Source organism: Gavia stellata, chromosome 2 (genome assembly GCF_030936135.1).
Source record: "Gavia stellata isolate bGavSte3 chromosome 2, bGavSte3.hap2, whole genome shotgun sequence".
Taxonomy (NCBI): Eukaryota; Metazoa; Chordata; class Aves; order Gaviiformes; family Gaviidae; genus Gavia; species Gavia stellata.
Genome location: NC_082595.1, coordinates 96861105 through 97005283, shown reverse-complemented (window position 1 = coordinate 97005283; position 144179 = coordinate 96861105). Strand labels below are relative to the sequence as shown.

At 41.5% G+C, this 144179-nt stretch overlaps 3 protein-coding genes across 6 annotated transcripts; 2 read left to right on the top strand and 1 right to left on the bottom strand.

Annotated features, from left to right (window-relative positions):
- Positions 1-29133: 29133 nt before the first annotated feature.
- PDIA6 (protein disulfide isomerase family A member 6) lies at positions 29134-44243 on the top strand. Its single transcript, XM_059829323.1, has 13 exons — positions 29134-29167; positions 32132-32273; positions 33558-33615; positions 34374-34500; positions 35001-35107; positions 36574-36707; positions 37119-37233; positions 38148-38288; positions 39481-39565; positions 39658-39730; positions 40801-40959; positions 42934-43030; positions 43775-44243. Exons 1-13 carry the CDS (start codon positions 29134-29136, stop codon positions 43841-43843), a joined length of 1341 nt encoding a protein of 446 aa, XP_059685306.1. The 3' UTR covers positions 43844-44243.
- Positions 44244-45488: 1245 nt separating this feature from the next.
- On the bottom strand, positions 45489-65700 carry ATP6V1C2 (ATPase H+ transporting V1 subunit C2). Of its 2 annotated transcripts, XM_059835555.1 has the most exons (13): positions 65572-65700; positions 63942-64009; positions 58679-58764; positions 57498-57527; positions 53849-53943; positions 53081-53172; positions 50673-50771; positions 49509-49577; positions 48489-48581; positions 47969-48062; positions 46975-47072; positions 46436-46565; positions 45489-45652 (listed from the first exon to the last, which is right to left on the bottom strand). In XM_059835555.1, the coding sequence occupies exons 1-13, from the start codon at positions 65698-65700 to the stop codon at positions 45557-45559; spliced, it is 1179 nt and encodes a 392-aa protein (XP_059691538.1). In that variant the 3' UTR covers positions 45489-45556. The 2 variants fall into 2 exon arrangements, with proteins under 2 accessions (XP_059691538.1, XP_059691537.1); XM_059835554.1 differs by lacking the exon at positions 57498-57527.
- A 7452-nt stretch (positions 65701-73152) lies between these two features.
- Positions 73153-126493, top strand: NOL10 (nucleolar protein 10). Of its 3 annotated transcripts, XM_059829389.1 has the most exons (21): positions 73153-73218; positions 73895-73940; positions 74734-74832; positions 75612-75689; positions 77572-77609; positions 81458-81594; positions 82348-82413; positions 83862-83922; positions 84444-84529; positions 84885-84963; positions 86142-86291; positions 88600-88666; positions 94054-94106; positions 111295-111421; positions 113060-113139; positions 113297-113395; positions 114047-114136; positions 115918-116091; positions 116498-116745; positions 121867-121969; positions 125244-126493. In XM_059829389.1, the coding sequence occupies exons 1-21, from the start codon at positions 73153-73155 to the stop codon at positions 125361-125363; spliced, it is 2067 nt and encodes a 688-aa protein (XP_059685372.1). In that variant the 3' UTR covers positions 125364-126493. The 3 variants fall into 3 exon arrangements, with proteins under 3 accessions (XP_059685372.1, XP_059685379.1, XP_059685388.1); XM_059829396.1 differs by lacking the exon at positions 75612-75689; XM_059829405.1 differs by lacking the exon at positions 86142-86291.
- The last annotated feature ends 17686 nt before the right edge of the window (positions 126494-144179 follow it).

The window sequence follows — 144179 nt, the reverse complement described above, 5'->3', positions numbered from 1 at the left end:
TTTACCAAGGATGGTTTTGGGGTTTTTTCCACTGCGCAGGAGTTTTGCCCCAGTGAGAGCACTGACAGCTCTCTCAGCAGTAAGGCGTGAGCAAAGCATGAGGCTCTGACTCATATTTGCAGGTGGATTTAGCCAGGAGGGCTGAAAGAGTCGTTGCAGTCATTGCCCTGCTGCTCCCGAGGGGCTGCTGCCCACAGAGCCAGAGCAGTGCGATGGCACGTTTGTCCCTCCTCGTGCAGCACAGCGTGTCACCCCGTGTATCGGCACGACATGGAAGTGGAGGCAGTTTGCACCAGTACACCAGGCTGGGAATCGTGGCCTTTGGAGGTGGGTACGCATCCTGTTCGGCTTTTCCTCCTCTGGGGATACCAACCTCTGCAAGCGGAGTGCTGCGAACAGGGGGAACTGCTGCAGTCACCCCTGTAGCTCTGCCTGTGAACACAGGCAGTAAATGCAGCTGGAGTGTAGGCAGGCAGGGACGCAATGGCTACCAGCCTTCAGAGATATGGCTAAGAGGAGGTTTTTAAAAGCAGAATTCCTCAGAACAAGCAAAAAGTCCAGAATGAGAATGAATTTTGGAAGTCGCATGGACCAGTTCCCTCTCCTGTTGCCCAGATCCTGTGATGAAAAGCTGGTGAGAAATAGCTGCCATCTGCAACGCTGAGTGGAGGATGAGGGACTTTGTGGCTGTGGCTTCCAAAAATTTCTTAATTTAATAAATTAATTAATGCCGGAGACCAGTCTCTGGCCCCACAGCCAGCTGGAACAGCCTTGTAATGTTCCCAGTGTTAAACTGGGTCAGGACACATGCTAGCACTTTAAATGCATAGATGACTGTGTTGCAGTGCTTGCATCTGTACCATAGCATTTTTTGATTTACTAGGAGGAACGTGGTCTGTACATAATCCTACACTGATACTCCTCAACGGGCACTGGTTCATGGGACATTTGCAGCTCCAATACCCATTTTCCTCTTAATTTGGGAACTGTCTCTGGTGTTTGCTATAGCCATACCTTCCTGCATTTCCAAGAATGTCTGCATAAATTCAAACTCTAGGTGCTGGCACCCTGTTGCTTGGCCTCTGGAAAAAAAAAATAACAGACCTCAACCCCCTCCACACAGCAGGGCCTGTCATTATCTTGCTAATCAAAGGAGGCACTGTCAAAGGACCTGCTGAAAGGAAACTTAGGTATATACGTCAAGCTTGCACCAATTAAAAAATTGCTCATTGCCTAATTCATTAAACAGTAGGAAGTAGAAATGAAGCTTTAAATTTAGCAGGGATGCTACTGCTAATTATTAACCACAGTCTCTCATTAAGCAGTTGTCTGTCATTCTAATGAACAATATGAACAAAAGTGGATAAAATATAACCTACTAATCAAATTGTAATCTAATGATATCCAATCGAACAAGTATGTGGTCATCTTCTCAAAAGATAACCGGTGGCTTTATCTTACTATTGCTAATTAACTGGGGCTTCACTGCTCAAAAATAACGTGGATTACTTCCATATCACATTCCTTACTGTCACAAATAAGGACAGAAGAGTACTCAGCACTTGAACAAGAAGCACTGCCACGGGATGTAACTCTGTTTGCTCTCTTTGTACTCCTTTACATGATAAAGGACAATTATCTTCACAGAACAAAATCTCCCCACGACTCAGGTTTGACTCTTCTCATAGCCGAAGGAGTCCCTTTGTGCAGATGTTACATGATTTACCGCTCTATGTGCTGGGTTCAAAAGCAAATTTGAGCAACTCTTATCTGCCATACTCATCAAATACAAAAGGCAGATCAATATCCCATTGCTCTGTCTAGGTAAGGAGCTAGTCGTTTCAAAATCACCTATGACGGTTGTGTTGAGGCCAGCGGTTTCTCCCTGTGAATGATGAAATTGTTAAGGTAAATGCTGCCTTTGTGAACCTCAAGATAATAGCTGAAGGCAATGTTTGCGGTTGTCACCCTTCCCAAGAAAATGTAGATTATAATCACACTTCTTTTTCTGTAAGACTTGAATCAAGATGGATCCAATGGATCAGGTATTTTCTGTGGCTTTTTCAGTTTTTCTACCTAGCTTTGCAAATCTGAAGTGGGTACTGGGGAAAAGTTACGCTTTGTGATCTCTGTGAAATCCTGCCATTGCCTCGGCTTAACTCAAAGGATTCCTAGGAAAGGATATTCAAATTTGAGCTTACATCTAAAAATACACTAATGACAAGTGTCTTCCTCTCAAATCCATTCCCCTGTCTCCTACTGTTAAGGAAATCAATTACAGAGGATCCCAGTGTGACAAACCATGCAAGAGTAAAAATGGTAGGATTTAACTGATGTAATTGTAGATGTTGGAAAGTTAGTTGCCTATGTGTCAACTGCTCAGCCATGGTCACTTCACAGTCAAGATGCAATTGCAGAGGGCAATTCATTTGACCCACGGATGCAGATATCTTAGCCTGAGAGAACCTGCCTCCTGAAAAAGCCTGGTTGCATCCACCGACTACAAAGAGCGTCTCAGTTAGTTAGCTTTGACTCAGCCACCTTTTACACAGATAGTTAAGCCGAGATGAATGCCACCTTATATCTATCATTCATGACGAAGATAATATTATGTATTGACATTGTTTGCAATATGTAAGAAATCACAGGTCTGGGTTTCAAGTCTGCACAATTATTTTCTAGGCTCCCTCTTTGATCAGGACCTCAGCACGTGACAGGAATGAACTACACTTGATTCTCCTTTACTTTTCAGCACCACTGGGTTTCACAATATTTGGGGTTTTTGACAGGTAGCTTTAAAAACCCTATCCTGCACCGCTTTGTTTTGCAGTTCTGAGCACACCACAATTCGACACTTCCTGGAGTTAATTAAGGGTTATCATTTTTCTTTGCTCCAGAGGTTCATTTTAAGACACAACCTAAAATGTCTAAAAGAGCACTTGAAGATGCTCTTTTCCAAAACAGATTGTTAATTAACCTTCCCCTTTTCTGTGCTTGCTAAAACCTGCATTGCTTTTTTTGCTAATTCCTCATCTCTTAACCTGTCATTTAAGTCTGTGTCCTTGGCCTTCAGATGCAAACTTTCATCTTTCTTTGGCTTGCAGATGGGTCAAAGGGCTGGTCCTTTAGTCCTTTATATCCCCCTCCCAGACTTGGCTACAAGGAAGATTTTGAAAGCTTCTGTAAACTGACAGCATTTTCCCTTGTTACTGCTCCTCTCCTTTATTATCAGTGAACTTTGAAGGTTTATTATTAGTGCAACATCTTAATTTGTATTAGATTTTGTGACTGTCTAATTAGCATTAGCAATTTAGTACAAAGCTATCCAAAAGGTAACGTTCATCTTGCCAGGACAGTTAAAGGACTAAAAATGAAAAAATTTGTCTTCAATTACCTATTACAAAAACATCAGCTGCGGAGGCTGCATTCCCAAATTAAGATATTCCTACTCCTTTCCTTTAAGCAGTTAGCAGTACAAAAGGCTGTCCTAGTCTTCCCAGTCTGTTTTAATGATGTTTTAATGTTTTCCTGAAACACACTGCAAACAACACAACCCAGCGCCCACCAGAACCTTCCCTGCAGCTTTCACCCTCCGTGTCCCTCTGCCGAGCACTGATCTTTGCTCCCCTTGCTGCCTGCTGTCTTCACCTCACACACTTTAAGCCACAACCAGTCTCGTCACTGCTGACCTCGTCACAGCCTGGTATTGTTAGTTTGTGATTGACTTTACCATGCTGCCCACAGCCTTTGGAAGTAGCTTATTGTCTCCAAAGTCCAATACATAACAGGATATTTGATTGTGTTTTCCACTGAGCCTGAAAAGGCTACCACAGTTTTTCAGCTCTAATAACTTTGGAATAACACCCTATTTGGTTCTAATCTGACCACATTTGCGAATAGCAGCGCTCATGTATTAGGTCTGGAAAAAACCTTAATAAAAGATGTCAATGGTGAGAAGACTGGACAGCTGGATTATAGAAACAAATCTAGGTATTAAAAAGTAGGACCTTTACACCTTTTGAAGTGAGCAGGAGTGTCTTCATGGCTGCCAGTGCCTCTCTGCAGTAGGGACAAGATTCCAGCTCCACTTACACTCACACCGTGGTCCTGTCTTTCTCCTTGGCCTCGGTGGCCCTACTTACAGTTTAACACTACAGCCACTGGGTCTCTGCTCATCGAGGGAGGAATTTGTCTGGACCAATGCACGTGGCCCTCCATCTGAATCAGTCGCCTGTGCTGCCGTCATCAATGGAGAGGCATGTAGAAGTTTTAGGCTGTGATTCATCTGATTTATTTTAGATGTCTACATTAAGATGACATGAATCACAACTTAAAACTGCCTGTTTCTCTGAGAGCTGGGAGTGACAGTGATTTAAATGTATATTGTAGGCATCTACACTTGATCAAACAAAACCCCTGCAGAGGCAACACCTATACTAATGCTGTAAGCAGTATCGGGGCCCCTTTTCTGGGCCTGAAGCCAGCTGGCAGGAGCAGGCCAGATAAATGCTCTCTCAGCCTCCAAGAAAGGGTGGCGATGTGTCACCTGCCCGCTGGAAAAAGTCCCTAGCCTGGGATTGCTCCTCAGTTCTTCTCACGAGCAGTTTGAGGGAGTGCTAGTTGAATGAGACCAAAACCATGCCAAGGACTTTTCTAGCAAGTTAACCGTGTGGACAATCAAGTTCCCAGTCCTTGGTCAACGTCCTGGCACTCTTTACTTAATGTATGTACCCAGAGTGTCATAGCTACACTTTAACAGAATCCTGACATTGTGTTTCCGCTCAGCTTTAAGTGCTAAAATAGACTTATGATCAGGACATTTTGGTAAATGTATTATTTCTCTCTTTTCTCAGGACATCTAGGAATTTCCAAAATCAACACCTTCTCACAGACTGTATTGCTTTGTTGAACTGCTCTACTGTTAAACAAATCACAGTTTAGCATCATATGCCATTACCCGGTAACTTAAAGGACTGCACACATCTCTCTCCATCTGTTATTAAATGTTTATTTATGCCTGGAGGGAATGAGGTGCACACACACACACACATAGGCAAAAGGCATTATTCTGTGATGCCCTTTCCATGCAAGACCAAATCATTTACAGAGCTCCCATCCACAGCGGATACTAATAGGACTGAAACCAGAGCTTCCCTGCCTGCACTAACCTGCTGCCTGCTTACCCTGCCTGCTTACTAATGAATCCTTCCAGCCTATTGTACAAGGAGGAACAGCTTTGACAGAAGGGATTCAACACCCTCTCTTTTTCATCCAAAAACACATAGCTCAATGCTTAGTTTCCCTACATGAGATGTAGGTTTGAAGCTCTTCAGGCAAAGAAGATATCAGAATAAATCAGCTCCCCATATCCTGTTTTATTGCAGTTTCGTTTGACTGGGCTCTGTAGGGCACCTGTCAAATCTGCAGAATTACTGAGTCTTAGCAGGCCACAGGTATGAGATAAACAACTCTGCACAGTCCTGTAAAAATCAAGGTTATTCTGGCATGCACAGAAGGAGAAGTCGAAGCACTTGCTTTTACTACCATGGAGAACTGAGCTGCCTGTGAAGCTCAAGCATTTCTGGTAGCAACCACATGGGAATAAACTATATTCCCAAGATATAGTTTAAGCTGTTTTTATGCTCAAGGGTCTAAGTCATTTGCCCAACACAGAAAGTGTCATTTCCCTCTGCTTATGGTGGTGTGCAAGGCCCAGAGGGACACACTGAACCTTAAAGATATATTCGTAACTGTGGGGTCTCTGCCTGCCAGCAAGTTGCTTGTCTATGCCTTAAAAGTGGAGGTGATCTTGGGCCACTGGTTAGAAAGCCCCACACTAGAATAGTCTTTACACCGATTTTTCAATTTGTACAGTTTGATGTTTGCAAGCAAGCTAATTTGAACATACCAGATATCCTGGTGCAAAAAAATATTTAAGGCTGAAAAAGAAATCAATTCTCTTAATGCAAAGCCATTCAATGAAATTTTTTTCCTTTTTGTGTATGCCTCTCAATTTACTCATTGGTTAGAACAAGTAGCATGCTCTATGCTTATTGGCTAGACAAAGAGGCTTACCTATTTTCCTTTAAGCAAAGAAATTGCTATTTATGACATATGCTTACCATGTGCAAACTTACCTTCCCCTCAAATGACGCTAAATCCTGAGTTCAGAGATGGTCAGTAAAGTTCATTCACTGCTGTAGGTCCTGGGCTCCAGGGGCTCAAGGAAAAGTCACTGTTGTATATGTGTGCTAGAGCAACACTGATGCAGCCAAAATATTCATTAAAACCAGTCATATAACCATGTACCACAATCTGGGTTGGAAAAATATAAGACATATCTCCCATGCTTTCAAAAAATTCATAGACTCTTTCGACATGAATCCAGATGCATTCTTCTTTTAATGGGGATGTTCAGTCAGTGCAATGAAATAGAGGAATGGTGCCAGAGACAGGACTCTACATCTAGTTCACTGCTGTCTTTACACACAGTTTCTGCAGCTTCACTGTGCGTTTAAGAACAGAACCAACTGACCTGAAAGACATATCCTCCAGATCACAGTCAGGGTGTGAAGCAGGGCTGGAAAAAGCCGTATTTCTGTTTGGTTTGACCACCTTGCTTTGTCTGGAAATGATGAACTTGTATTAAATACTTTAAAAGATGTTCCGTTCATACCCGGAGTGGGTAAATCCTACCTGTATTCAAATGCAGAGTTACTCAACTTTTACTCTGGTACGGTTGGGACTATATTGTAGCTATGTCACCTTCCAGATAACACAGTAAATGTGTTACGAAGCAGTGGACAGCTGCCAAAGTCATCAGGTCTGGAACAAGCATTGACACAGAGATACCAGGATGCTCATCCGTCTATCCAGGTGCTTGCTTGCTGCCCAGGAGAGTATCCCTCCTCCCTCCCATCTCGGTTCCCCTGATCATAGAGGCAGGACAGGCTGGAGTGACGTGGTCAAAGCAACACACCTGGTTTATTGCCCTGCTCCAGCTGTGGTGACGACACATAGGGGTGCCCATCGGGCACTCCCACACAGCTCCGCTCACAAGATTTGTGTACCCTGTTATTCCTTTCCCCACTTCTTGACACTCCTTTTCATCGTCCTTGTACCTCACTTTCTCCACCTCAGTCATCCCTATGTGCATTCTTCTCATTGTTCCCAGTTTGCTGCATCTGCACCCAAATTTGGTATTTTGATACTCTTGCTTAGGTCACCTTGGATTTAGACAGTGTTGTTGACATGCTTCTCTAGGCACTGTTGGACTTGAAAGATTCTGCTCCCCAAGAGGTCCCAAATACTCCCTAAAACATCCCTCCAATAACCTGTGAAGCTCAGGCATTTCTCACATAGCTCCCCTGTAACTACCTGTGAAATCCAGCTGTCCCTCACACTATCTTTAACTTTTGGCAGTCTCACACATTGCCAACTGCCACATACAGCAATTTCTTATGTCACGTCCCATAGTTTTCCATATCCCGCTCAGGCAGCCTCACCTCAAGCCAGCGTCCAGTTGGTGACCTGCAGTCCTAATGAAGTACATTACTCATAGAAAGGTAAGCTCATCTTGGGTCAGGAGCAGCTGATAATTATTTACTGCATTATTTGGTGTTTATTGCTGTTACTATGAAAGTCTAAAGCTATCTCTTCTAGGAAATAGTAAAATTCCTCTTCAAATTATGTGAAGTCCGTTGTTAAATTAATAGATGTGCTTTGGCCCTGGAAGAATGAACGGTGTCATGGCTGAGGATGAAGGAGCTGGTAACAATGTCATAGCAGATGTTTCACTGAAATTTGTAATTAAAGCAGAGCTAAAATCCCTTTAGTTCATATTTTTATGATTAGATTTTGTCTCCATAATTCCTGCGGTAACTCTTCAGGGGACTATTAAATTGTCTGTATCATATTTTTAGAAAAATATTCCCCCAATTATTGCTAGGGAACAATTTAAATTTCTCCATCCTGGATTTTAGTCTCAGCTTAAAGGATTTCTTCTCATCATCCTCAGCCCAGCCTACACGTATTTTTAGACCACTTCTTCAAATAGAGATCAGCTTAAAACTCACCCACAATAATGTGACCTCTGTATGTTTACCTGATATGAATCCTAGACAAATTTTTCTCTGCGGGTAAAAGCTCAGATTAGGGAATCATTCCCTTTCTGACAGAGCAGAGCAGCAAGTTCATAGCCTTTGTTATTTTGAGACCTCTCTATCCACAAGAAGTTCTCCTGTGCTGCCCTCCTGCTTGGCCTCAGAGGATTTAGGAAGGAAGAGTCAGGATTTATCCTCTGCCTCACTAGAAACAACTCATCCTCCCACTTGTGTGGTTTATTCCAGATGCAGCCTCAGCCTGTACCAGCATACAAGACTTGCACTGACCTGTCTTAGGAGGTATGAAGAAGGAATGGAAAATAAGACTAGGGCAGGGGGATGGAGACAGCGGTTGCAGCCAAGCCACCATGCTGACTCCCATGCCCATCTCCCTTTGCCCACCTGTCCCGGCTGGAGAGCTCTCTTCCCCAGCTCCTCACAGCATGAACAGGATGAAGTGGTTTTGAATGACAGCTCTTTATTTCCTTCTCTTTAGAGTCTGCATTAATGAGATATGCAGATTAGCAAACTAAAGTTAATTATTTTTTGACAAAAACTAGAGGAGATGAATCACTGATGATTAAAGCAAGTTTAAGGACTCTCTTTGCACGCCTTATGTAACACAAAGGGGAAAGCAGCAGTCTCACACAGCTCTGGTGGTACCTGTAACACCCCTGAGGAAGCAGGGGTAGATGTTTCCATGAGCACATCTCACAGCCACCAAAGTCATCTGAGGTCTCTGCAACACAACGGTTCTAAACGAGCCACAAACACGCCAACGGTCAGTCGCTGCGGAGACCAGCTCCAGTGCAGGTAAGTCCGCACTGGGGAAGGGAATCGAGTTGAAAAAGGCTGACAAGGGGCTCTTTTTGGGGCTTTTTGAAGCCAGGAAAAGCAGCTAGCCTGCGCCAGAACGGGCAGCCGGTGGGAGGGCTGCTGACATGGCGTGGATGGAGCCAGCACCACCAGCGACAGAGCTAAATGAGCCCTTCGGGAACAAGCAAGCAGTGAGTGGGTGTCACCCAGGACGTCACGGTCACCTGGGAGCGGCATGACAAGGGTGGGCTCCCTGGGCGGGCGAACAGACCGGGCAAACAGGGCACGGCACAGCAGCCAGCGCGCGGCAGTTCACACGGGAGGGCGCTGAAAGTCTACCAGCTCGGCCAGGAAGCCATGGTATCCACTTGGCAGAAGACCATGGCATCCCTAAGCTCTGCATGCACCAGCTCTGATGCAGCTTCCTCGATGGAGCTCTCGTGGGAGCACGCTGCCTCCCAGGTGTCGAGCTGCAGGGTGTGCCCTGCACTTAGGCTGCTGTTGGATGGCAGTGGTGAGCACGCCGGTGGGAGGTGTGCTCAGGAAGAGGAGCTCCTCTGCTTAGTGATGGAGCTCAGGGAGGAGGTAAGCAGGTTGAGGGCCATCAGGGAATGAGAGAGGGAGATAGACGCTTGGAGTCGCACCCTGCCTCCCGTGGTAGAAACCCAGCAGGCAGACAGAGCCCGTGCTACAGAGAACTCCCTGTCCTCTCTCCGCCCGTTGAATGTGGTGACTTGGAGGAAAGTGGGCAATGGCAAGATGTTCCCACCCAATGCAACAGGCACCCAGCGACCACCTCACCTTCCCAGGTGCTGTTGCAAAACAGGTACAGTGCTCTGCAAGGGGAATTGGACAACGGTGAGGATGATAGTTCTCTCAGCTTGGAGGTGTTGTCAAGGTCTAGTTGGACCACCACCCCAATCAAAACCACCTCAGTAAAAAATAAAAGCTGGGTCGTTGTCATAGGTGACTCACTTCTGATGGGAGCGGAAGGCCCGATATGCAGACCGGACCCGCTACATAGGGAAGTCTACTTGGAAGTCCCTGGGGCCCAGGTTAACGATGTAAAGAAGCAGCTTCCTTCCCTAGTACGGCTCTCAGATTATTATCCCCTTTTGATCTTTCCGGTAGGCAGTGATGAAGTAGTGAGAAGAAGTCCAAGGGCAATGAAGACAGATTTCAGGGCCTTGGCAGGACTGGTCAAGGGGTCGGGAGCACAAGTCGTGTTCTCCTCTATCCCTCCAGCTGCAGGGAATGATGAGGGGGTAAACAGGAAGAGCCAGCAGATCAATGCCTGGTTCTGAGCCTGGTGCTACCGGCAGGACTTTGGGTTCTTTGACCATGGCTTGATTTACCAGACACCGGGCCGGCTGGTAACAGACGGGAAAAGCCTGTCTCACAGGGGGAAGAGGGTTCTAGGACAAGAGTTAGCAGGGCTCACTGAGAGAGCTTTAAACTAGATTCGAAGGGGGATGGGGAGGTAACAGGGCTTGCTAGAGAGGCGCCTGGGTGCAGTAGCTCAGCACTTGTGGGGCAGCGTGCTGGTGTTTTTGAGAACCAGAAGGCCTACCACCCCTCAAGGGCAAAAATTACACACACAACTCCCTCCCTGAAATGCTTATACACCAATGCACACAGCATGGAGAATAAACAGGAAGAATTAGGGATCTGTGTGCGGTCACAGGGCCATGATCTCCTTGCAATTACTGAGACACGGTGGGATAGTTCACATGACTGGAACACTGTCATGGATGGCTGTGTTCTTTTTAGGAAAGACAGGCCAGCAAGGTGAGGTGGTGGAGTTGCTCTTTATGTGAGAGAGCAACTGGAATGTGTCGAGCTCTCCCTGGGTGCAGATGAAGAGCAAGTTGAGAGCTTGTGGGCAAGGACTAAGGGGCAGGCTAATATGGGAGACACTGTTGTGGGTGTTTATTACAGGCCACCTGATGAGGATGGGGAAGCTGATGAGGCCTTCTACAGACAGCTGAGAGTCGCCTCACAATCACAGGCCTTGGTTCTCATGGGGGACTTCAGTCACCCTGATATCTGCTGGGAAGGCTACACAGCGAGGCATGTACAGTCCAGGAGGTTCCGCCAGTGCATTGACGATAACATTTTGACTCAGGTGGTGGAGGAGCCAACAAGGAGAGGTGTACTACTGGACCTAGTACTGACAAACAGTACTGGGGTCAGTACTGGGTCCAGTCCTGTTCAATATATTCATCAATGACCTGGATGAAGGGATAGAGTGTGCCCTCAGCAAGTTTGCTGATGACACAAAACTGGAAGGAGTGGCGGACACACTGGAAGGCTGTGCTGCCATTCAGTGTGACCTGGGCAGGCTGCAGAGTTGGGCAGGGAGGAATCTGATGAAATTCAACAAAGGCAAGTGTAGGGTACTGCACCTGGGGAGGACTAACCCCATGCATCAGTACAGGTTAGGGGCTGACCTGCTGGAGAGCAGCTCTGTGGAAAGGGACCTGGGAGTCCTGGGGGACAACAGGATGACCATGAGCCAGCCATGTGCCCTGGTAGCCAAGAAGGCCAATGGCATCCTGGGGTGCATCAAGAAGCGTGTGGCAAGCAGGTCGAGGCAGGTTATCCTCCCCCTCTGCTCTGCCCTGCTGAGGCCTCATCTGGAGTACTGTGTCCAGTTCTGGGCTCCCCGGTTCAAGAAGGACAGGGAACTGCTGGAGAGGGTACAGCAAAGGGCTACAAAGATGATTAGGGGACTGGAACATCTTTCTTATGAGGAAAGGCTGAGGGACTTGGGTCTTTTTAGTCTGGAGAAGAGAAGACTGAGGGGGGATCTTATCAATGCTTATAAATACTTAAGGAGTGGGTGCCAGGAGGATGGGGCCAGTCTTTTTTCAGTGGTGCCCAGTGACAGGACAAGAGATAACGGGCACAAACTTGGTCATAGGAAGTTCCACCTAAACATGAAGAGGAACTTCTTTCCTTTGAGGGCGGCAGAGCCCTGGAACAAGCTGCCCAGAGAGGTTGTGGAGTCTCCTTCTCTGGAGATATTCAAAACTCACCTGGACACATTCCTGTGCAATCTGCTGTAGGTGAACCTGCTCTGGCAGGGGGGTTGGACTAGATGATCTCCAGAGGTCCCTTCCAACCCCTATCACTCTATGATTCTCTGATTCTGTGAGAAGGTTTCCAGAACAACTGAGGAGTTTGCCATATGTGGGCAAGGTATCTGGAGGAGCTTATATTAGCCGGGATGGCCAGGAATCTACTTGCTCAGGCTTCACCTACCTGAAGATTAGATACTGCATTCACACAAAGGTTCTTGGTATAGTCCCTGCATAGAAATATGCACCTCACCTGACCTGTCTAGATACCTGTGTTGTTATGAAATTAGTAGTTATCTCTTTCTTAACTACAAAGACAGACCAAGATCCTTTCATCATCTATGTAACTCTCAGACATGGAAGTTAGGCAGATGACTCCCATGCTGGATGCTTATTTTTCTGTGTTTGTCCTCTGGGCTTTTCTAATCAGAAAGAAACTCGCTTAAACAAATGGCTTAAAAAAATGGATTAAGTGTTTTTAGTAAAAAAGTTATTGGCTTTTGTGGAAGGAAAAGACTCACATGTAAATCTTACTTTGCATCTTGTCTCCTGGCTCTAGAAGTCATGTAGGAACTGAGCCTACCATGAAAAAACAAACTATGCTGAAACCTATAAGACTATATTTGTACTAATAAGCTAAGCTAGAGGCATGGGACACTTGATTTTCTGGAGTGGCTACAATATTAGAATAATCCACATTAGAGTTTTGTCCCAGGCCAACTAGCACTTTCCTACAAAATCCTTCGTTACAGCTTTGGATTTAATGCAAGCCAGGGATCAATCCAGACAGAGAAAACATTTTCCAGAACCTAAAGAGCTCCATAGCGTGGTAATGGCCAGACCAGGCCAATTGGCCTCAAGGCCAAAAAGGGATCCAGGTTTTGTTTAGCTTACCAGTAGTGGTATAAATGCAGTTTATCAACAACCCAAAGCAATGAAGCCAAGAGAGTCATATTCTCCTCTTAGCAGTTCTGCTGTAAGTACCTTGAACTTCATCAATTTGGCAGTAAAAAGAGAAAAATTTGCCTTATATGTTTAAGGCTAAAAATATAACATAAAACTAACCATAAATTACTCCCCTTTGTGAAATCTAGATTCTGTATTTTGCATTCACTGCTGGTGTTACTGTTTTCATACAGAGCAGTGTAAGGAAAGCAACTGGTTTTTTTGAGGGGTGTAACAGAAATATCTGGAGCAGATTACTGTGAGAGCAAAGAGCCAGAGTGCAACACCAGCGCTGCACAGGCTCAGAATTCAAACAAACACAGGTTCTAACAATAGTGATACTTGCCCAAATTATACCTTGCCTCCTAATAACGCATACTTGTATATTGACCTTTCCCTAAGCACACTGCCATGTGTGGCCAGCTGGTATGATCGTATTGCTTATTTCTTACAAAGCACCTCCAGAGGCTAAGGAGATAAATTTGAAACTTAGATGATAAAAGGCAGACATTTAAATCTATCATCTGGCTCCTCTATTGCTGCCCTGTCAGTGAGATTTCAGAAGAAGCTTTAGCTATGCAAAACCAGGCCTCTCCTTTATATACTGAAGCTTTGGCACCTGAGCCACCCCGACCTGAGCACAGTAGGTCTGGTGAATCACCTAAAATCAGTCAGCCTTTTCTCCTCTGCCCTGTTGAAGGGCAGCATATTGGTGGCTGCTCACCTGAGAGCCCAACGTAGTAGCTGCAAAACTCTGTGAAGCCCAAAGGTGAATACATACCAATAAACACAAAATCAGCATTTTGTGAACAACTGTGGCACCCAGGTCTCAAGTAGTGAAACGTCCTGCAAATTTCCTTCAAGACTGTGCTTCAATCAGTATTGGGAAAAATCAGCTAAGTACAGAACTGTTGTCTTTACATCTCACCCAAGTAACTCATATAAGCAATGAAGAATGCTGTGTTCCTAAAACTTCACATTTCACAATGGGAATACAGATCAGTTTTGGTAATTACATGTACATGAACTTTCCTAAATGGGTAGCATTCCCTTTGAATAAAGCAAAGATATTCTGAAGCAGTCACTGACAAATACACTCCTCAGTTTCATGAGTCCTCCTTTTGAATCTCTTAGCGTCCATACAGGACCCTGCTCGTTAAACAAATGTCCTTCAACATTCAAGAAACCACTTGTTCCAACTTTAAGCAATGTTGCAAGGACATGTTCTTGCATTCCCTTTCATTACCACATTGTCAGCCTCCTAAATTAACATTCAAGATTTTATTTCCCTGTCATGGACTGAGGTGATGGCAGAACTCATGTTTTTTAATTTGAAACATTGCCCTGTTCTCTGCAATTAAGTTTATTTCTAAGTTGGGTGAGAAGGAAAATGTCTTACTCTGCTATGTCCGTTTCCCTTATACCTGGTGACTCTGCACTAACATCTGCCTGATTTAAATGGAGTGTCCCTATATGGCACTGGTGATGTTAAGATTTGTAACAGAAACTTTAGGATGGGTCCCAGTGGAGAAAGAAGGGAAATGTCCAGATGTGGATGCACCAGAATGCATGGAAGAAATGCAGGTGTAAGAATGGCATGTGTTGATGGCACCTAGATTAGCACGTCATCAAGATCATAGCATATCTACTAACTGCTTCTGCATGCTTCACACCCAAGCTGGGGAAAAAAAGAAGAGCCTAAAACAAAGGACAGCCTACATCAAAACTAAAACAAAGACTCAAGACATTACAAGATGATGGTCAGAAGATGAGGATAGGAAATTCCATTTAAACATAAGAAAACAATTTTTAACTGAAGGGGTGGTTAAAAATTGTAGTTCTGGAGTCTCCACTCTTGGAAATATTCAAAACCTAGCTTGACAAGGTCTTAAGCAACCTGCTTTGGTTAACCCTGCTTTGAGCAGGGGTACTGGACTAGACAATCTTCAGAGGTCTCTTCCAACCTTAACCATTCTGTGATTCTAACAGGGCTGGATCCTTAAAATCCCCTCATAAGGAGACAAAGGACCATGAGTAAATTCTAATCGTAGAAAGATCATAGGAAGTTCCATCTAAACATGAGGAGGAACTTCTTTACTTTGAGGGTGGCAGAGCCCTGGAACAGGCTGCCCAGAGAGGTTGTGGAGTCTCCTTCTCTGGAGATACTCAAAACTCGCCTGGACGCATTCCTGTGCAACCTGCTCTAGGTGAACCTGCTTTGGCAGGGGGGTTGGGCTAGATGATCTCCAGAGGTCCCTTCCAACCCCTATCATTCTGTGATTCTCTGATTCTGTAATGAGTTGCAATGGGATGGTGAGGCAAAAGATCAAAATCACCATCAGCTTCTATGGGTGCAAAAAAGCTTATCCAAAACTATCAAATGGTCATCAACCTAAGGAGAACCCAGGAGACATGATGCATACTCAGTAATCAGAGTCCTTTGTATATTTTTTCACCACAAGGAATCTGGACCAGACCACCTTGTCCACCTGATCCACCAGATCACCCCCTAGATGCCTGAATGCTGGGCAGGCTACTTGGACACACGTGTCTTGGTGCTTGAGATCATGCAGGTATGAGGATGGGAGAAACTGACTTTTTTATAAATAAAGTAACATTTCTCTACACATAACATCTGGCTTTGAGCTTTATAATATTGTTTGTACAACAGTGCAGCATTATTTCCTACAAGGATGTGATGCAATATGAGGCAATGTGAGCTTTTTCTTCTACAGAAGCACTGTAAATTCCAGTGCACAAAATGTAATGTGCCATTTACTCAGCTCGGATAAATTAATACTGATCTGACTCTTGACCTTTCTTCATTTTTAAACTGTAGTTGTCTGTTTGTCTAAAAGACATGACTAGTTCAGACAGGAATAAATCTGGGGAAGCCCGAGGACCTTTGTTTTGACCCAGATCAGCCTAGCCTAGCAGAATGAACCCTTCTTGCTCTAAAGTTGATGGCTACATCAACTTATGAGTACTCAGTTGAAAAATATGACTCAATATGTCTAATTTTGCACATACGAGTTTCAATTTTAAAGTTAGTAAACAATGCAACTCGTCATGTTAATGCAGTAGCTCCAACTAATCTTACTCACATTATCTTCGATTGAAATCTTAAGAACTGTAAGACTCACCCCGGTTCACCCCTTTTTACTCTTCTCCTCCCTTGATCTCCATTCTCCAGCATACAGCACCTGTATGAACAACTCTGTTTTGACAGTACCAACAGTACAATAAAATATGCTGTATATGAAAGGTAAGCAGCACCATCTGCAGCTGTTTCAGAGCACTGCAAGGAGCAGCAGGCTCAGACTGAACTTGGGCAATCCTGCAGTAGCAGTGAGTGAGAAAAGGAAAGATCATATTCCCCACACACTCCCCACTTCCCTACAATGTCCTATAGTAAAGATATCTGTTCATGTGCCATCGATTCAGTTCATGACGCAAACTAATCAAGAATTTTTGAAATGCACCAAACTACAACATATTTTTCAGAACATTTTGATTTGTTGCAATAAAAAAGTATTCAAAGTAATATGTTAGTTTAATTTAAAGGCTTTTGGGGAAAAGTTTTCTAAGGTCCAAGATGGGTATCTGGTAAGAGAGGCCCTGCCTCCACCTGACCACAGGCATTCATAGATAATCAACATTCTCTTGTCCCAAATGATCCTCTAATTTCTCTCCCAGAGAATCTCTAAAATAGAACATGGGGGGTCTCTACTCCATCCATTCCTATTCCTTCCCTCCCTCCATTTGCCCAGACACATCCCCTTCCAGATGTGTGAGCATCTAAATGAGCATGCCCCCCTGCACAGGCACAGCTGGCTAGAGACTTTCCAAATATTCTTTTTTTTAAACTTTTTAGAAGCAATGCATTTCTTACTAGTACACAAGCAGGTTAGTTAGGAAAACAGCCCCCAGGACTCCTCTGAGGACTTGATCCAATTCATCCTCCCTGATAAAAAAAAAGAAAAATAAAAAAGGTAAAAATTATATAGTCCTCTAGACCTCTAGCTTCCAAAGAATAAACATGTCACAGCTCTGAACTGCCAGCAATACCCTTTCGTCAGCCTGCCCCTCTGTACAGTAGTGATAATTAGCTTACCCATGGATGACATGTTTTAATTAGTAGCAATGGCAGACTGAGTGAGAGGAAAAGAAGATAAGTTAGTCTGCAGACTTGTAAATTCTGACATAGAAAACATGTGGCACAGCAATAACTAGAATCCAGCAGGATCCAAACATTAACATGAGGAAAACACATGCCTTTTCAGATGCTTAATACAGATTTCACATACTTCTATATGCCATCAGTTGAGTCCAGACAGAGTACCAGCTGGTGTCTGGAGATAAGGTGCTTTGATTTCTTGCTTGTCACTCATTTGTCACTCAAATGAAAAACTGCAGAACTCACAAGACAACTGAACCAATATTTGAAAAATAAAGGGCATCACTCCAGGGAAAGCCTGGATTCCACCTGTTAAACCAACAAGTGTAGGCAGAGGAGCAGCACTGAGTTAGGACCCTGGCTGGTTCTAGTCATACAGCATACATCAAGTTATTGGAATACTAAATAAAACAGAGTAGCAAAAAATACACATGTGCATCTGGGATGACCAGCTTCTGGCTCATCACACGACTGGCCTGGCCAGGCTGGCCAGCTGTAAGACAAAAGGGATCCCTGTAGCTTTCATGGTGGTTCTGCGTTCTGTTGCCACCTTGCTCATGCTCAGTCTCTTTCCATGGGTCTTCTGCAAATTGCAATGTTATTAACACCCAATTGATTATATTTAAATGTTTTTGTACTGGAAGGACTCAAGTGAAACTGGCTGCTGTTTCATTTTAGCATCTTTCCTAAGAAATTTGGTATCTGTCACATCTTGTCTTTCTCACAGTATCAAACACACATGGAGCTGCCATACAGACACGTGCCTGCACTGTAGCCTTCACTATCCATACGCTCACAAAGATGTGTATGTGGCAAACAAGGCTAAGAGCAAAATGGAATGCATAGGAGAAAGTTACAAGACCCTTTACAAGATAAAAGCCATTTTTTTCTGTTTTCCAATGTATAACATTTACATGTTGTCATCCTCTTAGTATTAGCTCGATAATGAGTAACCCATACTGTTCAGTTTTCAGGGGGTTTTTTGCAAGTTTGCTAAGTTTTGCGAATTCTCTGGAACTCAACAAATGTGCACACCCACAAAAGTCTACTACAAAGTTTTCTTGTCAGAGATCCACCAACTAAAGTGAATTAGAGGTGCTGATTTCATCCCCATATCTAAGTGGTCTTTGGCCAGTGACTCAGCCTAGTGTTGGGTGCTGAGAGACAGAGACAGCCCAGAGCTGCAGCTGGGGTGGAGCTGGAAAGGGGCTGCCAAAGAAAGCTTGGGGCTGGAGAAAGATCTCTCCCACAGGGACTGTTTAGCTGGAGGAAAGGCTTTGGTACCTTGCCTAAGGTCCAGCAAGGATTACAGTTCAGTTCAGAGCCAAGAGATAAACTCAAAGCTACAACTGTTAGGGACTGGAAAGTGTCTTCCCAAGCAAACTAAGAGCTGATGCCAGAAGTCACTTTGGAAGAGTTTATAGTTAGCTCTGCTCCTGCAGCCCTGGGCTTTCTCTTTCTCTCAACCCAACAATGAAATAAAGCATTGAAATAAAGAGCTCTTATCTGAGGAATAATTAGTCCCTGGATTGAGCAGGGCCTCTGGTCTATGGCTTAGCTTATTGCTAGGGTCAGGATATGGTCTGAGAGCAAGACCACAGTTGGAGCAGGGCTGGAAGAAGACAGAGAGGGCTGCAAAAAGTATCTTCCCTTGGACATGGCGTAACTGGCAGAAGGTTTGGGGTGCCCTGTCTAGGATTAGGCTTAGGGTCAGGTTGAGAGAAAAAGTCAGCACAAAACTACAGCTGAAATGGGACAGGAAAGTGTATTCCAAGGCAAACGAAGGGCTAATGCCCTAAATCTTCTCTAAGGGATATTTAGCCCAGGGCAAGCTCTTAGCTTGGGGATAGTGCACAGAAGAAAGTGCCATCTATATTTTTTTCTACTAATGCTTAGGTGCATTACAGAGCTCTTGTGTAATTGTAGCCCTACTCAGTAGCCCTGAGTGAGGATTTCACTGGCTGCCCCCAAGCTCAAAGACATGGGCATGTGGCAACAGGCTGAGCACAAAGAAGAGCTTGCGGAGAAATGTTACAAACTTCTTATAAAGAAATGGCCACTGCTATTTTATATTTTATAACAACTAATCTCTTTAGCATTACCTCACTAATGAATAACCTACCCTGGTGTTTTCTATGACAGTGTTGTCATTAGTCTCTGTTGGGTTATATGCACACAAAACCACTCACACACATCTTCAAATGTTCAGCCAAGATCCCCGACAGCATCAGAGCTGCCACTGAAAGGAACATATTCTGCTCTGATCTGCAAAGGGTGCGTAGTCTTACACAGACTGAGAAATGGCACAGTGGCATCTAGTGGGTATTAGTTGCATTAGCTGACAACCAGCAATAATTCTTGATTCCTTAGGGCCATACCCTGCAGCAGTGCCGAGAGAAAGGAGTATAAAAGGGGTGGCAGGGAAAGGGAAATGCAGAGGTCTGCCCTTCTGCTCCCTCTCCAATGCAGAGAAAACCCCTGGCATCAGGGGCCACCCCCTGGGCTCTGCTGTTCTCAGCAGCTCTTCCAACAAACAGTTTAAATGAACTTGTCCTTAATTTCTTCCCACCTCTCCTTCTGCTTGCACATACTCTAGTAAAAAAATTCCTTTATCACCTGGGTATTTGTACTATACAGGTATTTGTCATCTTTTTTCATCTACCTACTCAGCATTTACTCATTACTTAGGAAATAGGTCATTCCAGTTCATCCTTCTAAACCTCCATCACCTTGATGCCCTTCTCTAAACCAATTTCAATTTATTGGGTTTTTTTTTAGCAAAGCAGTTTCAAGGTTTTTGTCATGGTACAAATAAATGCAGGCTTATTTATTGTTCAGCTAATGAGAGAATTTCTGTTGCCCATTAGCACCTCAGGCTAAGAAATTACAGAGAAGCAAACAAGCTGGGTGGTAACTGCCCTGCACAAGCTTTTTCCACCCCCAGCCCCAAAATAATTAACTTGTTAATGAAAGATAGATAAGCATTTGACATCATAAAACAGCAATATGAAAGCAGGCCAACGAGCCATCCACCTCTGTACCTTGGAAGAAGCTAGTAAGAACACAAAATAAATACATTTTCTCAGCACAGTCTCAGCCCCCATCATCTTGTGGTTAAGCAACTTCCCAAGACAGGGTTCATGGTGAACCAGCCATAAGTGGCTTTTCTTTCCATGACTTTGTCCAGTCACTTTTTTAATCCATTTAAACTTTTACCATTCAAAATACCCTGCAGCAAGGAGTTCAATAATTTAACTACCCGTAGGAAAAAGTATCTGCATCTTTGGTTTTGAACCAAACACCTATCATTTTCATTTGTTGTTTCTTAATGACTAACTCTAGTTCTTGTATTACACAATAAGGAGCTGTTCCCTATCTGCTCTCTCCATGCCACGTACAAATTAACTCCTTCACTTTTACTGTAAGTTAAAATAAAACTTCACAAGGTTACACAGAACAGCTTCTTACCACCATGTTAATCTATAATGTATCGATGTGTTGCTAGTGAGGCAGTAAATTACAATTTTTAATCACTTATTCTTCATCTGAGTAATGTCTCCTCCTGGAGTCATGTGGGAGCAGCAACTAGCTCAGCTTTTCCACTCCATACAGTGCCTTCACCTTTGCTTTGTGTTTGCTGCTCACCAGAACTAACTGAGCAAAAATCCTTCCTCTATTGAAGCCAGGGGAAACTTGTCATGGTTTGTAGTGGGGTCAGGATTATACCTCCAGGTTTTTCGAGGTTTTGACGGCTCAGAGTGCCAGAGGTTTGAGCCAGTCTCCCAGGCAGATTGGCCTGCAGTTCCCCAGACCCAATCTCACTGATCTCGCTGATGGTTCTCTTTGATTACTTCTTTATATTTAGCAACTTCCAGAACAACCCTGCCTGTGGATCTCATTAATGCACTTTTTCCCTTGAGTTCCTGATCCTGGTCCTAACCAGGTATGTTTCTATCTTATTGCGATCTTGCCTGGACTGTCTACAGCCTGATGGCCAGTATTTAGGCTATGCTTTCAAAGCAATGACTCGCACAGTTCAGTCCTGATACCATTTTTTTGAGTCTGACTTGCCCTTCACTGTCTTTTAGCATTTTTTATAGTGTGTGTTCCTGCCAGTGCAGTAGATGAGCCATGTGGAAAAGCCTGTGCCTTCAGGACAAGATAAGACCGAGCAGTTAATCACAGTAAACACGCAGTCTGCTGGCCAGTCAAAAATACAGCCTGCCATTGCGCAGAAATACTCTGGTGGAGTGTGCTGCCAGACCAAGGTGAAAGGAGAGGAGCAGGACAGGGCTGCAGCACCCTGCCCCATCAGCGAGCACCCCCAGGGTCGCAGGTACTGCTGGAGCTGGCTGGGTGTGCAGGCTCCCCCTTCAAGCCAGACTGGGCTTCCACCTGCCCGACACAAGCAACCTAGTAGAGATCTACATCTATAAAACCTCTGAAATGCTCCGCTTCACTGCAACATTTGGTATTTTTCCCTTCTTTTTACAATACCCCTTGGTGTACATACACCGCTGTATTTTTCAACTCCCTCAATATCTGCTTTCTCTTAGTCTTGTTCCACCCAATTGTTTACTCTTCTCAATTAACCTTTAAAATCAACACTTCCAAAGCCAGGCTGGCCTTATGAGACATGTTTATCAGGGTTTAAGGCGAACTCTCCTGTTCAGGGGTAGAAGAGAACCAGTACAGCCCAGAAGAGCTAAAGGAACAGGGTTTCTATATTCAATGACTTATTAAGCAAGACACCAAGAGGGGGAGCTGAGGCAGACTCGTGCATGAGATGTCCGAGAATGCAGATTTCTGCAGAAATATATTTTTGTAACAAGATTTATGTAGCTTCATCCCATCAGGGACAACTAGAAATCACTTGATTTTTTTTAACTTACTTACATTCCCTTTAATACAATCTGACAGGAATTTTAATTTGGGTCTGTGGTGCTTGCTCTTAGCTTTGCAATGGGCTGATGCTTTGACTTTATTGAGTGGAGATGTTAAGTAGCCATAGAGATGCTGTGCATACACATGCAGTGCTTGTCTAGCAGAGTTACAGTGATTAGATGTGTAAAACTACACACAGCTACTAAGCAAAAGCCCTTGCGTGGTAAAAGCTTACCTCATCAGAAAGCCTTGCACAGAAATACAGTTTGCCATGCAAAAAAAAAAACTTAACAACACTAGTAATGCTGTGTTCACTGCATAGGGCAGACGGCAGGGATGAGCGTTCTGAGAGTTAGGGCCACTGGAGGTGATCTTCAGAGCCAAAGTTAGGTCTGGTTGCTCAGGGTCATATTCACCTGAGTTTTGAACGCCTCTAGGGATGGAGGTTCCAAAATCTCCATGCTCCAGTGCTCAGTCACTTTCAAAGTGAAAAATGTTTTTCTGACATCTAACCGGAATTTCCCTTGTTGCAATTTTTCTTGGTTGCAACATTTCCCCTGGTTCTTCCTCAGGATAGGTACAGTGGGAATTCAAGCTGCAGGACTGAGGTTCTCCTCACCAAAGAGAACAAGCTGTGCTCACGGGAATTCACAGCGAGCTCCAAGGTCTTTCTGTACAGCAGGTCAACCTATATGTGATACATCATTCAAATCAAACCTGTTTTTCTTAACGAAAGACAGCTATGCTTACTTTATTACAACAGATTTTTCTCCTTGCCACAACGGTCAAATAAAACAAGCCAGCCATTAAACTGAAAAATGACAAGAAGCTTACTGGGCTTCCGTAACATTAGGTATCTATTATACTTGTCTTTTCTTGACAATCCCAAGGTGACTTGCAAAGCAACAGACAGTCTGGCCTTCTGTACAATGATATACAATTTAGTCAGCCCTGAGATTCGTGAAGAGACTGAACTTCCATGTTTAGCACAGAAGTGAGGCCCAACTGCAGTAATGTTAATCACCTGGACGTACTCCTAAAGGATCCTGTGGTCTGGGGTATGGTCTCCTCCCCAGCAAGCATCATGTTACCTCCTGAAAAACTTACTGGTTTAGTTGAAATGGTTTCATGTATTTTTTTTTAATCCAGAATGTTCTGGCGTATCTGTTAGGAAGCTGTTAAATATTTTACTGTACCTGCTGAAAATGCTGTTTCTGTGCTGCCAAGCCCTGTTAGATACTTGAAGCCAGAAGGTTTGAGACTTGCTGTGTTTGCAAGTAGCTTGGTCAAGCTGAAGAAAACAGAGAAGAAGTGGACCCAGAAGCACCTCCAATTTTTTTCTGCAAAACAAGAATTCATTTTTTTCCATTCCGTTCCTACTCCCTGTTTGGAACTGTGGGCACAGGAAGCATTGTCATCATGCACTCTTCTGGACAAATTTTGGAAACTCTCTCTCTTATGTATTAACTTAACTGAATTTGAAAAGTGTTCATGCCTCTGATATTCCAAACTGGATGCTCATCTTATATAATCCTCTTCCTCCCATAAGGAGTTTGCAATAGAGGAGCGTTGCACTCTCTCTGATCTCCTGGTATCTGGTCTGAGAGATCTCCTCCTGCATCATCGTCTCCCTTGCTGCTCACAAGTTTCCAATGAGCACAGAGGCATCCTCAAGAATCTAGATCCTTATTACTAGTTTTCTTTTTGCTGCTGAAATCTGAGGCTTCAGTCTATGGCATCTTAAGCTACTAAAAGTCAGGACTGTTGGGATCCTGCCAGATTCTTTGCCTCTGAACTTGCACCTTCCCTTGTGCAGCTGGCTCAGGGAATTCAGACAGATGAAAATGAACACTACCAGAAATAAAGTCATCAGCTTTCAGCTGGGTGTCCCCACATTCCTGCTGTCACTGCTTCCAGAGGCAGCAGAATAAATGGGACCAGACCAGTAACTCTGCTTCCACCAGCACTGGCCACTCCTCCCAAACTTCTTCATGGGCAATAGTAACACTGGTCTAGCATCTATTAAGGCCATAAGTACTAAGAAAATAGAACCTCCTAAACCAGCAAGTTTTCTTGTTGTTTTTAAGGGGTGGGTGTGCCCTCAGACATCTGGCTTCACAGCTCAAGGGAAGGACCTCTAACACTGCAGCAAACAAGAATGGGGAGAAAGCCACTGGAAATTCTTCTGAAGTGTGTTGCAATCACACTGCCTCTCACGTGGCCCAGTTGAATGGCAAGTGGCTTTCTATGGCACTGTGTGTCATTTGCTATCCAGCTCATTTCTCATCAGGATATAACCTAAGAAAGGAAACATCTGGCACTGGACAATATGATCCCTTCTGCTGTTACACATAAAGAATAAACCTTGTATTGGTGCACCACGTGATGTGGTGACAGGAAGCTACATGATCGGGACAGACTAAGTACATCTAAAACTACTGGTTTTTCAGTGCCATTTTGAGAGTTCAGAAGTGATTATAAAATGGCTGCGTAACAGGCTAATCCCAAATAAGCTATGATACAGAAAAGGGGAATGACAGGTCCTGTTGGGGACCTGAATGACCATGACAGTAAAGACTTGGAAGAGAAAGGCCTGGATCTGAATAGGTGAATGCTCCATTTAAATAAAGATAAGAGGAAAGGTGGCTGATTCCAGCTGTGGTGGGGATAAGGCTAAAACAATCATATCTGTATTAGGATAACCTTGAAGGCTGGTAACTGAGTTCCTGTGAAAAAGGTGAGGTGCATACTGAAGAGGTTACTCCTCCTTGTGATGGCCTCACCTTCATCAAGGTAAATGGGCTCCAAACCTGATGATGTCAATGGAAAGGCTCCTGCGTCACATCTACACCTCTCTGCTGGGTAGCCTCCAGCAGCCACCCCACAGACAGCACTGGTACTCTGTGCCAGCTGCTGGCACATCCCTGCTGCTGGCACATCCCTGCTGCAGGCTCTCAGCATGACACAGGGAACGTGGCCTGGAAGCACACTCTGAGGAGATGCTCTGCAAGGGACCCTGAGCCTACAAGACCTGGCTGAAGCCCTGGCAAGGCCTTTGTAGGACTTGACCCATGTCTTGTTCATTAAACCCAGAAAAGCAACCACGACATGCTGGCCCAATCCATACTGCTCACAACTGTGTTTTTGATGTGAACTCAGGTGAGGCCAGCCAGAGTCTGAGCTAGGACCAAAACCTCTGTGTGGGTTGTGTGGCGTCACTGCCATCTGCAGGCATCACAGCTCAAAAGGACAGCCAGGCAGGAGAGCTGGGCGCAGCAGGCTCTTGGAAGGATGTTTGTATTAGGCTTTTATGGGGTTTTGTGCAGGGTTTAGTGCTTGTTCAAAAATCTGACAGATGACTGGACTCAAGTGGTTATATTGGCTTCATCTTGCTCCTCAGAGAGGAGAGTGGACATGTCCTATAAAACAGACGTGCGTGGTACTTGTTAGGTGTATGTCTCATGCAATGCAGCCTGCCAGGCATGCTGTAACCAATCAGCATTACTGGCTGCTAAACTAGTTTGCAGGTGACTGAAGTCCCTCACCTCAACTCTCAGTCTGTAAAAGTGCATCTTAAGTCGTTTCTGGAGCTGTTGCGGTGGTGTATCCAGGCAGGTCTTCCCAAGTCACTGTGGGAGGTTCTAGTGCTCATGACCCCTTCCCAAATAAGTCTCTGATGGGATTCCCTTCTGGCACAGGGCAGGTTTGTAAGAGCTAGGCAGACTGGCCGTGCCATCCCTCAATTTGTAAGTGACAAAGTGAGCTCATGTCCTGAGTACTTAATCCTGGGAACGGAGAAAAAGTACTGGGGATGAACCTCCTGTATAGTATCCCTCATAACATGATAGGAGGGTTAGGGTGACTAGAGAAACATGCTGTCATGTTTATTATGGTCATTGACAATAATGTCAGTTAGTAAAAAGCATCGAATTTGCCAGTGCTCATCTTTGTCCTATTACATTTCTGAACAGCACATGCTGGAGCCTGGAGTATTTATAGGGCTACACCTGCCAGTTAGTGAAGGCCTCTCAAAATTTTTGCTGCCTCCATCTTCCTCCTCCTTCTTCATAATTAGTTTTAGTCATGTGTATCAAATTAGACAGCAAAAGGCTTTCTTACCGCTTCCAAACCTTCACCCCAGCCTCATCTTAAACAGGTAATAAGCCTCATTAAGCAGAGAATAGCTTGTCTTAAGCTCCATCCATCCATCCATGCTTCTGAGGTTGCACAGCAGCTGGCTCCCCTCTGCTGGAAACAAAGCCACTTGTTCCAGGGAGCAATCCTTATCCCCATCTCTTTTTGCTAGCTCTGACTTTCCCTGTTTTTTCCCTCCCCAAGCTTCTGTCCGCTGCCTTCTGGTAATTACAGGCCATTAAGATTAAATGCACGTTAATAGCACAAATGAGCAATGCTCCTTCAGGTAAAGTTTGCTTTACTGTGAACTGCATTCCAGGAACACTCAAGCATGTCTCAGTTTTGGAGTTAGGAAGTACCCAGAACTTGCAAAGCCAGAATCCCTGTGCGTTATACTCCTCCTACTCATCTGCCAGGGCAGGAACCAGGCAAGATCCCTGGAATACAAGAATATTCCTCACATTTGTAACATTAATCTTCCTAGCACTTGTTCTGTACAAGTGTTCTTCAAACACTGTATTTCCTTTCTCTGGTAACTGATTTCAGGTTTTGTACCAGCCAGCTCCCCTGCACGCATCCATGAGGTCTCACAGACTCATATACGGAATGACGTCTGCTATATCCGTGTGCTGACCTTGGAAATCTGCCAAGTCCCTTCTAAACCTGTCCCTGCAAGTACCTATACATTTTAACATATAGGCTCAATAACTTGTCTCATGAACCTCTGCAAACAAAGTATCTTTCCATTATTCCCCTTTTTATGCAGCCATCAGTCACATGAGGTTTTTTGCCTGTAATATCACAGAAGTTCATGCTGTAATGGAGAAACAGGATCTAAATCTCTTTCAGACTCCATTCAAGTACTGTCTTCAACGAGACAGTAAAGCCTCATGCGAACTCATTAAAACCTTTAGTGCATTTTGTCTGAATGCAGCTCATTTATCAAATACCCTGTATCATTGCCCTGATTTCATCGTTATTTATCACTCTACTAATATTTGTGTTGGTGCATGTTTTATCAGCACTATCTTATGTGTATTTCCAGAACACACATAAAAATGTTGGAATGCTCCTGGTGTGGAATTGTTTCCTGTAGAAACTCACTAGGAATTTACGGAGTCAGTAAAGATCTGTGTTAAAAGCTTCTTATTTGGGAAAAGCTTCTTATTTGGCAATAAGTACTTTAACACATGCTTCTTGGTGCTATAGAAATGTTAAACACAGCCATTCAATTTACTATTGCATGACACTGATGAAAAATAAAATACACTACTCCTATGCAGTTCCTTCTATTTCCTTCCACCCCCCCAAAAATTATCGATTTTCTCTGCCGATTTATATGCCACAAAACTATCCTTAAATTATTTCTGGTTTTGAGAATTTTACCTGGAGCTAATGTCATGCTAACTGCTCAATAGTGTCCCAAGATGTCATGTTTACTTTCTTCATCATACTGGTGGAGCACAGGAGAAACTTCAAGAGAAATACTCATTCCCTGGGGAAGGATGGTCTGCAAAGCAGCTCCTGTTTGCTTTAGGAGTCACTAAAATAAAAGGTGAGGTATGTTTTATCTTAAGAACTAGGAATCACCACAAACTTGAACCTGCCTGCTCAGCAGGCTGCCCTTTTACAGATGGAAATGCCAAGATGTCTGTATTTTGTAGCCGTTCTGATTAAAACTTTTATTTCATGCATCCCTTTTCCTCCATTTCTGAAACAACTTGAGTGTGAAAATGGCTGCGGTGCTAACTACTGTGCTAACAAGTTTATACTCTTAAAAGCAGGACTTAATAGTACTGAAAAGTGCTACTTGGGAGCATGAAGCAATGGGTGTGTGGATGGGGGTAAAATTTAGACCACTTCAGATCCAGCTGCTGAAAATGTCTATTTCAATGCTAAATTAAGTCCAGCTACTACTAGTACACTAAAAATTCACAGCTCACTTAATTGTTGAATCCTAGCTCTGCAAAAGCCTTTGTCTGGATCTATGCCCACCAACAACATAGCCCCCAAGCTCTAGTACCCTCCTGCAATGTGCAATCGTTGTGGGGGTGGGGAACAATCAGCTTGATTCAGTTGTTTCCAGAGCTTTTGAAGTGGGATGCTGATTTTTCGTACAAAATAACCATATACATATTGTGCTGCTGGACCCAAACTTCCCAAGCCTCTCTTGGATGCAAGCAGCCTATCCAGATTTTAACAGCACTTGTATGAGCATGCACCAGCCCTTCCCTCCCTCTACTTTTATTTCCTTGGCCTACAGCAGATGCAGCTAGGCTAATTTCTACTTTTACATGCAAGCTTGTGGCTTGCAAATGGAATTTTTTCAAATCTAGATGCCGGTCCCGCTTTTCACAGTGACACCGTTTAGACTGCCAAGTCCCCGAGACTTAGCTTGCCCTTAGAAGCAGTACAAAAGAAGCTCGGGCACCAAACAGGACAAAACACTGGCCTGCCTTCCTTCTCCTTGAAAGCCTGCGCGGGTTTCAGCCCAGGCCTTCGCAGCCCCCAGCGCTGTGAGGCGGGGAGTGGCTGAGGGCACCCTGGCTTCCCTGGAGGCTGCTAGAAGCAGGCTGAGAGCGTGTTTTCCAGGGGGCAACCTGCTGACAACGCTCACCAGGCATACCTCCGCCACCCTCCTGCCCTCAGCAGCTCCCGACCCACCCCGGGACCCCTCTCGGGATCGGGATCGGGATCGGGACCGGGACCGGGACCGGGACCGGGACAGGGACCGCGAGCGCGACTGGCCCGCCAGGCCAGGCCCGGCCAGGCCCCACCGCCCCCCTCCTCCTCCGCCCCTCAGAGACTCCTCCAGCCACCCGCGTCCCGCAGCGACTGACATGGCCGCTCCCCATTGGCTATGCCAGTGCGCGAGCGCCGGCGCCGCCAATGGGCGACGGCCACGGCGGGGAACGCGCGGCGCGTGGGCGAGGGGGCGGGGCGGGGCGGGGCGGGCAGGCTCTAGTAGCGGCGGCCGAGGGAGCGGGGGGCAGCCATGGGGGCGCGTGCTGCGGGCCGTCTCTGGTGGGGTAGGAGCCGCGGGCGGCGGGGCGGCTGCTGAGGGAGCGAATGGTGCGGGGGCTGCCCGGGCGACCCGAGTGGGCGGCGGTGGTGGCGGGTCGTGGCCTCCCCATTCCCGGGCGCTGCTGGGGCTGTGGGCCCGTCGTGGCGGGAGGGGGCTGGGCGCCGGGCTGAGCGGACGGCTGCCGGGGACGCGCTCGGAGCTGCCGTGCGCCCGTCGGGCAGGGGCGAGGGCTCTGGGCCGTGCGGGCTGCGCTCCGGCGTGGCCGGTGGCGGGGCGGGTCACTCGCGGAGGGGGGGGCAGCGCCCGCCGTCGCTTTTTGGGCACTGCCCGTCCGAGCTGCTGTGCCGCCGGCGGGGGGGGGGGGGGGGGGCGGAGCGGGGATGACGCGTCCCGCGCCGCCCCTGACTGCTCGGTGGGTTACCGGAGCGCAGGTGGAGGGCCTGAAGATCCCAGCAACAGAAGAGTTAAAGAAAATGGTGCTTGTCTCTCACCCTCATAAAAAAACCCGCTTTGGTTTCCAGTCAGCGGTGATGCTTTACTTGCCTGGCTGCCCTGACCTGGGATCTAGTGCTGTAAGGGCAGTAAGAAAGTAATGACTGAAGACAAAAGGAGGAGTCCGTGGGGAATTGTACTTCCTCTTCCCCTCCCCCTGCCGCTGGGTCTTCTATGCTGAATAAATCGGTAAACCTGTTAAGTAGTGCCACTCGGACCCCTTTATAGAAATACCGAAGGTGCAGATAAAACTGCACAGGGCCGAAAGGGGAAGGCTCTCTCTCACCGAGTGCACGTGTGCAGGGCTGTGTGATGTTCAGCACACCGAGCTCTGCTGCAGAAGGTGCGGGTATTTTAAGGAGGAAGTTCACAGAATCATTATCCTGTAGCAAAAGCTTTTCTTCACAGCTCTTCAGAGTTACAACTTGTTTTTCTGATGAGGACTAGTAATACCAGCATGAAGCTGCCCTAGTTTGTTTAGCAGCACTCCTGTCTATGTAATTCACTTAATCTGATTTCAAAAGTTGTTTTCTAGTATATCTGAGATTTTTTTTCCTTAATATCAATGACAGATTTGCATTTTCCTGGCTTAGATGCTTGTAGGAAAAACCTCTTTTAGTTTGCTAAAGAGGAATTAAACCTTGAATATTTCACTATAGAAAGGAAAGTTATGCCACTGGTTCATGAGTCATAGTTTTTTAAAAAAATAATGCAGTGATACGTGACTCGATGGATCGTTGGACTCGATGATCTTACAGGTCTTTTCCAACCGTACTGATTCTGTGATTCTGTGATTCTGTGACTAGGTGAATTTCATCATGTGCTTTGTTTTGTGAGTTCTCTTTAGCAGGTGTTTTTGCATAAGCTAGAACTTCTCTATTTGAAGTGACAGAAACGGCTGAGTGAACATAGTTCAGCTTCTGAATATATTCTGCCACAGATCCCTTTAGGTGATGCCAAAATATGCTGATTTCAATTTAATGGTCTCATTCCGCCTAGAGAAGGCTTGTCTCTTGAAAGTGGCTGTAACATTCAAGTAGCTCTTTGCATCCTTGTTTTCTTACTTTACTCCAGCAGTAGCTGGTACTGTAGGTCACCATAGTGTGCTGTGACAGCCATGGAAGTCAGTTGATCAGTGCTGATGAAGTGTGGCTTGTGTGTGGGCCTACTGAAGGGAGAGAGCCAATCTAATGTGTAAATCTGGTGGTGGAAACCAACTAGGATCACCCCAAAAGAAAGGGGTTGGGTCCTAGGGCTAGAAGAAGCCATTAGGAGGGGGAGTGGTGTGATGGAGAGGGCGCTGGGTTGCAGTATGGCAACTCAGTCCTGATCTCTGGTTGAGTAACCTGGAAGATGTTATTTCTTTCAGCTTCTCTCATCTGCAGAATAGGTGTAATAAACTGGCTTTTCTTGAGCAGGGCTGATAAAGTGTAGGTGATGCTGTGTGGTCTCTCTACCATGTGCTGTAGAGTTTCTGCATCACTGAACTGTATCTTCCTCTCACATTCAGTCTTGAGAGAGAATGTGCAGCTTCCTATTCAAGTTATTAACCACTCACAGCAAAGCTATTTTTGCTTAGTTTTAACTTTGTCTGAGCTCTTACTCCCCTCAGTCTTTGGTGGATTAAGAAAAGTCTTTTGCTATGTGGATTTTGTTAGAGAGGTGCTTATTATCTTTCATCAAGTCATCTCTCAATCTCTCTGACTAGGTAGAAGGAAGGATTAGGAGGTTTTATGTGCAAAGTCTCAAGCAATAGTAAGATCCAGAAGTGACCAGAAATAGGAATGCTTTCTCTTAAGAAAGACGTTTCCTTGTACCTTTTAATGATTTTTTTTTTTTAGCATTCTAAGAGTGCTTGAGTTGTTAACCAGAGAGATTTAGCCGTTTTTCTTCAGTCTGTTGCTAGAGATAAATCAATGGTACACTAAGATCCTCATGAGGAAGAATGAAGGAGCTCCTTACGCTACCAGTGCATCAAGCGCTGGTCCTAAAGTCATCGTAACTGTACAAAGACTAGTTGGGACAGTCCTGCATTATGTGATCCTATGAAAGATGTGTTTGAGTGCCTGCTGTGCAAGCGGTGTGGGCAATTGGCTTAGGAGTTTCTATGTGAAAGAACTGAAATAAAATGTAGCTGATGGTGGGGATCTGTGTGGAAATCCTGCTGGCTTTGTACCAGTAGTAGTTAGGGTAGCAGCTTTGACAAAATGCTCTCTGGGGAGCCACAGCAGGAGTGGCGTAACTCCAGCTAGCTTTAGGCACAGAGAGTATATTATATGATCCTGTGGAATCGTGATTTAAGTGAGGAGGGAAAGCATATATCTTGCCTTAACTTCCTTTTTTTTCTGGTCAAACTGGAATACCTTTCCTTTTTTTACCTGCTGATTTGCAGGTGGTGGGGAGATGATTTAGCCATGGCAACAGGAGAATCATAAATGTTCTGTGGGAATGCTGATTGCTTTGCTTTTTGTTCTAGGCACAGTGAGCTGCACGTTATTCCTGGCAGTTAATGGTTTATATTCGGCCAGTGATGATGTGATAGAGCTAACACCAACTAACTTCAACAAGGAGGTCATTCAGAGCGAGAGCCTCTGGCTTGTGGAGTTCTATGCCCCATGGTAAGAATTACAGCTGTGTACTTGCTTGCTCTTACCATGGAGGAGCAGCATACTAATTTGGTGCTTATCAGTCCAGTGTTTCATTCAGTTTGATGGCCTCATAACCAGGTAAGTTACTCCTGGGGAGGTTCCAATTTTCACGGTGGGAACAATCAGGCAGTGGAATAATCTCACCAGGGAAGTGGTAGATTCCTCAACACTGGACACTTTTAAGATTTGGTTGGACCGAGTGCCAGGCCATCTTGTCTAGACTGTGCTTTTGCCAAGAAAGTTTGGACCAGATGATCCTTGAGGTCCCTTCTAACCTGGCTTTCTATGAAAACCCTATATGCCACTTTACTACAATTTTTCTACTGAAATTAGTATTAAAAATGACTGGTCAAAGTGTAATAGGTAAGTGAGAAGGCCCCTCACTTCAGTCTTCATGAACCTGCTTCTGATGTGAAAGCACAGATCTGAATTCACACTTAGAATTTCCAATTTCCATTGAAAGATACTGGCTTTGTGCATCTTAATTTAGCACCTCTGTCTCCCATCCTGCTTATGTCCAGAGCATGGAGTCTCTTCCATGTAAATGCTGGTGATGTATATTTCATCTTTGCACAAATCCTCTGTGCTATTACCATCCAAAGCTCTACATTCTGGAGAAAAGGGCCTTTCATTGCAACAGCCTGACTGTGTCTGGACTGAGAGGTTTAGGGGAAAGCTTACTGTGCCTCTTCTAGTGTTGTTGCAGCTTTACGGGTAATGGGAAGCTTTACTGAATGATGACAGTAAAGTGTAGATAAGTAAATTGGCAGCTCCTCTTTCCCTACAGACTGGTGATGCTGTGATTATACACCAGTTGCTAGTCAACTCTTGGTCTTTTCCCCCAGGCACCTCAAGGAGATGTTGTGCCACAAATTCTTGCTAGTTAAGAAGTTAACTCTAGAATAACTTTTTCAGGCCTCATCACAGGTCCATTTTAGCTTGCATCAAGCAGACTAGTGTGCAAATCTGGATTTTGGTACTCACGTTTGCCTCTGTTAGGAAAGCCATGTAGCTTTTGAGATGTGTGTGTGTATGCACTTACGTAATATGAACGAGGTTTTTCTTCAGAAGTCTTGAGTGATGATGTGATGTTGTGGCACAGCCTCTTCCCCTCTTCATGAGTAGACCTTAAGTCTTGCACAGTTTACTGCAAGTAGTTGTTCTGTAATTGAAAACCCAACAAGGCCACTCTGTATTTTGTGAAATAGTTACCAGATCTGAATGCCAATTACTGTTGTGGGTTTTTTCTAACAGGTGTGGTCATTGTCAAAGACTAACCCCTGAGTGGAAGAAAGCAGCAACAGCATTAAAAGTAAGTTTAGCCTTTCAAATGTGCTTGTGGCAGTGGATTGAGGAGAATTTGGCTGTTTCTCATCTGGCTTGGGAACATGGAGGTGGGGTTTGGTCCCCAAAACCGTATCACTTTAATCATACTTGTCCAGCCAGAGAAGTGGCCAATCAGAGGCACTTAAAGTCAGGATTTTTGTGTGTGTGGCTTTTTTAAAGAAGTCATTGAATTGTAGAGGAAGCAAGTCAATTCTGTCCCTGTGAAATCCCATTACTGTTTTGCAGGGCTGCTTTTACCAGCACCAGAAGATGTTAGAATCCAGCCATCCCTCAAACAGCACATTTCTTTCTTCCTTGCTGTCCTGTCACCTGCCTGTGAAGTACAGGAAAAGCATGAACTGAATATATGAACACAGCTTTGTAAGCTGTTGATGATGAATATGTCTTTAATTACAGAAAACTTGGTCATGTAGTGATTTGCTGAACTCTTGGCTATGTAAAATATATTACCCTTTTTAAAAAAAAAAAAGCCCACCACCAAACAAACAAAAAAAGCAACCAAAAAACCCCCAAACAATTTAACTTTTTGTTTGTCAGGATGAAGAAAGAAATGGGCATTTATGGTATTCTGTAGTTTAATGCTTTTCAGGGGGTAACACCTCTCTTCTGGTGACTGTTTTCTTACCCTCCTAATAACTCCCTCTCTCCTCAGCATGCACAGAGTATAAAATGTGTTAAGTAACTGTAGAAGTCATGTCTTAATTTTTGTTTTTATTTCCACAGGGTGTAGTGAAAGTAGGTGCAGTAGATGCAGATAAGCATCAATCCTTGGGTGGACAGTATGGAGTCAGAGGGTTTCCCACTATCAAGATATTTGGAGCCAACAAAAACAAAGCAGAGGATTATCAGGGTAAATGTGGTCCTCTTTCACGTGTTGCATGCCTAAAAACTTCCCTGAATACAGTAATTATGGTAGCTGTTAATGCTGTCTTGTGTGGTGTTTCTTCCTGTCTAGTGCATGTAATAACTGAAAAACAGATGGGTGGGACTTGTTTGACCAAACTGTGCATGTCTTAGTGTGGGCTAACAGTCCCACCTGCAGTTTTTAGTTGGTGGAGGTTGATAGGTAGTTCCAAAGAACCATTCCTTTCTTCCTGTTTACTGGGAGCTTACCACAGTCACCCCCCTGCCCCCATCAGATAAGGTGGTTAGTTAAAAAGTGAAGTCAGTCCTGCTGCTTATGTTTAAGTCAGTGATGTCCCACCACTAGTACCATATTGCTCATAGCCTAGTCCTGCTTCTCCTGAAAAATCCTTAAGGTGAGGGAGTATTAAGTTTGTGTAATTAAGTTAGGGGCCTACCTTAAACTGGCCTTTTGATGCTTTAAACGTTCATTCTGCTGCGTTGCAGGTGGCAGGACAAGTGATGCCATTGTTGATGCTGCTCTAAGTGCTCTTCGGTCCCTGGTGAAAGACCGTCTTAGTGGCAGAAGTGGAGGATATAGCTCTGGGAAACAGGTATTTGAGGGAATGTGTGGGTTTGTTTTCAACCAGAGACTGTCCTGTACAGGAGATCAGGGCTTGTGCTCCTGACTCTGTTCACAGAATAGCTGAAGTTGGAAGGGACCTCTGGAAGTTGTCTAGTCCAGCCCCTTGCCCAGTGCAAGGTCAAGCAGAGCAGATTGCTTGGGGCTGTGTCCTGTCAAGTTGTGAGTATCTTTGGGGACTGAGACTCCACACAGACTGTGCTCTTCTGGCAGCCTGTTCCAGTGTTTGACCACCTCCACAGCAGCAAAGTTTTCTCTTATGTTTAAATGAAATTCTTGTATTTCAACTTATGTCCTTACTTTTTGTCCTGTCAATGGGCATTGCAGAGAAGAAGTCTGCCTTAGTTTTCTTTACGCCTCTCAGGTATTTATATACATGGATAGGATCCACACTGAGCCTTCTCTCTTTCCAGCTGAGCAATCCCAGCTTTCTCAACCTCTCATCATATATCAGATGCTCAAAGCCCTTAATCAGCTTTGTCCCTTGGTTGGACTTGCTCTAGTGTGTGCATGCCTCTTATACTTGGGGAGCCCAGAATTGGACCCAGCACTCCAGATGTTTCACACAGTGCTGAGCAGAGGGAAGGATCACCTCCCCAGATCTGCTGGCAACTTTCTGCCTAAAGCAGCTCAGGAGCCTGTTGGCTGCCTTTGCCACAGGGGTGCGTTGCTCGCTTAAGTTCAACTTGTGGTCCACCAGCACCCCCAGGTCTCTCCCTGCCAAAGCTGCTTTCCACATAGTCAGTCCCCAGCATGTACTAGTGCATGGAGTTAGTTACTCTGCCCCAGGTGTGAGACATTGCATCTCCCTTTGAACTTTGTCCCTCTTACCCCCATTCTCCAACTGGTTAAGGAACTATTTGCCTAGTCCTAGTCTAAGCTAGGTGATGAGGTTTTTCAATTTGGTGGTGTTTTGAAATTGGCTTGCTGGATTTGTCCTTGAAGGTAAATTGAAAAGCTTCTGGCTCCTACTACTGTTTCTAAATCATGGAGCAGTACTCTGACATCCTCAGGCTGGCCAGATAGAAGACCTGGATGGACTGCACTCTAGTGTGTGTTATACTCACATGTTTTTGCCTGGAAACCAGGGCACAGTGGGGGGGGGGGGGCACGGGGTTGGAGAGCACTCTGTTCTTGGGCAGATCAGAGCATGAAGAACTGGGGAAGTGTTTCTACATCTTCTTGTTAGTGAGTTTGACCTGATGACTCCTTTTCCTTTTTTTTTAAGAGAAGGTTCACTTGCTGTTTCTCGAAAGTGCTGTGGGAGTTGGCTGTGTGTATTGTCAATTCTAAAATGGGAAAGTTGTATGACTGAACACTGCCTGTTTTGTATCTCATTCAAATAAAGACCAGTTAGTACAACATGACACGCAGTAGATGGCTTGTGTGGGAAAACAATTTTGGTTACTTATGTGAGGGTCTGTTTGTTTCTTACAGAGCCGAGAGAGCGGAGGTGGAGATAAGAAGGATGTGATTGAGCTGACTGATGACAGCTTTGATAAGAACGTCATAAATAGTGACGATGTGTGGATGGTGGAGTTTTATGCCCCATGGTGTGGGCACTGCAAAAAGTAAATGAGGTTTTTATTTGACAATTCAGTTCCCATTAGCGCTCATTTTTGTGCAATACCCTTAATCCCCTAAAACAGACCTTGCAGCTCTGGTATATCAGAAGTGGGGTTTTCTGTAAGGTATTTTAACAAAACTCTGTGGGCTTCTGCTCAGGGCACCTTGGTGCTGCTCTGGCTGCACTCCTCCTTGGCAATGGAATTCCTGGTTACCAGTGGAAATAAGATTGAAGCTATATTAACCTTTTCATTCCTTCAGATGCAGGACTTCTCTCATTTGGAATAACTCTCCTAGCTGTCATTCTCTGCAGAGACTTTTTTTTTTCCTTAGAGGAGTATGCTACAGAATGTTGGAATGTGGTATATTTTTGCTAGCTCTGAGAGAGCTTAGAGCACTCATACTCTCTTTTTCAGCCTGGAGCCAGAATGGGCAGCTGCTGCCACTGAGGTGAAGGAACAAACAAAGGGAAAAGTAAAGCTGGCTGCAGTAGATGCAACAATCAACCAGATGCTGGCAGGCCGATACGGGGTGAGTGTGCTCTGCAGTGGTTACAATTTCCTTTCCATCGGTATGTCAGATTTCTCTCTAATGCTTACTGAACTGTTCCTTAATCTGGTACCACTTCAATGTTTTTGTTAAGTGACGCGTACCAATTTTCCACAAGTTAATTCATTCCTGAATGTCTGTAACCATATAAATAAATGGGGTGAGAGGAAAGGAATAAATCTGGATGTGGCTGAAAAAGGCTGTTTATTTCCATAAGGTCTTGTATAGCTTTCTCATCTGAAGTGAGAGGTCTCTTCAGACTGTTTGTATGCTGGTTTGGTATCTCCAGAACACACACATGTACCTGTACATCTGGAGCCAATTATCAGGGATCAGTCCAACAATATTAGCTGCCCAGATCAGCTATGCTGTGGGCCCAAAGTGAACTGATATCTTTAATTTTTAATACAGTACAGGGAGCTTAGAATGTGCTGATTTGTTTCCCTGTAAGTGCACATGGCTGGCAGTCCGCAGGAAGACTGAATGAGTTTTACTGGAAGTGTAGCAGAGGGAGCTTAAGATCCATTTGTTGCCATGTGGGCACAGTGCTGTCTCCCCACATACAAATCAGGGAAACTAATGTCTAAGAAATGTAAAGAGTTAAGATACTCCTCCTGGTACTTAGAGTAAGCAAGCACTGCAGGTTTAAACTGAAATGAAACTATTGCTAATTCATCAGGCCTAAAACTTGAAACAGTGTTTCAGCTATGTTAGCCTTGTTTTGAATTGTTGCACAAGTAAGAAGCTACAGTTCAGTGATAACATGCTGAGACTTGACTCATACAGATGTTAAAGCTCTTCCCTTTCTCTTCATCTAGAACACTTCAGAGTAGCAAATAACTTACACCATAAATATTCCAATTTATTTGAGCTGATGGCTTAAACTTGTCTTGCAGATTCGTGGATTTCCCACAATTAAAATCTTCCAGAAAGGAGAAGACCCTGTTGATTATGATGGTGGCAGAACTAGATCTGATATCATTGCTCGTGCTCTGGATCTGTTTTCTGATAATGCCCCACCACCTGAACTCCTGGAGGTACTGCTACATTATCTTCTCAAATTGCTTTTTCATCATATCCTTTGCAGTAGTTTTTATAGGACTATATTAACTGTAAAGAAAGCAGCTTAAGTGTGCTGCTTGCACACTGTTTTGCAGCAGACTGTCAAGGTTGAGAAGAATGATCATTCAGCTTTCTGCTATTTAATTTTTACTGTGAATTTGTTGTCGACTGAAAGATTATCAGAATTAATATAGTGAAGGCACTGACAGGATGGTACCAGGCTGTCTGAACCCTCTCTCAAGGAACGAGGGGAAAGGGTGGGTTCTGTGCCCCATGTTTTTTCTTACAATAAGAGGGCAGGTTTTTGTTGCTTGTAAGCTGTCCATTAGAAGTTCATGATGACTAATCTTGCTTGTTGTACAAAAAACTCCACTCTGTGTGGTGACTTCTAATTTCAGCTTGATATTGGTAGATATGAAATGGTGATCAGTTGTCTCCAAAGTGGGGTACATGCAAGATAATCCATTGGGGTGCAGGAAGAAAAACAAATTTGTACCATTAAAAAATTAACAAAGATATTTTTAAATGGTGTTTATTTCTTCCTTGTCATCCTTTTAAAATGTCTATTATCTTATGCCTTAATGTACATAATGTTAGTACAGTAATACATGTATATAATTGATATACATATATTGGGGCTGTGTGCTTAGAAATTTTTTTACTGGTAGCAGTCCGCAATCAAAAGTTTGGATGTAGATAAATGGATTGATTCCTTTTTAAGGCAGATCACAAACTGGTATTGTTCTGCTAATGTCTATTAAATGTCCTCATCTTCAGCAAATGCTGCACCCTGTTGGCTTTCCTTATGCTAGCAGCATCATGAATGAAACCTACAGGCATATGCATAGGTCTGGGTGTGCTGTTTCCAGCCCTGGTCCAAGGATGGGGACTTTAAGAAGTGATATCTTACTGTGCTCTCTGTAAGCCATTTTTGGTACTACTTACTTTCCTGTTGCTGCAAGTCTCAACAGAAGACTTTGTGAACTCTTTGTAATTAGTCTTGTGCTGGGGGACCAGTGAAGTAGGAGAGGCTTGTAAGCATTGAAACAACTTGACACAAAAGTTTATTACCTTGTAGGGTGGAGCTGATAGGCTGTTGGAGAGAAGTGCAGTCACAGCTGCGTAACCAAGTCTTACTCTTATTGACTTTCTGCTGCTTTCTTCTAGATAATTAGTGAAGATATTCTGAAAAGTACCTGTGATGCTCATCAGCTCTGCATCATTTCTGTCCTGCCTCATATTCTTGACACAGGTAGACATACAAGCAAGCAGACTTCTGTATGAGTTTGTCACTTAAAGCATGTAGTTGTATTTTTAACTTGTCCAATCCTGTCTAACAAACAGGAGCTTCAGGGAGGAATTCTTACCTGGATGTCATGTTAAAAATGGCTGAAAAATACAAAAAGAAAATGTGGGGGTAAGTGTCATTGTAGACTGTAGACTTGGAAAAAATGTGAGCATTTTTAGAGGTAATGGGATAGAATTTGTATGATAGAGATTTATCTGCAGATAAGAGTTGTTCCTTGTTCAGGATAGTATATCTTGGTATTTTACTGACTCTACTGAGGAAGGAGATGCTGTGACTTTAGAATAAACTACTGATTTTTTCTTTTCATCCACCTCTCAAATCCTGCATTTACAAGTGATATCTAAGCATTAATGAGATCAGATTAAGCATCTTTTACTCTTGTCCTGAATGCTAAAATATTTTAGGGTGGTATTTACCCAGTTTCTTTTAGTCTTTTGCTGGTGAGTGAATTTGCCAGTATGACAATTCTTAAAAGTAAATTGCAGTTTATTAATGAATTTCATGCTCTCAAAGAAGCAGGCCAGCAGGCTTTGCCTTTTCTCCTCCTCTCAAGTGGAGGTTAGCATCTCTGGGACTTCTCTAGGAAGTGAGAGTTGTTCTGACACACTGACTGCTGTGAAAAGGGTGCAAAATGGCATGAAAGCCTTGGGGGGAAATGCTGAGATTGGCTGATTCCAGAAGTTCCTCAGCAGACTTGTTAAGCATTAGAGGAACTGAGACCTGACTAGTGAGGAACTAATACTGGGTGAAATATTGGTCTTGCAGTCTTTGGCCAGAAATCCTCTACAGTGGTATTTGGGCAGTACTTTGTCATGTTTAGATATGTGACTTGAGCCATTTTAAACCTTGCTTAACGTAGGCTAAAGTGCAGCAATTTATTTGGACTGGTAACATAGTTCTTTCCCTGGACTGTCTTTCATGGCTGTTCTTCTGATCCAGCTTTCAGTGGCTGTGAGCATGGGGCTGGCCTAGAGGTGCTGTTCAGGAGGGGCTTTCTTCTGTTACATGGTTCAAGATGGGGACCCTGCTATTCCCTGCTGACTTCAATAACAGTTGGCACTGTCAAGGGCAGTTCAGAGCCCATCTTGAACTCTCCAGGGTTGCGGGATATGTGTGACTTCAAAGTGATTGTAGTGCCTATCCTAATTATTTGTTTTCTGTTTTATCTTTTCCTCAAGGTGGCTGTGGACAGAAGCAGGTGCTCAGTCAGATCTTGAGAGCTCTTTGGGGATTGGAGGCTTTGGGTATCCAGCAATGGCAGCTGTTAATGCTCGGAAGATGAAATTTGCCCTTCTGAAAGGATCATTCAGTGAGCAAGGGATTAATGAGTTTCTCAGGTATGAAATCTTTAAGTGACTTAAATCTTTCTGTAACTGGGGCTGTGACTCTTTAGACAAAAATCAGGCTCTCTTGGATCAGACAAGACTGGCAAATTAAGAGAATTAAGATGACGAGCATTCACTGGAGTAAGGGAATGATTTCAGTGAGGATTTCAGCTAATAAAGCAGTCTCTGCCTTTTTGTGGTGGACAGAATTAAGAAGTTGGACATTTAGACTTAAATGGTAGTTTTAGCACAACTTCTGAAATGGTTTGAAAACAGAAGTGAGCTTTGATCTAGAAAAATTCTTATTCTCCAGTAACCCAATAAATTAATGGGATTTGGTAATCAATACTAATTAATTAAAATGGTGCATTAGTAATTGGGAAGTTCTTAGTTTGGGAATCTAAAGGTTCTTGAGGTTCTGTATGTTGTTCATCTTTCTGGTTTGGTCTGGTCCTGCCTTCCCCCTCCCCTTCCCCATTACCCTGGCATCTGGTAAACTAACTGGGGGAGCTGCAGCAATCCATCCAAGAAGTCAATAGCTCCCTGCTCAGCTCAAGTTCCCTGAAACTGCTTCTTGCATAGTTGGGCAAGAGCCAGTGCTGAGAAGAATTGAATGGGGAGAGGAAATGGGGAGGAGGACAGAAGGCAGAGCAGCACTTAGAGCAGCTAAACTTAAACTGTTACTTAAGTATGGTCAAAGTGAAGTGAGAACTCTGCTTCTGGGTAAAACACCAGCTGCCATAAGGTGTGTAGGAGCCTTTGAGAGCTTACTTTAGCCGTGTTATTTCCGTCTCCTTGCTTGGAGAATGGCAAAGAGGAGTCAGAATTGCAAAAGGAAATACAGCAGTCTCTCCCCACCTTGCCATTAATTGAACCCTGTTCCTGCTGGATTAATGGAAACAGTGCCGTAATTTCTTAACTATGTAAGTGATCAGACTTTCTTCTTAATGACAAAAAGGGAAGTTTCTCAGAGCATCAAGTAAAATATAAGATTCAGATGCAAGAAGAGTAATACCAGACAGTCTGTACTAATGCATGTGAGAGAAATGTCTGCCTTCCTCAGACATGGCAAATTCTCTTTGTCTATAAAATCCATCTTAGTGAAGCTTCTCCTCGTGAGGGTGGATGGTGCTTCCAGGACACAACAGCCAATTTAACAGCTTATATTGCAGTAGATAATTGGTTTGGTATTATCTTACTACAGAGCAATACTTGCTGGAATAATCTCTTATTTGACACTTCAGCTCAGCTGTGTTGCCTAGAGAAAGCAGTACAATCACAGTTGGTGTAGCTGGCTGTTAACTCAGCTTGCTGCATGCAGCTTTTGTAGTCTAATAGGCAGTCTGAACAGTGCTGACCAAAAGTAAAGAAACAAGCACTGAGAAGAGCATAAAAATTGTAGACTCCACCTAAGGAGAAATGCTTATGCAGTCTTATTTGCCTCTGAAAGAATGCAAAGGGATTAGCTCTTCAGAATTTTAAGGTTAGGCTTTTTGAGCAAGCCTAACTAGCAAGTACAAGATGGAGTGTCTCAAAGCAGAAGCTGGTTACCTTGTACCTATTGAAACCCATGGAGGCTTAGAGTCCACTAAAAAAATCACTAGTGATTTCAAGTAAGAGTTGCAGGTGACTTCCAAAACTAGAATTACAGACTTCTCTTGGAGTTGCCTCAAGTGATACACAACATGCTGTTAAAGGGCTGTGTTCATGAGTGTTACAAGGGGCACTGCAGAAACATGAAACAGTGTAGCTCACATAGTTTGTCTCTTTGGATCCAGTTGTAAATTCACAATGCTGCTTTAAGGGTTCTCTTTCATTTTCTGCTTCTCAATTTGAAAAGCTTTTGTTTCCAGACAGTTTAGACTTGCTTCAAGAGATGCAAGCAGATTTCAAAGTTAACTTCCTTTTATCTGAAGCAGTTGCCATTCCAGGTGGATGGATACTGGAGAAATTTCTTAAATTTAACTTTTACTTGTTTTTTCTCAGGGAACTGTCTGTTGGTCGTGGCTCTACAGCACCAGTGGGGGGTGGAGCTTTCCCTAAAATTCATTCAGTTGAACCTTGGGATGGCAAAGATGGTGAGGTAAGGGGGTGCTCCATCTAAAAGTGACGATGATTTGCTAGGTTCAGAAGTGACTGTATAGAGTAACTAAGAATGGCAATGTGAAAATTCTTGTTCTTCAAAGATGGTGGCAAGTTGTGTTGATGGTTTCCCATTATCTAAATCCTGCCCCTAGACCAAACACCAGATTCATGATCTGACATTGTGGACAGATACTCCTGCCTAGCTGTTAGGATGTAATCTGAAAGTTTAATCCCTTGAGGCTGAAACCTGTTATTACCCATGCTGCGTAAGGGAGGTAGAAGTGTATGCATTCAAGACCTGAACATTTGTGGACACTTGGTTCTGCAATATGCTGACCATACCATCAAAGTCTTAAATGTCAGGTTTGTAAGGTAAAGGCCCTGTAATAACACAGTGACTGAGTATGTTCTTAAGGTTCAACATTGCTGTAAAAAACAAAGTTACTACAATCCTTTGATCTGCTTCAGATGGAATTAAAATACAGAATGTGGTAGTAGCTTTGTTACATAAATTATTTCTGTATTTGCCTTTATCTGGAGTATTTTTATTAGTAGAAAACAACCTTCTAGTCTAAACTCTGATTAATTCTCCTGCACATAATACACTTTTGAGTTCTTATGAATGAAAGAGATGACAGGCAGGAGCTTTATTCTCGGGATGAAGTAAGCATCTTTCAAAATCAGTGATGTCCCAGTGTTAAGTGCTTCTAAACATGTGCTCAAAACCTTCCCTTTTTTACAGCTTCCAGTTGAAGATGATATTGATCTCAGTGATGTGGATCTGGATGACTGGGATAAAGATGAGCTGTGAGATCTTCAGGAAACTACTTTTCTTGGGACAGTTTGTGCAGCAGTTTGCAACCTGGTTCACAATCAGATGGATATTCCAGTGGCCTTTTTATGGAGAAATGGCACATGACACACTGTGCTATCTGATGCACTGCAGCAGTGAACTGTACGCATCTCAAGAAAACATTGCAGAAATTCTATGAATTGTCATAACCAGTAAACTTGATTGTATTCTGTGTAACAAATATTTTGAGGACAACATGGATATTTCTTTGGAACATCTTGGTTTTTATTTTGTTGATAGTGTGCTGTTTGAGTGTTACTGGAGGCTGTTAGTGTAACCAATTTTAAATGTGATTTTTTTTTTTCACTGAGATGGAACCTGGTCAGCTTCTATTTCAATTAAAGAATAAAACAAAATATTTTTGACACACAGTGTTAGTCTTGTATAGAGTAACAAAGGTGCACATGATAAAAGCTATCCCATTTTGGATGACTTGAAAAATGAACTGTAGAATAGAGAGGCTGGTGCAGAGGGGAGTCCTAAACCACTCCCTTGCTGTGAACATTCGGCCTAAAGCCTGATTAGACAGACAATCTTAGTTTAAATGCTCTTTAGTCTTCCTTTTCCTATTCCTTCTCAGGGGCTTTCTCTTTCTTAGTGCCAGACTTCACAAGATCATTAATACAATGGATGTGGGGTTGCTGCTGCAGTGGGAGACACTGGGAGCTGCTGGTGTTTTCCCCAGGATTAGCAGTGAAGCTAATCCCCATTTTAGGCCATAAGGATTTGCAGGTGCTAACAAACACTGTCTCCAGCAAATTTGATCTAGTATTTCACTTCCCCTCTGGCATTGTTTTGAAATTGCTATTTCCTTGGAAGGGGAATCAGGAATGGGGATGGTTGCTGCTGCTTTTTTAATAAAAATACTATCATATTTTGTTGCTCTCCATGTCTTGTGTATCAGTGTCTGGTGAAGTGACCCTCATGCGATCAGCTTGTTTGTAAGGAATGAAAGAACTGAAAGTTTCCCCTCCTTTCAAGGAAATAACAATATGGATATTTGTCATGTAGTGTCTGTAAGAGATCACCTGTAGCTCATCCCTATGAAAGGCAGTGTAAGAACCACTGGTAGCAAACAGTACCTTGACTGCTGATTTGGTGCAGGAACCATGCTCCAACTCTAGGTCATCCGAGCAGGTGAGATATAATGGAACTGTTTTAACTGAACTGTCTCGGCAAAAACTAAACTTATGAGTACTTGGGGCTTTAAGTCATACTACAGTAAGCTCCACGGCAATTTTGAGCATCTTTTTTCTTAAGCCTTCCTTTTTTTAAATTAAAACAACCTTGGGTTTTGGTCTGATGCTTTCTACTTTTTCTGTTTGTTTTTTTAAGTTTGCTTTCTTAGAAAAACAGGTCTCTGCACACCTAGTAGATCCATCAGCCACCACACTTTTAAAATTGTTTTATTTCAAGTCCAATAGATATTCCATCTTTGTAACTTACCAAAAAAAATAAATACTACAATAGTACCTCCTGCCTCTGAAATATGTTTTTGTAAAACTAGAGCTATTTATATTGAAGTCACTGTAAAAATTACTGGAAGTGGTAGGAAGATCTTAAGCAATTATCCTGCTACAGCATCTGCATTTTAATTTGACCTTCAGCAACTAAAGATTGTTTTACTGTAACATTAGGGTCTTGAAAATTAATAGATGAAGCTTGAGCAATTTAACTGCAGTCAAGAAGGCTGAGGTCAATCTTGAAATAGACGTAAGGATAGTATTCTTGATTACTCAGTTGTAAACCAGGGATGTCCATGCCGGGCTGCAAAAGGAAACAGTAGGACTTTAGTACCAGTAAACAAACTGTTGCAGAGTTCCAAGCTACAGCCGATCACTCCTCTTCCACAAGTAGAATGGAGTTCTGTGTTTGCTGTGCTTAAGATGAGGAATTCGCCACTGAGAATCTGGTGTTTGCTTGGTGTTTTCAGGCTGCCTAATGCAGTTAGCATTGAGAATTCATGCTTGGTTGCAACTTTATGAACATGTAGCATTTTTGTGTGCTTCAGCTCTAGTGGCTGTTTTTTTAGGCTGTTTTAACACCTACTGGTTTATCCCAATTGGTTTAGCCTAAATCATTTGTGCACTCAAGATATGGGGAAGGAGAAAGCAAGTACTGCTGCTTGCTGAATCCCAGGTTGAAGTATTTTAGTCAATGAGAGACTTTTACAGGGCATGGAGGTGTCACAGTCCTAGCATTTAGTTCTGAATTAAATTTTCTTGCTTGTGTTGATCTGAATGTTTATAGAAGACTTGAAGCTTTTTACCTAGAGGAACTGACATAATTGAGCAGACCTATTTTAGTCCAGTAGCTGTAAACATCAGATGCTTCAACAGAAAACATAAGCAATCGCTACCATCTCCATCATAATCCGAGCCTACCTGTTACCCTTATCCAGTCTAACCACCAGGGATTAGAGCTGCATCCAGGGATCCTAGCATTGCAAGGTGTGAGGAGTTGCTTGCTCTAACCCCTGGTCTGTGAAAAGGTTCATTTGGCTAAACTGAGACAAGCTACAGCATGTGCAGTCATAGCCCAAATACATACGTCCATTATACTTGCTGCTGCAACTTCATCCAGGTGTTTGAAGACCACATTTAGGACATCTCTCAGGCGTTTTACAGACTTCCTATTTGGCTGCAGCAGCATTGCTTGGAAATTCACTGGGAGGCCATACCTTGAAACAGATCAACATACATGATCATCTCCTGGGAGGGGGCACACCTTTCCACTCCTGCTCTTCTCCCTCTTCAGTCTCCTGGCATGCTGGCTGATTGTGCACTGCAGTGCACGATCCCAGTGGTGGTGTGCTGCCTCCTTATCTGAAAGCATTTTCTTTTTGAAGCCGAAAGTCAACTAAACAGTCTTTTCTGTTTTCCATTTCCCTATAAGTGCCCCCAAAGAACTGCTTTTCATCAACTTTGTATCTCACCTTTTTTTGTGGTCATCTGTATTGTCTCCTGTGAGCTTCTGGAGCGTGGTGTGTAAGGGTTGCTCCCTCCCATGAAGGAACTGCCCCAGGAAGAGAGGTGTACACTTTGACTTCTATAGGAATCTCTGCTGGCACTGCATGTTTACCCACTTACCTCAGGACAGATTCAACAAAAACTCTCAAGGCTTTCATGTGAATCCAAGCCACAAATGCTTCACTGAAGTTCACTTTCAGCCAGCGCAGTAACGGGCCCTATGAGAACAGACACAACAGTATTGTGATCCCCTCGCTGTGTGAAGTGGCTCCATAGCTACCACCACTGAAGCCATCATGGGCTGCTGAGATAATTCTCAGGCAGCCTGTTAGTGGCTCCCAGTTGTGCTGTTCTGGCTGGAGTAGAGTTAATTTTCTTCATGGGTCTATGTTTTGGATTTGTGCTGAAAACAGTGTTGATAGCACAGGGATGTTTTGGTTACTGCTGAGCAGTGCTTACACAGAGTCAAGACCTTTCCTGCTTCTCACCCCACCCCACCAGCGAGTAGGCTGGGGGTGCACAAGAAGTTGGGAGGGGACACAGCCGGGACAGCTGACCCCAACTGGCCAAAGGGATATTCCATACCATACGACGTCATGCTCAGTATATAAACTAGGGGGAAAGCTGGCTGGGGGACGCTTCTTGGGCTGGGCATCAGTTGGAGGGTGGTGAGCAATTGTTTTCATTTGCATCACTTGCCTTTCTTCTTTGTTGTTGTTGTTATTTTCCTTTTCATTACAATTTTTATTATCATTACTATTATTAGTTTATTTTATTTCATTTCACTTATTAAACTGTTCTTATCTCAACGCACGAGCTTTCTCACTTTTACTTTTCCTATTCTCTCCCCCATCCCGCTGGAGCAGGGGGGGAGTGAGTGAGCAGCTGTGTGGTGCTTAATTGCCAGCTGGGCTTAAACCACGACATCAGTTTATCAGAAAATCAAGTGACGTTGGGCAAATTGTGTTATCTATCCTCTGCCTCAATTTTCTGGGCCAAATGGAGCTCGCGGAGTCTGTTGGAACCATAAAGCCATTTCTGAGTGAGAGGTGCTTAGGCACGCTGGTAGCAAAGGCTGTCATTACGCGGGCCATCAACTTCATGTGCTACTTACATACTGTTGTTTCTTATCGGAAGCTAATTTCATCAGCTCTTCCTTTTCACATTTCAGCTCCTTCTCATCAAAATAAAATTCTCGAACCATGAACCTACAATTGAATGACATTTGCTCTCACAAGCCATAGTCCAAGCAATATGCACAATCATTTCTCTCGCCTCTGGAGAAGCAGGTACAGGATGTTTCAAAGTTGCTAGCCATTTAACCAGTTAAAGTATGTGGAGGGTGGGAGTTGAAGTCGTCCCCAGAAAGCGAGCTTCCTGCTGTCAGTAGCATGAAAGCAGGAAGGACAACTCCAAGATCTGTAGTTTGGTGCTTAAATAGGATCACTGCATCTGCTGCCACAGCTCCTTCCCACCCTGCCTTCTCAGTGGCTTTAGGGCCAGCAGCAGCCCAAAGAGTGAAGAAGCCCTAAAAACCAGTGATGGATTCAGCTGTACTGCACACAGAACAAGTCTCACCTATTCCTCATCATCTGTTTGCTAGCCTGCCTTGCCTAGCAATCAGTGCTTCTTACCTGTTCTCCCTGGCTTTAGCCTTGAAGTCATCCATCACTTTTCTAAACAGGGTCACGGTGAAGAGTCCTCCCTCTGCATCCTCAGCAATCATTCTGCAGGAGGGAAATCCACTGCTGTGATTTGACATGGCAAATCCCTCATGCTTTCTTTACCTTCCTCTTTTGCAGTACTTTTTTTATCTCTGATACTGAACAACACCCTGCTTTTCAAGAACTGCTGTGACTGAAATAGGGAACAAGGACTTTACTAGCACCGGCCACGGTATCTCCAATGTAAAACTTCCACAAGTTACGTTCCTGAACCCATCTAGTACACCCATGCATTCCGCTGCCTGATTTCTCTCTGTTTCCTGGTAACGTTCCCCCACTTTCCATGCACTTGTGGTTTTGAGACAGGCAGTAGCACACGGCTTGTTTCTTTCTCTGTGCTTTCCACTTCTTCCATTTCAGATAATAGCACTATCACCTCTTGTGCCATGGATTGGACCTCACGGTCTGCAGGAGCTGAGCAGTGGAATATTGAATTCCTAGGAAAGATTTTTTACTCCAGGTGAAAAGGTAATATGGCATTTGCTAATGCAAATGACAGTACACTGAATTATCCTATTTTACAGCAGGAAGCAATTAAAGATGCAAAGATAGCATTTGATCTTTGTAAAAGGTAGTTTCCATAAAGTTCTATGTGATTGCATGTGTCTGAATTATGCTTGGTTTACTGTGTCTGTTTTACACAAAAAGCAAAGGCTCTGGCTGAAAATACAATGAACTAGATCACTGGAAAAGGGAACAAGCAGCTAGTTTAAAAAAAAAAAGTGATGATTTTTTTTTCTTTCATCTGCACTTTCCTTCAACAGAGTAACTTCTGATTTCAGTTGAGAATGAGATTGGGCAAATCTATATGTTAACATGGAGCCCATGCGTTAGACAAGCGATTCCTTCCAGGATCCAGCAATTGGAGGGGCTGAAATATGGCAGGGATCTCTGAAACAAACAGGGACCTTAATCTGGAATTCCACTTACTTGGTGGAGCGAGGCACTACCATATCGGAGAGGGATTCATAGGTCTTCTGCCACTGTATGTAGCTTGACCTTCAAGCAACACAAAACAAAGTACAGTAAATAAATACTATATACTAGAAAGAAAACGTCTTGATAAATGTAGTTAATTAAGCTAGTGGCTTAGGGTAGAAGGGTTGGAGTTCTTCATGCTGGGTTACGTGATTAAGATAGATTAAGCCTCTCCTATCCTTTCCTCTCCTAGTCACCAGCTAGGGAGACATTTCCCTCACTGCTGCACCCTCAATCCTTGCTTTGGGTCCTGCCATGAGGAAGGGCCCAGAGTAGGAAGCTGATTGTGGGAAGAACGTGGCTTTTGGCACATACTTCCAGCTGCCACACAGCGTCCCGTGCTCCGGGACCCCTGCACAAGCTGCCCCTGACTCATGGGTACATGTGGTACATCTGCTATGTGCAATCCCAGAGCCGATATGGTGCTACACTGCAAACATGGTGAGTGCCAGCGCTGGGAGAAAGGGGTCAAGGGGATGGTAAGAGTTTGCGAAGCGAGACGTCTGTTTATAGGGGGAATCTGAAAGAATGTGCAGATAATAAATTCAACAAACTTACCTCAGATAGCTTTTTATAACATGGTTTTCACAGACAGAAAAGTGATGGTACTGTATCTGTGTGTGTTGGGACAGCACTATCCGGAGAGGAAAAGTTTTGTGTAGGCTTCTGAGAAGGACATCACGTAACTTCACAACTGATGGTGATGGCAGTCATCCTACGTGCAGGCACTTACGAATACACGGCCAGCAGAGGCCTTGTGAGTTTGACAGGTCTAATGCCTTTTATAAACTGGCTAAGCTCAGTAAGAATCTGTTTTTCTCTTTTTTTTAACTTGTACTATTCCTGCCAGAAGGCTGTTTGAGAACCCACCCTGTAACCATCAAAAACCTACATCCTGTTTCTGTCCTGGCCCGAGTTCGGAGTAGTCTTGTCTCTTTCTTTTGTGCCAGCACCACCCTTGGCAGAAACTGTTCTTTCTCTTTGCTAACAGCTCCACCGCGCCCCAGCCACGGAGCTGATGAGCTGCCCCAACCCGACCCAGTATCGCCTGGATCCGGTGCTTAGGCCTGAAACTCAATGCCACATTGAGCGCGTGCGCACGCACTATTGACTTACTTTGGCACCACGACGAGCAGCGTGATAAGATACTCGGAATTCAGAACAAAGTCTTCTTTATGCACAATGTCTGCTAAGGTCCGAGTCAGCAGATTCCCCCTACGGTGAAGAAGACAAAGAAAAAACAACATTAGCAGGAACCCAGCTGCAGCACACTGGAGGTATTGTGTTGTGGGTATAGTTGCTAGTAGTGTATACTGGGATAGAAGGTGGACAGGAAGGAGGTGGCTAAAGGACACGTCTACACTTCTAAAATGGCCATTTAGTTATTTTTACTGCAACCAAAAAGAATAAAAAAGCAACTAATACTAATGGCAGAATATTGGTGACTAGCGCTAGGCTAGTTTATGCCCTCTCTCTATGTGAAATTACACCATTCTGCTGCTATTGTTTCTACAGGAAGGGCGAGATGCTTGGGAAGTGCACATCTGAAGTTACCACCCTGCTCCCAGTCATGCCACACCTTGCGGGAGGCACCTGCTTTCTCAGGCTGCCCGTTGAGCTGCCTGTGTGACCACGCTTCAGCCACAGCAAGCAATGTTAGTAATCAAAGTAAAAATCAAAACCTAAGCCATCAAAGCAACCCTGGCATACCTGGACTGCCTTGGACAAGCACAGAGAGATACCCCCAGCTGAAGGACAACAGGAGCAGCAGTCTTGTGCGGTAGTGGGACCTGCAGGAGGGGGTCTCTTCACAGTCTAAGCCCACTTGATCACATGAAGTCCCACTAGTGCTGCACACCGAGGAAGCGTAGTGGCCCGGCATGGCTGGTAGGCACTGGGTGTGTATGGGAAGAAAGCAGCTGCCCTCCCTGTCACTGGGCAGGAGTGAAGATGAACCAGTAGGTTTTGGTTTGAGGTTCACTGTGCCAGTATAAACATTAATTAACTGGCCAGTAACATCCTATTAGACGTTTGTTCAACCCAGGCTAGCTGGGCACTGGAAGACACCAGAGATGCCAGCATTTAAAGGTGGACAAGACTGTGAGAGCAAGACAGACCTGGACCACGAGGTCTCTGTCTTCTTCCTTACCACCCTGCTGGAGGCCCAGCACTGCTCACGTTCCCCACACAGAGCTTCTGCCTCTCTCCAGGTGCTTAAAGTTGATGTGGAAGCTGGAGAGATGCTGCAGGAGTGGGCTGGGACTATGAGCAGTGCCAAGAAAAGGGAAATGGGACCTGAAGTCCCCTTGTCCCTCCTGCCCATGATTATCCACATGCATGCAGCCTGAGACAAATGTGTGTAACACCGTCTATGCTGAGCTGGAAGCACAGGCCGGTGGTGCTGGCTGGCAGCGATGAGGCATGGACACAGGAACTCAGCAGAGAGAGGCGGAGGGGTAACTGCCATATGGCTCTGCTGACCCTCGTGGGCACCGCAGTCCTATGTTGAGCAGGTCTCCATGAGGGGTACCATTTCTTTGACAAAGTCATTCTGAACCACCACCTGGAAGTATTTTTTCAGTGTCTTCTGGTTGGGTTCAGTGGAGTTGGTGCCAGGCACACTCATTTTAGCTCCATGTTCAGAGCAAAATTTCAACCACCCTGCAGTTTGCTTTGAGGCCCTGTAAGTACCTTCCTTGGGTAAAGGCTGGTTTCTAGGCAGGCTGCCAGCCCGGCTGCAGTGCCAGGAAGGCGAGGACCTGCGTCCTGTGCCCAGAGCAAGGAGCCCGAGTAGGAAAGAGTGGCACATACAAGCATGTGTTGGGCAAGGGCTTGCACAGCATCGTCTAAGTTGCTTTAAACTTACTACTTACTGGAATTTACTATTCTCCCCAGTGATATCCTGGAGAAAATACAGGTATCAGCACTGACATAGGTAAAGACCATAAGCAGGTGAAAAGAGGAGAGAGAACATTTGGGAAGCCCTGACAGATCATCACCTGAACTAACAGAATGAAACAAAGAAAAGAAAAATGTAAGTGGGATATGCTGGTGAGGTAGGCACAGCAGGGAAGGAGAACAGATGCATTTGCCTGGAATACTGTAAAGCCAACTTTCTGAACAGGATTGGCAGAGCTCCCACAGGAAACAGCTCTGTCTTGCAAAGGAATCCACCAGCTGACCCAGCTGATTTCATTTCTGACTCCCTGAAATCTCATCAGAACAATACAGTGCATTTGGTTTTGACTCTTTCCCAAGACTGTCTGCTCACACTGCCAATAAAATCCTATTAGGAACCGCAGTCTCTCTGAGCTGATTTTGAGACGTGCTTATCACACCCGCCCCACCCTGCCCCGGCCCCGACTTCCACTGGGTCTGTAGATGCTCAGCATGCCCCAAAGCCAGAAAAAATTGTTCCCACCAGAACATACGTTGTCTGCTGCGCAGCAATGGGTGTGAGCATGCACTGTCCTCAGCTCAGTCATGCGGCGTTCCAGACGTGAACAGCCATGTGCTATACTTACACAGTTTTCTTCTCCAGGCTTTGCAAATTTCCTTTAATGTTGTTGTATGCAGCTGATCGGGTCTTTAGGTCTGTTTCTATTTGAGTCACTTGCTAAAACAAAATAAAAAAGTGAGTCAACTCAGTGCTTGAGGTGTTGTCCTCACCCCCCTCCTGCTACCTCTGCACCTTAACACAAGGACACAGCTGTCAGCCCCTCGTAAAACCAGCTGGCTGCGGCCAAGAGGGAGCCGGTGTCAGAGCTCCCCTGCGCAAAGGCCTCTGCAGAAAGTCGGATTCAGTTAGCCATTGCTGTGTGTGTTACTGCTGTACCTAAGGAGCAAGTTCACGGTTTTGTTTATTATCTATTATCTGAATGGACTGACAGTGTAAATAATTCATCCAGCCTGCAATGTGTTTGATTTAATGACAGGCCAATGATTTCACAAAAGAACTCCAAAATGGAGAATTGTATGGCAGTACATAAAGACAATAAAATATTACAATGAAGGGGAATAAACTACAGAAAGCATGTCAATGAACACTAGTAAATCTGATAAAGTGCCATATACTTGAAGACTGGATAGGTTTAAATAGATATATAATTATTATTACAGTAGAAATTAAAATAATATCAACTGTTTCAGTACAAAGTGCATGCTTCTGAGCCTTTTCCTGCCCAAACCAAAGGCAAAGCTCTCACTGACTGCCATGAGAGGAGGGACCAAAAACAGCGAAAAGACATGCTTCCTCATGCTGACATCTTCTTTAAATTTGGAGTACAATTTACCTTTGCTAATGCTTCTGATATATTCTTCAGTGGCTGCTTTATGGGATATTTGGCCATGTCCCACTCAAACCGTGTCAGGTAGCTAATTAGGTCAACTGAAAATGCAAAGAGATGCATTAAAGCAGACAGCTTACCAGATGGCAGGTCAAAGTTTGGGTAGTAGTCCCCAGCTATAGCCTAGGCATAACTTTGATTAACATTAGAGTTGGAAACGAACCAGACGCCCACCTCATAGAAATCCTCATAGAAAATTGATCTATATCAAATCTGCACAGATCATACACCCAATCTAATCCCCTTTCTAAACAACCCTAAACTTAGAAGTTGAACCAGAAATCTTTTCTGCATTACACCTAACAGCATAGGACAAGCATTACTGTAAAATTAGCTGTACCAGCAGGACACAGCAATGTGCAGCCATTCTTCTTTACAGCAGAAACAGCTTCACGTAACCTCAATCTTGATTACTACAGTATTTCTGAATTTAATCCCAGCAAGAGCTCTCAGAAAAACACTGGCCCAGGACCAGCAATAATGCTCAGGGTTGTTGAGAGTTTGATCAAAGATATTAAGAGCATCGCTGATGTTACTTCCCTGTGATTCAGTCAAGCACTCGCTAGAAATCAAAGCCATTCAGGTGTGATGGGGAATTTCTCATTGACTTCGCAGACAGAGCTTCCCATCTCACACAAAGTCATACAGTGTTTCCCTAAATGAATAAATCCAGCCACAGCACCCAGTGACAGAAATTCACAGCAAGGCCCTGTGCATGCAGCCCCTCAAAACAAGGTACCCTTGGACCACAGGGAGCCATGGCTTCGTTCCAGAATAGAGGGGAGGTGACACATGACACCCAGCTCCTAGGACAGGATCATGCTATTGCACTTTGTTTGAAGACCAAGGCTCCTTAACATCAGAAAACATTAACACTTGGTATGTTATCGTACCAAATAAAAATTCTCCTCTAGCAGTTCATGAAACCAGGCAGCTCTTTGCCTAAGCTGAGTCCTGAGAGCCCTTAGGGTGCCAGATGCACACCCTACATAGTGCTCTTGGGCAACTTTATGGGATGGGATAAACTCACAACAAGCAGAGGGGCTGGGACTGTCTCCCTGCAGGTTAGGGAGGCTAGAGAAAGGCAGCAGGCAGGGTCTCAATGTCTAGACAAAGAAGCCAGAAGTAGTGTCACCTGCAGGGTGGGCTTTCTTCCAGACCTGGAGAATGTCTGGGAAATTGCCCTGGGGAGATGGGAAGCAAAACAAGCTCAAGGTGCCCAGTAAAAGGAGGGGCATGTTGGGGCCATTCAATGCTCTTTGCTGCCTTGTCCAGAGAGTTAATTCAGTCCCACAGCGAGGTTTAAGCACAATTTCTTGTGGGCTGGACTTCCAGGGTGTGGGGAAAACTTTATGAACTGAGATGCATGAGAAGGAATGTGAAAAGTTGTGTAATTGCCATACTACCAGGCTGAGGGTACCACCCTGTCTCGTGTGATACCGAATACCCTCGGCAGGAGAGCGCTATCCTTTCCATGGGCTTCTCTCACCCCACAAGAGAGTCAGTTTACCCTATTAGATTTCCAAAGCATGGAAAGTCTTATGTTAGGAGGAAACGGGCTTCTTAGCAAAGGGTAAGCTGTCTCAGAGGCAGAGAGCACTGGCATGACAGTGTCCTCCCCCTCTTTCTAAAACTACAGCTGTGTAAAACTCCCACACATCCAATGCACAGGAGTCACGAGGCAAAGATCCAACCCTTCCTGCTAAGGTCTGATCGGGAATCAGCAAATTCTCCTGCACAGGGAGACTGCAGGAAAGGGGCAAAACTGCAGAAGGCAGGGAGAGCTATCACACAGCTCCTGCGTGTGCAGTTCTCCGACAGTGCTTGCTCATGGTCTTGGGGGGAAGGCAGGGAGGTCAAAAATACTCGAGCAATAAAATTCATGGAGCATTTTCAGCACAGGGTATGCGACACAAGGATTTCATCCTGCTGCCTCTCTTTAAGCTTTCTTGCTTTGGCTTTGCTAAATTCAATGGGAATGAAACCTGCAAAGAGAATGGCATTACTGGGCTGTGCGGAAGAACAGGGCATTCACAGGCTCTTTAAAGACAGGCACTGACCTATTTGTAGCTGAGGAGATATGAAAATCCCCTGAAGACCTACACATGCCCTTTCTATCCTTGCATTCCTTGAATTCAAATGTTAGACAGTTAAGCACAGCATGAGTTCTCAGCCCATTTTACGAGTTCACTCCTGAGCAGTGCTCTGGCACTGGTGCAGTGCTGATCTTGGGGATGGCTCAAACTACTGTGAACACACTAGCAGAACTGAGCTTAAAAGGCCAAGCACTCCAAGCACTCTGATGCTCCTGGCATGGCACCCCTCATTTATGGAACCTGTCAAGTCACTTCTGAAAGACTTCACATAGCTGCCCATGCAGGAGAGGTGCTTCCTACCTACCCCAAAGGGCTGAGAGCTGCCCAGGAACCCCACAGCCTGAATCTCTCAAAACTGATTTACTCACCCTGCTCTAACAGGCGATGCTAAATACTTTCCCTTCAAAACACCTAGCTCTTCAAAATTGTTATGCTACCCATTTTGCTTTGTTTTGAGCTCATTGTAAAGAATGGAGTTATTCCACCACTTACCAAATTTTAAAATTAATTTGGGTTTAACATTACTATAAATGGCAGAGAATGTGGTCTGAATCTTTGAAGAAGAGCTTTACTTACACTTCACATTTTTTATTCTGTCGTAAGCATGAAAGCATTTCCTGCTGTTGTGATATACTAAAATTCCCTTTATTACACAAACACATGTTTTCCTTCTATAGGAGAGGCATCTCCACGTGGCTGCTTCCGACTGTTGCCACTGGAAAGTAGTGTGTCCGTTCACTTAACTAAAAGCACTGTATTTTCTAATACTTCGCATTTTTCTTCACGCAAATCTAACCAAACAATTGTTAGATACACAGCCACCATCTTCATCAGTTCGCGGACAAACTGCTGTCAGGAATATATACAACTGAGATAAAATCAGAAAACTTGTATAGTGTAACTTAAAATTTGAGTTGGGACGGTCTAATATTCTGAAACGGGACCATGCAGCAAGAAGTCGTGTCTTATAATTTTGTTTCTGATTTCACAACCTCGAGGACGTCTTCAGCTTCAGGGTCCTTTTGCTAACCAGAAAGGGGAGGAGGAAGAATTCATATAGCTAAGTTGCTGCTGCTTACAAAGAACGACACTGGAATATATTAGGGTAATCCTCATATACTAAAGCTGACTCAATTTTTTAAGATGCAGACAATAATTTGGAAAGATTAATGTCTTAGTTTAATATGATTTGTTTGGATGACCAAATCCAGGCAGAGGACAGAAATTAGTAACACATACAAGTAATTTCCACATCCTTCTACTACAACACATGCAGAGCTGATAGGAAAGAAAAGTAGTGTAAAAAGAGGAAACAAAGGAAATAAGTGAAACCTGTTGTTTCTCAAGTCATAGGGATATCGTGATCAAGCTACGAGGTCGTTACTTGAGAAATCCATCGTAACCTGATCACTGTATCTCTACAACCAGACTTGTCTCTAGCACTAATACACACAAATGCATGCTTGTAACACCACTGCAATCATCAGTCCTTAACATACTTTTGAGACATTTCATTTTATCCTTTAGCCCTGAAACACAATAAATTGGATTATTGTACTTGTCAAGCACCTGCACTCATCAAATGTCAGTCTGATGTCATGCAAAGAGGACATTTCTAAAAGAACTTCCTCCCCATCCTTTACTCATACAGATCTGAAGTACAACATTGCAGACAGCCAAAGGGTGATGGAGTGTGCACTGTTAGTTTATTTAAAAGCATCATTCTACAAGCCTGGAATTAGCATGTGTAACGCATTCAATTTTGTTGTACTTTTCCAGGATAGCTGGGGAGGAATTTGCTCTGAAACACACTCGGGGTCTAACGAAACATGCAGAGATCTAGAAGCCATCAGTTTCTAAATGTTAATTTTGTCCTTGACACAGGCTCCCTTCAGAGCCTTGAGTAACATACTAGATAATAAAGGAGGGAAATAAATAAGTTCATGGAGGTTATAAAAACACCATATTGACTACTTAGAGATGCTGCAGGGGAGCATACAGTAAGGTAGTGGGCTCCCATGACCCTCTGGCATGTCAGAAGTGCCCCGGACATCGCTGCCTGCTCTTCTTCTCTGCTACACAACTGCTGCCAGCCAGGGCAGGACATCACTGGAGGGCATTGCCTCCTAACAGGAGTAGCACGAGAACGTCCTGCCGGCCTCTGTCACAACCTTGTGAGTGGAGCCCCGGCTCCATGTTTTGGAACTGTTGCCTCACACATCCACCTGTGACGTCAGAAATCCACAGTTAACGACGTGATCTATCCCAGCACTGTAGGAGGGAAGGCAAATCACTAACAGGTCACTGACAGATGTCATGCAGCCATACAGAATGAGATTTAGCTGCCTGTAAGAGATCAAGCCCATACAGGGCACAGAAAGGTGCTAGGTCATTTTAGGAGTGAAGAAGGATGTCTCCTGCTTTCCTCTTCACACCTCAGCTCTGGTGTTAGAAACTAGTTCAGTACTAGACGCTGAACACTGTCCTGGAAGCAAAGTTGGCACTGGATAAAGCTTCTGCTAACTCTGAGAAAAATGGGAGCAGGCTAGATGTGTTCTTAAAAAATGTTGCTCATGGTTGTCCTTTCTAATGTCTGAGTGTTTCAATTCTACATGTTCATATTCTGAAGCAAACACAAGCAGCACCAATGCATTAAAATACCTACATTCACAGCACCTACCTCCATTGGCCAGAAGATTTTCCTGGACTTTATCTTTTGAGTCCTCCATAACTTCTCCTATGTACTGGGCTATTTTCTTTATTACGCTTAGGTGTAACAAGAGAAGCTTTGTTAGTGAAGAAACAAAATGAATATAAAACAGTTGCCACAATGATCTGATAGATATGGAGATACCCAAACAAAACACTTCTGGAGCAAGGCAGGTTAATTTGCAATTCAAATGATGATAAACAACCTATGGCATATTGTAGAACTAAATGCCTTGTTTCTAAATACACCGATCTCCGCAAACACATAGGTAATATCATCTCCCCAGTGCTCTGGACTTCCAGAAGATCAAGATTCAGTCTTCTGTACACTCATGATACTCAGCAGAAACCAGAAGGCAAGAAACCCATGTTTAAAACTCTAAAGGTGATGGAGGAACAAGAAGCTACGTACAGACTAACACTGGCTGAAAATCTGTTCCACGGGATGCTAAATAAACCCTTAGGGCTTGCTGAGATAAGGTTCTTACAAAGTACTCAGGGGAAAACGACAATGTTCTCTTGTCTGACAAGGAGAATTTCCTTCTTATTCCTCTTCTTTAGGGGACTCTTTCTCTCTTCTCTTTAGCATGGTGGACAAGACACTCCTTTAAGGTGTGGGAGAATTAGATTCAAATCCTCCTCCTGCCTGATTCAGAGCAGTGAACTGAACAGAGCCCCTCCTGGAGAACATTGTCTCCACACAGTTACTTATCTTTTGCTTATTTTAAAAAATGGATTCATCAGGTCCCTCCAGCAGTAGATTCCCCCGGCCCTAGTCAAAGTACCTATCTCATACAGGCCAAGAGCCTTTCTGGTTGTTCTAGTATCCTTCTGTGCTCAGAAGCATTCACAGAATTTGGCCTTCAGTTCCCTAACCATTCCAGACTGACTACACCTTGTAAAAAAAAAGCAACAGCTAAAAAGTAACAGCCTGATCACAAAATCGTCAGAGACATGAAGTGGACATAATCCTTGATGTGGTGACATGGAGTGGAGCATAATGACGGGCTTCTTCCCCCTTTCTTTCCTTACAGAGGGGAGACTACTACAGCTGCAGATGAGCTGGAGATGGAAAGGGCACCTGCAGTGTTTGGACAATGTATCTTGTGATATCCTGTGGCTTTCAATAGTTCAGGAAAGGGACTTCAGGCCAGGTACAGATACCATGAGAGCATCAGAGAAAAGGGTTTTCTTTGATGTGCTGCAAAGCAGATATACAGGCCATTTAAAAGCAGTAATTCATAGGGGTAAAGATTCCCTCTATCCCCATTCCTGTGAAGAAACTCAGTGTCTTCAGAAAGGTTTTCCAGTCCTGTAATGGGAAGGAAAAAAATCTGAGATTGCTGATACTACCAAGAATGCCGTAGTCAGAATTCCTGCTGTTTGCGGTCATTCAGCCTGGAGAAGAGAAGACCTTATTGCGGCCTTTCAATATATGAAGGAGGTTTATAAGAAAGATGGAGAGAGACTTTTTACCAGTCCCTATAGTGACAGGACAAGGGGCAACAGTTTTAAACTGAAAGAGGGTAGATTTAGATTGGACATAAGGAAGACATTCTTTATGATGAGGGTGGTGAGACACTGGAACAGGTTGCCCAGAGAAGCTGTGGATGTTCCATCATTGGAAGTGTTCAAGGTCATGTTGGATGGGGCTTTGAGCCACCTGATCTAGTGGAAGATGTCCCTGCCCACAGCAGGGGGGTTGGACTAGATGATCTTTAAAGGTCCTTTTCAACCCAAATCGTTCTTCTCATGACCCTGGACAGGCACAGTTCAGAGTGCCTGTAGGAGAAATGTACACCATTGCGCTCTAGTTCACAGCCCTCTCCGGGCTGCGCAGTTTTCCACCATCTGGCTGCAGCCACTTAGGGACACGGTGCCAGCTGAGCGTTGCTGGAGAACACTGCGTGCTGCCCACACTCGGGCTGTGGGGAGGGTGCAGGGATCCACACAAAGGTTCCCCATCGGCTGCGGCCTTGCCAAGCACTTCTGAAATTTTCAACTTGTAGACGCAGCTGGTTTTCAGTCCCTCCACGATGTCCAGGGAGCCCAAAGGAAGTTGGAACAAGACAGGACTCCAGCCCAGTTGGTAAGAACAGTATAGCAGGAGGCTAAGGGCATAATGGAGAAAGAAGCCAACCGGAAAGTGTACAAACCAGTAGCTTTTCCAAGGGGCCTGAGCTGCTTGCATTACTGTTGAGTGCAGCTGGGGGCTAACCTAACAGCTGGGAGACAGTTAGCTCTGGTCTCTCTCCATAGGTATAGACAGTGGGACAGGTATGTGCTCTCATGCACCCAACAGCCCTAGCTGCCCAGGTGAGGCTTGGCTCCCTTCCAGCCTGCACACCCCAAGGTCCCTGCAGGCAGGACCCTGCTCTGCACTCGGCCAGAGCAATGTCTTCCAGTCCCAGCTTAGTCTCTGTGCCTTGCCTTGCATCCTGCGAAATGCAAGCGGGATTCACTCATCCAATACATTCCCCACACAAAGACAGAACATGCAGCCTGGGTACCACTGATGCCTGAGGCAAGCAAGAGGAATCAGACCCCCAGAGGAGCCCCATCGACTATAGCGACATCCAACAGCGAGCAGCTTTCACACCCAACCCTTAAACTTCCCTGCCTTTAGATGAGATGAATCCCACCTTGAGCAAATATCATGCTCAAATGATACGTTATAAAAGGAGAGGGTTTCAGCTAAACTGCATCAAGAAGTAGTAATAAAAACCTGTAAAGAGAATAACTCCATTTAGCCTATTATTATGGCTTGGAAGACTCTCACATTTTTGCTTCTGAAATTGTTGCAATGTCATTACTTTCAAAAAAAGCCAAAAAAGTAAAACGCTCTTCAAATGATACTGTGTATTAAAGGGTGCTACCAGCTAGGTCTCCAAAATACCGCAGGGAGCAGAAGCCCTGCAGTCTGAGGCCACTGCAGAACGCTCCATCGGCCGAGGACTCGGGAGAACCCCCAGGTAAGAGTGACCGAGGGGATCATCAGCTGGAAAGAGCTCCATGCTACCACACAGTGACATGGAAAAACACTCCGCCTCCCTGTGTAAATAAATAATAAAAGTATGTGGAAACAATAGATCCTGCAAACTCTTGCCCCTTCTCTGCTGTCCTGGCAGGAGGCAGCGCTGACAGGTTTGCACTGCCTGGCTTTACTGGCAGTTGTGTTTATCTAGCAACAGTTCAGCAAGTAGCTGTTTCAGAGGAGCAGGAACTAAATGCTCAGGTCATTTGAACAGTCTTGTAACCCTCTGGATGCCACTTACTTAGACAAAGTGTGAGTGCTTGGCATTTTAACCCCTGAATCACAATTTAGGCTCAAAACCCTAGGCATTTATTTAATGCAAAATGCTTTTGTCCTTGTGGAACTTGATCTGTGTTGATTATTCTCTGCTATTACTACGTTCTACCGCATTTTTCTTATTTTTTAACACATTCTTCTTATTTCTAAATCTTGTTGATCCTTCCTGACTACCTAGCTGGATAGGCAAACAAGACAAATGGGAAGAGTCCTTACCTCAGCAGGTTATGGTGAAGGGCCTCACTGACCCCTTTGCTCGGGACCTATAGCATGTCATACCGTAAGAGTCATTACTGGCATTAAAGGAACAATTAGTGGAGTAAAGTGGCATTCAGCTTGAACAAGGAGCTGTACCATGTTGTCAAGTTAAGACGAAGGTAATAGCAGAAGACAGTGAGCCTAGGGAGTTTGTACTGGCATTCCACCCTCTGTGATGTCACACGGATCCTACAGACAGCTTTTCAGAAGTGCTAATTCTTCACAAAGTTGGGAATTAGTAAAGCTTTTCCGAAAATCAGTTCTGCATGATTTTTGGCAGCCCTCAAACCCAGATCACACAGTTTCTTGGCTCTCTGCTGCCTTGAGTAGAGACACATTCCATTAGAACAGACAGCAGGTATTGGCACTGTCTCTCCCCAAATTTGCCCCCGTTCCCACTTCATTCCAGCATGAAAAACCTCTGCAGCATGAACCAGAGGCCGGAACATGTTTACAAAGAATTTGGAGCAGTCTTCCCCACCAGATGGAGATGGTCACAATGGAGAAGGTTTTATTGATGGATTAAGTATTAAATTGCTCTGTCTTGCTAAAAAAACTGAAAAAGCAATTCTAAAAAGATCAACATTGTGTGCAACCCAGAGTGATCAAATGTAATCATCCTAATAACAGCCCTGCTGTAGTACCAGTAAAGTAAAAAACAATACCCTATGGAGAGAGGTATTCTAGCAGACTGACTTTTACCCAAACTGCCTAGCATAGATGTAAACAGCTTACATCAGTGTTTCTGTATGCGTTTGCAACCACCAGACAAAATCTATGAAAGTATCAAGCATATTTAGACAAGCAAATCCTTATCAGTCCTGGCTGGGGAAAAAATGGCAAAAAGCTTCAAAGCTGACATGTGCCTCTCTGATGAAGACCACAACTTTGTAAGGTATGCTTCCAAAGGAAAAAAAAAAAAAGGCAAACCAAAAAAACCCCAGCAGCTTGTACTTTCATTGCCTCAACAACAAAGTCTACTTTATGCCATGGAGTATCTTACAACCTGGCATTTTCTCAACTTGCTGTATTATATTATCCTTTGTACCCCCAGGACAGTTTGGCCCAAAAGGCCAACTGGGAAGTGATCAGCAAGGAGATCATGTGAGTTTTTGCATAAGTAGGTTTGATAGAAAGTGAGTCAATATACTGATTTTGAAAGAGTTTAAAAGTCTGAGAGGAAGAGCTCCAGATTTCATTCAGAAGAACTTATTCCTTAGAACTCCTATATCTGGTTGAAAAGGGGCAGAAGGGTCAAGAGAAATATTCTGGGAAAATAAGGACAGGGAGGGCTTCATATTCTCCAAATACCATTTTGGTAATTTAAGTCTCTGGATGAGGCGGGATGATGTTCTTTTGAAAAAAAAAAAAAGAACCTTTTTTAGCAGTTTCCCTTTGAGAAACAGCTTCCCTAGCACTGCCACTCAAACAGATTGCCGTGCAGATGAAACTATCACTGACTTAATTAATCCAAATTTAAAGGAACGGTCCTTTCTTTACGATGACTCCATGACAATCAACACAAGGGTTAAACAAAGCCTGTCCACTTTAGTCCAGTTGTAGTCCGGGCTGAACTGAGTCAGCTCGAGGTGAACACAAGGACATACCGCCTCATAAAAACAATGTCTGTTTCTCATTTGTAGGTAGTAAATAAGATCTATTTTACCTTTCAGCAAAGCTATCAAGTTTTCCCAACTCATCTGACAGACCAACAAGAGCATCCAGTGTCCCCACCTGTGCAAAAGATGAGAAGTAGGTGAAAGATGCACAAGTCTGTCTAAGGCTTCTGTTGGCAGTCTTAGGGACACCGACTTGTGTTTAGCACTTCTGAATTCAATAGTCTGGCAGAACTTTATTTGCTTAGTGGAAAATAGTAGCAATTCCTTTATCCAAGACCTAGGGTGTAAAAAGCCTTTCCCAATAAAGGAAAAAATGTTATGTGCAGTCTCAAGATTACACATCAGTGTCTTCCTTCCTGTTTTCATGCCTGTATCATCAAGTAGCATAGACTGGTCTTTTACATGATAAAATAGTGACTAGAAATGCACACAATATATGCACAAACAAATCTGATGTGTTGAGCGAACCAAGGGAAGCAGCACTTACTCAAAAAGGTGTCTCTGCGTTCTTTGCTATTACCAAAGACTAAGGCTCTCACAAAGCCGTTTCCTCCAAGACCAACATCTGCTTTTTGTATGACTCTGCCACAGTCATAATCTTATGTCTATGGTATTGCAATATATTGCTGAACCTTTTCTTACAATGTTGCCAGCTCAACATTATGAAGGGTCAAGCTGAAGAAGAAACAAATTTTACCTAGAACAACTAGCAGAATATTAATGGACTAGTTGCATCTTCAGATACTGCAAATGCTTTATTTCCTTCAACATTAGCAGACTCACACCAACACTGTCTGGGTAAGGCCCATAGATGGTAAAAATAATATCAATCTCAGGTGCACATGCAAAAAGCGACATTCCCAGGCTGAAACATTCATGTGACGTTTCAGTAGGTTATTACTTGAGAACAGGCCACGCTCCCCTTTTACTTGCATCCTTATGCAATTGGGATAGCTCAAGTTATAACTGTTAACAATCTTTTTGGGTTAAAGCCAGATCCCAGATGCAGTAAGAATAGCTTCATTAAGTGATGGGTGATGGCAGCTCCCCAAGGAACGAAGTTCTACATCTGTGGTAGCTCCATTGACTTTAATGCAGCATATTTGGATTTTTCAAAGCCACAAGTGAAATAAAAATAAGGAGCAGATCTTCTAAAATAAGGATTAAATAATGCAAAGATATAAAAAACATCATGGATTAATACTCTTCCTATTTATATGATGATATGAAGATGGGTAATGCAGCTGAATATACACATACATCCATTTCCCAAGGAGTAATGTACATTATAGCACTGTTTTCTCTGTCAGCAGTCTTACTGGCACGGTTCAAGATACTTAGCTATTCCCCTTGCATTAGCAGTCCAAGATGTACAATGCTGTATGACTTTCATGACTGGGAGCAAAAGGTACATTGAATGCAATAGATTAGTTATTTAACTGGTCATTTTCACTCCTTATACATAGATCCTTCCAATGGGAAGGTCAGCTTCAAACACAATGACTTCTTTTCCCTCTGATCAATTTTCAGTTGACTGAACACAACTCATGCCCCACTGCAATCTTCTTCTACTCTCTGCATACTACCACAAAAGATAAATCCCACATTTATCCCAAAAGTCTTCAGCCCTGGCTAATGCTGCTGCATTGCCTGTACACAAACCCCTTTGTCATTTACCTTTAAGTCTGGAATATGGAATTTGCTGTTGCTGGACAGGTTGGATTTAGACGTCACCGTGTTCATTCTCTCCCATGCCTGCAGATTTGTTTTATCTCCAGGGGCGGAAATTAGCCAGAACTCCGACATGATCTAATATTTTCCCTTCGCTCCTGGTCACTGTAGAAACACACAACAGGTAAGTAGCTAAAAAAGCACTGCACAAAATGGGCTCGTCCCTAAGAACAGAAAAAGTTAGAAGAGATGAACGATTTTTTTCAGAAACACAAGGACAGTGAGTCAGTCCTACGTCTCAGGCTGAAATGCAACATGACCTTCTCCAGAATGTCACGGAAAGAGTGGGGCCGTTCCTCCTCTCCTCAGGGTTGTTCCATCCAGTTTCTGAATTAAGAAACGAAGCTTCCTCCTCCCCTTTTCCCTCCCAGCCTGTTCCATTCCCCTTGCACTGTAAGTCCAGTCTCCCCAGAAGTTTGGGGACTTCACTAAACCATACAGATGTAATTAAGGATTTCTGTTTGATAAACATAATCTCTCAAATTTTTGAACGCTTGTAGGTAAAGCTGAAGACAAGATGTAAAACGACCTCTGCTCAACCTACAGACTGCAAAAGATGCCACCGGTAAACCGGAATATTACTTTCCCCCGTGTTTTTCTTCACAGGTTGGATAGGAAGGAGCTGGAGCAAGGCAAGTTGCGGCATACAGAGATGGTATCAGCAGATAGAGATACAACAGTCGCGAAAATCCACGGGAGACAACTACTTTGGTGCTAACCGAACAGATCGGGGCAGGACAGCGAGAAGCAGAAGCCACGCAGGAATCTCCCGCTCCCCCCGCAGGCTCTCCCCGGAGCCTGCCCCGCCCGGCACGCCTTTGCTCCCAGGTGCGCGGCACAGGGCAGGTTGGACACTCGCCGCCCGCCACCCCCCGACGTGGCTCCTCGGTGCGGGGGGCGGAGGCGCGGGCGCTGCCCGACTCCTCGGTACGCGCCGGGCTGCGCAGCCCGAGCTCTGCGAGCGGGGCGCGGCGGGGGAATGCTGCCCGCTGCCTTACCTGCGGCCTCTCCCTCCCCGCGCCGCCCCGCTGCTGCCAGCCCGGCCGCGGCGGCTCCCGGCGGGGCGGGCGCGGACATGCTCGGTGAGGCGGTCGGGGCGGGGGGGGGCCGGGCAGCGGCGGGCAGGCGGCAGGGCAGCGGCTGGATCCGCGCCGAAGGTGCGAGGGGGTAGAGGCTCCCTCTCGGAGCAGGGAGGGTCGTTGCACTGGAGGAGACAACCCCTTAAAAGCCGCTATCAGCTCTGACTCTTGCGGCGTTTCATCTTTTTGCTGTCTTTTAAACTCGCAAAAATAATGCAGAGGCCATTTGTTCTCATTAAACACTGACTGCCTTTAGCAAGTCTGAAGGTTTTGGAATAATTAAAGAAACTTTTAGGCAACTCTTGTTTCTGGGACTTCCGTGGGTGCTTTACTAAACAAATACTCCAGCGGTGCAGGAGCCCGCAAGGTAGCGATGCTTCCTCCCCTGGAGATGCCTCTTCTGGGTAGAATATAGCTGTGGCTTTTAGTCCTTATGAAGTCTTTAGTTTGCTTTACCGTGCCTTAAGTTTGCCTAAGATACTGGTAGCTCGCATGGAGTAATGTTCTGCAGACCCTTCTAAGCCAGACATGCTCAGAAGGAAGCAAGAGTCTGAACACTTCCAGGAGCTGCCTTTGAGCAGCCTCTCTGCGAGTGGGAATTTAACCCCCTGGTAGAGGGTACGTGGTGCATCCAGCTCTCATTTTCATAGTCTGATCACTATACTATCATACAGCACTTAAGCAATCTCTCCTATTACTGGTGGTTTATTTTCATCAAAAGACAGTGCATTTTTTGTTCTTGTTTCTGTGTACCAAATGTAAAAGAAGCCCCACAAGAAATTAAACAGAAGGATGCTCTTGGTTTTCCACATGATCTGTCCTAAACGGAGATGGTCTGAGTTGCTGGGGCCAGGCAGGTCTGGTCGTGCACAGAAGCAGAGCTCCTAACACCTCCAAGAACCTTAAATGAAGACCCCTGACAGGTTTAGTATCTCCAGCACTAGGTAAAAGCAGCTGATGGAAGACATCCTGAATCATAGTCTTGGACTTGGACTGTTCCATCTAAATCATGCTTTAGGTAGCTAATGTACAGGTCAGGGTCTTAGACTCTAAATTTATAGACTCTTTAGATTAGCCATGGATTCATCTTCCTTTGCTTCTCTTTAACATTTTTAGTGATACATAAAAAAGCAATATATGCGTGGAGGAGGAAAGTCTCTACTGAAACCTCTCCAGAAAAAGACACTGAGAAGATCCGTAGCTGAAATAACCACTCTATGGGGTTTTTTTGCTTGCTTGTTTTGGTTTATTCTTTTTCCTTTCTAGGCTAATTAAACATTCAGTGTTCATAACTGCGCTTATTCTAGTTCTTTTCAGTCATGGTGTCCCCTAGGACACAACAAAGGACTTTCCAAAAGTTATGCAAAAAACCTAACATGTTGACATGTGTGATGGCATTCATAAAAATAGTGATTATTGTGTAATCTTCCGGTTTTTTGTTTCTTTAGACTATACATTTTAATAATGAAAACAGAATTAGCTGGTGTTTGAGCATGTACGTCATGTATTTCTACCCACAGACTAGTGGTCTGAAAGGTGTAGTAAACCTCATCACCTACGTAAGGCAGTTGTTTCCCAACTCAAACCAAGTACAGTTTTCACTGGATCCTTGCTGCAGTCTCAAGCCATGGAAATGCTTTGCGTGATTAATTTTAGAAATATTATGTTCTCATAAGTGTCTTAAATTTAGAATTGTGTCAGTTGACACTAGTGTTAACAGATGAGAAATGTTATTTGCTGCAGTGGCACTAGCTGTTGGGGATGCTTCTGTACACATGGATGTTAGAGTGAATAAGGTAAAATCCAAGCTGAAGGGCTGTAGGATTTCTAGATTCTACAATATATGTTATTTCCTTCCTAAATGTTTTTATCGCAGCAATGTCACTTTTCTGTTTCTTATTTTTTCATATAGAATAATTTGCTTTAGTTACTTCGATTAAAGTGGAAAATATTTTGCTACTTAACTTACAGTTTTAACAGAAAATTATCCAGGAAACTTGATGTTAATGCCTAAGCAATGTCCTATTGAATGTTTTCTGTTATCACATTTTCTGGTTTTACTGTGACTTTTAAATCTCCACACACACATTTTTTTAGGCTGGATGAAGCAGCAGTGAAGGTGTAGGAGGGAAGGAGCATGCAGCACCACATGCCATGGGATATGGAGAGTGTGTTGCACGCTCTGGTGGTAACACAGCAATGACAGCTTATGTCTCCCCTGCCATTTCCCTGGCTGGTACTGCGTGTTGTGCCATGGGATCTCAAAGCTGTCTAATTCCCTTGTGACCATCATGTGCCTTCCTGCTCCCTTTGATTCATCAATGCAATGAAACTTTCTGTGACTTTGCCTCTCTCTGTGTTTATGAGTACTTCTTCAGATGTCACACCAAGGAGCAAAACTCGGCCTCCAAACAGTCATTAAGAGCACCGAAATACCCCACTTGAAGTATGTCCCAAGGCAAATTTCTCTAACAGATAACCAAAATTAATTACCTAGACAACTATGACATAATCTTTCCTACTAATAGGAAAGATTATGTTTTAAGCTTGCAAAACAGCAACCACAAAGCTGTAGTTCTCTATAAAACAATTTATGCATCTATTATGTGCATTACCTGTTTAGTTTTCTAGTAATGTGTGGGATGTTTTTTCCCTCTGCTTAAAAAGAATCTTTAAAAATCCTATTTCCTAGTGCCGTGAGTGTTTTATTATTATTGTAGCAATGTATCTAAAATTACAGTCTAACATTTCAATGAAGGAACTCTTAAATAACTTGATAATTGATAATAAAACACTATTTAAATTAAAACATTTTTCTGTGTAATTTTAAGATTAGTGTGCAAACTACTTCTTTATCATAAGTCCTTAGCTGTGTATCTATTTCTTAATTATGTTAAAGAATATTGGTTACTCTTTCTGTACTGTGAAGTGCAGCAGAACCTTCCTGATGAATTGCGTCTATTTACTTTTGTACACTGAACGTAAAATGTTGCTTCAATGTGAACATACCTGAAAACTTGCACTTGACATAATTATATGTATGTACGTACTGAAGGGGCACTGTCTAGTTATCATTAAAATCAGCAAAGGTAACATTCAGTTTGCTTATAACCACATTGTTTCAGAACACTGCATCACCACATCTGTCACCAGGTAATGCACACAGCAATTCTGACACTAGAAAAAGAAAGGAAAGGCAAGCAAAATTATTTGCTCTTGGTTGAAAGCACCCTATATCACACCTATTTACAGTCAGTACACTTAACTGCTCATCTATACTTGCTTGAATGGAAAATCTAAAAGTATATCATTACTACACGCAACAAAGATTCATTATACACAGAAAGCAAAATGCTTTGTCAAAGCTTCTCCTGCATCATTCAGATCCTGAATTTTTTAACTCTGTAGTAAGAGTAACGGGCAGATTTGGCTGCTCTTAAGTTATCTGGACTGAAATTTTAATAGTCCACATTCTAGCTGGTATTTTCCCCTTCGATTTTCTAAGAAGTCTTAAATGTATGACTGGCCAGGCTCAGATTTATCAACTTTGCCTGAGAACTGAATTTGACTGAAAAGAACAAAAAATTAATTTCAAGCAACTTGAAATAAGACACTGTTTCCTGCTGTGCAGCCAGAACCTCTGGGTTCTACCCCTCTTCTTTTGCACTGTGGTCAGTCACATGCATCTGGAGAATGGACAAGAGGGTCAGGAATCCTTGAGCAGTTTCACGTAAAGAAAATCACATAATTCTCCAGTCTGTAAGACACTCCAGTGTTTTACACCTCTAGGAATTCTTTGTGGGTTCAGTTCTCCTGACCCTGCCTAATTGTATTGGGTTTGCGTGGCAACATTTTGGTAGCGGCGTGGGGGGTACAGCGGTGGCTTCTGTGAGAAGCTGCTGGAAACTTCCCCTATGTCTGATAGAGCCAATGCCAGCCAGCTCCAAGATGGACCTGCCACTGGCTAAGGCCGAGCTAATCAGCAACAGTGGTAGCACCTCTGGGATAACATATTTAAGAAGGGAGGGAAAAACTGGGAAACTGCAGCCAGGGAAGAGAGGAGTGAGAATACACGAGAGAAACAACCCTGCAGACACCAAGGTCAGTGAAGAAGGAGGGGAGGAGGTGCTCCAGGCACCGGAGCAGAGGTTCCCCTGCAGCCCCTGGTGAAGACCATGGTGAGGCAGGCTGTGCCCTGCAGCCCATGGAGGTCCACGGTGGAGCAGATATCCACCTGCAGCCCACGGAGGACCCCACGCCGGAGCAGGTGGATATGCCCTGAAGGAGGCTGTGACCCCGTGGGAAGCCCACGCTGGAGCAGGCTCCTGGCAGGACCTGTGGAGCCGTGGAGAGAGGAGCCCATGCTGGAGCAGGTTTGCTGGCAGGACTTGCGACCCCACAGGGGACCCACACTGGAGCAGTCTGTTCCTGAAGGACTGCACCCCGTGGAAAGGACCCATGCTGGAGCAGTTTGTGAAGAACTGCAGCCCGTGGGAAGGACCCACGTTGGAGAAGTTCATGGAGAACTGTCTCCCATAGGAAGGACCCCACGCTGGAGCAGGGGAAGAGTGTGAGGAGGAAGGAGCGGCAGAAACAATGTGTGATGAACTGACCTCAACGCCCATTCCCCATCCCCCTGCACCGCTCGGGGGGAAGAGGTAGAGCAAATTGGGAGTGAAGTTGAGCCCGGGAGGGAGGGGTGGGGGGAAGGTGTTTTTAAGATTTGGTTTTATTTCTCATTATCCTACTCTGATTTTGATTGGTGATAAACTAATTTCCCCAAGTCAAGTCTGTTTTGCCTATGATGGTAATTGGTGAGTGATCTCCCTATGTCCTTGTCTCGACCTACGAGCTTTTTCCTCATATTTTCTCTCTCCTGTCCAGCTGAGGAAGGGGAGTGAGCGAGCGGCTGTGTGGTGCTTAGTCGCCGGCGGGGACTAAACCACGACACTGAGGCCTTTTGAGGTGCCCTGGAGCATCCTGTTGGGTCTTCAGCTGCTTTTCCAGGATGACACTGGTCTTCTGCACATCTTGCGTCACACCAACTGACCCCCTGCGGATGTCTGGGATTACTTAGGGCATCCCAAACAGCACAAGATCTCTATGTGTGGACAAATGAATTCAGCTTGAAATGTCTATTAATAGCCAGTGGCAGTCTCAGTGATTAGACAGTGAAACCTAGAAAGGATTGAGCTCACCCTGAAGAAGACACCTAGGCCCCACTGTGCTACATTGCTCCTCAGGCGTCATTAACTGCGTTTACTTGGGATGAGATTCTGGTGCCACTTGAGATGTCCTTGCACATCCTGCCTGGCCTCCAGCTCATGCTGCAGAAGGGCATGGGTTTTCCACAGGTCTTGTGTCAGCCCCATCTAGGTGTCCTGGATACCATACGGCATCTCAAATGCCACTAGACAACCTACATTTAAGCAAGTGAAGCCTTAGCTCTCCGAAATGGGAGCTTAGACATCTAGCACCCATGTAGATACCTGTATTTTGGTGTGTTAATCTCCCACGAATCTGAGCTATAGCGCCCTCGAATATGAGCTAGGATAGAGTCCTTTCTAGTCATGATGTTGTATCATCATTGTTGAAATACATCATCCAGGGAACACCGTACGTAAGACTTGTTTGAAACAGCTTCAATTTGCATCTTGTACTGGACTTACGTATTGCTGCGGTAAGTATTTGGGTTTGGTTTTCACTGTTTCTTGAGCATGTATATAGATCAGATATACATTATTTTGATCCTTGTCATTGCTCTTGTAAGTTAAAGCAGTAACGGCCTGACTTTTCCGTGTCCATACTTGTTTAAACGGTGATGCTATAAAGCAATAAAAATGGATCTTTCTACATTTGCTGGCAAGGTTCTGATCAACCAAATCCTGGATTGATTGTTTTCCGTAGGTAACGGAGGCGGGTTTGCTGTAGGGTGAGAAAATTAACCTCCTCCACCAAGCCCGGCAAGGCACCTCCGGCCTTGGCGGTCTGACCTGCGCTGCCCGCCATGGCACCGCCGCCCGACGGGTGCTGGGGCGCGGGGATGGGGTCTCGCCCCCCGCAGGCTGTGCGGCGCACACGGCCGCCCCCGTTACCCCCCCGCCTCCCCAGGTGTCGGCGCCCGGCAGCCTCTTGCACAGGCGCTTTTTGAGGGTTAGAAACGAAGGCCTGGGGAAACTGGCAGCAGCCCAGTTGTTTCGCGACCAGCAGCGGCGCTGGCAAAGCTTGCTTTCTCACCGACTTGCTTCCTTCCCTGCCAGAGGGACTTCCTTCTTCCCTATGAGAAGGAGGGGGCGAGAGCCGCCGTCACCCGGGCTGCCCCCAGCCCCCGCCTCCGAGCGCGGCCCCGCCGGCTCCCGGCCGCCGCCGGGTGGAAGCAGCCGGGCGCCGGAAGCGGGCTGCCTTCCGCTTCCCCTCGGCCCAGGAAGAGGCGGGCAGCGCCGCGGCCATGCAGGTCTCCAGCCTCAACGAGGTGAAGATCTACAGCCTCAGCGCCGGCAGGAGCCTCCCGGAGGTGAGGGAGCGGCGCGGGGAGGGCGGCCGAGCGGGGCGAGGGGACGCGCTGCCGGCCCAGGGCGGCCTCTCCCGCAGCCGGGTCGCCGGGCCCCGGGCCGCCCGCCTGGCCTGGGGGGGCCGCCCGCCCGTTCCTGCAGCGGGAGGCTCTAAAAGCCTGTGGCACGCGTCGGGCCTGAGCTCCAGCCCGGGCCAGAGCGGCTCACCGAGCTGCCCCCTCTCTGGGCGCTTCTGTGGAGGGTGGGGGTTGTTAACTAAAACCGGCTGTGCGCATTTATTAAAATAAAATCCAGTCTGAATATGTGCCTCTCTAACCGTAGGCGTGGTATTCCACAGACCCTTAAAAACCGCTACTGCTTCAGTTTTCTTGACGTGGAATGGTTAAACTTACCAGTGGAAATTTAAAAATAATCAAGAGAGATGAATTAATCAAGAATTCTTTTTTTTGTTTTGTTTTGGTTGTTTTTTTTGTTTTGTTTGTGTTTTTTTGGTTTTTGTTTTTGTTTTTTTTTTAGGTTGGACTTGATGATCTTACAGGTCTTTTCCAACCTTAGTGATTCTGTGATTCTGTAATTAATGGCCTAAATTTCTTACACTTTCAAACTGGATAAACTAAGTGATCCTCTGGTTCCTTTATACATAACAAGCTCAAGATTGATTTATGTATTTTATTGCAGTGGCTTTCAGACAGGAAGAAAAGAGCTTTACAGAAGAAAGATGTGGGTGAGTTTTCCCCTCGCAGGGTCCTCAGTAATACTCGGCTGCACGTAAACAACGTGCAAGTCCAGAGGGAGACACTTTACTAAATGATACAATAAAGTTAAGCATAGCACATATTTTAAAAACTACAAAATTAAAGCTATAAATAGTTATGGTTAGAAGGCCATACTTCAACTTCCTGCACAGCTTTGTATATATAGAGTATTACCAATATTGCTTTGAATTTCAGGCATTACATTTTGGGGTTGTAGATTGTACAGAAACACGATGGATGAATTCCATATATAGCTTATGATGAAGTCCAACTATAGACTCCTCTGTGTGTATTCTGCTCATCTTAGAGTGCAGGAACATCATAATTTTAGCCTAAACTTGTTACCCAAAACAAAATATGGCTATTTACATACCATAAGAAGGGTTGTATAAAAACCTCAACCAACCAAAAATGCATAGAGTTAACAGGGGGATGGAATATATTACACAACATCTTAGTTGTGTAAAATGTGTGATAAATATTTGCCAGTACGTTATACAATAATTTGTTACGTAGTTACCACCTCGGAATAGCCATTTATTTTGCGTGGAGGTAGCCTGCATCTCGGCGTTAACAGACTATATTAATTTGCTTATAACTTGTGTTAATTATACTTAAACCATCTTTATATTTTAAAAGATCTTAAAAGATATTCCCTATATTCAATTAACTCAACATGCTTCCGCAAGAAACCGTTACAGTTTTTTCAGCTGATATAATAGTGGTACCTTTAAAAAATAGTTTTATTTTATTTCTTTATAGATATTCGTCGAAGAATTGAACTTATTCAGGACTTTGACATGCCCACAGTTAGCACAAAGATTAAGGTATCGAGAGATGGACAGTATATTATGGCAGTTGGTGAGTTAACAAAGTGTCTCTCTGTAGCAGAGGCCAAAAGTGCTAGAAAATCTTGATTGCAGAATTGACATGGTATTTCAAGTAGAATTCATGAGAGTTCATTTTTAAATGTAGCATTGAACAGAGTTTTGGAAGCTTACTCTTAAGATGTGATAGAGTGGCTGTCTTGGTAGTGGTATTGTGAAATACTTCTTTTTAGAATACAGATGTTTTTAGAATCATAGAGTGGTTTGGGGTGGAAAGGACCTTTGAAGATCATCTTGTCCAACCCCCCTGCTACTGGGTGTTTATAATACTAAACTGTTTATAATAGTTAAAAACTAAGTTCTTAATTAATTTTATTGTGCGTATATAAATCTGCTTTACATAACTTCTGAACTTCATTGTCTGAGTATTGTTTTAAAGGATAGAGGATAATGCTACATTTTGTAACTGTCAAAGCAGGATCCAAACATGAATACGTCAGTAGGCATTAATATAGCATAAGGACACTTGGTCTTTCAGACTTACTGAAAGGTATTAAATTCTGTATGATGTATCTGGTAATCAGAAGCACCTACATAGAAGTAGGGTGCTTTCAGGCACCAAAGACAAAAACCAGGCCATAAGGTTATGTTACTAAGAGGCTTGTTTTTCCAGTTACAGAGACTTTGGTAAGATCAGAATACTTACAGCTGAAACGCAGTAGAGCCTGTATATGTAAGACATATTTTTAAAAAAATGCTTTTATGTTATCTTTTTGTTTAATTTTTTTATTAAAGATCAAATTGTTCTTTCAGGAACTTATAAGCCAAGGATCCGCTGCTTTGATACCTATCAGTTATCACAGAAATTTGAAAGATGCTTAGATTCTGAAGGTTAGTACAAGCTATGGCTGTTAGTACAAGATACCTTTCATGTATAATTCAGGTTGGCCTGCAGTAGAAATTTCCCTCCCTGTGCTGAGGGGACAGAATGTACTTTGGGGGAACACAAGAATCTAGAGCAGAACTTCACCTAGTCTTTATCTCTGTACTTTTCCCTTTTCCTCCTCCTTTGAAGTCCTTTCCTCTCTTGGAGTGGTGTGAGGAATGAAGATTTACCTTGAGCCAGTAAGCGTGGGGCTCAGAGAGTGAATGTGGCTGAAGGCTGCTCTCTGGGGAACGCTGTGTGGGTACAATGGCTGGGTAGAGGTCAGTTCTCCCTTCTTTCCTCTTCTGTGAAGCAGTAAGGTAGGAGAATGCACCGTGGTTGCACCATCGTTACTGAATAAGGTTACTGAGTAAGTTCTCGCTGTTTTCCACTGGAGCCTAAGCTCAATAGGTGAGTTATAGGGTAAAGATAATACCCTGACAGTGGTTTTGTTTCTTTGGTTTGGTTGTTTTGTTTCTTTGGTTTGGTTGTTTGTTTTCTTGGAAGCAAGGTACTTAAGGATAGATGGCCCTTAATTACACCTTGTTTGCTACTAGTTTGGAGGGAGAGCAACTACAGTGAAGAAAGCAAGGAGCCATCTAGACAGTGGGCAAGGGAGAATCTGCTGGCAGTTAGACTAAAGAAGGAGGTCAGAGCTGCTGTGGCCCTGAGTTTTACGGTGCATAGATTTGGGGATTGATGTGTACGTTTTTTTGTTTTGGTTTGTTTTTTGTTAGAAGTCTGGGGTTTTAGAAGACTGATGGCTGAAAACTGGGATACAGTGGTGACCAAAGCAACGAGGGAATGAGCATAGGGTGGCAGAATTTCTAAATCATTACAGAAGAATGAAGTTGGTCTAACTGTGATGGGTGTGAAAGTGATGTGAAAAACAAAAATTGAGAACTACTGACTTAGGTCAGGAAAAGGGAATTAGAGCACTGTAGTGCTGCTTCACCCTGTGCCTCACAACTACAAGGAGTCACATAAGGTGAAGGGACAGTGCTGCAACACAGTAAGAGGGGAGGTAGGTAGTGGTAGAGGTTCAGAGAGGCTGGGGAGAGGAAGGTGTGGCAAAAGTGAGACCCATTTTAAAAGAGTAGGGGTCATTGTAATAGTAAATGCTTGCTGGTAATTAGAGCTTAAAGTAAATTTTTTTTTGAACTGGCATCTTACTAGACTGCAAAAGTATGTTTAATTAGAAATGTAGCAGAGAGTCACTTCAGATAACTTTAAATGAGCTACCTCATTTAAATGGAACCAATTTAGCTGAAGCAGCTGCTCCCTAATGTTCCCAACCCAGCTTATTTAAAACTAGGCAAAGTTCAATATGTTGCAGTGTTCAGCATGGATAGTGGCTTTCAAATTTGTCATTTTTTTTTGAGCCTTACAACTTTTTCTGTGGAAGTGCTGATTCCTTAGAAAGATCACTTGTGCAGGTTTGTGCCTAGTATATCCAAACTCATGTCATTTTTTATCATCTTTGATGGATTACCAAAGGTCCATGGACCACACGCTCCCTGAAAAACCATTTGATTAGACCTTCCCTGAGCCAATAAATACATGGTTGAGCATTGCGTTGAGGAATGTGTCAAGTACACAAGAACGATGAAAAGATTACAAGATGCTTCATATGTTTCTAAAGTTTTAGAAAACTACTTACTATTTTGCAAATAAATTTATATAATTAAAGATTTTATCACAATGCCTGCATTATGCATTGACACCTGTGGGGAATACTTATATGACTAAAGGTTAGCATGAGTGTAAATGTTGTCAGGATTTATGCCAGTGTTTGCAAGTAAGTTTGCTTACTTAGCTGACTTAAAATTCTCTTGCTCTCTCCTCTAGTGGTTACGTTTGAGATTTTATCAGATGATTACTCAAAGGTATGTTAATGTTTTCAATGTATAAATGAAAAAACTGTTTAATATGTATATTAAAATGCATTTTCATATATAGTAAAGGCAGTCAATCAACGCAACTTTTGGAACAGAAAAGTTTTTTTAGAAAAGCAAACAGGATAAACATTTTTTGTACCTTCAAAATGTCATTTGTTTTCTTTGTCTCTTTAAAAGTGGTAAGGCAAATTATAATACAAAGTCTTTTGTCTGTAGTAGAGAAACTTCAAATAATGATCTATCGTACAAACAAAATAATGTGAAAAATGGAATTAGTCACAACCCCTTGTGATGAGTGATACACAGATACACCATTTTTGAGAGGTGGAATAGCTTAGATAAGTTAATAGTCTGATTTGTCAGCATTGTCGTAGACGTGATGATTATAGGCATACGAATGAGGCAAAAATTGTGGAGAGAAGTAATATCTTTTTTTTTTTTTTTCCCCTCCCTAGTGAAGTGCTGTACCTGGAGGGAACAGTTAAGTTCTTAGGACCATCAGCCCTTTTTCAGGCCCAAGACAGTTACTGTTTCTAATTCTGTTAAACACTTTTCTAGGTGTTAATGTGCTTGAAAGGTCACCTGTTTTCTCCAGCTGCAGCAGCTGGTGTAACAAAAGATGTTACTTCTTTCTGTAAATTTTGCTGATTCATCAAGGTGTTATGTTCCAAATTAAATACAAAATTTAAGCATATAATTTTGCTGATTCCATTAGGACAAGCTTTTTTTTTTTAAGTGTTTATTTTAATACTTTTTTTCTGAGAACAAACATTAGAATTTCCAGTACAGGTTTGTTTTAACAAATATTTCTATTTGATCAGAGACATTATCATTTAGCCTTCTAGCTTTAGTATTTTCAAAATTTTTCCCCTGTGAGATTTCTAAGAATGTGCGTGAATTCAAGTAACAGAAGAAGGTGACTGATACAGTGCAGTAACCTCCCACTTGTCTGTGGGAGAATGTTTCTGATTGTACAGACCAAACAGTTATTTGGGAGACTGAGGAACACATTGTATTCACAAATATGTTTCTGACTGGTTACAAACAGTAAGGCTCATGTGTGTTTTCAACTGAATTTGGTACTGTATTTCAAACTGAAGCCCTACTTTCACAACTTTATACAACCTTATTTACAATTTTATTTTCCTAAAACTTAGCAAATCATTAGAGAGAAAACTGATTTCAGGTAGCTGTCGTAATGTTTTGAACATGTTAGAAGGAGGGAACAATATTTGAGAAATTACACTTGAAATGTTTAGAATCATAAAAATATTGATTGGAAGGGGATCTTCAGACATCATTTAGTGCTTGAACAGGACTGTCAAAAACTGTAGGCTTGGAGGTTACACAAATTCACTGAATGAATTGTTGCAATGCTGCACTACCTCATCATAAAGAATTCTTCCTTCCTGTACAACCTGTCCAGGAAAATCTGAAGTTTTCACTGTTGCTACTGCAAGGAGTTTGACTCTTGTCATTTTTATAACTGCACTTCAGTTGCTGGCTGTTAGTAGATTGTCCTACAGGGTGCTCTTTGCCTGACTAAACAAGCTAAGGTTCTTCCAACCTTTCTTTGAACGTTTTGTGTTCTGCCCCTTGCCTGTCATGGTAGCCCTCTTGATGCTTTCAGCGTCCCTCTTGAATTAGGGGGCCCAACACTAGACGCACTGCCTCATGCCTTAGTAGTGCAGGGAAAATAGCTTCTCTCCAGTCTGTTCCCACTATCCTTGTAAGGTCGCCTATTGAGGCTTATTTGCAGTTTCACAGTGAGAGCATGCTGTTGGCTTTCATTCATACTGGTATCCATAAGGCCAGTTACACTTCTGTGCTCTCCAAAGTTTTAGACTTAAAAATTTTACACCTGAACTAAGTTTCAGACTTAGGAGACAGTGATATCTTTCTTTCCCACAGCCTTTTGCAAAAAAGACACGTATTTCCGCTTAGTATTTTTGCCACACACTGGTGACTATGCATTTGCTACCCTGAGGTTGTAGTGACTTAAATATTTAGTGTGAAGGCAAGACAAACATGATTTACAGTGAGTTGTATCCACTGCTAATGAAAGAGAACACATAGATATTCAAGTCCAATACTGTAGAAAAATACTAAAGGTAAGGCAGTCATTAGCAGAATATTTGGTTGCTTTTGGCAACTATCAAAAACTTTCTAAAATCTTTTTGGAGGTAGAGTGGGTGAGAAGAAAATTCACTTTTCTCATTGAAAGCAAACTGCATCTTGTCTTTTCTTGGTAACATTTTTTTGATGGCTTACTGACAGTGAATGAAGAGAATGTGATACTGATATTTTAAAATTAAATACGGTTTAATTTTGTATTCTTCTCACAGTTTATTTAGCTTCTGTACTGCATGAAGATGCAGACATTTCTTCTTTTGCAGTGATGATAGAGAAAAGATTTGATCTGGGCATTGTTTCAAACAGATGAAGAAAGAACTTTGCTCTTTGTAAACCTCCAGTAGAAAGCATAGAAGCATTAGGAACACAAAGAATTGATTGGGATGTATATGAAAAACATCATTGTATAACATCAACTGTGCAGCTGCATCTGTAATCTCATATGAAATCATAGTTAGACTTCTGAAAGATGATACTCTACTTGGTCTTGGACCAAGATGAGTGAATCCATGAATAAAAGTTGAAATACTAGGATTTCTAATACCAGAAAAAGCATAAGTAAGGGGGGACTTAATGATAAATAGGCATGAAGTACTCACCCAGGTCAGTACTTTGTACATGTCTCGTAAGGGAAGAATATGCAGATATACAAATAAAGATGACAGTTTCAAAATAACTTTTGTACCTCGCCTTTCCCGAGCTTCTCATCATTATTTGCATTGCTAACAATGTAGTCCAGCAGTAGGAAATTTAAAATCTTCATTATCTACTTCTGCATCTACATGCGGAAGTCTACTTCATTATCTACATGCATCTTCTGAAAGTTCAGAAGATGCATGGACTACACGTATTCTAAACTGAACTAGCACTTTTCTAGCCTAAGCTAAATAGGGTTGATGCTTAGAGTCAAGAGTTAGCCTGTGATTATGCATATCATTTAACTGTTTCCATGCATCGTGGCATGAGTTTGGGCCAGGCCAACTGTTCCTCCATCACACAGTGCCTGGACCTGGTTTGAGGTACAGCATCAGTGTAACGGATGGTGTGGATGATGCTGTCTCTGTTTGGAGTGGGAAGAATTCCTTCATATGGATATGAGTTGTGCCATGTAGGGGCAGGTTCTGGCCTATTTTATTTACTAGTATAGATCTAGCTTTCTAGTAATGCTTCCCTGTGAGCTCTTGCAGGACTGAGATGTTTGTCTAAGTTTCAGAAAGAAACAATGTGCTTATTCAGTTGGCAAACAACAAAAAATGCACAAAGGTCATTGGTGTCATTTATTGGAACAGTGCCATGTGTCAGGATGTATAGTACATGTGCTTAGTACCTATGAACATAATGGTGTCTGCATGGCATTGTACCTGGAGGAAATTACTTCTTTCAGACACCAGAGTTACAGATGTTAATTTTGGTGCAGCGTAACACCGAGATGACTATACTGCTTCTGGTTGCAGAGTCATTTTCAGGGTATTGCATATAATCTTGTGAATATTCATTTCATCTTTATTAATAAAGAGCTTTGCTGTGGCTAGTGAGAATGATGAAGCAGTAGTCAATTTTATCATTTTAGTAGAAATGGTTTAAATGGGTTGTGATAAACCTGTGTGAGCTTGAAAAAAATCACCGGAGTTTGTGCTGCAAGACAACTTGAGGAGATTGTTGTCTGCTTCTGTGTATTTCAGTTCTTTCTATTTTATTTTCAGATTGTCTTCTTGCAGTGTGACAGATTTGTGGAGTTTCATTCGCAACACGGCCATTACTACAGGACAAGAATACCAAAATTTGGTAGAGATTTCTCTTATCACTATCCATCATGTGACCTGTATTTTGTAGGAGCAAGGTATTGATTAAGTGAATTACTTTGTTTCACTTTTGTTAGCAATGTTTTCCAAGAATAAAATTAATATTAAAATATGAGAAAAACTAAAAATTAGAAGCAGTGGCAATTCCTTCCAAATTAATAATGGAGACGGTTTGTGAAGTGTGGAAAATGTGGGAAGACTAAGATTAATTCAGGTTCCTGTACTAAGACTTTTTTTCTTTGATTCTTAAACCAAGTACGTCATGTATTTGCAAATTTGTTATAAAAATTACAATTCAGTGTACTGTTTTAAAAAGTGATTAGCACTTAAGTAAGGAAAATTAAATTACTTTTTCTATCCTGGTTGGTGTTTTGTTGCTGTTAAAGTGTGAGTCAAATCACATAAAATAATTAACGGAGATTACGAGAAGACATAGTAGAAATAAAATGAAGTCTTCAGGGTTTCAAACAAAATAAGTAGCAATTCAAGATGTAACGTAAATCATAGGAAATTAAAAGATCTTAAGAAAGGAATTGATGCATGTTTTCCCTGGGTAGAGTAATTGGTAGGATATTGCAGTGTAATAAATATCTTTGGTGAACATGCACATTTTTCTCTGTGTTTTTAATACTGAAGGATAGATGTGTCATTTTTCAGAATGTGAAGTCTGAAAGTTGTATATTTGGTAAAATTAGGCTGTCAGCGAGACTCTTTATAACCCCTTCTAATTTATAACAGTGTTCTTCAGTATTCGTAAGAGAAAGGAGTAATTTTGGATTTTTCCTTTGTAGTTCTGAAGTATACAGGCTAAATCTGGAACAAGGAAGGTTTCTCAACTCCCTGCAAACTGATGCTTCGTAAGTTATCTGTAATGCATGACGTCTATCTGTCTTCTTTCCACCAGGTGGAAGCAAAATACTAGCATGCTCATAATCAGTACTGTATCTGAATACTGCCCAAATACGTTGCAGAGTTGAAAAGGAACGTATGCGGAGTCTGAGCCTCATTTTATTTTATGTTCTGTAATTCTTTGTTTTAGTTTTTATGTTTTAATTGAGTTTTCTTTCGTGCATATTTTAAAATTGCTTAACATGGACTTGTAGTAGGTATTATATAACTTGATGTTAAGAGCGTTTCATTAAAACTTTGCCATTATTGCGCAATTTAGCCATCATACAGAGATCTACCCACAGGGTATGTACTTTCCCAGGCATGTCTTTTTGGGCTACTGCAAGAGCAGAAGGACAGAGAATTTTTATATTCCAGCATGTGTCTGATTCTTTTGAAAATGCTACTAGAGCAGGAGCTGGGCTTCTTTTATGTGGGGAGAGGCAGATGAGAAGAACAGACTTGACTAGATAAAGTGGCTAGTTGGTGCTGGTGCTCAGTGGATAGGATAGTTTAATGGACAAAGGAATATTTGGGCAGGCATAATTACAGAAACTGAGCAGTAGCAAAAAAAATCCAGGAAAGTCCTGTAGGAATGCTAAGGGTCTTACGTAAAATCAGCATTAGGGAGATGAGACTTGAAGTTGTGAGAAGGTTGTGAGGGTAGGGGAATTGGATGAGTTATAGAATTAGAGGTGGAAGGCTTTGAATGGAAGAAGGTGGAAGGTGCCAGGATGAGTGGTGTAAAGAGCAATAGTTGTACTTTGGAAGAATTGTTGGAGAAATACAGGGCTCCTGGCTGTCCTGTTGAGAAACAGGATACTTCAGAGAGGGAAAGGAAGATGGGCCATTCATCAGAATATGTTGAAGATGTAAGCTTCAGAACATAAGTAATCAGGACAGGAACACCTTCTGACATAATTGAGTTCTTTAAGAATATAGTGGAGCAGAGCGATAAGGAAAGGCTTAGTGGTAGGTGGTCGGTATGGGCAGAGAAACACAGAATCATTCAGGTTGGAAAGAACCTCAGAGCCCAGCCTCCTGCTCAAGGCATGGTCACACTGAATTCAGATGAATTTTCCCAGCGGGTTTTGAAAACTACAAGGACAGAAATTCCACAGCCTCTGTGGGCAACACATTCCAGTGCTTAATTATCTGCATGGCATAAAAATATTATCCTTAACATCCAGTTGGAACCTTACCTGTTTGAAGTAATCGGCACTGTCTCTGATGGCTCCAAATTCTTGGTAAGCGCCTCTTAAGTATGGGAAGCTGCTATTAGATGGCCATTCGTCCCTCCCTCCAGCTTTTGCTTTTTCAGGCTGAGCAATAGTGTACATGATTACAGAAATTGTTTTAATTGTTCACGTGTTAAATTATTCTGAGGTCATTAAACTTACTCCTTTTTCTGTTCTAGAGAGAGTAATGTCTGTGACATAAATCCTGTACACTTCTTGTTTGCTATGGGGACAGCTGAGGTAAATGTTTGCATTCCCTTTATAAAAAGGGCAGTAGTGTTTGTTTCTTTTTTGTATTAGTTTACATGAAGATAAGAAGAAATCATGATAGGAACCTAATTAATTAATTTGATCTCATTTGTTATGTTAGATACAGATCCTGTAAACAAGATGACTTTTTAGAACATAATGCAGATATAATTTCTGAGCTCCCTTGGTTGCTGAGATGCTTGAGATTTTGGAGATGGGAGAGAAAATAATGTTACCTTGCTTTACAGTATAGCCATCTGTAGAAATTATTTAGCATGTGTACCCTATTAATCTTTGGAAATTTAGTGTTAATGATTTTCATTCAGATCACATTTTTAAAAAATATAAATGAAACGTGTGGAGCTTGTATGCCGTTATTAGGACAAGTCATGTCAACCTAGGAAATTCGATTAATTATTCATAGATGAAATAATTTATAATTTTATTTAAACATTTTCAGAATAACAGGCATCTGTTGCATAAGCTTGAAACATATTTTCTAAACTGTTTAGGGTAAAGTGGAATACTGGGATCCTAGAACCAGAAATCGAGTTGGGTTGTTGGACTGTGCTTTAAGCAGTGTAACAGCAGACACAGAGTGAGTAAAGGCTACCTTTTCAATGTGTGTTCTTCTGTTTTTTCCGAAGTTTTGCCTTTAGAAACAAATCCCACTTTGCATTAAAATTACCTGCCATGGTCTTCTCATTGCTAGTGTGAATAAAGGGGTTTCCTAGTCATAGAGGAGTCTCTTAGTTATTGAACTGAGTAGTAGTGGCTAATTTTCTATGCAAACGCAAGTTGTGAATGTAAACAATACAACTTTTTGAAGTAGTACTTCTAAGTGATATCTGTAAAGTAATTTGCATTAATTATCTTAGCTATTTTTAACATTGAAAAAATTATTTGCAGCCTTTATTGAAAGAATGTCTAACTGTAAGCATTGTGTTTTGCAGGATAGATGGTTTACCATCTATTTCAGCACTGAAGTTTGATGGAGCTTTGAATATGGCTGTTGGAACATCTACTGGGCAGGTAAACTTACCTTCATCTACAACAGTTCTTAGGAGATCCCGTTTTGCAATTGCCAGTCCAGGTCTATTATACATTGAGTGTACTTATTGCAATGTAAATATATATTAATAAAAGCATTTACAACAGCATAAATTACATGTTTAGAGTAGTAATAGTCATTCTTAAACTGCAAATTAGTTTTGTCAAATGGTCTTGCCCTTCAGCATACTGTAGGGACCACTTAAAATCATCACAACCTACATACTATATAACTTCAAATTCTGCAGTTTTCATATGACTTAAGAGTCAAGTATGCAGGGAAGTTGCTGGTTTTTAAGACTGCATCAGTACCATCTCAATGCAACATATAAGCTGTCCCTTATCTTGATTGTGGCTAATGAAGCAGAAGTGATTGTCTGTTGTAAAACTTGTTTTTACTGTCTTGTCTTTCTGTAGGGGATCATTTAGATTAATCTATTCATTGTTACCATCGTATTTGTAAAGTGGTGTATAGAGATTTTTTTTCCGTCTTCATCAATATTTTGGTGGGTTTAGAAAACTGTAGCTTGTGCAAGAGCAAATACGTATGTAAGAGTTGTATTTGTGGTAATGTTAGTATATGTGTCAGGCAAGTTTTATTGGAGATTATATTTTTTATTAAACAAACTGATAATATTTTTTTCCCAAAAATTATTAGTATTCACACTTTGCATGTGAAAGATTTAAGGTCTTTCTCAAGTTCCATAGGCAACTTTGGAGATTAAAATGCAGGCTTCTGGAAGACAGGGCCTGTACTTTCTACTTTCCTTAAAATAAAAAATTACATTCTGTGATGTTTCACTGAGTGAAAGTGATAGTCACTGAATGTGGAAGAGAGTCTGAAAATTTAAATCTTGTAAGAAAAGCACAAGAATACTAAAGTGAAATGTTAGTAATTAAGAAATACTAAGAGCCTTGAAAATGGTTCACTTTTCAGTAGAAATTAAAAAGACTTCTGAGGTTAAAATAGTGTCAGAATAAACTGGGCTCACTTAATAAGCTGTTTTCAGAATTTAAAATTATTTCTTTTATGTAAATCCTGTCCATGTATTTAAGTAAAAAATCTCAAGTTTAGTTAAATCTTTAGTGAAGAACTGGTGTGTGTGACTTCCTCTTGATCTTACAATATTGTAAGTTTCATCTGTCTCTTACTCTTCAAGGTTTTATTATATGATCTCCGGTCTAGTAATCCATTAATAGTCAAAGATCACCGCTATGGCCTGCCTATTAAGTCAATTCAGTTTCAGCGTCAGTTGGATTTAATTATCTCTGCAGATTCTCGAATCATAAAAATGTGGAACAGAGATACGGTAAGTGTTTTTATGTTGCTGCATTCAGATATTTTATTTTCTTTTTTTTTTCATGCAGCTTGAATAATAAAGCTGAAATTCAGTGTAGGAAGTTGGGTTTTAAATGTGTCCTAATTTACATAGCATTTTGTCCTGTCTGACTAAATAAACCAACATCTGGGAAGGTATTCAACAGCCAGTCAGGTATAAAGATACAGTCTTAAGTATTTTTTCAGCTGTTTGTACATGTTTGCCTAAGATGCTTCTTTCAGCAGAAGGATCTAAACATAAAAAGTAGTATCTTAGCCATTGCACTGGTTTGTGTATTTCTCAGTGTGCTTGAACGCATCCAGTTACGATTTTTCATCAGAGAAAACATGGTCATTCCAATTCCCTGCTCAGAGAAGGGCTAACTTCAAAGGTAGATCAGCTAGTTTATGACCTATTAAAATCAGGTACTGCTTATTTTCACAGAAGCCTGTTTGGATATTGAAGCAGATACTATGCCTAGAGTCAAATAACAATATGTACTATGCTGTATTAATGGATTATGTTGTAATAGGCAGCATCTTTATCCCTGCCTTTTGCACCTCTAAGTGAAGTTGAAATCTGTAAGTTTCATAAGACTTTCTTTCATTGTATTATGCTGTTCTTATCTTTTTGTCAATGCAGCTTGCACAAAATATGTTATCCCATAGATTCAGAGTAATACTACTGTAGCTTGGTTTGGTTTGAGGGGCTATCTTTAGTCATTGTATTCCTTCTAAAAAACATGCTCCATCTATGCTTTTCTAGCTTTATAATGAAACGTATCACGAGCAGTTATAGTAGTTTAGAGGCACTTTTTTTTCTGACTGTTTCAGGCAGTCATTTCTCTATTGTTGTGCTTCATGAACTTTCAACAGCCTCTTATTTTTTCTGTGATCGCAAGCAGTTTTTTGTAAGGTCCTCTGCAGTTACTTTTTATTGTTTAAAAGAGCAAATAAATTATTGGTTATTATTTAAAACATCTGCAGTGGCCTTTCTCCATTTTTCCTAGGTATATATATTTCCCTCATTGAGAATGAAACAGTGTAAGGTGGTCAGGTGGCCTCTGCAGTGGGAAAAGGGAGGGTTTCTTACTGCTGGAAGGCAAAGATAGCTTTGGACTCTTCCCTAGAGTATGTTCCAGCTGGCTCCACCTCGCCCAGATGTTGGTTCCTGACTATCTCTGGCTGGGAACCAACTGCAGAGGCAGACTGCGGGGTGGAGAGTGTATGGCTTTGATACCAGAATAGCCCCATGCTGAGACGTGCCTTGGGGTGGGGAGCATGAGGCTTTTGTCTGCTAAGACCGGGATGGGGGAGGACTCTTATTAATCATCGGGGAGAGACCAGAGGTGGGTGGGGTAACAGCGTGTAACTGGGAGGGAAAGGAAGGGCCCAGAAAGGTAGGTGGGATTGCTGCAGGGAAAGAAAAAAAGAGGAATAGCATCAAAATTTGCTCTGTTCCTGTCCCTCATTTAGAACCGGGTAGGCATGTACTCTCATGCTTCAGATTCTGTGGCCCAGTTCTTAGAGACTCTTCCTTTACTGGCTGTCTTGTGTGTTGGCTTATGAGAGCACCTGTATTTTGTCTGGGTTTTTCAGACTTTGTTCCAATTCTTTTTTTTGAGAATGTTGTTTCCTGCTTTTACCTTTTTCTTAAATAACCTTTATAACCTCAATTCTGATCTAAGCTAGATACCACTGGATGCTTTCACTGTTTTTATTTTATATTTAGACCTCTTTAATACTGAGTTTATAAATTACAGCTGAAGTGCTGAGCTATATTTCATTTTATGTAGACATGAGCAGGGTGGAAGAACCAAGCTCCAGAATCAAATTCCACTCCCATCATTTCAGCTAATGATACTTACCAAAATAAAATTATTTAAAACTAACACGGTCAGACTTGAACAAAAGGAGGGTTACGCTGGCAATGTGCCAGGAACTTACGGACCTTACCCCCTCTTTTGCATAAAATAAAATAAAGCAGATCTGACACACATATTTTCAACACAGAAGTGTGAGCTGAGAAAACAGAAGTGCCACTGTACATTGCTGTGTCTTCTATAGCCAGTAGGCTACACTTCCTAAAAGAGATCAGATCAGAGACAAAATACAATACTGAGTTCCTTGTGTTATGTTCAGATACTCTAAAAACATTTTATTGTTCTGCAAAATCTGTTCCATCTTTATTCCATTATATTTCTTAGCTTCTATAATGGCTATTTGTAATGTTTAGATTTATTAAATTTAATTATATTGTTTGGAGTTCTTTATAATGTATTTTCTTCCTACAATTTCAGGGGAAGATATTTACTTCAATGGAGCCAGAATATGATATCAATGATGTCTGCCTGTATCCAAATTCAGGTATGTTAGACATATTAATGTCTTTGTAAGTTCAAAAGGGAAAGCTTGTGTTAACCCAAGCTGTGATCTTTTTTTTCTGTTTAGGTGATACAAATTAGGTCCACTTTCCTGCTTATGACAGACCTAGGAAAAAATGGTTACTCATCAGTTAGTGTCATTGTTCCTTCTCCATCTGTATTAAATCAGTCTCTTTGCAGTTAGGAGCTGCTGTGCTGTCTGTTGAGTGAATGACCTCTTTTGCCCTTTCAAATATCTGAAGTGTTTCGTTTCATAAAAATAGGAATTTTGGCCTTTTGTATCAGCTAAGTCCCAGATGAGTTAGAGCTTGCTTTCTAGAGCTAGGTAAATCCTTTTACAGCAAGTTTACAAATTTTTACAAGTGTTTACAACTATTTGATCTTTCCTTGTATAGCACTCATTGTACCCTCCCTGAGATTGAATACTTTGATTTTAAGTGTAGATTCCTAAGTGCACAGATTTGCATGCTTTTTGTGACTGTTTTCAGATTTGTTGCGTCTCATAACATTATGTTTAGAAGTCAAAACTGAGGGTCACTTTTAACCAAAGTTTCCAGATCCTACCTTAGGAGTAAAAATATTTTACAAAACGGTGCTTGTATGTGCACACGTGCTTTGGTTGTACCTCAGATTGCAACTGGCCTTAACTTTCCTTCCTTGATCTGAGTTGCTTAGTTCTTAACTAGTATGTGACACCTACTTCCTTTTTCGAAAGCAGTGCTGAAAAAGATGAAATAAAAATTAGGGCCACTAGGATGGCACAGGATAAAATTCTTGATCCAGAGAATGCCTATGTTGCAAACTTTGCTATTATCTTCATTTTAGAGAGAGGTAGCAGTGAAGACAGAGTGACTTGAACTTTGATTCATATTAGCAGCTCAAATTCAAGATTGTAGATAAGTGAGTTTGAGATTTCTAACGAGTTAAAACTTATCTTGTCTTTTCTGCCAACTTCAGTTAAGAATGTGTCCTTTTTTTTTTTTTTTTTTGTAAGATGAGTACTTAAATACTGATCTCTACTGAGATGGTGGGCATTTTTGACCTTATGCAGCAGCAAAACTGTAATGGTCTGCAGGACCTTGCTGATGAAAATACTAACTCACTTCCATGCTGCTCAGGTTTAGCCTACTCTGAAACAGACTGGTGTTTCACTACTTAGGAATTGGGTTAGGTTTTTCTGAGCCCTCAAAAAGGCATGAACAGGACTTCTGTTTGTGTTCCGTATATTTGTTTTTCCCAGATCAAAGTGCCAGAAATAATGTAAGCAAAGAATTGAAGTCTGTTAAAACAGGGACTTTATGGCATGGTGCTGAGGGTACATCTCGTTGTGCCCTGGTTGCATGTATGAGTTCCTTTTGGGATATTTGAGAATGACTGTGTGGTAAAAGTGCGGACTGTGCAGCACAGAGGTAGAAAAACCTGGTCTTCTCTCATCCATAGTGGCCACAGAGAGAGGTCATTGGAGTGAATTATCTTTAGCATTTCATCCAGGTTTCACATTTAAGCTTATTGATTTTATCCAAAAGAGAACCCAGGAGTGAATTAACATCCATGCAGCATTGATAATGAAGGGCTCATGGCAGGGAGTGAAACAGAAGTTATTTGGCAATGTAGAATCTTAACATAGTTTAGGTTGGAAGGGACCTCTGGGGGTCATATATTTCCTGCTCAAAGCAGGACCAAACTTGAAGTTAGATCCATCTTCAAAGTCTGATCAGGTCAGGTCATAACCAGTCAAGTTTGAATATCTACAAGGAATGGACATTACTCAACTATGGATGCTCTGTGGTATGTAGACATGCCTGAAGTGCTTTTGCAGAAATGATTTTCATGAGACCGTGCAGGAAGAATTTTGTAGCACAAAGAACTGAATGCGTGTATCACCCTAACATTGCTTACTGGACATTACTTTTTTCATGTGTCTGTGATCTAGATTGTGCATTCCGGTCCTGTGTCCCGTGTCTCCTCCTTAATTAAGTCAGATCTGCTTTTCTTACTGTTCTTGCTTTCACCGTGTCTGTTAGGGGAGCAGCTTGATGTCTTTTGATAAGAACTGTTGTGGGATGAAAACTAGGCTGTATTTTATAGTTACATGGAAGACAGAGGGGAAAAACTAGAACATGTTGCAGTGAAAATTAAGAGACTTAAGGTAAGAGGTGGTGCATTGCATGTTTGTCATAAATACTGTTGCTGCAGAATTTAAGATGCCTTGCACCATCTCATGCTCATTCAGAATTTAAAGAATCATTATATTCGAACATCTGAAAATAAGGAAGTACCTTCAGTGGTAGGAACTTGCAGTTGTGGAGAGCTGGAAATACAATATAATTTAAGTACCTGTATGGCTATGGCTCAGTGCTGTCACTGGTGCCCCAGCATTCTCAGAGCACCTCTGGATGTTCGTGAAGCCAGGGTGGTGCAGGAAGCCCAAGAGATATTTGCCTAGCTTGTGCTCTAACAGTTTGTGTGACACTGCTGCTCAGAAAGCCCATATCCTAATCTCATCCTTATGTTCTTATACGCACTTAAAAAAGCTTTGCAGTTCAGCATTGCATGGAGGGAAACACTTTAAAATATTATTTCATTGATGTGGGTCAAAATTCAGAATTTGTTTCATACACTTACATGTTTTGTTTCAAATTGAAGAGAACAATTTCAGAAATGTCATGAACCAGAAGTCATTGAATCTACACTTAAATGCTTTTTTTTAGGAAAATTGTTGTCTAGTATGTCTAGACATTTTTACTTTTCCATTTTATATTTATAATTTTATTACAATAGTTGTAATAATCAAGTTTTGTTTTAAACCCACAAAAGGTAGCTGATACTTTGTATGAGTTGCAGCCCTGTTTTAATGTCTGCTGCATGTACAGTAATGAAATAATTTTAACACTGCATTTTAACACTGCATTGTCACAAATATAAAAAAAAGTAAAAAAAAAAAAAGGAAAGTGAAACTACGTTATAACATAAAACATGCTGAAATATTTATGGTAAACCGTGGATCAGTATAATGTGAATTATTCTTTTTCAACAATTTTGTGGGACTTTTGTTGTAGTTGGGTTTTTTTAAAATTATTTTACCAGCCAGCTTCAGTACTACTGCCTTTCATGGGAAGCAAATCCTTTTGTATCTTTGACCAAACTACATGATGACAAACTTCAGTGGATCTCTTAAACTAGTTATAAATCTCCTTTCTCTGATCCCACGTGTACAGAATGGGGCTAGAGGAAAAAGGGTTTACCACTTAACTGAAGCTGAGTCAAGGCTACTCAGTAAGTTGTACAACGTAAATGAAACTTAACAGCATCTTCAGTGTATAGAAATTTGTGCCTAATTTGTTTCAATTGTTGTATTTTTTTTTTAAAAGTAAAGAATTTGCTTTTTCTAAAACTGCTTCTCCCATTTACTGCCACTTCATACTCGTGTTTTCATTCCTTTCAATTGATGGTACTGTATTGTAGACCACATTCCAAAGATGGTTTTATTAAAACCTTTTCTCTGAAAAAAGAGTTCTCATTTATTTCCCTTTTAAAGTGATCAGACTAGGCTGCTGTGTAGTTTGTTAGGGTGTGGTCTCTCTTCCCATAAAAATTGGTTAAAACTAACAAGCTGAAACAATGAAAATGCATGGAGTAGACTTCTGCTTTCAGAGTTGTTCCTTTTTTTTATTATTTCCCCTGTAGTATATGCCCATGTACTGTTCCAAAGTCTGTCTTTTCCCCTCCTTTAATTATTGGTGGAAGACTCTCAAAGAGGAGGTTTTCTCTTTACTGTCATCTTTGAAGCACCTGCAGAATTAATTTCTATCCTTTTATCTCTAGTGATTCATATTCAGTCAACGGAGAAATGATTTGTCTCCTGAAATAGTAGTGAGCATGCTGATATGTTAAGGGAGCATGTAGTATATATATTGTATTATATACATACAATACATTGAGAGTGTGTATGTATATATATGTATATACTATAAATTCTTGCTTTTTCCTTAAATTGCCCGCAGACCTTTTCAGGTATGTTTTTTAGCCTCAGTTTGCTGACTAAGCTTTCACAAATTCCTTGCTTTGCCAGGAAAGCAAGCCCCCTTTTTTCTGACATTTTAAGTCCAGCTGCATTGTGTATTTTTAATGAAAGGATTAGGTAGGAAGGATTACTCCACCCATGTTAATTGCGTTCCTCTAGTTGGGTGTAAATTATATTTCTACCCTCTGGGTGTGTAGTAATTGACCCAATTATTCATAGTCTCAGTGGCATATGTTACAGTACAACTTGATTGCTCTTTTCTTCTTCATATTCCATCTCTTGTATTACTGGGTGATCAGCTACATTGGAAAGTCAAAAATTGAGATAAACGTAAAAGTATAAGAGAGTAATAAGGGCATTTGGCATATGTAGAAGGAAATTGAGAGTATTTCTCATTTTGAACTTAAATGAAGTCTTGTGGCAGTTGGAGATTTTCCATAGATTTTAATATTTCTACAGCAGTTTTTTTCTATTCAGTGTATTTGCAACCCTTATCCATGGTGTTTCTTAGGTACATTCATAGGTATTTCAAATTTTGCATTTGCTCCGGTTGGCTAATATCACTAATATTACTGCATTTGAAGCCACAATATCCTGTCTCTCATTTCGTGTTGACAAGCTACTGTGCTTATTTCCCAAGACGAAATACAAATAAAGGTGGTAAACCATGTTATGATTTATAACTTTGTTTAGACTATAGGTGTGTGTTTAAAAACAAAGCAAAACAAAAAACCAAAACCCCCTTGTATTAATTATACAGGTTTATGCCCAAGGTAGGTTTTAAGCGCAATACTAACTGGGTTTGTTCTAAGCAGTATTATGGGATGAACTATTTAAATTTGTTATAAAAATTGGCAGCCTGCAGTTGTCAGGACTTAGTGTTGCTTGAAGTGGTACTGAACAGTTGTTAAGATAGAGGACAAGAGGGGATGAATATGTAGGAAACGAAGCTTCATTAATTGTGCTGCTATCAGACCTTTCTTTCCTTACTATCTGATGCAACAATTTATTATGGGTCCCAATTAGCTGTTCCATTGCAGGCCAAGAATATGTACGGTATGAGCTACAGGTAATGTGCTTTCACCCCTCCTCCCTTAACCCATGAGGGGTTCTTTCCTTACAAATACTCAGGTTGCCATACTTTTTTTTTTGTGTGTGTGTGTGCCAGCAAATTTCCCATTTTTTCCATTTCTTTTCCTGGAAAGATATTTTAAGTCCTATGTACAAATCTACTTCATGTGAATTAAATGCCTCAAGTATATATATATATATTTTTTTTTTTTTTTTTTTAAAGTAGTGTTATCCTCTTGTGACCAATATTTTTAAATGTGGAAATCTCTTTTTAGGAATGCTAATGACTGCCAATGAAGCCCCTAAAATGAATATCTATTATATACCAGTAAGTAATACAAATTGTTGCTGATACTGCTCTTTTAAAACTCAGTTGTTTGGTGCCATTCAGGTATTCATGTTGGAAAATTACGTCTGCAAATTTACATCTACGTTCTCTGACTTTTCATGATAAAGTAAATTTAAGCTAACCGTAATTTATTAATGTAACATATTGAATTACTAAAAAACTAGCCTGTAATTTTCTACCAGTTCCAAAACTGGCTAGCGGCAGTAGGAAATTCAAGTGGAGCTTTGCCGGAAAAAGTAGTTTTGCTTTGTTGTGAAATATTTCATTACTGTCTTTAATATTTGGTATACAGCGACATAGTCATGGCAGTAAATATTCTCCTCTGTTACGACAGAGAAATGTTATTGTGTGGCTTCAGGTGTGGCTTCAGGTATGGCTCTTAGCAGTAGCTTCTGCTCAATGCCCTGCTTGAATTGCAGCTTTTCTCTTGAGAAGCTTTTCACTTACAAGGCTTAACTGTAGGTTAACTGCATGTTGTATCTCTGCAGGTTGGTTTTAGGGAGACTTAACAGCAAGCCTTCTGGTGTTAGGGAATGGTACAGAAAACTACACCTGCATTTCACTCTAATTTTCTTTTTGACTCTACAGTGCATTCACGAGGGGCTTTTTTGGCCTGGTAGGAGATAAATAGTAGGAGATATATATATGTGAATGTTGTATGCAGAATAGCTGACCAGACTCTAAAAATATGTACACTTCGTAAGTCATTCTATTCACATTCTGGGCAAACTATAAAATTTGTTAATTTTGAAATATATTTTTAACTTTTTAAAATCAGCCAAGAAGTCTTCATTCAAATAATCAATTTTAAATTAATTTTAATTTAATTTTCTTTAGTTTTATTTCTGGGTTGTTCCCCACCCCCCGTGTGATCTTGATTACATTTAAAACAGAGATTCATCAGTTTACATTTTTCTTTGTGGAATACACACTATATACCTGTTGTATGTACACAACAGTATACCCCTCTGAACAAGTCTATAATCTGGTTATATTTACTTGTATTATTAGATTTTTGCATTTAAAGAAAGGTAAAATTTTATACCTGAGTTCTTTGTGTGTCATTTATGTCAGGTTGTTCATCGGATATAAATTACCTGTTTCTCTAATTCAGCACTAGCCAGCTTATATTTTGTTAACTGGAGCTGTTTCATGCTTTGGATAACAAATGGCAAGGGGACGACAAATATTTTTGTATTGAAGACAAAGTATTAGCTGTAGCTGGAAGCTGAACGTTTTGTTTCTACTTACCTTGTCCTTTTTAAGGTTTAGAGAGTAACTCTCCAAGCATTTTTATATCTATCACCATTTTAATTAATGGTTTGGGGAAGACAAACTCCCATATTCTCAAAGTTGAGTTTTTAAAACTTGAATGGACTAGTTACTCAATTGAAGTAATTCAGATGGAAAAAGCATTCCTTCTGTCACTAAGGGTAAGGTTCAGCTTCCCTCTGAAAACTGTGCACTGAGATTTTTTTTTTATGCAGGTGTGCATGATATATGAACTTTACAGCTATAGTGCATTAGAGGTGCATATCCAACATTGCCACTTAGCCAAAAAATTATTTCATTGTCTTGATTGTCACCAGCAGTGAATGTTTGTTAGAACTTGGTTTAGCCAGTATTGAGTATTCTTGCACATACTGTAAATCAAAATGAAAAATACTTATTTTTTACTTTCTGGAAAGTCTCACTATCGTAGAATCCTCTGTGTATACTGAATTCATTGTTTCTGAAGTCAGATAAGTAATTTTTAGCTAAGGTATATAAGCACTCTGTATTAGATCTCAGATTGTAATTAACAGACATTAATTGCAAACCTAAATATTGACTAACCTAGTATTTTTGCAGCATGCAGGCTATTCCAATGAAAACTGACACAAACCTTTCCTTAAACCATCTTCCTTTCTTGCTGTTCTCTGATTATTGGTACCTGAGTCTGCCTGAACTTGTTCAGATTGTAGCTTTTTATGGGTTTTACATTCACAGTGACACAAGTATACAAATGGACTCAAATGATGAATGTTAAAGCATAAATCCAAATATGAGTTCTATTTTTGAAATACTGTTGTGTGTAGAAAAATTAAAATTTAATTCAAAGGCTACTGCCCAGACTAAATGTGCTTTTTGAGTAAGCTGAACTTCTCCAGGTCGCTTCAATGACTTTGGGTTTGAAGGCTGCTGAAGATATCTTGAATACTGGCATGATTTTTTTTTTTTTTTGTCAACAATCTATGGTTCATTTCAGAACATGGATTGCTTAATTTAGACAATAGAAAAGTTAAAGGTAGTGAGAAGAAGTTGCTTTGAAATAGAGACAACAGTCTCACACTCTAGTAACTGGCTGCCTTTTCACAAGTAAGACTGAAAGGGCTGGCACAGATAGTATTCTGTAATTGAAGGGTTTCTTACTGCATTTCCTAAAAATCAAGTATGTAGCTCACTAAATCTGTTTTGGTTGGCTGTTCTGGTTTTTTTAATCTCCTTTTTAAATGAAGAAAGTATAAAATGGAGAAGTCGTGTCAGCCTTAAGCTGCTCCAGGGCATTTGTTATTACGGAAAACTCAATGTTATTAACGTGTTCATGTTACAGTTTTATTCCTTGATCTTTTGGGCTGGTTATTTGAGCTTACAGATGCACACCTGTCCTTTTGGTTTCTATGTCAGTAGATTATTAAGACATGTTTTTTTTCCATCCTTGGAACACTGAGTAATTTCCTTGCACAGGCAAAGATGAGTTTAGTTGCATGTGTCTTTGGCGCAAAACTTTAAAGAACTAGTAATTTGCTGTATTGTCTGATCTCTTTTCATAATCTAGTTTGCTGGCTTTTTTTAAGAACTAGGATTCACCATTTTTTCCAATGAATAGCTTAATTTTCTATTTGTTTGTATACTTTGAGATAGACATGAATACTACTTAAAATGTGTCCTCTGTTTTTGAGATGATGACGAGAACTGAGTTATAATTCTTGAATTCCACAACAGAATAAATGTCTGGGGGAAATGCTACTACTATAAAGGACAGTTGTGTTTCAGAGCTCGTGGAAGTACTTTTGGGTAAACAAAATCCATTCAATTGCCCTAGCCCCTCATTGTCCCGTAGTGCTAGTAATTGCTCTCTTTTTTTTTTTTTTAAGTCTTCATTGGAACAGCTACAAGGAATTACCATGGTTATGGTCAAGGAGGATACTTAAAATCTCAAATGTATGGTGCTGTCCTTTAGCCCTTCTAGGTTACAAAATAAGAAAAAAAATCTTCAGAAGAAGAGATGCACAGAAGTCAAAGTCTTTCAGAGCAAGAGTGCGTATGTATGTAGATGGGTGCAGACAGACCCAGCATCCTCTGTCCTTGATTGAAGTTGGCCAGACAGTGTAGGACTGTGCCCAGCCTAATATACGCTGCCTCTCAGCAGGTTTTATTAGTGTGGGCACAGTGCTGTGCTAACACAGCTACATAACTGTGAACTATAGAGCTGGCTCGTGTCTGGCCAGCTTGGAGTACAGTTTGACTGAGCTCATGTCTGACTGAATTATCTGTGTACATGTGCCCATTCTCTCCATTGTTAATGCCAAAGCTCAATTTCCATTGCAAAACCAAAAAATGACTGTCTCTTGAACTTCAGGATTATAAAAGAGTTGACAACGGGTATCATAATATTGTCTGTAAATGAAATGGCATGCTGCAGCTTTTCTTGCAGAATTTTCAACAAGATAGGTATGACATTTGAGACTAGGAATGTCTGAGAGAACTATGCTTTTCTTAAAAAAAAAAAAAAAAAAATCACCGCAGTTGTTTCTTTTGTGTGCAGAGCTGTTAGAGGGAAAAGAAGGTGATTTCTGGTTTACTAGAAAGGGCAGGCAGGTCTGGTTTTAAAAGGCAGGAAGGTGCCTTATGCAGTGCACAGTGCACGGAGTGAGTAAAAGCCAAATTGAATCTAACTGTTAAAATGAAATGTTTGTTTTACATAGGTAACATCTTGAGTGGCTTAGCTTAGAGACTTTGTTTTTGTTTTATTTTGTTGGGCTTTAATGAGGGCAAGTGCCTCTGACTGGAATTGAGCTGTTTGCCAATAGTTTAATAGTTAACTTGCATTTTATGCAAACATTTGGAACCTACTTCTTGCCAGCTGGCTTCCTGGTACATCACTTTGATGTGTGCCTCGGGAAGGTTGAAATGAAAGTTGTGTGTGCCTTGGGATACTTTTCAGACTACTGACTCAGAAACATAAGTTGAGTCAATAGTGCAACCAGGTCCTGGCCAAAGAAATTAAGAGAAGAAGCAGCTCCACCAACACATGGTGGTCCACTGGCCTACGATCTTAGATGAGCCAGATTCTCTTAAGTTTAATTGAGGCTGTCAGCTTCCATGACATATAACGTTCTCTTTTCAGGTTGTACAGAAAAACCCCTACATGTTAGCTCCTGGATGTTCTGGGGAGAATGCAAGGGTTACAGTTGTTATTTATTCTGAGTGTTTACTGCTGGTTACATGAACATGTCTGATCTTAGCACAAACATTTCAAATCAGTCCTGTCTCCTTTATTGGACTTGAAACTCTGGGCTACATATACATACTGAAACTGAAACTTGGTCTATTCATTAGGCTGTTAAAAGAACAGAGCAATTAAGTGTGTAATTAATTGACTGTAATATTCTGTGTTCTGGATTTTTTTTTTTTTACTTTCCTGCAGTCTTGGCAGAAAACTCCCTGTTGAGGCTAGAAGCAATGTACTTTTGGTGTAGAGAAGATATTAAGCTCTTTAAGAAAAAAATAAATCCTGGAGCGTCTCTGGCTTCTTTTCAGGTGGTTTTGGAAAATCATTTGATATCCTGGTGCTCTCCTGGTTCAGGGTTGTTGGAGTTATAAACTGGAAATATTTCAAGGACAAGTATTTCTTGCCTACTCAATGATTCAGTTTCTCCAAGATATAATGGGTCTGGTTTCTAATACAATACCCGCTTTGGATATGTGGATCTCTTTATTGCTAGAAACATTTATGAATTTTGTCCTCTTCAAATTGGATGGGTTTTCAACTAAACCAGCCATTCCTGGTGGTACTTTCCTTTCATACATGCCATTTTAAATTATTTTGTTTCTCCTTTCTTTAGCTCCTCTACTTGCCTGTTTTAATTACTCCTCATCACCATCTTTTTTTTTAATATGCCTCAAAAATGCTCCTTAGATTTAGGAAGAAAAGTTTTAGAAAAACTGTAGAAAAAGCTAGTTTTTCCTTAGTAGTTAACCCTGAAATAACATAATCACAGATTAAGGCACCAAATTCTATTAGTTTATATGTTTTCATTTAATGCGCTGGGTATTTGATGAAACAGATCTGTAGAGGGAACTTGTACTGAAGGAAATACAAGTGAAGGCAGTTTTTTAATACCTTAGTTCACCCCATTTATTTATTTTTTGATACTAGTTTGGAACAGTTCTGGATTGTAAATTAAGGATGAACATGCTTTGGTTTGATTGTAGGCTTCCAGGTTATCTGCTTCTAAACCTACTTGTGACTGAATTGACCGAGGAGTTGTGTTCAGTTCACTCACAGACAGAAAAAGCATTTATTTGAAATAGGTTAGTATTTTCTGCCAGTCTGGTGACAGAGTGCTTTCACTAGTTCTGTGCAAGGGCTTATAATCATCAGATATCTATCCTTACAGTCTTTAGAGTATGTGGGAGGTTTCTCATGTGTGGCACATTCCACACTTACCTCTATGGTCATAGCCTTTCAGAACAATTTTATCAATCTAAGACTTACTTTCTCATCATTTCATAATTTTGGGATGTACGAATTGTCTTTTTTTTCTCTCTTGGGTCTTTTTATGATTGGGATACAATTAGAGAAAAACACCTATCTACACCCTGTACTTCATGCCCTTAAGACCAATGTTCTGTATAGTCAGCTGTCGTTCAAATGGTTTATGGGTGCTGTTGGAATTATAGCAAGATCTTCTGAATTGATTTTTGGTTTCTGTGTGATAAAAGCTATGAAGCAAATGATGCAATTCTTTTTATATTTGTGGCTGGCATTTTGACACAGAACAGATTAGGACTAGAGTGTGAGATTTTGATTTCTTTTAGGATGTTTTCCTGTCTTCTGATTGGCAGTATTAGGTCATTCTGGATTAATGCTGCCTCAACTGTCGTCTTGAAGATTGTATGACAAGGCTGAATTTTTTTGAAGACAGTTGTTCATCTCCCTCAATACAGCCATTACCTAAGAAGTTTTAGGTAAAATGGAAAGCAACCATGAAACTAAATTGTGCCAAGAGACTTTTTTTTACTATCATGAAACAATATATAGTGTAGAAAAATGTTTCATTCCCTGGGAAAAAATGTTGTAAAATAAAAATACAGTAGTTATGATGTAGAATGGGAAATGTTGGTCTTAACCTACTTGCTTATTTTGAGAACTGTGAAATGACTGGAAAGCAGGGTTGTTATGAAGTAGCATATTACAGTTGTGCTTTAGGACTGCCAAGTGTTAAAAGAAAAAACTTGCCATTAATAAAAAGACACTTGAGCGCATCTTTGACCTTTAAGCCTATTCTGACTTTTGGTGTATCATTCTTTTAGAACTGCGTTTTCCATCCAGAACAGTCTAATCCTTTACACAGAAAATTGTGCAAACAATATAAAAAGAATGTCTGGTGAATGATACATTACCTATCTCACAGTATTAACAAGCATAGGAAAAAAGGTGTTTATCTTCAAAAACAGAAATGTGAGCTTCCTACTTTTAACCTAAACACTTTCAAATTGAAAAATAACATGCTGGGCTTATTCCCAACAAAGGATATCCTCCATTTCCCATGCACTGGCTGAGAGACACTGTACCACTTACCACACATATATAGAAGAAAAACACCAATGTGCGATAATCAGGAAACAATTTCTGGTCTTCCTGTGAAACTTGTTTTAGATGTTTTTTTGGTGCTGATGATGTAGTAGTTCAACAGCATGTGTAGATTATGAAGGTGTATGATCCCTGCTTACTGCTGTTGTGGATGATAGTATGATAGGCAGCGCTTCTTCTTTGTTATTTCTTTAATAGATAGCAGCATGCTGACTGTCAAGTCCATACTTCCTTATAGTTTGCATCATACTCTTCATAGAGCAAAGGAGAAAACTCTTAAAAGCAGAAGTTTTACTGAAACTGTTTATAGGTGATCACTCTGCCAGTTGATAGACTCACATGTTTTTTAGTGTTGTGACTGTTTCTTAAGCAATTGGTAGTATGGGACCTTATGTTCTTGGGTTCCTATTTTAAGAAAACAGGTTTTGAGGGGGGTTGCTCCCCTTTTTTAAGTGGTAGAAAATTTAAGCCTTGAGTATCTGAAAGATATGTTTTATTTCTTAAGTTGCATTTGTTCCTTCCTTTGGATCATGTATTCTTCATGTGATTTCTGAAAATTTAGAGGTGCAGTTGCTCAGCTTCAGTCAGCGAAGGGAGAAGCAGTCACAGATAATGAAAAGATGTAATTGCTGGAAGGAACTTTTGTACTATATTATAGTCTATCAGCACGTAATAAGGATTAATGATTTTCTTAGCTTTTGGATCAGAAGAGACAAAGCATGTGAGGATTTTGTCTGTGTGATAATTTCAACTAAGTCTTTATTTCATTATATTTGAAAGCAGAGGGAAATTACTCTTGTGGCTTATCTGTATTGTCAAGTTCTGTGCTGCACTCAGTAGTGAACCAAATGTGTTGTTATGACTGTTTTATACAAAAATAGTAACAAAGTTGTGAGAATTTAAGATTTCTATCACACAAACCTGGGAGATAAATAAAACCATCAAATATGTGAAAGCTTTCAAATATATATTTGAAAGGTGTTTCCTACTCAAAGCTATTTCATAAGTTACATAAAATTTCTTCTCGCTAGCATTATGCTTTGTAAAGAGTAGGTTGGTTTATACTGAGGTTATCTTTATTATCTGTCTGGAGGAGTTGCACATTCCCAACAGGTAGTTGCCTTTCCTTCCCTTTGTGTTGTCTGGCAGTAGCTGTATAAACTCACAGAACTGTCTTCCTCCCAGGTTTGCACAGTGCAATTAAGCTGCCATGGTAGGGAGTTATTAGAAGCTCACATGTTCCTAGATTGCCAGTAGTTTGTTAGTTATATAAGGTAGACGTACAGCTGGATTTGCCGTTACCTTTATATCTGTAGCAACCCTCAAATTGCCCCAAAATGCAGGTCGTGCTCTGAACTCCAGTACAGTAAGTTTTGCTTTCATGACTGTAAAGATACCAAGGAATGTTATAGCGTAAGTATCTGGCTTGTACTGCGAGAGCCCTGTTGTTCCTGGTCACTTAAAAGCATTAGAGACAAGTCCCCACACAGTGTGATGGTTGGGAAGTTTCTCATCAGAGACATGGAGAAGGGGACTTACCAGGATTTTGCGTTTCTGGTGTAGTCTGAGTTCTTCTTGTTAATTTAGATTGCAATCAGAGGCTATTATGTACATACCAAAATCAATGCACATGTTACTCTCATCTCTATTAGTAGTGGAAGTTTTGTCCATTGATGGCCTGTGCCCTTAGTATTGCAAGAAATGCTATTACATTTTGAGAAACAGATTTCTGACCATGTTGGAAAAGGTAGAAGCCGTGTAGAATTTCTCTCCTTGTGTAAGAGAAAAGCCAAGGCAGTTACGAAGTCTCCCACTTGCCATTGCCTTATCTGTGTCCCCTGCAGTCACAACTGTAAAAGCAGGGGGAGGGCTTTGTGAGAGATTTATTCTTCAAAGAGTATGGTGATATGGTGGAGAGTTTTTTGTTAGACTTCATCTAAAATGTGGAGGTGTTGTGCTTGTGGGGAGGGGGTGTGCTGGTTCGGTGATGTTGAGTCACTGAACAGTAAATTGGCTTTGTGAAGGGCCTAATGAATACCAGAACCTATGCAAAGGAATTGGTAAGAGCACACAGTCAGATGTGGTAGGGAATGAGAGGTGTGGATGGCCAAAGTAAAAAGTGGTGTCTGCCTTTTATTGCCAGCAAGGCATTAGATCAGCTGATCATACCTAATCTGCACTTTTTTTTTTATGGATAAAGAAACAGACCATCAGCAGATGTTCACAGGTAAAAAAATCCTGTGAAGTGAGTCTCGGCTGAACTTATACTTCACGGTATTTAAGTAACTTACCTAAGTGCCTCTATTATTACAGCAGACATGCTATAGAAGCTGCTATATTAGAATAAGAACGGACTTTCGGGAACTTTTAATTAATTTCCAACTGATATTTATGGGAAGGTGCTTGATGCAGGTCATGCTTGGAATGCATGCTTTGAGAAGCCAGTCTCTTCTTACCTCTTGAGCTTCATTGAGTAGTTGACTTAATGTGAAAGTAGTGGGTTCTTGTACTTGAAGTTTCTACCTATTTTTCTGACCTCAAATCGTCTCAGCTACAATTGTCTAAAGACCTAAAATGTGTAGGGACTCTGCTAAGTGAAAAGATCCATAGCAATAGTGGTCTTATTTAATATCTTTATCAATGATCTGGACAGGGGGATCGAGTGCACCCTCAGTAAGTTTGCAGACAACACCACGTTGGGTAGGAGTGTTGATCTGCTTGAGGGTAGGAAGGCTCTGCAGAGGGATCTGGACAGGCTGGATCGATGGGCCAAGGCCAACTGTATGAGGTTCAACAAGGCCAAGTGCCGGGTCCTGCACTTTGGCCACAACAACCCCAGGCAACGCCACAGGCTTGGGGATGAGTGGCTGGAATGCTCCCCCGCAGAAAAGGACCTGGGGGTGTTGGTTGACAGCCGGCTGAAGATGAGCCAGCAGTGTGCCCAGGTGGCCAAGAAGGCCAATGGCATCCTGGCCTGTATCAGAAAGAGTGTGGCCAGCAGGAGTAGGGAGGTGATCGTGCCCCTGTACTCGGCTCTGGTGAGGCCGCACCTCGAATCCTGTGTTCAGTTTTGGGCCCCTCACTACAAGAAGGACATTGAGGTGCTGGAGCGTGTCCAGAGAAGGGCGACGAAGCTGGTGAGGAGTCTGGAGCACAAGTCTTATGAGGAGCAGCTGAGGGAACTGGGGTTGCCTGGAGAAGAGGAGGCTGAGGGGAGACCTTATCGCTCTCTACAATTACCTGAAAGGGGGTTGCAGAGAGGTGGGTGTTGGTCTCTCCTCCCAAGTGACTAGTGATAGGACAAGAGGAAATGGCCTCAAGTTGCAGCAGGGGAGGTTTAGACTGGATATTAGGAAAAATTTCTTTACTGAGAGAGTGGTCAGGCATCGAAACAGCCTGCCCAGGGAGGTGGTTGAGTCACCATCACTGGAGGTTTTTAAAAGATGTGTGGATGAGACGCTTAGGGAGATAGTTTAGTGGCAGACTTGGCAGGGTTAGGTTAACAGTTGGACTTGATAATCATAAAGGTCTTTTCCAAACTAAATGATTCTGTGATTCTATTCTAACAGTGACAAGTGTTTATCTTTTATGTATGTCAGAACATGATAGCAATATTGGTGAAAGCATCAGACTCCTTACTTTTAATGCCACTGCTGGTAAGTTACAGATGACTTGTGAGAAGTGTCCCTTTTTCTTCCTGTCTTGTGAGGAAGAGAACTATTCTGCTAATCTTATTTACAGTTTTAAGGAGTAACTTTCTTTGCTGAAAAATTATTTGCTCTTCCTGTCTCGGAGGGCATTTTTATCCCTGTTATGAGCAACAGGACTGTTGCCTTCTTTGAAAGAAGGTGGCTTCACCAAGAAGACACTTACAGTGAGAGCAGACCTGTGACTGGCTAACTGACTGTTACCTGTCATATCAGAGAATATGAGATTTAAAAAAAAAAAAAAAAAAATACAATAAAGCCAAACTGCTTAGGATTGGAAAAAGAAATACTTACCATCTTGATAACTACCAGGCCAGAAAGATGTAGTATCTCATTCCTAGAAGATGTGTGCAAGTTCCTGCAGCAGTTTTTGTTTAACACTGGGAAGATCTTAAAAGCAACATTTCCTTTAACATGCTCTCTAGGGGGTGAAACCTCCAAATTGTTGATTTGGCAGCTTCCGTAGCATAGTGAAAGGTAGGAGAACCAACCTCTCTGATTAATGAATCTGCCAAAAATGTCTGGATGTGCTGGAGTTAAGATGAAAGAAAGAGCCAATTCTTTGCATAGTTCAGTGAAATTTATGAGTGTGTGTGGGCTTAAAACCAAACGCAATGCTGTTAGTAGTATGCTGAAAAGGAAAAAATGAGCTATTCAATCTCTCTGGGTCATAGCTGTACTCTGGTGAGCTACTTGATGACTGTAAAAGCATCAAATCCATACCGTGTAATGTAGGGTGAATGAAAGCATGAAATTATGAAAAATGAAAATACATGGGGAGGTTTGTTTGGAGTTTATTCCCAAAACCCATTTAATTTAGAGAATTAAAGAATTCTATTCAGCACACTAAATGGGTTTACTCATGAGATTAACAGGGCACAATTGGAGTTGATTGTAGAACGTTCATACGGAGAAAGTAGATTAGAAAGAAATGGCAGAATAAAATTCAACATCACAAATTGTTTGGAGCACGCTGGTTGATAAGGGAAACACACTCTATACGGAAGCGTAGTAGATTAGAAACATAACAAGGTAATGTGGTCCCAAGGCTCCTTTCTAACATGAACTAATCTCCTGGGCTCACTGAAGTTCTTGGGCTGGGTATGACTGAAGCCCAAAAGCCTAGAAACAAGAATGGAGAGCTGCAGCTTTTCATGTCTACAAGCTAGAAATAGTCAATCTGATTTTTGAGGATTACCAATTGCAATTGATGTAACCTTGACTGTTAACAAGGTATAATAACAAGGTATTCTTTCTTCTCTTGCCTTTTCAATGCATATAGATGGAAACTTTTTGAAGTTACTACATATTGAGATCTGTCTAATTCTTAAAATGAGAGAACAAAACGTTGAAAACAGTGGTCTTAAAATGAATAGTAATTAATTACTCATATAATTGCATTAATTAAACTTGGCTATGCGATTAGGGAGCTAATTATGTTTAAAACGCAATTGCACATTTCAGTCACTGCCCACACCCTGGGGATCACCTGTTTTTTTTCTCTTCCCTCATTAGACCTTCTGTAATCTCCTTCTGTTAAATGGCATAATTGAAGCTGAGAACATGCATACATAGATGTGCATTTGCTTTCTCCAGCAAATGTGTCCTGTTAAAAGTTTAAAATGCTTTTTATTGTGCCATTTATTAAAAAAAAAAAAACCCACCAAAATTAAGATTTTTTTATTATTTATTATTATTCTTTGTCTCCTCCAAAAAATTATTTTTGTCTCCTACAGGTAAATATGTATGTGAAGTCATTGAGTCATATGTATAAAGTATATTTATTCTAGACTAGATGTCTAGTCTTCTAGACGGATTTCAGGCAGTTTAAACTTTGCAAATTCTAGTTAATTATTTTCAAATCTGATGTATTCTGTCTGTGAACATTTTGCATGTTTTTGATTGCTAAAATACATCAGTGAAGGTTGGGAGGAGTTTCTGCTGCTTGAGTCTTAATATATTTTGACATCTTATTTACAGCTGAATGGTTTATCACTGCCTTGTGTGAAATCATCCAGGGACTTACTTTTTAACATCCTGAAAAATAGATTTTGGAACCTGTTTTGACTCTCTGAGAAGAAAAGAGCAACTGTTCAGTTCACTCATGTAGAATTGGTCCCTGAAACCTTCAAACAGATACTTAACAATACTCATCTGTATGTGCATTCAAAGTAATTTAATTTAAATCTTGTGACATCTGACTCTGGAAGCTTCCACACATCCTGGGCTGCTTTTAAGTTGTTGAGCATGTTTAGTACTAGTTAGGATTAGACCCAGTTTTTCTGTGGCTCTAAGGGCTCTGCGGAGCTGGCTGTCAAATTGTTGAGTGGCATTTAAAAAGTGTACAAGTGCTGTCTAGTGTTTCAGATGGAAGATAAGAAACATCTGTTGTGGGTTGGGAATAATACCTACTCTGTCCTAGGGTTCATTAATTTCAGGGGAATTACAGACCGATGACAGGATGATGTTTTCTACACAAGTGCACAGGAATTAGGCATGGCCATGAGTACAGGGCATTGAAGAGCTGTACCATGTAAGATTTGGGGTGCTGCAAGACTATTAAGTTAAACATCTTGTAAAATAGAATAGAGAACTGTGGGTTTTGAAGTTACTTTACAATATTTTAAAAATACTTTTCTGTCAACGTTTTTCTCTTCGTTTTCTTGAACAGTTTGACCTTGCACTTGTCACCTCTGCGCGGTTGCATGCTAGATTACTCATCATATTTTGTGTTTTCTGTGTCTGAAGTTAAAAAAAACATTTTAATGTGTACTAACAAAAACTTGGCATCAGATGGCACGATACTAATAATTATAAAGTCCACATCTTTACTTCTTGTGGCTTGGTATCAGACACGAAAGGCAACGGCAAGATGTCCGCATTAGCTGTGTATGGCAGTGGGAAGGTCCCTGTGGTAAGTCCGGCCGCATGGCTCGCCCGCGGGGAGGAGAGGGCCACGCTCCCTGGCTGCTCCTCGTCCCCTGCCCGGCGTCATCCAGCCACCACTCTGTCTTCCAGTGTGGCGGTGGGACGCCTCGCCACACGATGGAGGATAGCTGCATTTTGGTCACCCCACGGGTGCTGCTTCCAGTCGGTTAAGGAGGAGAGCGCCGGGAGGGGAGGAGCAGGGAGCAGCCCACCCAGATTGCTGCTGGCGGGGCCCAGCCCGCAGACGAGGCTCTTCTGTTGATAGGCAAAAATGTTTTCAGAGACAGTCTTCTTGACTTTCACTAGCAATTGGTGGAAGTTGCCTCAAGAAGTGGTTAGCCTACTGAAAATAGAATAATAATGAAAATAGCAAAAATACTCGTTCAGTCACTTGTGGTGATGTCTGGTTTTTCTATCCTAAGAAATATTTGAGTAGAAGCTGAGTGTAGATGTGCACTCATTTAATAATGATTTTCTCATTAGCTGTGTGCTACTTCTCTAAAACTTGGCGGAGAAACCTATTTCGTATATCATAAATACTGTAAAGATCTGTCAGTTTAGTTGCATGCAATTACCTACCTTGATAACACTTTCTTATTCTTGCTGTGAATTCCAGTGCATTTTTCTCCCTTAGATGTGGTAGAATTGTATGTTCCCAATCTAAATAGACAAGTGTATTAATTAGCCTACCCAAACTCCACAGCTTCGTGGCTGCTTTGGTAGTTTTGGCGGAGACTGCGCACCAGGCTGCGGTGGTGCCGGTGCTGCGTGGCCGGAGCTCCGAGGGCTCCCGCCTGTGCTGCTGTGTGCCCACTGTATGGAGACCCGTGAACTGGGAGGGACAGACAGGTTTCGCCTCTCCGCCTCATCCTTGGTGGCCTGGTGCAGACCAGCCCTCTGAACTGTGGTATTTGTACCTGGGCAGAGGAATGGTGGAGCTTGCCATTTCAGAGTGCTCTCGGCACCATCCTGGGATGTCTGTTGGTTGGCAGTGGCTGACAGAGGAGCATTAAACTCTGCAGTTAAAACGCAGTGGCAATTAAATTCTTTAAAGAATTACTATTATAAGAGAAGGACATTTCTTGTTTATGTTTTTATCATTGTGACTGGTATTGTTTGCCTTTTCCATTTTTAAATTTCTTCCTCAGCTTTAAAAAAATGTTCCGTTTTAATATACAAAGTAAAGCTCCCAAGGTGTCCCAAAATAGGTAGGCAGGCGGTTTCAGTAGGGTGGGAGAGAGGGAAACATGGCAATAGAACTTACACAAACAACTCTGTAGGGTTTTCCTTTTTGTCAGTTTACATGTGAAAATTGAATAATGGTTGGACTTTCTATTTTTTCCTGGTATTCTGCCACTGCTTTTTTCCGTTAATTATCTCACTTTCTCCCCCTTGTTTTCTATGATATGATCGTCCAACTTGCTCCACAGATTATAATGAATAATCGGGTCTTTTGGCTTGTGTTTCATGGCACAGATTACGTGCAATGAAAGGTTTTAATCTCAATATCAGGTTTTGAGTACAGGGATACTTGGAACAGCGAGTGGAGCTACAGCTGAAGAGCAGATGAACTGTTCTCCCTTACTTGTGAGACTTCCCCTTTAGTTATTCATTCAAAGATTTACACCAGTCAGGATCCCATCTGGGAATAACCCTAGCTGGTTGGAGTGGCCTGAGTTCTAATGAGTAATGTGCACTTTGTAAGGCTCAAGCAGATAGTATTGTAGACATGGAAGTGATGAAAAAGGTTTAGTGAAGTGATAAATATCTTTTCCATCTTGCTGTCTCATCATGTATAAAGGCGAACTTTTTATTTAATGGGAATGGATGTGAGTTAAGGATTCTCTAATCTCATTTCTAATAATCTTCAGCAGAGAAACTTGTACTTAAATTTTATTACAAGAGAAGTTTTGTTTAGTTAGTAAGCAACTTGGTTTTTTTTATCAGAAGAACAAATGGTTCCATCCAAAACAAAAACATAGGTAAACTTTAAGAGAAGATTCCTCCACCCCAGTCACGTTTTGATGATCTGGTAATGAAGCACAGGTAACAGATTTCTTGAATGGCATGAAAACCAGTGCTACATTTAATATAACTGGCCTGCTTTGTTATTAATATAAAAGTTTGGTGTTTAGATTTGAAGAAGTGTTTTTTTTTGGGAAATAACTGAAAAATTTAAAATCTAGATAGAGACAAGATGGAGACAAAAGCATCTACAATGTTGGCAATAAATCAATCTGAATGTTATATAGTGTTTAAGCTGAGTGTTACTGGAGCAGATACGGGGGCTTGGTTAATTCATTAAGTAGGTAATGTTTTTCCTGTAAGGGACACTTGGGTCTTTCCTTGGAAGCTCTTACTGATTGGAATAAAATATGCAGCACTGAAAAAAAAGTGCAGTTTTTCATTTGGCATGTTATGATTCTCAGCTAGGGCTGAAATCTTACGATGATAAATCATACTTGATACAGAGACAGTAGTGGTCTAGAATACAATATTATTGTCTGGAATGTTACAGTCTAGAATATTAGTAGAATATTATGGTCTAGAATACAATTTTACATTTTTTTGTGTCTAGTTGTCTTCAAAAGAAGACTTTTCAATGACTGGTATACATTTCTTTTTACATGAACAGCACTACTTCATACTGTTACTGCACTGTCATGTTAAAACAAACTGTATGTATTTTACATATATAAAATCACTTCTACTTCTTTCCATAATCAAATAGTATTCTAAAATGTTGTTTTTTGAATCACAACCATTCCTATAGTCATGTTGACTGCGGAGTTTTTACGTGAATTTTTAGCAAACAAATCAGAAACCTCATTAAAAGTCCCACTCTATGAGTTAACTGGCCACTTTATGTTCTAAAATGACAGCTGATTTACTCTAGAGAGAAAAATGCAGTGTTGGATTTTTCCATTCAGCTAATTCACCTACTGAAATAATAAGAATACTGGAACAGTTGAGTATCACTGCATGCATCAGGGTAGAGAGGAATTTCAATCAGAACAGCGGGAGGGAAAAGTGAAAGGAGTTAACAGTTAACTTGGGAAATTGCAGGAAGGTTATATGGAAAAGTACATTGATAGTGCAACATAATATTGTTCAAATAAGTCCTTTGCCTCATGGTGGAAATATGCAAGTTTTTTAATATTTCCCATTATCTGTTCATACAATCTGAGTTTGTCCTTGAATAAAAATACATGAAATATACCTGTGGTGTTTTAATTAAAATAAATAGGGCAGAATAGGATTTAGCATGATTGCGTAGGGAACCTAATGAGTTCAAGATCCAACATTGCTTTACAGATTAGCTGCTGTCTAGTCCCATTAGTTCATAATTTTATCTATAATGTTTGGCTCTGAGCTTTTAATAAATTAATCGATCAGACTGGGACCACTTGAAACAGTTAAACTTGAAACTTCTAGATTGTTGGTCTCAAATAAATGAGCTAAATTAAAATAACGCTTACAGAATCTATAGTACTCCTTATTGATAATGCAAGCAGTAGGTTTAAATGCGTCCTCTAACTGCTGTTGCTCTTAAAGTCTGTTTGATTTCAGAGAGATTCATTTGTTATTCCATTACAGCACAGTAGCTAAAAGCCTAACTGTAGTCTTTTTTTTCTGTAAGAATACATGTTATAACTTTCTATAATATCCACAGGTTTTAGGACCTGCCCCAAAATGGTGTTCCTTCTTGGACAACTTGACTGAAGAACTGGAAGAGAATCCAGAGACCACGGTTTATGATGATTACAAATTCGTTACCAGAAAAGACCTTGAAAATTTAGGTAAAACAGTTGAACCTCCTCTTTAGCTGACTTCTTAATTCAGTTTTTGATCATTTATGCATGTAAGTTTTATAATTTGAATGTGATGTCTTGGTTATTGATATACCAGACTGCTGATGGCTTTATGTTCTTTGGTTCCCAACTAGTGCAACAGTATATATTTGCTTTTTTTCAGTTTCTCAGATTTTTATCCCAAGATGATGATTGATATTTGCTGATTTAATATGTCTAGGAATCTGTTGTGTGTGCTTTCAGATGCTAAGTGGAAAGCATAGGAAGAGAGTTGGTGTAGTTTTCAAATTATTTTTGAGGTGCTCAAATAGTATGTTGGAACTCACGGCAAAATTAGGAAAAGATTCATCTGCCAAAGGCTACCCTAATTGAACGTAGTAATTTCCAGAAAATAAAAGTAATTCTAGGGCTAATAGAAACACAGTTTCAGGGAACTGGAATGCTGAAAATTATATATCAGAGAAGGTAAGCGTGCTTCTTCCAAAGGTAGGTAGTCCTTTTTCTGTCCCTTAGGTGTTTGGTTGCAATGTTTTGCTCCAGTTTGTTTAATTTACCTCTGAATATGGGAGTTGGGTTTGGCCTGGCAGGAGGCCATACAAGGTCATCCAAGCACCTGCGTCTTTTAGCATTAGTGTTCTAGAGTAGATGGTCTGAATGTAGCCTGCAGACCCCTATCCCAGTCGCAAGGGAATAAGGCAATGTAGTAGTACTTACACAGAGACTTGACTAGGAATACTACTTCTGCTTTAAATTCACTATACCTTAGTCAAATTCATTTCCCCATGAATGCAAGCTTTCAAATGAAGAACCAGCTTAAGGGATATTTCGTATTTCATATGTCAGGGTTTCTTTGTATTACTAGTCATTAGCTGGAGTACTCTCATTCTGGAATATGCAGGAAGATTGTTTCCTGGAAACAGTTAAGAAAATTCTTGGAGACAGCTTTGCTTTCTGAGATGCACGGTGGTTTATCACTTTTTTGTCATTTAGTTCTGGAAGAAGTTTGTTAATTCTTAATTTCTAAAGATTTGGGGTCTGTAGAAGATATTTTGGTATAAAAAGCTTTTCCTTTTCTCAGTCTTGGAATTTTGTGAAAATACATGGAAGGAAAATCAGAGAACTCTTAAGTATGTTCATTCTTACTTAGGTTAGGGCCTAGGGTGACAGTTTTATGACCTAATGTGGTACTGTATTTTTTCAACATGTGATTCTTCAAAGATAGTGACCCAAGGCAAGACTCTTTAATGAAAAACATCTTTATACCACACTAAAAAAGTGATTGCCAAACATCTATGGACTTTCAAAACAATCCTCTCAAATTTTTCTTTGTAAACTTTTATGGAGTGTAGTGCATGTGGGCATTTTTAAAAAGTGTGCAGTAACATGTATTATGACAAGAAAAATGGATTTTGTTGCTCTGAAGAAGCTCAAATTTCTTGCTGGCCAAACTGATTTTTTTTAATTTCAGTTTTACTTAGTCTTGATGTAATGGATGTGACTGTTAGATTGATGTGTTGCGTTGGCAGTGCTTGTTTGTCTTGAATCGGGTAAGTGAAGTGGCTAGCTTGGAATAGAAGTTCTTTATATATGAAAGCTCTTTGAAATCCTCTGTAACTTTTTTCCCAGGCCTTGCTCATCTCATTGGATCATCATTGCTCAGAGCATATATGCATGGCTTTTTCATGGACATAAGACTTTATCACAAGGTAAATAAGGCTGATCCTTGTCAATTTTTAGTCTTAACAATATGTGTGTTGGGTTTTTGTTGGGGGGGGAGTGGGTGTTTTTTTTGGTTTGGTTGGGTTTTTTTCCTCCAAATAACGGACTGTTATTTTCTTTTTACTTCCTCTTGCCTGTTCAAAGGCAAAAATGATGGCCAACCCTTTTGCCTATGAAGAATACAGAAGAGAGAAAATCAGGCAGAAGATAGAAGAAACACGTGCACAGAGAGTTCAACTAAAGGTAAGTCCTTTAAACAATGAGTATACTTCTGGGAAAACTATTCATAAAGAGTAATATATTTTTAAGTGTATCTCAGAGATGTAATGACTTCGATGACAAACAGAATCAAATCCTGAGACACAAAGTAATTTATAGAACTTTTTAAATGGAACTGTATAATTCCCATGCGTGTGATTCCCACAGATAAGAGAGACTGATACCAAACTGTAAAAGAACAGCTTTCATCACATTTGCCACTTGAGCGGATAATCCACTGGTAAAACTTGTAGTTTCTACTTCTGTCATTAACCTAAATGACTTAAGCCATTAAAACATAATACTCTGGAAAGAGATATATGAAAATAGTATTGTGTTTATAAGTATAGCTTTCTAGATTGAATTTGCTCAACGTACAAGGAGAAATAATTGCTTTTAAAGTACTAAAGGTGATGCATTACAAGGAAAAAACAGTACAGAAGTTCTGCTTAAATTTTCTCCAAGTGCTATTGCTTTACTAGTACCTAGAAATATTTGGAACCAGTCAAGGAACTTTTCAGCAGGAGTTAGAAGAATGAATAAGAATTCTCTCTTCACACCTACGAATGTAAAGTGTGTAGGTTTTTTGCATGTGTAAAAGAATAATTTACTGATTAATTGCTTTCCTCTCTTTAGAAACTTCCAAAAGTCAATAAAGAGCTTGCACTCAAACTGATTGAAGAAGAAGGGGAAGAGCAACTGGTTACTAGAAAAAGGAAACAGAAGGTGAGCTTTGTTTTGGAAACTTCTCTAACTGGGAGCACAGAAATAGTAATGCTTACAGTATTGATTTTTTTTCTTGTTTTTTTTTTTTTTTTTTTTTTTAACTGGCCAAACAGATTAAAAATTCCATTGTTTCTGTTTCTCATAAATAACTTATTCTGGCTTTAAGTTGGCTTTAAGGTGGACTTCACTGTAGCTGCAGCACCCAAAAGGCCATGTAGTAACATAAAGCTTAAAATGATTAAATACTCACTGTGAAGATGATATGGGCTTCATAGGATCCCAGAAGCTAGCTAAATGCAGAGTCAATACCAAAGTTGTTCTAAAAAGACCTGTTGTTGCATTTGTTGGTATTTTGGTGGGGACCATGACAAGATAGATGTTATCTGTAAAACTGAAGATACAATTGCTTTTCTTTGCGTACACAGGTAACTACATTTTATAAAATAACCAAAATGGTTCATTCTTATGCAACAGGAATTCTTCCTGATGTTGAAAATAATCCAATTTTTATCTTAAGTGAACTGTAAAGGGAAAAATGAGTTAACGTTTAATATCTGGTGGGGGAAGGGGCTTTCTATAGGTAGCACTTCATAGGTGCTCATTCTCATAGGATATATTCCTGAATCCTGCATTCATGAAAGGCATGCATTAGCTTTATGTGGCATCTAATGAAATCCTGTGTGTACAGTTAGTAGGAAGCATGAACTACTGAAAAAGTAGGTGGTGGTAAAACCTTAAATTCAGACTGCCTCAGCCAGTGTTAAGATGGAAATATCAGTTCAAAAAATGGGGGCTGATTTATCTAGGAGTACATGTAGATTGTGTTATTAAGTGGACTAAAAAAGGGTATACATAAAAACGCATATCCTGGTTATTTTCCTGAACTGGTATTAGAGTCTTATGAAAAGCAATTTATTTTAGGCTTTGGGATTTAATTTTTGGCTGTGTGACTGCAAGTCACACATTTGCAACAGTTCCTGTGTTTGAAATTTACACTTTTTGTTTCCTGTATCTCCTTCCCCCGCCCCCCACTTCTCAGGTAACAATGAAAATTTAATGATGGGGTGGGATGAATGTGCTGGTATAAGTTTGGCAATGTTGAAATACCAGCTTTTTATAATAAAAAGCTTGTATTCAGTGATTTTAAAATGATGACAACAGGTATTCACACGAGCTGAAATTGTACCTTGAACTGTTACTAATTCAACAGTAGCATAATTTACACTGAATTCATTTTAGTTTGACATGAATGAAACTGCCTTTTTCATTCTGTATGCGAGGGCAGTGAAGAAAGAATGTTACAAGATGTATAGAAACACTCTTACGTATTTACAGTAAAACAGTAGTAGCATTTCATAAAGACATGTTTACCCTGATAATTTATTGTACATGTTGTAGAATCATCCCCGTCAGGCAGGGTATTTGCCTTGGAGGTACTGCTGATTAGTCGATAGATAGCAACATGTCTCCAGACAAGCTGGCTGAACGTATGAGAAACACTAATTCAAAAATATTAGTAATTGTGTATTTAAGGTGTCTATAGTGTGCATAAAAAAAACCCTGCCTTGCTTACATGTAGCTTAGAATGATATTTATTTGATCTTTGTGAAAGTAATAAAATATAATAAGCATAAATCTTGATTTTTATATGACCTGGAAGGATAAAGCAACTGGCATTTCACATGCTGGTTTTAAGTTTTGTTTAATTAAAAAGTTGTTACTTACTTTACCCATGTCTCTCTCAGAATTTATAACTCATACATGCTTTGCTTCTTTTCCAGAATCTGCCTAGCCTTCTCAAAGATGATCGTTTTAAGGTCATGTTTGAGAATCCAGATTTCCAGGTGGATGAGCAGAGTGAGGAATTTAGGCTACTTAACCCACTTGTTTCTAAAATAAGTGAGAAGAGAAAGAGGAAACTAAAGATATTAGAGGAACTGGAAGCACAAGAACAGGTAAAATATTTTCCATTTGGATTACGAAAAATCCATAGTGGGTTTGGTTTTATTTTTTTCCTTTGTTTCAAGCATTCAGATTTTTCACCCTAGAAAGAAGGAAAGATGGAGGCAACGCAAGAATGTCTTATCAGCTACAGTAATTAAGTGTAATTTGTAATGTTATCCTAGTTTTTACATGTGAACAATATTGTGCCTACGTGAATATAGGTTTGAAAAACAAAATAGGTAGGTGGAAACAATTTTATAATGTATCTTCTGCTTCATTTGCTGTTACTGCTTTTTTTCAAATTTTAGTTCTCTTCAACTGTATCTATGTAAAAACTGTCACGTACTCTAATTGCAGGAATGTTTTGAAAAGAAAATTAATTGGTGATTTCTTATTTTATACTATTTTTGTCTGCAGGAAGAGGAGGAAGAACCAGAAGGAAAAGCAAGTGATGCAGAAAGTTCTGAGAGTTCAGATGATGAAAAAGGCTGGGTTGAAGAGGTCAGGAAACAGCGCAAGCTTCTACGCCAAGAGGAAAAAGTAAAGCGGCAGGAAAGGTTCAAGGAGGATCAGCAAACATTACTGAAACCTCAGTTTTTTGAGATTAAAGAGGGAGAGGAATTCAGAAGCTTCAAAGACTCGGCCAAAAAACAGAAATTAATGAAGTAAGACTAATGTTCCTATTTTAACAGCTGGGGGTGGACGATTCTCAAGTATTTCTCTACAGTGCAGGCCAGTGGCATTTTGGCTTGGAAGCACTTGCTAGTAAAGCCACATCTGGCGATTCAGGGATATAACTTAAAGCGACATAGTTGTTGAAAGCTTTGTTTTGTAGTTAAACAAATACAGTGTTTAAAGTATGGCAGAGAGACAACACAAATGAGATGAGTAAGAGATTAATATTCTGAGCCAGATTTGGGGATCCATTACTCATTATTGGTGAACTGGTGCTCTCACAAATAACAATGCTGATGTCTTTGAGACTGGTTATATTTCTCCACCAGTATCAGTATGAGATTGACAGTCTGGATGTTTTTCATCTGACCCTCTAAAAGCATGCTGAATACTGCATGACTAGTCTACTGTTTTGGGGGTAGGATCAAGGTGGTAAAAGAAAAATTGTTTGTCTGGGTAGTTTTATGGCATCCAGAAACTTTCAAAAACTATGCTGTCCTTATATTGTCAGATCTCAGTATTTCTGTTTTTCTTTTTGCAATACAAAAAAATCAAACTTTTTTTTTTAAATTTGGATTTCCTTAAATTGATGACCAACTGAAGTAATTTGGTACTGTATAAAGAGCACATCAAACTAAAGGACTTGGCTTTGAGGTGCTTAATGCCTTCAAATCTCATTGACTTTTTTTTTTCAGAAGTGAGTTGAGCCCTTCAGAAGATGAGATTTAATAGCCTTTTATTATTTGGAGTGCAGACACTTAATATAAAACCTTGAAACACAATAGCTTCAAAGTTCTTGCAGCACACTGGATGCAAGGCAGAATTTTGACTAATGTTGGAAACAAGTTGCTGGGCTAGATGGATCTCGTAATAGCCATTATGTTTTTACTTAGAACAAAATGATACAGTCGAAGAAAAGCAAGTGAATTATATATATAATGGGGCTGTTTCTTTATGTCACTAATGACTAACTCTACAACCTAGTTGTTTCATAATGGAAACTTTATGTAGAGATATGTAAAGAAACAGTTGATAAAAATCCAGCCTGTCCCTTAAGTGTGCAAGTTTTTAACTGGAATTACCATGTAAAATGGTCTTTAAGTATTACTGAGACTGTTTCTACAGTAGTCTAGTAGTCTATGTTGCACCTGTGCAACCTCTTTAAATAGAAATAGTAGTTTTTATAAATTGGGATTTATAGTAGTTCTGCAGAACTGATTCCCATGTTTTACTTAGCTGGTTTTTATCAGCAAGTGTTTTCACATGGGGATTTTTTTGTTCTTTATATCGAATATACCCACTCATTCTGGACTCCAGCTTTCTTAGATTTCCCGATCAACTTTCTTCTGATTATTTTTCCTTCTTTCTTCCAGAAGATGAAGCAACTTTTTGACTTTTGTCAGTTTTTCTTCTTTGTCAGGAGAAAATCCACTCTGGACACTCTGACAAGAGTATTGTAGGTTAAGGATATTTTTTACATTGTCCTTGGTTTTATAGTCATGTTAGCAAGGGACTTGAAAGGAGCCTGAGACACTGGTCAAATGGCACTGTATTCTCATTGCCATTGAAATACTTCCCTAAAAGGCAGTATGGCTGCAGCCTACTCACATACTGTTCTTTTATACACATGCAGCTGCTGACCTCTAAAAGAAATTCTCAGGGACACTCAATTTGGAGTATTAAGATTTCATTTTGTTCAAAACATGGAAGGCTTAAATGTGAACAAGGATACTGAAAGTTAAGTAAATAAGCCAAGACAGATGTAAGGAGGAGAAACATTTAGAAAAAATGAATACAGTGTGACACAGGACAAAGTGACTTCTTTCATCTGGTGTATAGAGGGAGAAAAATGATTGCTTCAGCTCGGGAAAAGTGAAAGTGAGTACCACAGACCTGTCCAGTGGATGGAGGAATATCAGTGATGACGTAAACCAAGGAAAGACTTTCAAAAGACTGCTATCAGGGAAAAGAAAATCTGTCTTAAGATTCACTGCTAATTCTCTGCAGAATGTTTTGCAAGGTGTGATGCATAATTAGGGTGGCTTAGGTTAGATGCACCTACCGCACAGAGGGTATAGATGGGATGTAATGTAAAATGTTTAAAAAAAAAAAAGAGAAAATTGAGAATATAAAAGGATGACATAAAAGTGGTTGTGACAGCATTATATCCTTTATGTTTTTCTGAGTTGCTGTCATTGAATTGTATTTCCATGATTTTTTTTATTTTTGTCTAAGCAATTAGCTGTATACTCACTGATCCCATTTGTGCTCATCCAAGCATTGTTCTTAGGATGGAGTTTAATACTGCTCAATTCTTAGAAGAAATTTAAAAATTAACAGCTGGTATCTGTTTCTTACAACGTATAGCTGATACTATTCTGTAATCATAATGACTTAGTCTGTGTTGTGAGCTAACTTGTTTGGTTAATAAGCATTTTTACATATTAGAATTTAATGAAGAAAATACCTAAATATGTTTTCTGCTGGCCTTATTCAGTGATAAGTAGTCAGCATAAAAATAATTAATTCAAGTAACGTACTGAAAATTGGAAAGACTGTAGTGGCATGTACCATCTGGTGAGGCTGGCATGTTCGTCTTTGATTTGATTTATCCAAGTTATGGAATGATGGTCTGTGACCAATATAATTAACTACCTTAATACCTTCACTATGCACTTAATGGCTAGGTGTTCTTTCTTTCTCTAATCGTATAATGTTCTACCTGAGGAAACAGTTTATGACTTACATAAAACTGGGTGTTTCTTTCGACATGTTACTGACTCAGCACGGCTCCAAGCCCAACTTCTAAAGCAGTGGTGTGTACTATAAATTTCTTCATAGACCAACAGTCTACGCATTTCTTTGCGCAGGAAAACTGCAAAATTTACTCATGGTTGTAAAAAAAAAAAAACCAAAAAAACCCCAAAAAAAACCCCAAACAAAACCAAAAAAACCCAAACAAAACCAAAAAAAACCAAAAAAAACCAAACAAACAAAAAAAAAAAACACCAAAAACCACCTTGCCTCAAATCCATCTACATTTCATTTCCCCCTTTTGCACTCTTACGCTTACACATGAAAACCTGCAAAACTTGGCTTTGTTTACTTACTGCATAAGTTCCTTACATAGTAACTTAAAAGGAATCCATAAGAGGAAAAGGTTTTTATCAGTGTGCTAAGAGCTCTTTTGATTTTCTTGATGTCCCTTTAAAAGGTTTGTTATTGAAGTTAGAGCATGTCAAAATGACTACTACAGTAGTCATACTTCATAAAGTATGACAGTCAACGTATATGTCTTCAGAGGTGGCCAAGAAAGTCAACAAAAGCACAGCTGACATTCCTAGGCATTGCTAAAGTAAAAACAGCAGGAAAAGTCCTGAAAAAGTGCTCTCTTTATAATGAGGAAAAAAAGAAGTGCCTGGGCAATTTTGTTTGTTTGTTTTTTTACTGTAGGGCAGGGGAAGTTGCTTTTAATAACACTGTTAATGTATCCCTTCAATCCATCTGTTAAGGATGATTTTTAAAAAAACGAAACAACCCAGCTGTTTTAAGTATTTGTGTATCAGTGTGTGCAATTCACTATCATTTGAGGTCTGCACATTTTCAGATAATATAACCATACCTGCAATTATTCAGTAAAATTGCAACCCCACAGCGTTTTGCTAATATCTCCTCATTTTAATTTTTCTCCTGACAGAAGCAGTATCTTGGCAGTCATGCTAAATAATTGCTGGGTAGTAGCCATATTTCTCCAGTTCACTTTCAAAGGGGAGAAAAATGGGACTTCACTTGAATGTAGAAATCCCACCACAATGTTGGTGACTGATCTGCTGCCATAGTTAGCTCTAAGGCTTAGCTTGTCTTCCCGATTCACACAGATGGAACAAGTTTTTACATGTACTCAATGAAAAATATACTACAGAAAAAATACAATCAAAGTACCTAGTCATGAGAAATAAAGTAATTCTTGACAGTAATTTTTCATTGTTAATCTGAAAAGTCTTTGTTACATAAAATGGTTCATTAACCAAAATTCAGCGGACTTCAGAGACTTCATGCACAGGCCACAACCTATGAGCCCTTCGTCCATAGAAACGCCATTGACTTTGGTGGCTGCTGATTATCTGTATTTTTATGATGAATTATCTTCCACTTTAAAACTTGTACAAAACATGTCTCTTAGACCTCTTCAGAGAGATCTAATAGGGCAGTATCTTAAATTACAGAAACTAACTTCACTTACTGTTAGGCGAATGTTTTCTAAGCACATTGCAGAATGAGTTTGTCTGATCATACAAGCCGTGTCGTATTCTCAGGTGGCACTACCTACTCGTAGGGCCCACGTTGCAGAAGAAGGATGAGCCATACTAGGACACTCAGATGCCTTTAGGGAGGCTGCCCAAGGGAGAGGCTCTATACCAGCTTGCTTATAGAAACTAACTGACAAGCACCATGCGCTTGAAGGCGTATGCTCATGTGGACGTCCTCTCTGGGGTCAGGGTCTGTCTTATTTATCACATTCACTTGCTTGCATTGTTCTTCTCTTTAGAAAATTATTTGCATTAGACTATTATGAGCACAGTCTCCGAACAGTCATTTGTATTTGGACTAAGTAGTTTGTCTCTATCAGTGAAGTGATTCATTTGGTAATGAATTAATTCTGATGTATAGTCAAGATGATTTCCTTCCCTCAAAAGTGTTTCCAATTCAGAAATTATAAGATTTCAAGAAAACTGGATATATCTAGCCTTATTTTTTTTTATTTGTGTATGTATCTATTACTGCAGCTGAATATTCCTGACTTTTTCTAACATTTCATAGAAAACTATAGCAATAGAAGGGTGGGTTTCTTTCTCAACTAGAGTCCTGTTGCTTTTTTAGCAGAAAAAACAATGAACTTTACATAAATTTTAAAAATGTTTCTACTGAAAGCAATATCTGGAGGGAATGATTTGAACTTGTATTTCTTTTCTGTTTACTGAATGTTTATTTTTTAGAGTTATGGCATTTCAAGGTTCAGAGAAATTGAGATTAGTTTTGACTGTATTATCAGCCTTTATTATAGTAAAAAGGTGGCAAGAATAGGGACTAATGTTAATTATTCTCTGCAGGAAAACTCTTGGAGATCGTTTAAAGCTTGAAGAAAAACTTGGCACGCTCAATGTGTCTGATACCACAGTAGGCAGCAAACAGGCAACATTCAAATTAAAGAAGGTGAGCTATATATATAATTTTTTAAGATAATACACAAGTAACTTTAGTTTTTGCATGAAAGAACAGGAACTTTAAAACCGTCAAACAAATGTCCCTCTTCATTTCTTTATAAGCTGCCAACTCTTCTGCTTCTTGCCAAGAGAATGAAAGCCTCCGGTAGTACTCTGTGTGTTTATACCCTTATAACTCAGGCAATACTCATATAATCTTGCGTTCCGGTGGAAAATACTGGCTTCCATCTTTTAATAGTTTATTTGCAGAAGCTTGTGACCTTACCTGACTCCTGTGCCAGGACTGATCAGATCTCGGTCTGCAGGTCCAAATGCAATCAGGATGCTGTAGGTGACAGGCTTTCTCTGGTTGATAATGTTGCTAGGTCTCAGCATGAAAAAAACCAGAGCTCTTAACCACTTTTGTCATTGAACTTGAGTAACACAGGTCACAAGAATGAGCTCTGATCCTGTTCTACTTGCCAAATTCCATTTGAAGTGTGTAGTTGACTGCTGCCTGTTTACCTTTCCCAAAGGGTTTTTATTTCCCATCCTAAGGAATTGTGTAGATTGCAGACAAGTGATTACTTTATAGTGTGGGCAGAGTTAAATGCATGTGTGCATCTGCTACTGCTGTAGAACACTTAGGGATTTTTTGCTAGAAAATTGCTTTAGAACTGAGGAAAGGGCACATTATTAAAGCTGAAGACCCATATTAATTGATGCTTGAGCTGATAAAATGTACTTCAGTTAAAACTGGTTTTCCTCAGGTAAGCATCTTCACTATAATACATTTCTCCTTACCAGTGGTCTAATATCATTGTCACTGGTAAAACTGCTATTACAAGAACGGCTAAATAGTTATTTGGTTGTCACATTGGGTATGCCTGAAAAAAAAATTTTAAATAACGAAATTTATTGGACTATTTCTACCTTACTTGCTTTACCTGATTATTGTCTGTTTGCAGATGTCCTTTTTCATCTGTTTTTGATTCCTGTATTGCTGGAATTTAAAATGTGTTGACTGTGGAGTAAGTCACAGATTCCTCTGCAGTGCTGTGTGGGATAACCATTCTGGGAATTTTACCAACTGCTGTAACTGATATGTTAGTGTCTTGCAGCTAATTAAATGGGCTTTGCAGGGCTTCAAATGCACAGTCTTTTTTATAGTAGTTTTAACTTAGAAAATGCAAAGCCACAAGGTTTCTTGCAATTGGTGGTGAACAATGAACTTTTGCTAACAGTTTTGCGAAGATTTGGGGTAAGGTGGAAGAAGACAGATACAGCAGTGGCTCAGAATGCCATTTTTACTTGATTCCATCAGATATGCTATAGCTTTGAGTTTTTATTAATTATGTTGCTGCTAACGTATATGGAATTTTTTTCTGATTGTTAACTGATGTTGCTTTATTGAAATACATACATGGTGCTCATTTGCATTAATAAGATTTTTTAATGTCTAATTAAAAGAAAAATAATGCACCTACAGTGGAGAACCTTTCTCCTATCAACAGAATAGTGAAATAAGACTTACAAGTCTTCTCTCAAATAAACAGACCCTGTGTATGTATTCTGAAGTCCCAGGGAATGGAGCAGGGAGAGCTAGGAAGAAGTCATGTTATGCAGTATGCTGTGTCTTGACACTCCTTTTCAGAGGATGAAGAGATGAAGTTGGCAAGCCAAGAACAGTGATTTTTATTGTTACTCTGATCATCAATTTCTGGTTTGTGATGCTCTTTCCTTAAAGTGCAGGTGTATTTAGGAGTAGGTAGAAAGATTTAGTCAGGGAGAGAATTGTGCTTCCATGGGGTTGGTATCACTCAACCTGATACACAGTGAAATTGAGACTGAACTTGGCTGCTACAGTTGTGGTATGTTAGCAGCCTCCCAAATGCCCAGCAACCACTGACAGATCCAGTGATGAAACTGCTTGTCATTGATATTTCACAGTTTAGTTTCAGGGGATTTTAGTATGGTTCCTACAGTGTGGCATCCTGTTTTTCAATTTCAGCATGCTTTATCATAACAAATAGATATAAGAAAATAGCAGGGTTTCTAAAATACCTAAGTAGTTATTTCAGTATACTAGCAGTAGCAGTCAACATTGTATTACGTAAGATTTCTCAGCACTGTTTCAGACGAAGTCTGGAGACAGAGAGGAACTACTTACTTGTTCACATAGTGGGTTTCTTGTTTCCCTACTTGCAGTGGAAACAGGAGTCAATAAATTTCAATGTCTAAAAACCACTAGTTTTTATTACCATGATACTGATACGGGCTTATTGCTACATTTGGTAAATTGGTTCATATCTCACCTCAGCCACAATGTTGTCTACGCATGCAAATCTCAAGCTCAAGTTCAAATGGTACTTCAATGGGAGATTCAGGAAGAGATGGACTGGTGTATGAATGCTGCTGATTACAGAATTAGATGCAGTGGGAATACAGCTGCATATCCAGTAATTCTGTCACACTGATAATGCACTTATCCTGTGCTGTCATTGAAATTGCTCTAGTTGCTGGAGTATTTTATAGTATGGACTGTTGCCTGAGCTTGGGTAGTTAAAGTCTGCTAGTTCCAGATTATGCTTAGTTTGAAGACAAGCCTTAGTCTTCCAAAAAAAATAGTAGTTTATGGCTGTAGGAGCCATCTCATCTATGTGGTATTAAATGAAACCCTTTCAGCATGTTTTTGATGAAGAGGAAAAACATTTATAGAGCATGTGCCACAGGAGCAGAGTTTTTAAATTATTGTCATGTGGAAAGCCTTTCTAGAATTGCATACAGCATATCAAACGCTTTCAAGAACCTCTAAGAACACTTTTTAGAAGACCTGTATGTTTCAACAAATTTAATTAATTGTTCTGTCTTTTTAAAATGTTTTTCTGCAAATGCTAAATGTGGTAATACTAGTTAACCAAAGTAGATACTAAAGAGCCTCAAATTGTGCTCTACCTTCTTAAGGGCATTAAAAGATAAATTCTGGAGTGTAATGTTACAGTCTGTTGCTAGACATTGGTTTTCATCTGAAATACCTGATTTTATTCACTGGTTTTTCAATATCTTTGTCTTAAATGTTTTTTCTGAACTACTTGAAATGATAATGCCTAGGGGATACCCAGAATCAACAGGTGTGGTATAAGACAAGGTAGCATGGGACCATTTACAGTAACATTTCCAGATTTCCCTAATGGAATTCTGACTTGATATATAGATAATTGAAGAATGAAGTGATATGTAAGTTTACAAGAACCTGAGTCTATTTTTTTGTTTCCATATTCCAGTCAGAGCAGCAAAAGAAACAGCAGGAAGCTGAGAAACGACATCGTCAAGAGAGGAAAACTCTTAGGCGTTCTGCTAGCCATCTCAAGAGCAAACGTGGAAGAGGACGACTGTTTCTTTGATTTATTTTATGTTGTATTTTTAAGAAACTTTTTTACCTCATTTTTCGTTTGAAAAAGGGACTTTTTCAAATTGGGACACAGTACCAATGTATTTGTATTTTGATTCATTGATGAACACAAAAAACAGAACTTGCTAAACCCTGTATTATTGAAAAGTCTATGAAAGTAGAAATATTGATCAAAGGACACTGCAAGTACGGTGTTATAAACTCCGGTGTGAGCTGTATTTGTGCAGAAATCACCAGCAACTGGTTATTGTGTAACCCTGGATGTTTTCTATATAAGAATTTACATATACAACGAGGCTGCCTGTCTTTTATTTAAGAGCTGTGGGTTTTTGCTTTCTGAAATCTTTATTTGTGACTGCTTAGACAGGAGATCAAGGGTAAGTTATTTTGTCTACAAACTTATCTTTACAAGGGCACAAGTTTTTCTTTTATGGTTCTTGAAGGATGACACAAAATTGTGTTTTTCAAAAACTGACTTTGGCTTGGCTCTATATTCTTGGGTTGCCTTAGTAGCCAGGAGGGAGGTACAAATGGTCATCATGAGGGCAATTGAGAATGCCTGATTTAAGTTCCTCTGAGTCACTCTCTTGCCACACCAATGTACAAAGGGAAATCTTGGAAGGATAGTATTATTAATTTAAATTTTGTGAATATTGCCTTTACACAGAATCCTTAGGACCAGGTTTAATATGTTTTGGTGAGCCAGCTATGGTTCAACCTAGATCAAGTGGTATAAGCTCACATCACAAGCACATTAAGGCCAAGCCAGTAGCCTCCTATTCTTCAAAAAGTTGGTTTAGTTAAGTAACTTAAGAAACTAGAAGCTACGTTAAGGAAATGATTGATTCTTTTCTATGTCTTCTTTTTGATGCCCATCAGAATGCTTGTTGCTAACCAGGATACAGTATCTCTTCTTGAGTTTTATCTTGTAAACCCATCATTTACATAAGTAGTTCACTACTTAAGCAAATAAATTAATTTTTACGTTTGATCCTAAAGGAGCTTTGTTTATTACTTTTTAAAAGGCTTTATAAACTGTGTTTTTGCTAAATCCAAGAAACTGTGAACTTTGGATTCAACAAGAATCAGTGTATCTCCCCATCACTGTAAATCGTCTTAAAGAGACTTTGAGGTTCTTAGGTGTTCTGCTTTATAAACCAGAGAGGTTATTAATCTGGTCAGGTCTCCTGGACAGTATTTACCGTAGAATTTTTGCAGTTATTTCAGTAAAAACCTTTGTTTCTCATAGCCTGATGGTTTTGGGTTTTTTTTTTTAGATGATAGAATAATCAGTCACATGGTTAAATTTATTTTCGTCTGCCTAATTTAATTTTACCTGCTTTAATTCCTTGCTTCTGTTTTTAATTATATTGTTTCCTTTTATTTAAAAATGCCTTTTGCACCTGGTATTTTCATTTTTAAAACATACATTGTAATCATCACCTCTTTGTCCTTGCTTTCAACTAAAGGATGAGTCTCTCAATACCTGTTTTTTACCTTCACCTGTAAAATTTTTGCATTGTCCATAAGCTTCTCATTCTTTCTATTTAACACAGAACTATTCAGTATTCTAATGTCAGTCTCACCCATGCTGTATATCAAGAAGTACCATTATTACTTCTCTTTAGCCACTGAGAAAATGTAATGCATTTGTGGTTGCTCCAGGGTATGTCCCTCTTCTTGGAGTCTTGTCTTTTTATAACATTCAAGCCTTTGAAATCCAAGTGCAGTGACAAGTTACAGTTTGTACTAGTGCAACATCTTTCCCCTGGAGCATTGTGTTATCTCTTAGAAATTATCTGCATGCAATTCAGGTGTGTTCGCTTCATGCACATGGCTATGCTGAACGTGGAAAGATTAACGGTGGAAACTTGCCACCATTCTGGTTGATACAGGGAGAATTGGGGATTAGGTGGACAGAACTGGCACTGTAAGAACAGGAATTCAGAGGAGTTTGCTCCTTCTTATGGTGGGCCTAATCCCATTATGTTTGATCAAGAGCTAGAGGTGCATTTATGGTTTAAGGCATCCTTATTTCAGCAATGATTTTGTTGACTGTCAAGAGCAGTAAAAAAAAAATCTGGTTCATATGCGGGACAGTAGTAAACTGTGTTTGGAATGCTTCATTTTCAGCTTAAAAAAGTGTATTTCTTCTGGTTTGAGACTGTCCTGGCTGACACTTGTTTAGGTCAGTGTATGTTTTGTTTTTAATGCAGTTATGGAGTACCTCATTATGGTAATACTGATCATGTATTTAGTTTGGAGTCTGTATGATTAAAGGAATATACTTTGTACTGTTGGAGAGAAGGCACATGCAAACTGTCCTTAGCACACCATTTATTTCGCATAAAAGTTATTTGGGATGCACTTTAAATGGTGTTTAAATATATACTAGGCGTAACCCATGAGATGCCTGGAAAGATAGGACGGTGACTGTGATTTGAATATTACAGGAAGTAAATGTGGAAACTGAAAGACGGGTTTGATGTACCTTTAGTGCTTACGTTGTTTAGAAGATACTATACAATAGTCCCTACTGTTTGGGATTTCCAAAGCACTGCAGGCTTTGCCTGTAAGTGTGCTGTATTTCTATGTGCAATGTATATAATTCTCTCATGTATATAATCTTGCTAGAATAAGGCTAATTAGAGATAGAAGTGCGAGTAGTAGATACCAGCCATTATGGAGAAGAATCCTAGGAAACTGGAGGTCACAGATAGCATTTGTGAATGAGAACATTAGAGTTGGCTCAAGAATCTGAATACCCCTGAATGGCATATGTAACTTGACCAGTTGCGATGTGCCCCTTCAAGGAGGGAGACTGTACTGCATTGTAAATGTGTCTGTCTTTGCCCAGGAACACCTACCTTGTGGATCGTTCTTCATTCAACAGTTTCTTCATTTGTGCACTGGATTGCTGAGGGCTTGCATGAGATCATGGTGGAATAGGGCATTTGTGTAAGGTGAAGAAGAGGCAAAGCTCTATGCAGTCTCCATCTTAACTATAACTGAATTCGTGCTCTAGTAAATAACCAGTGGCCAATGCAGATTTTGAAAGACCAGAGAGAATTAACCAGAAACAGGTCTGCCATGCCAAAGGTGTTTTCCTGCTGTGGCTATATTCCTGAAGGAAGCACACATCATTCTAATATAGGCAGATGGATACCTAACATGTCTCTAAAGCAGAAAGATAGTATATAATTTTAAAATTTGTAATTGATTGAACAAGTATTAATCTCACGCTACTTTTTCCCATGAACCAGCAGCTGGTTAGAGTCAGTAGTACCCATGTATGAGAATTTAGTGGTGAGAATCAGTTTAAAAACTCCCTATAACTAAATTTACAGATAGTGGTTAAGTGTGAGTGAAATACTAGCGAGATAAAGAAAAGGCCTGGACCTATACTTTAGTGCTTTCTAACTCCACAAGTAATACGATGTACTTCAGATAGGCTATTAGTCATTGAACAAACATTGAACCAGAACTATTTGTGTAATGTTCTTTCCGAAATACCATTACCAAGCCAAGAAGCATGCTGCGTTCCTGTGGCTGGTATAGTTGTCTGAAATGGAGAGCATCCATCAGTTTACACAAAACAATGAAAGAATTTACTGTACCACACTGCTGGTTTTTAATATCGGAACAAAATAGTAAAGTACGATTTAAAATATTCCTCTGCATAAATAGCAAGTGTGTGTAAAATGTATGGACGCATTTTTATACTCATGGGGTTGGTTTATGTATGGAACTTAAAGTAGGTATGATTTGAGATGACCAGCTTCAGGAAGAGTTGTGAGGGCGGGGGTAACAGTTTTCAAATTACTCCATCTTGCTTTGCAGCAGCCTTTTATATTTGTGTTCTCCATGATGGGAAAATGAGTAATAGACTTGAATTCCAGGGAGAAAGGACCAACTTTGCGATGCAGAAGGACAGTGAAGCAGTACAACAGCTAACCTGGGGAGGTTGTGCAATGTCCACCGAAAGACTTGCAATGTCAGATTAAACATCTGCAGGAACCCCACAGGTATAGTGGAGCCTGCCTTGAGGAGGAGGAATGGACTAATGAACTTCAGAGGGCCTCTCCAGCCCAATGACTCTGTGATTGGTTTTAGGGCATAAGGAAGAGGCATGCAGCATTAATTGACTGGAGTCATTTTCTCACTTTGTCCCATCCTTCAACTGAGTCACTCACTAGTTTTATTTTTTTATCTCTTTCATAAAGATTAGATACTTTTTTTGGCTTGTTTCCATAGCTAATATATTTCATCTGATCTTGGGAAGTATGGGGTTTTTAAGCTGAATGAAAGCACATAAATCTATTAATAAACTTCAGCTCTTGATCGTTATCTCTGTGTTTCAAAGCCCATTTTACTCAACAACTGACTCTTTGTGATGAACATGAAGAAGTAGTCCTATTACCAAAACGAACAATTTATGGTATAGCCTGCAGAAAATAATCAGATTTAGCAGAGCTTATAGTTCACACAACCGGAGGAAAAAGAATTCCTGCGTTTTAAGGACTCTGTAGATGGATAACTGTAAACGTTGTGACATGGTCCGTAAGTCATTCTGTCTATAAAACTGGGTATTGCTAATTTCCACACCCATTCCCTCACCTTTAATTTAGGCATTCTCTTCTCTGCCCCATTCCTCTCTCTGATGACTCTGCTTGTGTTAACCGCATTTTAGTATCTCTTCCTTCCTCTTTTGTTTTTTAATTTGGCCCAGATCCTTGATCCACATGGGGCCTAATGGCAAATTTCTATGGATAGTATGTCACACGTTGTCCTGCGCTGGTACTGTAAGTGGCATTTCCATACAAAATACTTGTGACCATCCCGTGGTACAGACTAGTTTGCACACTCACACATCAGCAGAGGTAAAGTAAGTTGATTCCTGTACAAGTGAATGAAAACTGCAATGACTGTAAATGATCCATGCTAGCATAAATTCAGAAATGTGTCTGGCTGTTGCTGACTGATTTTCAGGATCTCGTCTTCCGTTCTTTCTTTGCTTAGTGTTTTAGACTGTGGTGCATGTACAAGGAGTGAAGATCGACCCTGAGTGTGTTCAGAAAGGAGTAATTTTTCTCTTACCATTTGAAAGAAAGAATTGCAGAGATGAGTACTGCATTTCCTTTGTCAGTTATATGCAATTAGAGTTTAAGTACAGTAAGTTTACAGCAAGATCAGGTATGAGTTTAAAACACTATCGTTCCCAGTGTGGTCATGCTTTACAAGTGACATTTGACTCAGCTTGCCTATGAAGGCAAGTCCTTGTTCCCATTTAATTCTTCACTGAGTGGGGCAAAAGTGAAAATCCCATTTCCTCATTAAAGAGAAAACGAGGCAGTTGAAGTGGGAAATACCAGCCCAGCCCTAATCAAAATTTATACTCCCAATTCCTGGAACCACCCTTCCCTTCCCTACAGCGGTTTCTGCCAAAGCTGCTCTGTCTCTCCTACTTACTATCTCTTGTTCTAACATCTGGCTGTTTCTTGTGGGGTGCCTATCTTTACACTCCAGTTTTTCTATTAATATCAGCATCTACAGTACAAATTTGTACAGATGTAGCACAGATTTGAGAACAATCACTAAAATGGTAATAGTAGATGGGTTGTGTATAGGCACAGCTTGAGCAGAATGGATTTGTATGAACTTGGAGATGCGGAGAGCTGTGACATCAAAGTGCACAGTGGGGGTTTGGAGAGCTGGCATGGACAACTGTGCACATCGTTGGCAATAGGCAGGGAGGAATGTTTCTTTAACCCGAAAAAATTCCACTCTTGCTGCTCTGTGTACATCTGTACTGCTGTGCTAGTTCTACTTCAGTGAGGGTCTGGGTGTTTTGGGTGGGGTTGTTATGTTTTGTAATTTTTTTCAAGAATTTTACTACTGCATTAGTACAAGTGCAATATACATTAACATACATACACAATTACATTACATTATGTACAATTACACAAAAGGTTCAACATTCAAAAGCATTCAAATTATACATCATCTGACTTCAGTAATGAATATCATGTCCATTCTATTTGCCAACATTTCTTCTGTAAATATATTTTCTTATGTATTTTAACCTTTGTAATATCGCAACTTTATATCACAAGTGCATACAGTAGGGGTCATAAAAGACCACATGCTTACCTGTAAGGATTTAATCATCTTATGCAAATGAGAATGTTGTGAAAAGCAATTATCTTGTCTGTTAGGATTTTGCCGATATTCTTGTAAACTGAATCAAAAGGAAAGTCTGCAACACTCCTGTCATAGCTACTCTGTTTTCCTCCTTTCCCAGATGTAAACTGGAGATTGCCCAACGGGACTACGACACTGTTGCACTGAAAATATGAGGCAATATTTTAAACAGTTCTCCACAGCAAATAAATATCATCTATCTGAGATATTTTAGACAGGTTACAACAAATCACTTCTGAACAATGCCATGGTAACTACATTGCTGCCATTTAAATACTACTAGAAGCAGAGCATAGTTGATCATACTCCAGTGCTTAGGACGGGGCCCGATGCTGTTCACGAGTATAGACATGGGTAAGAACATGGTGTGTAATATCCCATACGTGCATGTAGCTGGGGACTAGCATCACTAAATTAACTGTAGTTTAGCCAGCCAGTTAAGGGAAGAAATTAGAAGTATTGATAAGTTTCTAGAGAAAGTTATGTTAGGAGAGTTTGAAGAAGACCATCCTTTATTTCCATGGTCAGTCTCTCAAACCATGAGAGGTTCCAGTCAAAACCGTAAGAAGATGGAAACTTCTTCAGAGCAGAGATGAGGCACGAGGCTAGTTCAGAGATTCAAGAAATGCTTGACCTCCCTGGAGTGGTGGGAATGAAAGCTGACTTCAGTGGTGGAATTTTGGGTAAACATGAGGGCAGGGCTTACTAGTATATGGTGGCTATTTAATGTGACCAAAGCAAGGGAGATTTTACAGCCACGTGGAGAGAACACTGCACCTCAGGGTACTGGAGGGTGAAATAACCAAACAGTCAAGGCAGGCGGCTCCTTCTCTCCACCATTTTTCCAGAGGATCTCTCGTAGTTTCTCTTGTTATATGATGTGTACGTGATGTCTACTCAAACAGTTTCTAGAAACTAATGCCCAATGGTGGATGTCTTTCTTGGTCTCTAGTGATACTTAACATGCTTCCTCTTGATCACAGAAAAGTAATTGACCTTTCATGTCAGTTAAGACATACTATTTCCCCTTGCTTCTGAAGATCTGGGGAGGCAGAGGTCCTTTCTTCAAAGAGGCCACCACTCCCCATGAAATTAGAGGAATGTCTCGTAGAAAGAGATCATTTGGAAAAAGAGTAGCTGTCTAGTAAGGCAGTCAGTAAAGCAGCTGGGAAAGAAGGGAGAGAGGAGAGGTGGAAAATCATTTGAGACCTGGCCAAATGTTTCTCTTAAAACACTTTCCAACAGAGAAAAGAGCTTATCAATCTAAATGTCAAATTTTCAAGAGCTGAAACTAACTTGTTCTGGTTTGGGGTTTTCAGTGAAGATTTTCTACCTTTTAATTTTACGGCCATTTTCTCCTAGAAGGTACAGTCCTGTCCTGACCTGCTCTGGTTTCTTGCACTTTACTGTCTTTTAAAAACTGGATTCCTCCAGCCAGCATGACAAGGTTACTAGAGCTGGTCAGGTAGAAATAGTAATGCAAACTATTTCAAACTTTTTTTTTTTCCTGGTTCCTGACCGGGGGTTAGATAATTGGGTACTATCTGCTCACAAGACCTGAGTCAGTGACTGCCCATGCGGAGCAGCAGTCTGAAGTGCCTACAGCTTGACTGCTGAAGTGCTGAGCTGTCTGAACCTTTTCTATCTTCCCTTCCTTCCGGGTAGGCATGTTTTGACCAGCAGCAGCTGTCAGCAACAGGTTTCCCAGCCTCCTTTCCACTGATGGAAAATGGTTTTAGTGAATACTATTCAGTGGACAAAACAGTTACAGGAAGTTTGATAGATAACCTCTTCATTTATTCAAGCTGTCGTTAGCTGTTAAGTCCACACAGCAAACCAATTTCTGCACTAAGTAGAATAGTGGGAATGAAAATTATTATCAGTGCTGATGGGTTTTTTCCTAGTGTAGTTGGGATTTGGTGACAACTAACTGATAGGAGCTAAGTGGAAATGATTTATCACAGAAAGCTTTAGAGCTTCTGACTTTGAGACAACGCTACTTCTGGCTTACTTCATGCATCACTTCATCTATCTCACCACACTGAGTAATGCATTTTAGGGCATCTAAACTAATACATCATGATACAAACCAGACCGGAGAACTGGATGGGCTTAAGAATCTGTCATTGTGTAAGGTGCTCGTAGGGCAAATAAACTTCTACTGTATTAGACTGTGTAAGTCCTATAGGTCCAAACTTCTGCCTCTTGGCTAAGGCAAGGATTTGGACTGGCCTCCAGGCTTGCTCGGAGTTCAAAGGTGCTTGAATCTAAGAACAGAGGCCTATCCCTGCTTTGACCACAGCTCAGAAATCTTCAGCGCAACACTGTCCTAAGAGCTTAGCAACAGCCTTGCTTCTAGCCTTCCCTCTACCATGTGTTCTCTGAGCAATCTTCCTGCTCTTTCTTGAAGGTGTTCAGTATGTCAGCGCGTTTTGAGGCCAACGTATCTAGAAACATCTTTGGTGTTCCAGAAAGGTACCACAAGCTACCTGTGGGGCCTAGGCAGTGTTCCTCACCACCAAGCAGAAAAGCCATAGAACCAAAACTGTCCATAGTAGATTTTATTTTCTTCCATAAATATTAAGGGTCTCTGAAAGTAAAGAAAAACTGGCCACTGGGTTCAGAGAAAGGAGGACTAAGCCCTAAGACAGAAGGACATAAATAAAGGACAATAGCGATTCTGAGGGATTTCAGTGTTGTTCTCTCAAAGCATCTGATGCAAATGCCTCAAAATGAAGCAAGAAATTTGAAAGCTGCTCAAACAGTTTTCTTTGAACACCCTTTTGCATGTGGATTTCAAGCCTTGAAAGAGGCAAATTCTGTTATATCAATGGGATCTCTTGTGTTTTTACCAGAGAAGCAATGATAACCGTGAGAGCTAGCTATGGTGGCCATGCTCCAAATCCCTCAACAACAGATCTGTAGCTTGGGTTGACTAGCATGTGATTGTTGAGAAAGACTTACTTTTCTCTCAATTAGAAGTTCTTACTTTGGTACATAACTAAAGCAGCCCAAAGGCAGAGAGTTAATTTGAATGACCAGTACTTAATTTGTATTGGCTGTCACGGATGCTGCTTACATTAATTACAGGGAACCCATTGCACAGGATGAACCATTACTGAATCATTTCTTAGATTTATTAAGCATAAGCTGGCTTTCATCCCACATGCAGCGCTTTGAACTGTTACTGAGTAATTTCTTAATTCATTTTCTTTGGGCTTTTATTCCGCCTGCAGGTCTTGTCTTTTCTACCTGCACAGCCTCCAGAACAAAAGGGTCAATCCTGCTGCTTTGACGCAAGCCACGCTCTCACTGACATCAAAGGAGTTTAGCCTGTGTTGAGATGATGTTGGCCGTATGTTTACTGTGACAACTGCAAGGTACTGTCTGGCTTACTGGTTGCTGTTGGTTTGGGTTATTCTGGTGGGTGGAGTTGAGGGGAAGGAGTATATTGTGTTGGGGCAAGGGAAAACGGCTGTTTAGGTGTGGTGAGTTCACTAGCTCTAACGGCTGCTGCCCTGACCCCTAATGATGGCGTGCAGAGTAGCCCGTGATTCCCGCTCTGCGGCAGAGGCCCAAGGGTGAGTCACGCACAAGTCTAGCAGGGTGCCCTCCTCGGGGAGTCAGATCTGCCGTATGCTTTGCATAGACCCAGTTCCTGGTTGCCACATAATTTCCCGAAGTGGAAGGAGGGTGCAGGAAAACACTGGAAGTTCTGTAGGATTTCTGCTGCTCCCTCGCTTCACACCCATTCACAATATATGTGCTATGGTGGGTCCCAAAACGGGAAGGGATGAGATGAGGACCATGTCTCAGAAGAACAAGGTGAAAGTTACTGAATCCCCTGAGTGGCATCATCTTAATTGGCATGGGAAGGAGCTGAAGTTTCAGTCTGCTCTGATGGACAAGACCTTTTACATCTTTGCTTTGATTTCCTGACAGCATGGCACATCATACACCAGGAAGGTGGTTAAATGCAAATGAGTTCTGCCTCACGTGGAAGGCAGGAAAAAGAAGGTGCATTCCCTGCTCTGAAATTGGTGATTTAATTAGAGACAGTATTTGTCAAAACATCTCTGTTCTCTAGTTGCTGTTGCTAAGGATTTAAACCAAATACACCCTTTTCTCTGAGAATATACAATTCGAGAGGAAAAAAAAAGAGACTCTTTTAAAAAATATTTATAAATAAAGAAGACGATTCACTGATTTTTTTTCTTCTTCTGTTTTACTTCTGATGAGCTAAGGGAGACCAGCACAGTCTACTTTTGTGTGATTTGTGCCCTTGAAACTCTATGGATCCTGCTCACAAAGATGTCTGCAGCCACAATTAGGAACAGTTTGGGTCTTAAATGCCATTGTTGGTTGGGTTTTATACATAGAAGGCTTTGAAGTTTCCCCTGGAGAACAGGTTCAGCATCATCAGAAACTGCACAGGTTTCGTACGTGGTTATAGGATTAGACAAGGGCAATGGGACTGCAAACTGTCAGAGTGCAGAGAGGTGAAAACCCTATGAACAGCTTCAGATGAGTTGGTATTTCTCTCAAAACTTTTCTTTGAGCAGTGCATAGTTATGGTGTAGCCCATGTCTACTTGGAGATGTGACACTTGTTGCCACAGCAGCAGCTTCTTCCTAATAGTCACCCGGAGATCAGAACTATCTAGCTTGGAGCCAGCCTTAGCTGGATATGGTTTCTGTGTCCTTGGTACCTCAGCTTCTGTGTACTCTCCCAGCTTGCCCTTGAAGCCTGCAGATTTTTAGCATCCACAGCATCTACTACCACTGCGTGGTGAGACATTTCCTATTGCTAGTGCTGCACCTGGCTCCGTGGCTTCACTTGAGCTTCATTCCAGTTCTTGGCTTTGAGGAAAGTCAGACAGCTGTTCCCTTTTCATCCTCCTTGTGACAACATTCTTGGTGTTGCAGACTTCTTTCATGACCTTTTTAAGTTGTCTCTTTTTCAGGCTAAAGTCCTGAACTATTCAGTTATTCCTTGTACAGAAGCTGTACAGATATTGGGGATATCTATAAACAGGCAAATAATTCAGCACACTTGGCTTTCTGAAAAGCTATCGATAATATATTTTCCCTTGGCCTGGAAACTAGGCTTGGTTTCTGTCAGTTGTCATGGGGGTAAGAGGATACATCCTTCTGTGGGTTAGTAAGTTGTTACAGATAGGAAAGAAAGGGTGAGAGTAAATGGGCAGTTTCCCTGACAGAAGGAGGGTAGCGGTGGGGTTTCCCAGGGACCTGCGTAGAGCCCTGTGCTCTTCCACATGTTTTAAGTGATTTGGAAAGATAAATCATCACCCAGGAAAGTAAAAAATGAAGAAGGCTATGAAGAGCTGTAGGAGAATTCAGTAAACTTGGGTAGAAAACAAAGCGACAGCTGTCACTGTGGCATGCTGCACCATGGCAGTGGCATGTCAGCTGTGCAAAGTAATAGAGACAGGCAGGAAAATCCAGTCAGCTGCAGGGGCACAACAGTGAGCTCTCAACTGGTTATTGGTGTTCAGGAAGGTCTTGTCACCAGAGAGAGTTCTCTGAAAACATTGATTCGGTGTTCAGCAATCGTCAAATGTTACTGGAAATGAGAGGAGAGGAAGAGAAAAAAAATTAGTATCTGTGCTACACATAAACCCGCAGAGCTCCTGTACCTTGGGTGTTATATTTAGTTCTGATCACTTCACTTTAAGAAAGGGTGTGGTATAGCTATGCACTGAAGAGAAACAGCATTTTTTATGAGAGACATGAAGAGCTTCCTTGCAAATAAAGATTAAATAGTGTGTGACTTTTCAGCTTGGAAACAAAGACAGCTGAGCAGCCATATGATAGAAGCCTATAAAATAGTTGGAATGGTGTGTAGAGGAAGGTTACAAAACTACTATTAAATATTCTTCATAATGTGAGATCCAGGTGCCATTGAATTAAATTATCAGGTCACAGGTTTAAGACAAGCATATGGAGTATTTACATATATGATGTATAGGTACATTGTGAAGCTTAGGCTATTATGGAGGCCAAACATAGATACTAGTCCTAGAAGGGGTGAGATATGCTCACGAGTGATAAATCTACTGAGAGTTACTGTACCTGAGAACCTGGATGCCATCTGCAGCTCAAGAAATCTTTAAACCAGTGATTGCCTGAAGCTGGAAGCACGTATTGAGAAACAGATCACTCTGTACTTGTCCTGTTCCTTATACCCTTCCTTATGCATCTGCAATGGAGCAGGTAACTTTGGTCTGCCTCTATTTGTATGTTGCTGAAGGCTGTGAGATTTCCATCACAGGAGCTTACGAGCAGATTAGCTCAATGTCTCTCTGATGCGGGGTATGTAGAGCTTATCCTGCTTCTGAAGGAAAGCTAGACCCAGGGACCTCCGAATGTCACTTTGATCCCATTTCCTGTGATTCTGTGGAAACCGTGAGTGAAAGTGCCTACTTTTCCTCTTCCCACCTCTGGGCCATCATCAGGACATGACAGAAAGTGGTCCTGGGTGCTAAAGGGGAGGAAGGGCTGAAACAAGGGCAGAGCCTGTAGCCAGCACGTAATCTTCCCACCGTTGCAATCACTGTGGAGGCTGAGGGTGAGTTACACCATTGAAGTGCACCAGAGCAGACACGCCAGGATGTGACTCAAAGGCCAGGCTAAGCCATAAGCCGGGTCTGTAGGTGCTGGAGCCAACGTCACGTCAGTCTGCTGTGTTACTGGCGACCTGCCTACGGAGGAGTGCAAGCGGCAGAACGAGGTTGCTTCAAGCCCTGGGAGAAAGGAATTGCAACCACTGAGCCTGTATGTATGACCTGTTATAACATCTCAGCAGAAGCGGTGAAGATCCAAATGAAGCATCTAAGGAGCAGTTTCACAGCACATCTGGCCCATGAGCTTTCCATGGGAAAAAGGACAAAACAGGAATGGGTTTACAGGACAGATCGTAGTCTCATCCCTACATACCGCTCTTAGTTTCTCCTTTTGGTATGATTGTGTTTTTGGACTGTAAGCTAACCTGCAGGACCCTGTGGCCAGATGCAGGATGATGTTGATGGTAGGGAGGGCAGCTACAGTAGATGCTGATGCTCGTGCATTTCAGAGGGCACATTCTTCAAGGCAATGCCATGGGGAAGTTACCACTGACTGAGTCTCCCTCCCGCTCCCTCTCCCCCAACAAAACTAATCCCTGCAGATAGCATTAAAAATGGACAGCAATAGACTTGAAAAACTAACAGACTATGCTGGGAGAAAAAGATGAAAAAAAATCTGTCTCTGTAACTGCAAGTTACAGACACAAACTGAGCTCCCAAGTCAAAGAACATAGGAAGAACTGGCATTTGAAAATCACTACATGCAAGAAAAGGATACGCAAACAGTGAATTAGTGCATATTCCCCTATGTCTTCTTTAAAAATGTCTGAAGATTTGTGTGAGCTACCGCCTTTTTTTTCCAGGGACTTACTTTGAGGTCCTCTGTTGTTAACAGACAAGTAGTATTGCCAGGAAGACAGCGGAACCTCTAACTTTCAGTCCAGCTCATCGGCCTTCAGTCCAAGGGGCTGGAGCTGCATCTAACCACAAATACCCAAGCCTGGAAATCCATCCTCAGAGGCAAAACAGCTTCCAGGCTCTGACTAGCTATTGTGAAGAAACCTGAAGATGCCTTCCATGGCCATATCATGCATGTTATGAGGCTGAGCAGTCAGAAGTGTTCGATGGCTCCTGCCCAAGTCAACCTCATACTGTCTACCACATATAAAGTATGAGTAACACCCAGTCTTTGAACCACAAGTAAACCACTTCAGTGTAGTTCCATTAAGGTATGTTCTACAAATAATAATTGCAAACAGATCCCTGCAGTCCATAAATGCATTCCACCTCCACAAGCCCTCTCATTTTCCCATGGGGCAAGATCTTTCCCCAATGCTTTTGAAACCAGAGCAACAAATGAAAATATTTCCAGCTTGTTTTTAACTGTTGCTGAGAACCTCTGAAGTGATTAGAGAGCGTGTTTCTTTCATTTGTTTATTTTTTGTTATGTTATTTGCATTCATTAAATGCAGGCATAGCACAAAAAAATTGGAGCATAAGGGATGTGTTTGTGGAATAACACCTGGTGGGAAGAATGCCAGCCTGACTGCTAGTAGTCTTGAAGGTGGCATTTCTGTAATCCTGCTGGAAAACCGAGCCTTGCAGGACGTAACACACCTCTGCTGTTCCAAAAGTACTTCTGTATTTAATGTAGATAGACCAAAGGAATTGCATCTATTTTAGCTAGGTGCATCCTGGAGCCATATATGATAGTTGCAGGAGGGAGATGATGTGGTATCAGCTTGTTATGGTTTGTGTGTCCTTACTAGCTCCCAGCATTAGGGAAATCAAAGATTACATTGCAACATCCTAACCAGGATCCTAACGAGTGTTTGGAGGGAGCGTTCTTTTCATTTAAAAGTGCAGTTTCGGCCTGTTTAACCTCTGATCCGAATTCTCCAGGTTTTTAGGCAGGACTGTTGAAGGATTTGGTTACCACTCACAACAGGGGCAAAAAGACTGGGGTCTCTTACACAAGCTGACTAAAGAAGTCTTCATCTCTTCACCTCTGAGGAACAAGGCATTTTGGGGGTAGGGCTCCCCTTGCTCAGCAAGCAGGGCAGGTGTCCTTCACAGAAAATTTTAGCTTGGACTGCAGAAGGAAACAAGTACTCTATAGCCTATGGTTAAAACATTCCTCTACAAAGCGTTACTCATTTGCGCCCAAATTAGTATTTAAATATTTTGCAGATCCCAGGACAGTTTCGTCAGGTGAGGCCGGGATAACTCTACTCAGAATGGTGTGTGGAAGTGATTAACAGACACTGCTCAGAGGGAGGTCTCTGTCCACACATCTGCTCTCACATAGCAGAGGAGACCTCCAAAACCAAGTCTCTGTCATGTCTCTTCTCCCTCTCGGTACTAGCTCTGACAAACATTTTGGATAGGTTTGTCAGCTGCAACTGTGAACTCGGCCATTGGCTTTCACTGCAGATAGAGCAGGTTAAAACTGAGTTTTCCATTTTCTTGAAATTAGTTAAAATCAAGTATTTTCAGTTTCTGGCGCACCTAAAATAATTTTTATTTGTTTTTCTGTTCAACACCGCAAGCCCCTCCTCTGTTCCCTTCCCCAGTAAAATTTGCATGTCCCTAATCCCAGGATTTACTTAAGCAACTACAGAGAATCCTGAAATGACTTCTCCTCCAACTGCTTTGTCTCCAGCTGGAGACAATTACCGATTTGTCCAATTCTCACCACATATATTATTAAGATCAAAGGCAGACCTCAAAACATTAGCAACTAATTTCAGTGTTATATTTCTAATAAAATAAAAGCTGGCCACTATTAGGCAACATCTCTTTTGTATGTGGTAACTTCTTCATTGAATCCTGAGGTTTTCTTCCTTCCCAGATAGAATTAATCATAGTTGCAAGGATCTATGGATTACTGCTGCTTTTAAATTTGCAGCAGGGTGGCAGATGGGAGTAATTTGGGTATGTCTCCAGCAGGAGCATGGAGAGAGGCAGAACAGTGTTAACAATTTGGTTTTTCTTATTCTAATAAAATTCTGCATTCAGTGTTAGAAACTCTTTTTGCAGGGTTCTCCTTTTATCACATGGCTTGATAGCAGATGTCGGTTTGTTCTGTATCATTGCAAGCAAGAGGGAAAGAAAGTGCCACAGTTCATTCTTCTGGAGAGCAGATTTGGATGAGCCCAGGGAAGAGCTGCCAGGTTTCAGAACTGAGGAGTGCTGAACGTGGAAGGTGGAAAGAATTAAGGGAATAGGGAATAACGCATCTCATTAATATAGGAGACAAAGGCAACCTTAAATCATTTGCCCTCGCTGAACTAGAAGGTAAAAGTACCTGCTTTCTTTTAAAGTATTTCTGTTTAGGCCCTGCTTCCCAGAGAAAACCTCTACCCTTTCAGCTCCCAGTTCTGGCAAAGAAACTCGACGGCCTTCAAATCTGGACCGAGCAACCGTCTATAAGGCACAATGGTGTGATCAGCCCTGAGGCCTCTACCCTGACCCTCTGCTAGCTTGGAGGCTCTGAAGAAGACGGAGGTCTGGAAGGAGAGCCCGCCAGCCCAGCCCTGCCTCTGCCCGCCCCGGGAGCTCAGCCAGGGCAGGGGCATGGGGAGCTGCCAGCACACGGCCAGCGGACCCCTGGTCCTACCAGCCTGTCTGGGGACACCCCGCCTCCTGCTCATACCCCTTGTAACTGGAAACAAGCGTGAAAGGAGGCAGAAGCTGGATTTACTGTGGGGCCGTGCTGTGGGGACCCAGAAGTCCAAAGCACGGGCTGCAGAAAAGGTCTCAAGAGGTCAAGGTGCACATTAATTCCCTCTATGGTGCAGGTGACATACATAAGCTTGAGATTTGCCACCAGTTAGCAAAAGCAGACAGGCAAATCAAAGATGATGAGAGGACTGTGTCTGAAACCGCCTCGTCTGTCTCATATCCCAGTGCTCAGGTCAAGGCTCGAGGAGGACCCCTCTCGCCACCAAGATTCACAGCCTAAGAGGATTCTGTCTCTGGGGCTGTCGGATAGGGCTACCCAGGAGTGAGAGTTCTTAAAGATGAGACACAAGCATGGGAGCAAAGCCTAGAAGCTGTGAGAGCCTAGGATCCATCTTTCCATCTCTTCTAAGGTGTGAATTAGCCTCTGGGCTGCTGCACAGAAGATGCTCACAGGCATTTCCTCAGGATGCTTCACTTCGCTTGTAATGAACGTGGCTGCTACTTTTTGGGCTGTCAGTGACCTCTGTTGCAGGTAACCCCTTCTGAGTGGGACTTCCCAGGAATAACAGGTACTTAACAACACCGTGTTAGGAAACCTCAAACAGCAAGAGGTGTGCGCTGCAGCTCTCAGCTTGGCCAGGGTGATTTTGTCACGGAACCGCTTTGCAGTGCCGTCCTCCCCGTCGTCACCCCCCGAACTGTCATGCTGTCCCAGGTGATGGATGAGGTGACATGGCAGCAGAATGGTGCAGGTGCCTTCGGCTGGCCTTGGTGCCTGTGTGGTGGACAGCCTAATTCCCTGTGCCGTGAACTGGGTAGCCAGGGTGCAGTTGTAAGCCCCGTCTGTCTGGATGTGCTGCATGATAAAGGGGATGTCTTAAACCACTGTGGCAAAATTTGTTAGAGCTTCCCTGCCAGAGCTCGGAGTTAAAAGGGGCCTTTTCCCATGTAGTCGTGCCAGAAGAGATGATCACAAACAACTGGCTGTCACTGATCTGCTCTGAAGTCCCAGTTTTTGCAACACCCCCATTTAAACAGTTCCATCCCCCAGTGACTCCAAGGGTACCGATCAACAGGGCAAAGTGTCCTGCTTACAGGGAAAGCTTTGCAGGAGGGACTTGCATCTCAGAGCTGTAGCTGCTCCGTCAGGGCAGCACAGAACAACGCAGCCACTGCCGAAGTCTCTGCTCTGGCTCCTGCGTCTGCATTGCCTGGGGTGGCCCTGCCGTCACTTCGTGGTCGGCAATGGCACAAACTGATCTCTTGTGATTTTTATTTGGAGCTGAGCTTGACTTCACCTTCGTGTGACCTTTAATCTTCAAATGACATTTTTTTTTAAAGCTGGAATAATACATGGACTAATAACGTTGTAAAAAAGTATGGGTCTGGATTTTCCCCCTGCTTCACATCTGCAACATTATAGATTTGACGTGACCTACCACAACTGTGTTGTGTACGCTGCATAATACGTCATTGCAACTCCAGAGGGCCTCTCAAAGGCTAATCTGAAAGCTGATTTATGTCAATCCACCTCAACCCATAACAACCATTAGCTCACTTCTGACACCTTGCTAGGTTTCCTGACTTTCTGCTTGGTTTATTTCAGAAGTGGAAGGGAAAGACGGGATTTCTGTCAGATGTAGGCCAGCTCTTTAGCTGGTCGCTGGAGCTTTGCCAGTTCTTGCCAGACAGGGATTGGGCACTGGCTTTGTCAGATGGAATATTACCTAGCCAAGATTTAGCGGCATCTGGCTAGACATTCTTTGCTTTCTAAGAGATTTGTTGTCACTCATCCCAAATACTTTGGTCTTGGATCTGGTATGATCTGACTATAGCTTTTCCTCCAGCTACTTGCAGTGAGGTATTTATGTACACACAATCACAGCAGATAAATCTCTTATAAAGAGATAATCGTATTCTCTTTAATCAGCACACTGTAGTAATCCCCCATAAACAGGCAGGCTGCAGCAAACCTTTTATTAGGATAGTGTCACCGCTGATATTTTCTCTCTTCTTTGTTGTCCTGTGCCAGCTGTGTAGCAGGAGGTGTTACAGAGAGATCAGAAAATTAAATGATTGTCTGTACATCCAGGAGCTGACAATATGCATCTTGCATGCATATTCTATTTGGTGATAAAAAATCTGAGAATTGCATGCAAAGATGAGTAGGAAGAATGCAAACATGTCTTCACTGTGATTTAGCACATGGCAAATTCCAGTGACTCCTGTCTTGGGGCATTCCCTACTAAACCAGAATTTACAATGTGCTTTTGTTTGCTCTTAGTTCCTGGAAGCTGATGCTGCTGCTGACACTGCAGAAATGACAGCTACGTTTCTTGT

What these genes read in the sequence shown, in the direction of transcription:
- PDIA6 (XM_059829323.1), top strand. Translation starts at nt 29,134, where the DNA reads ATGGGGGCGCGTGCTGCGGGCCGTCTCTGGTGGG. An exon ending in CAAAGCAGAGGATTATCAGG is followed by an intron (nt 34,501 to 35,000) that starts GTAAATGTGGTC and finishes GCTGCGTTGCAG; the next exon opens with GTGGCAGGACAAGTGATGCC. An exon ending in TGGTGTGGGCACTGCAAAAA is followed by an intron (nt 36,708 to 37,118) that starts GTAAATGAGGTT and finishes TCTCTTTTTCAG; the next exon opens with CCTGGAGCCAGAATGGGCAG.
- NOL10 (XM_059829389.1), top strand. Translation starts at nt 73,153, where the DNA reads ATGCAGGTCTCCAGCCTCAACGAGGTGAAGATCTACAGCCTCAGCGCC. An exon ending in TTGGAACATCTACTGGGCAG is followed by an intron (nt 84,964 to 86,141) that starts GTAAACTTACCT and finishes TTACTCTTCAAG; the next exon opens with GTTTTATTATATGATCTCCG. An exon ending in TGAATATCTATTATATACCA is followed by an intron (nt 94,107 to 111,294) that starts GTAAGTAATACA and finishes TAATATCCACAG; the next exon opens with GTTTTAGGACCTGCCCCAAA.
- ATP6V1C2 (XM_059835555.1), bottom strand. Translation starts at nt 65,700, where the DNA reads ATGTCGGAGTTCTGGCTAATTTCCGCCCCTGGAGATAAAACAAATCTG. An exon ending in TCCATATTCCAGACTTAAAG is followed by an intron (nt 64,010 to 65,571) that starts GTAAATGACAAA and finishes TCTTTTGCACAG; the next exon opens with GTGGGGACACTGGATGCTCT. An exon ending in GCTAAAGCCAGGGAGAACAG is followed by an intron (nt 48,063 to 48,488) that starts GTAAGAAGCACT and finishes ATTCAATTGTAG; the next exon opens with GTTCATGGTTCGAGAATTTT.